Genomic DNA, 144,179 nt, shown 5'->3' on the forward strand with positions numbered 1-144,179 from the left:
GAAAGGTAAAGAAACAGAATTTTTGCATGCAAGAATGCCATCATCAACAATAAAATTCAAGAAAGATAAGTGAAAAACACACCTTGGTTGGAGTCATAGAGGGGGAAAACAGAAACACAATGATGGAGGTCGCGAAGGGCGCACCAGACAAGGGTTACTAAGAGATTAATGTAAATGAACAAAGAAAGAAGGTGAGGGATGTTTTAGAAAACGAAACGGTTACCCTTATTTAAATTATAACCGTTAGATTCAAAAACCACCATCGGTTCGATAAGCTGACACGTGTAAAAGTTAGGTGAGCGTAATAAATAAAGACAGAAATATCATGTCATTGATGGGTCATTTGCTGAAAGGAGAGAAAAGACAACTTCTCATAGTGCAAGCACATTGAAAAGTTGGAGGGTTGTGTACTCTCCTGGATTTGAACTCGTCAAGCTCGGAAGCATCGGACACCTCGCCAAGCTCGGTAAACCTTATAGGTAAAAAATATTGTTCACCACGATCTTTTATGCAACTGACAAGTGAGTATGCCCTTTTTCTAGGAACATCATACTGCGAGATTATCAGAGAAGTTACGGAAAGATATGTGGAGAAATGGTTAGTAGTTAGCTGGAACCCAGGAAAGGAGGTAACTGAAGAGAGAAGGAACCTGATAAAACGAAAAAGGAGAAGCTACACAGGATAGAAAAAAGAGAGCAAAAGAGAGAGAGAGAGAGAGACTGATTGTTCTGGTTTTGGCTATAATTTCCAGACCGGAACAATATATAATATTTAAAAGTTAAAGTTATAAAAAAATGTAAAGGCGTCTCATATTGAATTCAATAATATTCAAGCACTACAAAATAAAATCCTTAAATAATGATAAATTGTAGTGACAAAAAATAATTAGTTACTATAATGGCCAATTTACATATTAATTTTCTAAAAAATTTTGGTAACTAAAAATAGTTTTTAAATTGATCATTGTAGTGAATTGGTCACTAATATTAACTATCAAGGTTTTGGCTACTAAAGAAATTGTCTCTAGTTTATAAATTGGTATCTAAATTGGTCACTATAGTGACTAATTGATTTTTGTCACTAAAATTAGTCATTATTTAAGGATTTTCTTGTAGTGAATGATTGTTCAAAAATAAAATCACATCTCTTCTAAATTTAAACATTTTAATTTCTTATCTAGATAGATTGAGAGAGTCAAATATATTTTATTGATGTTACTATTTTATATGTTATAATCTTTTATTCTCTAAGAAGACGATAATTATTCTTCTCTGATAACATAAAAGGAACCAAGAAAGTGCACTTAAGTCATTCAAATGCATTGAGATAACATAAGTTATACTTTTTATCTTTATGCTAGTGGTGGTACACAATGATAATACAAACCATGATGATTTTGTCCTAGTGAGTTTTGGAAGAAATTCACAACAAATCTCTTGACTAGCACAACACTACTTGACAAACCATCACAATATTATATCCAGCCTAAACCTAGATAGATTAAGATGGTTAAACATATTTACACTAATGTCACTATTTGTATATGTTATTATCCTCTCATCATTTAAGAAGACAAGAAATTCCTTCTCCAAGGACATAAATGAAGCAAGAAAGCACATCCAAGAAGTGCAACAATATTGCATAAGTTATATTGTTTGTCTTCACACTAGTGGTAACACTTGATGATAATACAAACTATGATGATTTTGTTCTAATGAGTTTTAGAAGCCATTCATAACAAATCTCTCAAGTAGTGCAACTCCCATCTCACAAGCCTATATCTTCTATCCAACCTAAGCCTTCTACTTCCCAACCAACACTTATCTTTATAAGTATCACTCCCTTTGAAGTTGTCATATCTGAACAACTTCAACCCCTAAATGAACCTAATCCTCCAACCATAAATTATAAAGCCTTCACCACCAACTATAACAATAAACCTTCTCAACATGACCCTAAACATACCATAATTGTGACCATTCACTACAAAAAATATATATATTGTAAGCAGATTTTTCTTTCAATTTGGGGGGCTTTTTACCCTCTACAAATTAATATGCGGAGATTTTAAAATCTTCGCAATTAGAGTCGCCATAACCTATTTGCAGATGTCTATGGCGACCTCTCATATCTAATTTATATTGCAGAAGTTTTTTTATGGAGGGTTTTAACCTCTCCTATTAGTGACTATTATTTTGTGAAAGTTTCAAACCTTCATTTATTTGCAACTATTTTATTATAGAAATTTAAATCCTTCATTTTTTTTTAGTTTTTTTTAGGGTTAATAGCTTCTTCAATATTTTTTTTGAAATATTAATTAAAATAAATGTATTCTTCAATAGAAATAAAATAAAATTTAAACTATGTTAATTATAACACTTCTAATATATAATGGAATTTAAAATTTGTTCATATATTACAAAATAGTATTGTAATACTGTCTACACTTTCATAAGTAAAAATAATTACAACTATTTAAAAAGTACTATGTTCACCAGAATAAAAAATAAGTACAAGTTATAAACCATTCGTTTACACTTTCATTCCTTTTCATCTTGATCTTCCTAAGGTAAGAGGCTTCATCCATGATTACTTTCACATAAATCCCAACACCCTCATTCTCCTTAAGGTTATTTTTCCTATAGAATCTAATTGGTGGTAACCCTATTATCTTTGCTATGTCATACATGTCAACACATTCAATAAACCACTCAACTCAAAATCATCACACTCACAAAGAACTTCAACGCATCTTCATTCATCAACCCAACATGAGAAAAAGGCCTTTGAGTTTTATTAATAATAATATGTTAATGGAACTTACTAGTTGAAGGTGTTCTCTCAGTTTTCACAATAATATATACACTACAAGAAATCTGTTAATTACTGACGGACAAATACCGACGGATATTTATCCGTCTGTAAAATTAATTTTTCGACAAATTTAGCGATGGATCTTAAGCGGGAAAAATATCAACGGATTTTTCCGTCGGTAATAACACAAGAGACAGCTGGCGACGAATTTATCCGTCGGTAAAGTTTTCATGCAATTACTGATGAATTACCGACGAATTAGTCCGTCGGTAAGTTCGCGGATTAAACTTAAAAAAATCAGAAATCCTTTCCCCCCATTTCGTAAAACTCGTCTCCTCCAAAACGCATCACTGAGAACGCACCGCTCGTGTTGCCGCCGTTACTGCCACTCTGAACCGTCGTCGTGCCACTTCCAATCTTTGCCGTAACGGCCTTCTTCCAGTGTCGCTGCCCTCGCCCCACTACAAAACTCGGTTCTTCTTCTCCAAACGCATCATTGAAGTCGCCGCTAGTGTTGCCGCCCATTGCTGCTGCCACTGCCGCTGCCATGCCACTCCCAATCGCCGCCGTGACGGCCTCCTTCCAGTAACGCTTTCGGTGGCTTGAGTTTGACTTTGGGGATTCGCTCTAACGTCGATATAGAAGCAGGGTAAGGGTTTTGTTGCTCGAGCAATAATCCAAGCTTTTAATTCATCCTTACCAATTATTTTTTTTCTGATAGTTGCTTCCATTTTTGTGGCGAGAGGAATTCGAATTGGGCTTCCGCGTAAGTGAGGGTGCTCTGTTTGGTGTTGCTCCGGCCGTGGAGGCATTCCGGCCGTCGAGGTGCTCAGACCGTGGGGGAACCATTGGCTTTGGTGCTGTTGGGCTGTCGTGGAGGTAACACCCATTTTCCTTTCATTTTTCTTCCTACTGCAGTGCATCCGAATTGAATGACAGAGCATGTGCTGCTGATTTGAAGCTTAATTTTATGATAATTATCATCACCAATCTTTAATAATTATTTAGAAGACTTCATTTTAACTAACCAATTTATATAGATGCATGTATTTTGGACTACATTGTTTTGGTGAATGGAAAACTTGAACGTGAAAAGTAGTGAATTTTGATATGTTTATGATTGGAATTAATGATCTGATTTAGCTAGCTAGCATCTTCATTCGTTATTTATCATATTTTTTTGGTTTTGTTTTTGGTCCTTTCCATTGGCCATTAGGGTTTTGACTAGGCAAACTCGAATTACCTTGTTAATTCTGAGTTGTGATCTTTTCTCCACCTTTCTTCTATTAATTAGAACTTGTCCAATTAGTTTTATAATAGTTATATGCACTAGTGTACTTAATTTCTAAATATTTGCAGTTTTAGGTGTTAAGGACCTAGATTTCGAGTTGTTGTTGATTTTAGTCGTGGGAGTTCTTTTGTAGTCATATTTTGGCATTAGAAACTTGTGTGGATAGTTAGATTAAAGTTGCATAGGTTAGGGTAGTACATGCACATAGAAAATACTTAATTTAGTAGACTAGTCTTAGTTTTAGGTAGTGATTTTGTGTAAATCTCTTCGGAGGCAGTTTGTGTGTTAGGATTAAGTTTTTTCAAGTCATTATAAACTTGTCTAGGTAGTTTCTATCCACTTCTACCCATGATTTAGCATAACCATAGTTTTTAACCTATTTTTAGTGTCTTTTTAGAGGTTTTAGGTAGTGAAAGTTTGAGTTTTAGGTAAGATTTCAGTTTTGAGTTATTTCTTAGGTTCATTTTGTCATTTTAAGTTTGTTGAGTAGGTTCTAAGTGTTGTTTTTACCAGTTTTCATAGTTATCATATTAGAGCAAAAATGCAAAAAGTCAACTCTTGGTCAACTTAGCAACTTTTCATCCAATTTAGTGCTTATTTAGGCCACTGTTTCAGCTGCATTTTCTGCCATGGGATCACTTTTTCTGCATCAAACTAAGCCACAAAGTTAGTCACTCTAATTCAATGAGAAAAACATTAACTAAGTTGTGAGTGGTAGACTACTTATGCATAAAGTTAGCCTCCACATATGAATTTTCGTGTTCCATGTTATTCCTCACATTGGCCTAAGTTTTCATCATTCTTATACAAATTAGATTGTGTTTGCATCATTGCTTAAGAATTCCCTTACTAATTTGGTAGCCTTAGCTCATTTTGGCCAATTTCTAGTTCATTTTTTGAGTTTTGACTAGCTAAACTCGAATTACGTTGTTAATTCTAAGTTGTGATCTTTTCTCCACCTTTCTTCTGTTAATTAGAACTTGTGTATTGAAGCCTCCTAAACATTCTCCATCAGTTTACACTTGGATTTAAGGTTCAAATAAAAAAGTCAAAGTTTAGTCAACTTTCTAAATGGCTTCTTCTTTTGTAGGTACATTGACTATCTTCTTTTGTAGTTCCTTCTAAATGGTTTGATCCTTCTAGAGATGGTACAAGGGTGAATCCTAAGTATAATATTGTTGAACTTGAAATGAGTAAAAGATACCGACTTTTTGATCCATTCATTCTAGCTAATAATGTTAGACAAGTTTACTATGTCCCATATCCAGCATTTCGGAGCATCGACAAAAGTGGTTGGTGTGTTGTGATACAAACTAAGCCTAGGGGTCGCATTGAGTCAAATGAGGTGGAAGAGGATATTCCATATCAAGTTGATGAAATGTCACATGCCCATGAAATAATCGAAGTTGAAAGTGTATCTACATTGCATGACTTTGATGGTGCTCCTGAAGAATTGGAAGGAGAAATACAAGAAGAAGATGGAGAAGAAGAAGAAGAAGACGAAGAAGATGAAGACGACCAAGATGAAGAAGAAGAAGAAGAAGAAGAAGAAGAAGATTATGATGATGATGATGATGATGACGACGACGAGTATAACGATCATGACAAAAATGATGAGGAGAAGGATGACGATGATGATTGAATTATTTAGTTGTTGTGAGCTATTGTTGTGGTTGTTGTAATTGTTAAATTTATGTAAAAGATTCATTAACTATGTTTTTGCAAACTTTAAGTATTTCACTTATAAAAGTATTATTTTGTGGTTGGTAATGTGAACAACACTTGTCATTTTAAACTGTAAAATAACTATCTTGTTGATATTTGATGTTCAATTTTGTTGTTTTATATAGTTTGATTGTTGCAACGTCACCTAGACGTCGATCTAGTTCTGATAAAGGGAAGAAGACAAAGCCAAGAAGACAGCCACCACAGTATATCATAAGGGTTCCTAGCCAAATACTACAGAGTGCGCCCGTTCAGGCACCATCACTTGCTGGGGTACCCACACCACACCTTGTCGGGGTTACCACACCATCTACATCCACTCCGTCACCACACCCTATTGTGGTACCCACACTAGATCCTACCATGGTACTCACACCACCTACCTCCACACCACACCCTACTGTGGTTCCCGCACCACCTACCTTCACACCACACCCTACTATGGTTCCCGCACCACCTACCTTCACACCAAACCCTACTGTGGTTCCTGCACCACCTACCTCTACACCACAACCTTCCCATCAAGGACCCTCCCCTGTTGTGGTTCACACTTCTTGTAGACCTTCCTCATCCTTTAATCCCTCTCCTGATGTTTCTCCTGCAGTAGATGCTCCTGATTCAGCTGCTGATGATGTTCACCCTCCTCTCCATGAGCGACCGATGATTGAGCCTTTTAATCGGGTGTAATATCTATTTAGATCTTAAATACTAATTTGTATGCCATGACTTGTTATTTGCCTTGCCTTCTTTTTTATGACTTTTATGCATTTATATTTAGGTTTGTTCCTTCTAGAGTTGCTTCTCAGACAATCACAAGATCTATTAAGCAACAGTTCCTTTCGCCTTGGCCATCATGGGGTGCCATACCTCCAGAAGAGAAAGAACATTTTTGGCAACGATTTAAGGTAAAACGTCATGAAACTTATTTTCATTCTGTATTTATGTATGTATGTCAAATGAAAAGTAGATGGTCACTGCTATTAGACTTTAAATACCATGCATATTTTGTTGTCAAGATCATATGTACTTGATTTATTGTTACAGAGGTCGATTCAGTGAAGACCTGAGCACGAAGGTCAAATTAAAAAAAAATTCCACTCCAAAGCATCTCATAGGCTATCTGAGATGTTTAGAGATGCTCGGATTGTAGGAGAGCGCCCTTATTGGATTGGGGACCATATCTGGAATCGATTGCTAGAACATTGGAATTCTCCTTCTTATGGCAACAAGCAAATTACATCCCAGAGGAATAGAGCTTCAGAAAAGGGTGGGACCCTACACACAGGTGGTTCCATTACCACTCATGAGCATGCCCTTCGTATGGTATAAACCTTAATTTTTTTTTATTTTCATATTATGATATAATTTACTTCTTTTAAAATAGATGTATACATATAACCATTTATTTTGTTAAAAGGAAAAAGAGTTGGGGCGAGAGGCATATATTGATGAGGTATTTTACCAAACTCATCTTCGCAAGGGATCTGGCCAGTTTGCTAATGAAAGGTCTCGAAGAACACATGTAAGGAAATCCTTTTACTAATTATTATTTCCTTTAAACTTAAATGTTGTACCTTATTTAAATAATTTGTCATTGTTTTCTTTAACAGGAAGAATTTTCAACTAGACTCTCACAAGTCAGATCTGAGCAAGGGTCCTGTGCTGAGGCGTCAGAGCATAATGATGAGGAAGATGTCATTAGGACACAGTGTTGGGTTGACGTTGTCAGCGGAAAAAATAAAGGAAGACTTTATGGCACTAGAGAACTTGGCAAAGGTTACACTACTGGAAGAGGTATCCACAAACAACAAGCATCTTCTTCCAACAATGTTGAGGAGGCCGTGAACCGACTCACGCAACGACTAGAAGAATGTGATCAAGCTTATGAAAATTTGAGAAGTCAGTTTCAAAACTTCAAAAATCTAGTCATGGCCTTTCTGCCTGTTGATGCCCAGACCCGTCTTCAACAATAGCAGTCCAACCCAACACTGCCCCAGCAACAACCCACTCCAGTCCAACCCACACCAGTCCAACCCACACCAGTCCAGCCATAGATTGAGCAACAAGAAGAGCCTACAGAAGAAAATCATTCAGATGATTATGTAGATTATTAGGACTTTTTTCTATACTGAGTTTGTTACTTATGTATGCTTTTACATTAGTTAAACATAACCTATGACATTGTGATTGAAAGATGTTTATCTTTATTTCACTTTTATATACAGACTCTTAAAATATTTATGCGTATGCGTGTGATGTATGTATAAGATATCTGTCTGGATTGGCTACAGATAATTATAAGATGGGCAAGTCTGATTGTATTTGTGAGATTGCAGGTTTGATAAATTTTGTGGACTGTGCGAATACAAATTGCACTGGAAAACTGTTTTGAAATTACCGACGGATTATTCCGTCGACAATCCGTCGGAAATGCTGCGTCAAACTCATGTATATACCGACGGATCCCGCCGTCAATAATTACCGATGGATCTTGCGATCGGTAATTACCGACGGATCCTGCGGTCGGTAATTACCGACGGACAATATCCGTTCGTAAGTGTTAGCTATGACCCTTTTACCGACGGATTTTGGCCCGTCAGAAATCCGTCGAAAAAAGTAGTTTACCGACGGATATATGTTGTTATCGACGGATCTCGACCGTCGATAATATCTATTTTTTTGTAATGATAAAGGAAAATATGCTAGTGTTCCATACATGAAGTATGAGATAACATATCAAAAATTACAAATTATACTAAGTTCTTTATTTGAGTATGATGTTTTTTTCTTTGTGGAAAACATTAAATCTTAATACTCTTTAATTTGTGAAGTTACTCACATGTGAGGAATTGTTATTGTATTTTCTCTTTTAGAGTAATAGTATTCACATTTTATCATAATTGTTTGTAGTCAATAGTGACAATAAATATCATTCGATCCAATCTATATCTAATTACCAAATCAACATTCAATTGGTACCTAATTTGATTTCTGAAATCAAGTTCAATTTAATAACATAAAATACAAATCTAGACCTAGAAAGAAGAAGAACAAATTGAAAACAATAAATAATTTATGCAAAAGTCAACTTGGATTGTATGATCACTATTTCATGAAATGAACTTTTGGAATTAATTTAACAGAGATGAAGAATGAAGAAAACAAAGTAGAGAAGGAAATGAAAAGATAATTATTAAAGTTGAGAGAAAATGAAAAGAAGAGACAATTTCTAAAATTGGAAACTAAATTGGTGAATTTCGTCTCTTTGATTAGATCTCTCTAGTTTGTATAGAAGCTTTGATCATTTAAAACAAGGAAAATAAAATCCACACATGTTTGTATACAAGAATGTAACAAATTTACCCCAACTTCCAAAAATCATAGAAAATATTAAAAAATATAGTAAACCATATGTTTATTTTGAAGTCTAAAAAATATAGAGTTCAATGCAACTAAAATAAACAAAAAATAATATAGGTACATAAATATATGACAAAAAGAGCAAGCAAATGTCATATTTGCTACAAAATAAAACAAAACAATTATGTACATCGAGTCCAATTTGTTACTACTAAAATGAAATGATTTAAATATGGAAATAAAGTGCATGAAAAGAGTTTCAACTTATAACAAAGTTAAAAATGTATAAACAAATATGTGATAGTCCTCGATTATTTCGCATTCCATACAATTGCACATACAACGTGCTAAAAGAAAAAGTTCGCACAACCATTCCCTACCCCTCAAAGATATCCATAAACAACCTCTACTTCAGACGACCCATCATGACTTCTGAAGGACATACTATGTATGAGGCAGTTGAATTGACGACCGATGAAGATGCATTTCATATGTTACAATCATTGAGTTGTATGTAACATTTACAAGATCTGCTAAAGAAATCCTTTCTCTTTTAACTCCAAACACCACACCGTCATCCTCAAACTCCCTCCCAACTTCACCAACAATTATTTATTATGGTGGACCTCTGAGAGGCGTTGGGATCACAGAGAATAGTTATGGTTTAGGTTTGGAATTCAATTCGGGTGCCCAGAAAACCTTTCCAATGAGACACGATTGCACATTCAACCAGTTATTAGAAACCATAACATAATTAGTGGAGTGTGGTGATCGCATAATAGTCAAACAAATTGATTATCGTTGACTCACGACAATACACAATAGACGCAGAGTGCACGATACCGCGGAAATCAAATGTGACTATGACGTATCACAAATGATCAATCACTAGAATCATGTTAAAAGTCTAGATCGATCTGTTAAATGTCCACGCATTTCTTCCTATATTGACTTTTTCATCCAAACCAGAGATATTCGACCACCAACACTTGCGGAAGAATATGAGGACATCAATTCTGGATGGTATGTTGATGAGCGCAAGAATACAAAATATAGATTTTGGTCATAATTTATTTCATTTATTTTCTTTGCTTGTGATGTCAACAAATGTCGATGTACTTCATTTTTTTTTTTTGAAAATTTAATGTATGCAATGTCTTCAAATCTTTTAGTGCTTCAACACTTGCCACGTTGTATTATAAATTCAAGCTCACCCTCATTAATCGATTACGAGACCCTTGTAATGGATTAAAAGTGATTTGTAAAGAAAAAAATTATACTGTAATTGATTACAAGGTATTGGTAATCGATTAAGAGTAGGTTTATACCAAAATCATCTTTCTGTAATCGATTACAACCACCTAGTAATCGATTACCAATGACTCTTTTAAAAAAAACACCTCATTGTAATCGATTACATCAAGCATGCAATCGATTAATAAGAGGTTTTCCTAAAAAAAATATGCCTGTAATCAATTAAGCAAGCCCTGTAATCGATTACAGGTCGTCTTCCACTATTAAAGTAACATTTTCTCTCTCCGCCGCTGCCAGCCACTCCAAAAACCCTCACACACTACCCCTCCTGCACCCTAATTTGACCATTGTTGTTTCAAATCTTCACCAAATCACCTCTCGTTGCTTGCAATCTTTCTTATTTTCAATTCTCCACAAAACCCACCGATTAAATTGTAAAAAATCCATCTAAAATGGCATAATCATCGAGAACCAAGCTAATGAAATTATCCCCCCGTCGCAGCCCCAAAGACTTTTCTCCTTCGTTGCTCAATATGAAAGGTATTCTTCCAAATTTTCCAACAGAGATATTATTGAACCAAGATTTCCAGATGATTTTATTGAGAAGCAAAACTTTGAGTTTTATGATATACTGCATAATTTGGGATTATTACCTTTCTTGTGTCATCGTCAATCTTATTATCCGGAATTAGTCAGAATTTTTTATTCCAACTTGCAAGTTACTGATGAAGGGGTTATTGTTAGTGAAGTTAAGAAGATACCGATTAGAATGGATATAAATATGTTTTATCATTTTACTAAGTTGGGGACTCACGGTGTGTGTTTTGAGAGAAACATGAGTCACAATGGCAAATCAATGATTTGTCGTGACAATGTCAACATTGGAGGAAGAATACTTGCAAGACACATGAAAATAGAAAATGTATATTGCACTACATCATATATCGTTGCCTGCTATCCCGAACAAGTAACATTGCCCAAACTTCAGAAAAAAATATTATATTAATATGGACAATGCTCCTTTACCATATGACCACATTTTAATTCAATTTCATGTTCCTTTTAAAGATAAACCCTTTAAAAACATTAATTACAGGACATCGAAGTATTTCATTCCTTTTATTTTGTCAAAAATATTTAATCATTCATAAATGTGAAATTGAGAGTCAACCTATCCATAAAAACCCTTATGTAATGAATAGTGTTAAGTAAAATAATATATTCTGTAATTTGATATAACTGCCATTCGGCATATTGGAACAACTTTTAAAAAAGTTGTTGATTTTTTATCTTAAAACATAGGGTGTAAGAGATTATCATACATAAATTATTGACTCTACGAAACATGCTGTCTACCACGTTAACGGCATTTAAGGATGTGGTGTCACTCATTGATTACTTTTTGAACTTCTTCCAGATAGTGAATTTTATTTACAAAAGAAAGTTACATATATACCTTGAATAATTCCAAATTTTCTACAACTATTTTAAGAAATTAAATAAATATATATCCATTTTGTTTTTTATTTATTGAATGTGGTTTGTTTAATTTAGTTCAATGTTGAAAACGTTGTTTTAAAAAGTGAAGTAAAGGAGTTCATGATTGTAACTTCTGACATATTGATTACTAAAAGGAGTTGTTGAACTCTTGCTTTTGTCAAACATTATCCAGTTTGCTTTCTTTTTATCTTCTCTTTTATCAAAAAGCTCTTAAGTCATTCTAGAAATTATTGAAATTATATGATATGACTCATGAAATTTGATGATTTAAATCTGGAATTGAGTATTGATTACTTTTACGTTTGAAAAAAAAAATTGAAGAAATTTACATGAAAATGAGTCAGAATTAGAAATATATAAAAGGTATTTTTCTCTCAAAATAAAACTATTTCATAAAGAGACCAAAAAGCACACTTATATTCCCCGCAGCTTCGTTTATCGCATGCTTGAACTCTTTGCTTGTTAAAAGGCATTTTTTTTTTGCTTTCCGCCTTTATAATTTCTTTTTTAGAATTGTGAATTCAAAATAATGCTTGAAAGATTCCTTGGTAGGTTAGATGTCCTTTGTTTCGCCTTTATTTTGTTGTTTTAGAATTCTGAATTTAAATAAACCCGTTGCAATTTGTATATGCTACACGATTACAAAGGTAGTATAAAGTTAAAATAAAAAATTTAAAACACACACACACACATAACTCAAATTTATCCTGAAAGTATATAATATTTCTATCAAAAAGTTATTGAATATAAAAATGTTATTAAATTTAGAATATATATTCTTTATGTCCTTGTGTACTTATGTTATTTATCTATGTAGAAATTGAAGTCGTACATGTAATCACATGTTGCAATTGAAAGTGAAAGTTGTTTTTTCTTTTAAGAATAATTTCATGTTTGAATTTCAATACTTATTATCGTTACAAGTATTTTCAAAATTTTAATTAAGTTATACATTGTACATAAATTAAAGTTGTATGTTGCTTACGTAATTCCAAATTTTGCATTATATGTATTTAATCATATAGTCATTTACCTTAGTAATTATAACGTGTGGTAGTAGTTATTAAGTAAATTCAAAACACCAATATTATACAAGATTTCAGACCAAATAGTCTATATAAATCAAGTTATTAACTAATTATATTATTAATATGTGTAATGACTAATGTTGTAAGGTTATAATTCTTGAAGAAAATGAAAAAAAAAATTATTAGTCATCCACATATATAACTTCAACTATTACGTAATAGAATGTGTCAAATTAAGAGATGTTGTCTCATATATTCATAAGCATTGACTTTAGCAAATTTCTTTTAATAACAAGATTAAATTGAGCATATTCTTTTTTCTTTAGACTTCAAGGACCTTTTTATAATTATACTTTTTCTTCAGGAAGAAAAGTAACATTGTAGCATACCTTTAGAATAGAATAATTTAATTAATTATCTTATGGATGATGATTAAAAAATATATTTCTTTTCTTTCCTTTCAAGTGTTAGATGATGCTCTTTGAAGGGTTATCTTTAATATATGAGAAGTTACGATTAGAAAAAGAAAAACATTTATTGTATATTATTTAAAGAATATGCGTAGGTAATGAAAAATAATTGCATATATATATATATATATATATATATATATATATATATATATATATATATATATATATAATATATATATATATATATATATATATATTGAATGGCATGTAAATTTCATCTTATAATTTAATTTTTAGATATTGAGCAAGATATAAACCTAATAGTTAACAATATGGTTCTATTATGTTGTATGAGTTTGTGTTGTGATGAAATATAATATATGATATTATGTGATGAAATTATAATGCAAAATAACTTTACACTACTAACGTAAAACCTTTTTTGCTGTTATTTAAAACTTGTTTAGTAGAGATAAAATGTAATAAAATTAGTGAAACATATTTTCTATATATTTTCTGATTTATCTTCACTTTTATTTCTTCTATGAGAATGAAGCTTTTGCTTTACTCCATTATAACATGGTGAAATATGAAAATGAATATTTTATTTCATTTTGCTTTAACTGGTTCTGTATCATTTCATTTTCTTTATTCAATCCAATCGCTTAAAAAAAGTCAATCCAATCATACCCCAAGGGCATTGTGTCATATATACAATTGTGTACACATGGTAGTGGGAAGAAGCAAAAATTGAATAGAGGAAAAATAACGATATCACACAGTAATCTTGGGTGTGAAATGTATCGGATTCCAAACTCAATGTTGAAAACTAATTCCACATCGTGCTTCTATTATTTTCCACCAAACCTAAAATGAAATACCAATTCACATGACGTTTGACTTAGCTCAAGTACACGTATATTGCCTCTATAAACTACCATTACCAAGAAGCAATCAGTGTATTATTTAGCTTCCTCAAACTCACAGAAGAAAGCTAAAACCAAAGAAAAGAACCATGCAGTTTCTCTGGTTCACCTTACCAAGTTTTGTAGTTCTACTATCACTTTCACTCACCACTTCACTCCCAATTCAAGAACCTTTCAACCATTGCCTAACACTCCATTCTCAAACTCCTAACCAGTTTTCCTCTTCAATCTACACTTCTACCAATGCTTCCTTCACTTCCATCCTTGAATCCACTGCCCAAAATCTAAGGTACTTGTTGCCATCAGTGCCAAAACCAGATTTCATATTCACCCCACTTGATGACTCTCAAGTCCAAGCAGCAGTGATTTGTGCAAAACAGCTTGGTATTCACATGAGAGTGAGAAGTGGGGGACATGACTATGAAGGGCTCTCTTATGTTTCACTTATTGAGAAACCATTCATGATCCTGGACTTGGTCAAACTTCGTGCAGTGAATGTTGATATTGCACACAACACGGCTTGGATCCAAGCTGGGGCCACTGTTGGAGAAGTGTATTACAGAATTTCAGAGAAAAGTTCAGTCCATGGCTTCCCTGCAGGGCTTTGCACATCCTTGGGAATTGGAGGGCACATCACAGGAGGTGCATACGGTTCCATGATGAGAAAGTATGGTCTTGGCGTTGACAATGTTCTAGATGCTAAAATTGTTGATGCTAATGGGAGGGTTCTTGATAGAGCAGCCATGGGGGAGGACCTATTTTGGGCAATAAGAGGAGGTGGTGGAGGAAGCTTTGGAGTTATTCTGTGGTGGAAGATCAAGCTGGTTCCTGTGCCACAAACTGTGACTGTTTTCACGGTGACCAAGACCCTTGAACAAGGAGGGAACAAGATTCTTCACAGATGGCAGAAAGTGGCTCCAAAGATTGATGAAGATCTTTTCATCAGAGTGCTGATTCAGACAGGGAATGGGAGTGTTCCAGGGAAAAGAACAGTAACAACCTCGTACAATGCTCTTTTTCTTGGTGGTGCTGATAGGCTTCTGCAAGTGATGAAACATGGTTTTCCTGAGTTGGGTTTGAGAAGAAAAGATTGTGTGGAGACTAGTTGGATCAAATCTGTTCTCTACATTGCTGGGTACCCAGATGGAACAGCCCCAGAAGTTTTGCTGCAAGGGAAATCCACATCAAAGGCTTACTTCAAAGCAAAATCAGATTTTGTAAGGGAAGTGATCCCAGAGAAGTCCCTGAATCCCCTATGGAAAGTTTTTCTGCAGGAAGATGGACCCCTAATGATTTGGAACCCCTATGGAGGCATGATGAGCAAGATTGCAGAATCTGCCACCCCTTTCCCTCACAGAAAGGGAGTTCTCTACAAAGTTCAGTATGTAACAGGTTGGCTTGATGGAGAAAAGAGTATGGCAAAGCACATGAACTGGATCAGGAAATTTTATTCCCGCACAGCTCCCTATGTTTCCAAGTATCCAAGAGAAACATATGTGAATTACAGAGACTTGGATATAGGGATGAACAAGAAGAACAACACAAGCTTTGTTGAGGCTCGGTCGTGGGGTTATAGGTATTTCAAGGGTAACTTCAACAGGTTAGTGAAGGTCAAAACTAAAGTTGATCCCTCTAATTTCTTTAGGCACGAACAGAGTATCCCTCTTTTGAAGCCATTAGCATAATAAGCCACTGTAGATCAATATGAAAATTATGGTTAAATCTGCTTTTGTTCTTCATTTGAATCTGTGGTCAAATAATATGAGCATTCACAATTAAGTTGGTTTGCCATTAGTTTATTTTCTTGTATGTTGGGAATAACTTGGGTGATTCTTGACAGTGACTTCTCTGTATGTTACTTGTGGAAATCTGTTGTGTGCATTTGAGCATTTAAGATTTTCTGTTTTCTGTTCCAAATGTCTACTTAGTGAGACTTGAACTAATACTTGTTTGACTTAATCATAAGAGAAAAAAAGTACTTGTTTGACTTAAATTCAGGAAGTATTCGACAACTTTTCATACACTTGGTTTTTTTTATAACATTTTATATGTTAGTTTGACTCAGAATAAGAGTAACTTTTAGTTATTGCTAGCTGTCTTTGCTTCTTTCAGTGAACATTTATCAATCGCTTGTATATAAAATATTTGAAACAATTCTATACATTCATTAATCGATGTATAGCTATGTTATTTAGCATTGTGTTAATATATACATTTAAAATCTTAAAAAAATAAAAATTATATATATTTAATTGTAATTTGACTAAACTAAAGTGTGAGAATATGCAGCCTCAAATAATTTTGGGTTCTTCACTTGTGGAGTGGTTGGTCTGATTTTAGAAAGAGGAGTGGGATGGTTTAAGGAGTGGTTAAATAATAAAATTGTTTAATAAAATAATCATAACAACTGTGGATGTAGATAAAATACTTTTTATTATAAAATTACTCTTTATGGAAAAATTGGGAACGTGATTCTTTTTTATTGGAAAGGTGAAAGGTGGTTACAAAGTTGTGGTATTGAATCAAAATTTGTAAACATCAAAAAAATGGTAAATGGTATGATATTCTACTAAGACCAGGAAAAAGATTTTGAGTAACAAAATATGATATATTTAATTGAGATTATTTTTTAAAAAATATATATATTTAATAGTTAAAATTATACAAACTTCAATCGATCGTTTGGTTTAGTAGATTTTTACATATTTTTTTATAACCTTTTACATTCAGGTAATTATTTCAGATTATTATTTTCTATAATCAATTGTTTTATTAATTCTCTTATTTATATAAATATATATATATATATATATATATATATGGGTTTAATCAATGAAAATAAATCTTTCTATTTAATTATATGTGTTTTACTCTTTGTTTTATTAAGTTTTTAAATATTTTCGTTTAATCATATTATGATCATGGTATAGACTCATTTATGATCAGCATTTTAAAAATACAACTATCAGATAAAAATAGAATAAATACAAATGCGATGAAGTACTATAATTAATTTTTCATATATTAGTTTTTCATAGTTTCCACTTATTTTAATAATAATTTATAACTAAATAATAGTATAAAATTTATATTCCTTTACTTATACTTTATATTTTAATATTTAATTAATACATCCAACGTTTTTAAAAATTAAGGATTATATTATTTGATAGCATAAAACTTATCACTAAAATTAATTGTACAGGGGTCGAGAAGGTGTCAGTTATGAGAATTAGGAGTGTCTCCACTCATGAGTGTATAGTGGGAGTGTTGTGGAGGTCGGGTGTATCCCGTACAGGTTGTCCATTATATTTATTGGATCTTAGAATAAAACTAACAAAACTAAGATTATATGCAACTCCTCGAACTCACCTAATTAAATCTTCATGTGTAGGAAAAATTGTAAAGTTAGGTGTATAATCCTCTTTCGCACATATCAATAATAAAAGAAGAAAAATCTGACACGAAAGTCGAATTTACTTGTGAATTCAAAAAACTCAAATGAAAATATTTCATAATTACAATCACCTACAAATACAATAATATGACACAACATAATCATATAAAACTTAAAACAATTAATTAACAAAAATCACAAAAAAATATAAAAGCTAAATTCAAAAATTTTAAATTTAATAATATGTTTAAAAATATTAAAAACATAATTAATAAAACAATAATTTTAATACCAAGAAAAACATATTTGAAATGTAAAAAAAAATGTTAAATAAATAGGTACATTAATTACCAGAACCAACGATAAATTTAAAAAAATATATTAATTAAATACCTGATGTTCGCGATCAATACACATATTGACCGGAGCTCGATCCACAATTCAAACAACATATATTTTTGTAGTATAGTGGAGGTCAACATCCGAAAAAGCTACATACCAGGTGTCGACATCTGGTATTTACTTATTTATTTTTCAAAAAAACAAAAAAGTTATTAATTATTTAAAATACCTTAATTAATTTTTTTTAAATAAATTTAAATAATCATAATAAAATTATTAAATAAATAAAGGTATAATTATGAAAAAAGTTAATTGTAATAAATTAAATAAAAAATATAAAAAAAATTACATATTTGACGTGGACATCCATTTAATTAATTATTTTTTAAAACAGTGATTAAATATTTAAAATACCCTAAACCCTGATTAGCTATTTACTAACAAATTTAAATAATCATAATAAATTATAAAAGTATTAAATAAATATAATGAAACAGTTTGAAAAAAATAAGTTAGATACATGATGTTGGACATTTGGTATGTGATTAATTTTTTTTTTTTTTAAATTAAAATAGTGATTAATTCTTTAAAATACCATAAACCCTAATTAATTATTTACTAATAGATTTAAATAATCATAACAAAATTATATAAGTATTAAATAAATATAAAAATAATTAAAAAATGAATTACAATAAATTACATAAACAATTAAAAAAAGTTACATATTGATGTAAACAGTCGGTATTTAATTTATTATTTTTTAAAAAAATTAAAAAAGTGATTAATTATTTCAAATACCCTGAAACCTTATTAACTGTTTAGGAACAAATTTAAATAATCACAATACAATTATAAAAATATTAAATAAAAAAAGGCATAATTAGGAAAAAAAATGATTATAATAAATTAAAGAAATGGTTAAGAAAAAAAAGTTAGATACCGAAAGGATACATAAGCTTTGTGATTAAATTTTTTTTTAAGTTATAAATCGGATATCTACGTCCGGTACTAGAGATGACAAATAAACTTGTTCTTGTAGGTATTGCTCGAACTCGTTCCCATTTCAACGGGAAATCTCCACATTGACTGAGTATGGAGAATCCTCGACTTTTTCAATTGGGTATGGAGATAGGTATGGGGATGTACATAATACTCGTCCTCATTTAAATTATTAAAATATTCATAATTAATCATGTAACCATATATATATATATATATATATATATATATATATATATATATATATATATATTATTTTTTATTTCTTCTAATTATTTGGTTTATCTTGAAACTCATTCGCATCTCAATTATATTTTTCATCTTATCATAACCTTTATGTAATTATGTTAAAAAGATGTATGTCAATTAAAATAAATTTATGTCTCACATTTAAATATTTCTACTACTTTTATTATTTTTATTTATTGTAAATTTTCCTTTCACGTGAGAATGTTTAAAACTTTCAATTTAAGTATTTAATAGCGCAAATCTTTCGTTTACTAGGTAATATAAAACAAAATCTTTTACTTATTATTATTAGTTTTTGTGTCATTTGAAGAACTCTTTTGTTTCACCAAAACAATTTATATTATTTCTCAACCATTGAGTATACACACTGGCGGAACTAGGATGTGACAAGGGGGAGCCACGGCTTCCCCATTTTTTTCTTTTTTGAATTTTTTTTATATATATTTATATATTTTTTGAAATTATATTATATATTATTTATATTAAAATTATATTATGGAAAATTATAATAAAAGATAAAATAAAAATTTTTAATAGAGACATTAATTTATAAAAGAGATTAGGGTTTTTTTCTGACTATAAGATCTTTCCATCATGTAAATTATCATGAAAGTCTGTGAAGAGAGATAAATACAAAGGTTGGGAAATAGAGGTTGGAAACACATAGATTGAGATTCATGTATACATTCTTGCATGATCTATTACAAATCAAGGTTAGTATCTTATTATGATTTATGTATGTTAGTTTATGATTCTTTTTAGGATATTTCTTCCAAATTAAGTTTATCCCAAATTAATATAACCCCTAATTATGATTTTAGGGATTCTTTTATGAAATTGGTATGAACCCTAATTATAATTTTTCCTAAATTATTATAATCCTTAATTATGAAATTTAGGGATTTTGTGTTTTTCGCTACCTATGGTATTTTTTTTTTAAGTTTTGAATTTATACAGTATTGCTTATTTAATTAAAGTAGTATGAGTTTTGTTATGTTTTGCATTGTGATAATTGTGATTTGTGAATATAAATTTTATTTTTTCTAAATAGGTAAGAGGTCATAAATTTATATTAGAAAGATTATGATAAAAAGTAAAAAAATTGATTCATTTTTTTCAAAGAGAAAGGTTTGTGATGAAGATGAAAAAGAAATGCATTTACGTTAACTAAGCTTGAGAAATTTAATAAGAACCAAGAATTTAAGACAATATAAAACAAATATCTAAAGTTATCAGAGTTACATATAATGAATTTAACAATTCAATAGAATGTGATCTGGAAAAAACGACATCAAATTTGACAATACCACCAAATCAAATTGATGAGATACGAATGTCTTATCTAAAATGGTATTCATGAATTCGTATCATGATATAATAGCGAATGATAGTAATATTTTTTTGAATTCTACTATTATATGTGTTTGTTATAAGAAGAGGAAATGAAGAGAAAAAAAATGAATAGTTTTTCTTCTAAAAAAATTATATATAACAAATCTAATTTGACCCCCCTACAATTTTAGTCCAAGTTCCGCCACTGAGTATACATATGTTGATATTTGAAAAGTTTTCTTAAATCTCTAAGATATTTTTTAACTTATCATACCCTTAATTATACATTTGTTTTTCTTTGTACGATTTCTTTCAATAGTCTCTCAAATTATTTGTAAACATTTGTTAATTTGTTAATATTTTTATTTTTTGTTTATTTTCATTATGTAGAATACTATTTCGATATATTTTATCTAATTATTTTTTATTTTCTAACTCATTATCAATCATACTGTAATTTTTTCACTATAATTGTATAAATAACTTTTATTTACTACAATATAAAAATTTAATGTAATTGTCATAAATATTTTTTTATCATCATCCAACATAATTGAAATTCAAAAGATATAAGATCTATGTTAAAATTTTATTATTATGATTATTATTTGTTCTTTGTATCATTTTGATCAAGTAATGAATTATAACTTTTATTAGTGTATAAAAAAGAAATTCATTAGAATTTAAAAGATTGAAGTAAACAAACATTTAAAATATATTTTAATTTGAATATTTGTTTTCCTTTTATAATTTTAAAAAAATATTTTTAAATTTTATCATATAGGTTTCATTAATGTTTGCAAATTTAATAAATGTGTTGGTTCTTATGAAATTTTATTTGGTATTATAATCTAAAATGTAAACAATTATAATTTATTTTAAACTTTTATTATGATTATTATTTGTTCTTTGTATCATTTTGATCAAATGATGTATTATAACTTTTATTAGTGTAAAATAAAAGATTCATTAGAGTTTAAAAGATTGAAGTAAACAAACATTTAAAATATATTTTAATTTGAATATTTGTTTTCATTTTATATTTTTAGAAAAATATTTTTAAATTTTATCAACTAGGTTTCATTAATGTTTGTAAATTTAATAAGTGAGTTGATTCGCATGAAATTTTATTTGGTATTATAATCTAAAATGTAAAGAATTATAATTTATTTTAAACTTTTATTATGATTATTGTAACATCCCATTTTAAAAAGATAATTCCAATTTAATAAAATGCCACATATATAAATATCCAAAGAGTACGGAAATTGGTATATGAAGGTACACAGTACCCCAAACATATTCATAACAAAAAAAATGAGGCACCACACTGTTTATCATCAATACAATAGTTCAAAAATAGCACAAGTTTTTGTCCATAACAAGAGAAATTCTAACTAAATAAACTCCTTCAGCCACGGGCCCCATAGTGAGCTCAATACCCATCCATAACCATCAAGCTGCAGCATCTCTACTATCATTACCACTGCCAGGGGTTCTCACATCTGCTCACATCAATAAAATTAATGATCATCGCAATGGAGAAAGCCACACACAACATACAAACAAGCGAAAGGGTAAGCTAGTGTAACAAATCCTTATATTATAACACTCAGTAGGTAAGTTCAAAACCAAACATAATTAACAGATATCCACACATGATATACCCAAACCACTTAAGGCATTTAGACTTGACTATCCGGATACATACGATGAGGCACAACCATCAAACTGTGAAATTACGTCCTAGCAGTGAGGCATCACCATGAGGCCTTCGTGGAATTACATCCTTACATGAGGCACCACCACGAGACCTCCGTGAAATTACGTCTTGGCCTTGAGGCACCACCACGATACCCCCGTGGAATTACGTCCTTATGTTGAGGCACCACCATGAACCCTCACCCCGAGGTTCATGGAATTAAGTCCATTAGATGAGGCACCACTAGGGACTCCCAATAGGAAGGTCCATGGGATTACGTCCATTAGGTGAGGCACCACCATGAACCCTCACCTCGAGGTTCGTGGGATTAAGTACAATGAATGAGGCACCACCAGGGACTCCCAATAGGAAGGCCCATGGGATTCCGTCCATTAGGTGAGGCACTACCATGAACTCTCACTACAAGAGTCATGGAATTACGTCCTTCTCAGACTTTGTATATGTGTCACCAACCAATCAGAGAGTTCCCATAAATACTAATATCATGTTGACATGCATATGTATATAAACAGCCAATCATACAACTCACAGTTCCCAATTCATACACAATAAAGCAACATCTTATTTCCATCTCAACCTCATACCGTAACCATGGCATCATCCCTCAACCCTTGTAGTAAAGCATTTAGATAAGACAAGCAAGCAACACATCAGTGAATCACTCAACAATAGTACCAAAACCTGTCTCCAGTCTCGCTCAAGCTAAAAGGTCTCGCTCAAGCGAGCCCCTTCTCGCCTAGGCGAGGGCTCGAGGAATGGGACAACAGCTTCTGCGATCTCTCGCTCAGGCGAGTCCCTTTTCGCCTAAGCGAGATCACCCTCGCTCAAAAATGCAAACTCGTCGCCTGAGCGACAGTTCAAGCAGAAGATCCTAGGCGAGCCTCTGTTAATCTTGCCTAGGCGAGACACGCTTGCTTGGGCGAGAAAGACAGTACTCACCACTGTTCTCGTGCGCAACAGATAAGCATTCAGGCCAAAATGACATTCAAACGATTTCCAATCAATTAAATCATCAATCAAGTTAGGCCATCATGAAATGAAAACAAAACAAGCAACAAATCAAACAATACAAGCGAATCATAGCTTCCCTTACCTGAAAAGGGGTTATACGAGACTTCGACACTGAACCACGGAGCACAGCAGCTCTAGAACTAAACATGCAAAAGTGAGCCGAACCAAGGTCAAGCTGAACGCGAATATGAGCATACTTTGAAACCCTAGCAGAGGTTTTGTGGAGAGAAAATGGGTGAGTTAGGGCACTGATTTTTCAGAATGACCTGCAATTGAGGAACCTTAGCTGCTTTAGGGGCCTTGGCACCCTATGGGCCAACCCTTTAGGTCCAACAATGAGGCAGCCCTTAACATTAGGTCACTCAATAAAAGTGGGTCTTACAATTATTATTTGTTCTTTGTATCATTTTGATCAAATGATGTATTATAACTTTTATTGGTGTATAAAAAAGAGATTCATTAGAATTTAAAAGATTGAGGTAAACAAACATTTAAAATATATTTTAATTTGAATTTTTGTTTTTCTTTTATATTTTAAAAAAAATATTTTTAAATGTTTTATTAATATTTGCAAATTTAATAATTGTTTTGGTTCTCATGAAATTTTAGTTGGTATTATAATCTAAAATGTAAACAATTATAATTTACTTTAAAGTATTTGATATCGAAGAAATAAACATCCTTCCAATATTGAATATTTGATAATATTATGTTTCCTTCACCGTAATTTTTTATTATTTTATAAAAATTAATTAAAATTAATATTGAAGTAGTAAGAAAATGGGTATGGATACGAGATTATATCCGTTACCCGGTGGGGATGGGGATGAAACAAAAGTTTGATACCCGTTGAGTTTGGATATAGGGATGAGGATGAATTTCTTTTACGGAGATGTGTATGAGATAATGAAACCCGTGTCCGCCCCGTCCCGTTCCCATCCCTATCTGGTACATGTCGTAACCAAATGTCGACTTTTGGTGTTTAACTAATTTTTTGTATATCGAAAGTTTACTGTCAATATTTTCTTAAGATTATCAAATGGATGTCGAAATTTGTTTCAGAAGAATACCATATGTACATATCTGTGTTTGAGCATAATTGGATATCAAAATTTGTTTATCATATAAATCGAATGTTGACATCTGATATTTAGTAACATATTTTATCGAAGTGTATATGAATAATTGAATCAACATGTATCAAGAATGCAACTAAGAAGATTTTGAACAACTCAGCACAACAAGACATGAACATACAATCAAAAATAAAATTTTCAATGAAAATAACAAGATACATATAAATATGTGAATGATACAAATGAACAATGAGAAAGAGAAAGATAGGAGTGGGGATTACTGAATAATGGAGTACAACTTCGAACAGAGAGGGACCACAATGTTGATGTTGAACAAAGAGCAACACAACAAAACATTAGGGCAAAATGTCGTTGGAGGAGGTTAGAAAGGAAATTTGGATTCTTTGTTCATTTTTTTTTACTGTTCTTCTAGTGTGTTGTTTTTTTATTGTACTTTCATAATACACTGATTATCACTAATTTTGATATTTTAAAATATATTAAAAAAATATTTAAAATATCAATATAATATATTTTTAATATTCAGTAGAGAATAATATTAAAAAAAATTAATAAAAAATCTAGACTCTTAGAGAAGAGAACTTGAAGAGATTTTCAAAACATAAATTTGGAGGTGCAGGGTTTGAGTTAAAAAACATGAGAAGGTCAATAGCTTTTTCTAATTATCGTCACCTACTTTGGTTGATCTGAAGGAGAAATGATTGGAGATGCACTCAGAAGCCCCTCCCTATATCTATTCCCCAATCCAAAAATTAAATTATGACAGGACATTAGTTTTGGGCTGAACTAGATATTTTCGAGCCGATTTGGTATTTAAGAAATAAAATATAAAAAAACAAATTAAAAATAATAATTATTATTATTATTTGATAAAATGGAAATTTATAAAAGCTAAAAAAAATCAATAAACGTCACAAGAAAAACTGTTAGTTCAAGAAAAAAAGAAAATACATAAAAACAACCCTAAAGCCTAATACAATCAATAATATAATTATCCATAACAAAAGCTGTCCCATGTATGAATGAATTGAGATTTCTCGTAATTTTTCACGGCAAACTATCTCATAATAATAGTAATAATAATAATAATATATTAACATTAATTTTTATTTTAAAAATACTAACTTTTACTTTTTTATTCATCTTTAACCAAACACTTTTGATATTAATTATTGACTTATGTTTTAAGTCCATCTTTCAATTGAATTTACACATACTTTATGAAGAGACTTTAATAACGAGAATTTCTTTTAGGATTTCCTGTATTTAATGAAAATTATTTTTAAAACAAATTAAAATTATAAAATATAAAATTAGATAAATAAATAATAATAAAATTACTAAATTATTGAATGTAAAACAAAAAATATAATTTTATAATTTAATTTCATAATTTTTAATTATGTAATATTACCGTTAATATTTTACATTCTATAATTCAGCCATTATAAATTTAAAAAAATATAAAATTATATAATTATATAATTATGAAATTGTAAAATTACAAAAATAATAAAATCAAAGTTTAGAAATTTTGAAATTATGATACTATAATATTATAAACTTATAAAATATAAAATTATTAGAGACTCAAGTTTCGAAATTTATCGAAAACTTAAAACATAATTAAGTTTTATTTATTTTATAAAAAAGACAAGAAAAAAAATACTAAGTAAACAGTGAACCTGAACCTTAAACCCTATATCCTAGTAAAATTTAAAAGTAACTATTTAGAGACAAAAACATAATAAAATGAATTTGAAGTTATTTTGTAAAAAGAAAAAACATGCTAAGTAAATAGTGAACCCACCTTTATTTAATATAAAACGAGTCAAACCATAAGGTACTGTGGTGATACTTGCTTGTCTACGTTGATTTCTTTGATATTAGAAGTTAAGGTACAGAACTAGGTATCCCAAGTAAAAGGATTCACACAGAAACAGAAAGCAGAGTTGCAACATAAAGAACTATGCAAACGGAGGCGAGTTTTATGCAAAAAATTAGATACCCTTTTAAGATTTTACAGGATGTTTGACACAAGATGGTAGCACACGTTAGCCCTCAGAAACATCAATCGAGGAGCAAAATAATTAAACAACCAAGACATGAATAATGAATTATCGACATATCTCGTTTGAAGCTCCTGATTATACTATGCTTAACCAATGAACAAATGTGACGATGGCAGTAAATTATCTACGTTTCACATCACTCTTTGATGGAGGAGGAGGAACCGTTCCAAAAACTTTATCCCACAGGGGTGAAGTGATCCCAAAGCCATAGTTCTGGAGACGATAATGATGATTTAAGTGATATTTCTGCAAAATAATGAAGGAATTACCATATGCCTTTTTCCTGGCTTATAATTTTAGATAGCTGCCAATACATTATAAGCAACAGAAAATCTATATCATGACCAAAAAGAAAGAGGCAATCATCATCATGCTTATCATGCTCTGAGAAACAATCTTGCTCCAGAAGAAATGAGACAATACAAATCTCTAGAAGATTGGAGAGAGGAGAATGCTATCATATTTTATGGTCAGTTTAAGAGGCTAACTAAAAATGAAAATGAATGCCTCAATTTCAAGGCATATGAATTCAGTGCCCTTCAATTTGTAATCGAATTATATACAAAGACCAATTTTTTGATGAAATGCATCTGATAAACAGCCCAAGTTTTATTCATTGACAAGATGATTCTTCCAGTAGCACATTGGACCCTGCAATTTAACAGCTAAAGGAGGGGAAGAGCTTTACCTTTAGACTTTTGGGAACTTCAGATTTTGGCTGACCATGGTGCAAGTAGTAATGAGTGCAATCATACATCACATAGCCCAACAAAATACCTCCAAACACGGCAGGAGCAATTGAAGGGGTGCACATAAGCTTCACTAAGTTCCAGATCTGAACACGGAAGACAAAAGCAACAAAATCAACTCATGAAACCGCTTATCAAGTTAAGCTAGAAAAGAACGGGCACAGAATAGAGGTATCTCTAAATATCACCAACATCTTTATAGTAATCAATCATTGTCACAAAATGCTAAAAAAAAAAGGTTTTCTGGCCGTTTTCAGAGGAAATCTGCAAACTCTATTACAGACGGTGTGGTGCTTAGGTTCCCCTGTGACATCAACAAAGCCATTCCAGAAGCAGTCACTTTCGGAAGCTCCAACCAGAATATGATCACGGGTATAAAGATGTTCTTTCAGAAGCTACAAAACTATTTGCTTGATAAGGCTACTTTTGTGTTTTGATTCATGAGGGGAACAATTCATTAGACTAATTCTACTGTTTTCTCAGTGACAAAAGTATTGAAAGCATTTTAAATTCTCAAGATATCAAATTTGATCCTCACATTCATTTACCTCCTCTAATAGCATTTCCTTTCACGAACAAAAACTGATATTAACAGACTTCAACATCGTAAAAGCAAGTAAAAGAAAAAAATTCTTAGTACGTGAACAAATACAATATTTCACAGCATTAATGAATTTTATTGCATTGCATCTACAACAAGGTTTTTGAAGCCATAATAATAACACTGGATCTTGATGAACTAATTGGCAACTTTTTTGTATGCAGCAAAACAAGTGAAACTTTTTATGTATGTTAAAACAGAGTTTCTCATAACAAAAAATTTATCTAGATTATGGAATCTTACTCCAGTAAATTGAGAAAATCTAATCTAAGTGGTTGGGAAAATCAACAGATGGTATTCTAATGCAGTCATGTCATGATTATATAAACCGTTGATCTTGTTATAAGCATCTGAAATGATATACTTTGAATTTTTACTTTAGAGAAGCCGGATCCTACATGACCGGGTGAGGGGCAATCATTGGATTCCCGTATGAGGTAAGCTATAAAGGTTTTTAAAGTCACCAATTGCACAATTAAGTCGCATTTGAACCACATAACCCGCAAGTTCAAACCATGGTAACAACTCTGAATGCATGGAAAAGCATGATTTTTTCTCTATGAGGTAAGAAATGAAATTACCGGGAGAGCTAACAAAGCCGCTGCAACAGGGGGGAAAACAAGTCTGTAGCTATCCATGGGGTGCTTGTGGTGGCAGCCATGGAGAAGATAATGAAAGGTGTTTCCCCTGATGCAATATTATGAAACAAGTAATCAATCTCATGCATATAGATTGTATCGATCACATGAATACAGAGATAGATTAACTAGACTAGCTAAGAAGTTGTGAAGAGAAAGAGAGAAATCACACCAATAGCTCTTGGTTTTAACATGAAAGAGAAATCGGTGCAAGGTGTATTCCGCCAAAGTCCACACAAAGATTCCCAGAAGGACGAAAGGAGCCACTTGTTCAGAAGGGAGGTCTGACTTTACAGAATTAGAAATGAACCAACTCGCAACAGGCAACCAAACGGTCGGAATCACCCACCACGCAGTGCGCGTGAACAACTGTCCCAATGAAGAACCACGACAACGTTAGCTAACCTAACATTCGATCCAACGTGACAATCTGATAAAAAAAAAAACGAAAATGGATAACGGATAGGAATGTGCGTACCTCCAGAAAATCGCTCCCGAAAAAGCGAGGGCCTTCCTTGCTTACGATAGGCTCGTGAACCCACTCATCGTAGTCTTCGCCAAGATGCCCAACCTGTGAGCGAGAGAAAACGTAAAGACACGTGACGATTCCTGAAAATGCAGATTGAAAAGCACGTTACTGGGTTTACCTGGAACACAAGAGGCTTGTTCAAATCCACGAGGAATTTCTGGGCAACCATCTTGGTGCTGAAAGAAGGAAAGAAATGAAAATTAAACGGAATAACGAATAAGAAATGCAGATCTGGAAGATGAAAGTGGGGCAGGGAAACGAACAGTGCAGAGAGAGAGAAAGGTCCGATCCGAAGCAGAAGCGGAGCTCCCTCTTCACGAAGGAGAGGGAGTTGGAATACTCTGTGATGGATAATTCAGCTGAATGAGAATGGAATTTGAACCTCCATTTTATGTTTCCTCTTCCTTCTCTTCTAGCCGTTAACGCTTTCTCTATCGGAATAGAAAACTATGCCGATTTTCACTCTCTGGTTTCCGTCACTGCCAGCGCATCATCCTCCTTAAGCACCCTCTTTCTTCTAATTTCTCACCTTTAATATGTAAGATGTAAGTAATTCTTTTTAATATTTTTTAATCGAGTAATTATAAAAAACATTTAATATTTTTATTTTATCTAACTACTCTGAAGTTTCGTTTATAATCAAACAAGACTATAATTATTACTTTTATCTTTTTGCAGATCTCGGATTAACTTAAATTTTTCGTATCTATTTTTGTTTTTTAATTTATTGACCAGCTCCCTTTTAAAAAGCAATACACAAATTAACTAATACATTGGAAGAAATTAATGACGAGAAAAGAACTAACTGAGAACAAATTTCAAATAATAAATGAAAAATGAAAAAAATATTTTGAGCATTAAATTTCTTTTATAATAACTCAATTAAAAGCATTTGAATTTTTATATAAATTTGATATATTTTAAATTTAATTAAGTAAAAAATAAATAATCCATCCACTACATTATTTATTATTATTCAATGCTGAACCGTAATAATATAAGCTACATATATTAAAGTGTTAATGGTTACTGTGAATGTGTGATGGTCGTAATAAAATTAAATAATTGATTTTGTAAACGAAATAAATTTAAATATTGGCCTTTTAAAATATCCAAAAAGTGACCATAAATCGAAGCTACTTTTTTACTGGCTAAAGTTTCTGTTGTTGGTTTATGAATATATAAAAGGTCCCTGTTGCTTCGCTTCAGCTTGACATTGACAGCAGCATTACAGCATTATATTTGCTTTCCAGCAATTACATCAGAAATTGGTTTTATGGTATGAGCAAATGGTTTATGAACCGTAAACAACTTTCTACTATTATTTAATTATAATTTGCTTTTTTATACCCATGTATGTGTCCACTTTATTTTAGGATTAAATATGTTTTTGGTCTCTCAAGTTTCAATGAAAATTGGAATTAGTTCTTCATCAAAATTTTTGATCAATTTAGTCCTTCATCTTTCAAAATGCGTGAATTTAGTCCTTTTAACCAAATTTTGTTAAGTTTTTTTTGACGTTTCAAGCGCATTTCATGATAGTATTTAAATTATTTACATTGTTCGACACATTTTTGTTTCAATGTTAACTTAAATACTATCATGAAATGCACTTGAAACGTCAAATAAACTTAACAAAATTTGGTTAAAAGAACTAAATTCACGCATTTTAAAAGATGAAGGACTAAATTGGTATAAAGTTTTGATGAGGGACTAATTCCAAAATTTACTAAAACTTGAGGGACCAAAACATATTTAACCCCTTTATTTTATCTTAATATTATGAGATCCAAGATGCTCTTCGATAAGTTTTGTTTATTGTATTTAATCATCAAAATTAATTATTAATGATTACGTTTTCTCCTATTTAATCTTATGATGACTTATTAATTTAGTTTTAGGACATATATGCTTCTCTAATATTAGTTATTTATGTTGGTTTAGTCAATGAATTTTTTTTTTTAATATTAAGGTTAGGATAGAAACTACTTTCTTTTCAGAAATTACAGTATTAGTACTTCTATTAGATAAATACTGATTATTATGTTGTAATGTAATTTGCTTCTTATTCACACTTATCCATTTTATAAATTTTGTGAAAAAAATATTGGTATGCATTGGTGTGTACTAAAATATAAGGATCAACAACAACAATATCAATAATTATTTTTTAAATCTCCTTTATATGTGTGATTTTTTGTTAATAATTTGGTATGAAAGTAAGGTGAATTTATTCACCTGTTAAGTTGTGAGATGTGTTTTAGAACTGAATAATCTTAATCTTGAAATAAGAAGGAATATTGAGGTAAGTCTTAAATATTTCAGTGTTGTTTCATTGTCCAAGTTTTGGTAATGATAAACAAGGCAATTAATTAGTGTAAAAACAAGGCAAATAATATAATTAGTTTTCATCGGATTTTATTTTTTTTACTGTTCTTTTATTCTCTTCTTCGCTAATCTTTTTGTTTTCTCTTGTTAATATTAGATAACCTTCTTTTTTAATTCTTCTCTCCATGTTCTTCAATATACAACTCTTTACTTTCCCTTTGAAACCTTCTATAAATGGCCAATAAATCAACATTTCTTGATCAAACTCTTACTAATGTTGGGCTTATTACCACACAATCCCCCAATCTGAGCATTTATATGCATAGGACAAGAAGAAGCCGTCAAGAGTTTACCAATTTAGGCCCTTAAGATTTTTATTTTTAATTATTGACTCAAATAATATATCTTCTATTATAAGCCCAAACAATCTTGGATCTCCAAAAAGGAACTACTAAGGTGCATGACGATCTTAATATCACATTTTGTAGTTTGTACTGTTTGAGAATATGAACCGTTAAAAAGTTCTTGTCCATGGCTTAATGTTGTTTCAAGGATGATTTAATGTTGTTGACCAAGTAAAAATCATGTTTCTTGATATATATATATATATATATATATATATATATATATATATATATATATATATATATATATATACCTCTGATCCCCTGAAAAACTGTAAAGCACTTCTTAGGAGTTTATTTGCTCCATTGATTTTAGGTTGCCTTTTTTTTTCCCTCAAGAGATTGATTGCTTCTAGGAGGCTTGTTGCTCCTTTAGAAGATAATTTCATAGGAGACTTCTTGATCCTTTAGAAGGTGATTTCATAGGAGACTTGTTTATTCGACCAACTAACACCAGAATTTGGGAGACTTATTTGCTCAACCCAATGGTTTGGCAGACTTGTTTGCTCAACCCAATGGTTTGGGAGACTTGTTTTCTCAACCAACTACCATTTAAATTTGGGAGACTTGTTTGCTCAACCAAATGGGTTGGGAGACTTGTTTGTCGAACCAACTACCATCAAAATTTGGGAGACTTATTTGCTCAATCAAATGGGTTGGGAGACTTGTTTGTTTAACCAACTATTATTGAAATTTGGGAGACTATCAATTTTCTTAAAAATCTTTCAAGATGTTCTTTGTTCTTCTAGGAGTTTTTCTTTATTCCTTAAGAGACTAATTGCTCTCATCGAATTTTAAGAGACATTTTATTCCTTAAGAGTTTGGTTGTTATCAATGGATTTTTGCTCCTTTTTATTCCTTAAGAGACTAATTGCTCTCATTTGATTTTAAGAGACTTTTTATTTCTTAAGAGTCTGATTTCTCTCATTAGATTTTTGCTTCTTTTTATTCCTTAAGAGATTAATTGATCTCATTGGATTTTAGGAGATCTTTTACTCCTTAAAAGTCTGATTCCTCTCATCGAATTTTTGCTCCTTTTTATTCCTTAACAAACTAATTGCTCTCATAAGATTTTATGAGATTTTCTATTCCTTAAGAGTTTGATTGCTCTCACCAGATTTTTGCTCCTTTTTATTCCTTGAGAGACTAATTGCTCTCATCAAATTTTGAGAACTTTTTATTCCTTAAGAGTATGATTGCTCTCATTGGATTTTTTTCTCCTTTTTATTCCTTAAGAATCTAATTGTCATCATCTAATTTTAGGAGACTTTCTTTATCATACCAAATCCTTGTGGATACGACCTTGTTGTACTATAATTGACCCAATACACTTGCTGGACAAATTCACACACCCTTCACCGAGAGTCAACGTAACCTAATTTGTCCAAAAAGGAAACTAAAACCAAATTCCATTTAAATGATGACACAAAAAAAGTGTCCTTCAAATCCAAATAAAAAATAATGCACAATAATAATAATCTAAAATACCATATAACTTCCACCTCCATCGATTTGCCATCTCCAACATAGATCCATCTTTCAAAATCAATTAATTTTTTGTAGCTTATGCAACCCTTCATTGAAACATTGATGTTAGTAGTTGCATCAAATCTAACCACCAAAGGTTTTTAGGCACTAAAGCTAAATTGACCCTAGAATAGAGCAAAGAATGACCCATGCGATTTAAGCATCTCTCATAGTCTTTCCTCTCTTCAGAGGTATTAGAGTCTGTAGGAGAATCTCAATCTTTAATGCAAGGTCAAAATCCATGCAGCCAAGAACAATTTTCATGTTCTCTTTCCAATTCTTAAAATTTGTTCCACTAAGGACCGAAACTTGCGTAGAGACCTATCATCACACAAAGACTCTCCGCTAGTCCCTACCGCAACAAAGATGGAGGCTAATGTGTGAGAACTAGAACAGAGTCACCATTATGATTGAGATGGAGGCCACCGCGTGAGAACAAGAACATAGTCACAACCGCGACGTGTCTCCTACAACTCGCCATTAGCAATGAACATCTCCATCTTCGCCATGAACAACTTATGATTGTGTCACAACAACCATTTTCCAACAAGTGTATTGGTATGTAATAGTATCAATAAGTATCATATCCACAGGAATATAGCAAGTATATTAATAGTTTGATTTTTGGATTTTTGGTTTGTGATAAAGAGTATGTGTAAAAATAGATAATAATAATAATTAGATAGATTGAGTGGAGTAGGGGCTATGAATTGATTTAATCTTATCTTCTTCTATGCACCACTATCATCTTGTTTACTTACTATGCAAATCATTCAATGTCCTGGGAGTACTTTTTCTATGTAGATCTAGGTTCATTCTTGATACACTAGAACCTAAGAACTTCAAACCTAGTGTGATTCCTCAACTCCTAGTAGAATGAATCTTTGCTTTAATGTGCAATACTCGTTGAATGAATATGTGACATGTGTAGGACCCTTTCATCCAGCATCCCCTTTGGCTACTTAAATAAGCACCAATACATGTATGATGATTTGATTGGACTATAGTTTAAGACCGGTTTCCCAACTCAATCCAAATGAGTTAAATAGATGAGTGATCAAGTCATCATTAAGCATAAATCAAATCATAAAAATTGAATGAAAGCAAAGATAAATACCTAAGTAGAAGTGAATAGAATCATAATTGATTATATCAAACTTGAACATAAGGGAGTTCAACTACTCATAGAACATTGCAATACAATTCCCACAACATCTACACATAAAATCTACATTAAGAGCATCTCCCTCGTAACTCACAAATCCTACTCTATCCCACTACTACATTTTTTAGCCTCCCCTCAATGTTTCAAATGAGGACCTAAGGTATTTATTTATAGAACTTTTTAGGCGATGCTCAGCCCAACTTTTGGCGTTCAGTCATGTACCGCCTTAAGTGCTAAGCACATTCTCTTATGACTCAGCCATGCACTGCCTTAAGTGTTAAGCACCATTTTGGTTTGGCTCAGCTCCAAAAGTCATATTTTGGATCCTTCCTTGACCGCCTTACTAGAGCTCAGCTGAATCATTTTTAATTCTTCAAGAAATTGTTATAAAATCATCTAAAATTCATTAATTTCTTATTTTTCTTATTTTTAGTACCTCATTCTGTAATTATAAGATAAAATAGGTTGTTTACTTACAAAATATGATCAATTAAAGCATGATAAATGTCAAGTTTGTATGGAAATTTTACGTATTCTAGACACTTATCAACGACTTATCTCTTCCACCTTTGTTCGAAGCAAGCTGTTGTAAGACAAAACCACCACGTCTTCCTCACGACTCCACCATGGCACTAGAGCATGAACCAAATTTTTCGTGGCTCCCAAAGAGGCAACCCACCACGACGAAGAACTGATACGCCTCCACCACATGAGAAAGAAACAAGTTTGAAACCCAAAAGTGCCATTGTGAATTACTGAGCAACAAACTCACCTTAGACTACGGTGCCACCATCGCAGGGAAGAGGACAAATAAATTGGGGCTTTCAGATGTAAGGATTTTGTAGGTTTCAAAATTGGGGATTTATGTTTCGAAAACCCACCAGAGAGATGAACATCAAGACGAGGATTTTCCAAAATTAGGGTTTAATTTGTCATAATTAGGGTTCATGCAATTAGGTGCCGAAAACTTTATCAAAAACTAACATGATCTAATACCAATTGTTAGATTATGCACTCAAACAGACCAATCATAAATAAGCAATTAAACCCCTTAATTAATAGAATAATCTACAAAACCCTATAGAGCAAAATGTGGAAGCGTATCTGAATTGGCCATTGAAAATAGTAGATGAAATTTGGTATTTGGTCTTCTAACTGTAGAGCACCTGGATGTTCCCTCTTGATTTTTTTCTTATGATGGGGACCATAACCCTTTATGTAACTTCTCTCATTTACTTCCTTAATTTCAATATTTTTAATTAGCCCCTTAATCAAATTAGAATATTGCTTATGGTGTCTACACTTTAAATATTTCATGACATATATGCTCTTAACCATATAATGACCTAACATATTTAATTATTATTATTATTATTATTATTGTGTGTGTGTGTGCGCGCGCATGTGCGTGTGTGTGTGACCCAAAATGGTTATAATGGAGACAAACAAAAGATAATGTTTTATGACAAATAAAGCATGAAAAGATGAAAAACCAAGGTTCGAACATAAATTATAAGATCAAACAAGCTTAAAATAGACACATGCTTAATGCATGACCAAGTGAAAGAATAAAGAACTCAACAACATATGCATTATGTGTTAGTTGACTATGTCAAGAACAAAGTAATTATCTTCGATGAAAACAACAATAGAATGAATGCACAAGACACAAGTAAAAAAATAAAATGCAAAAAAATAACAAATGTATGTAACACTTGACGTTAGACCAAAGAACACACAAGTCTACAAAATCACAAACAACAAATGACATATCCCTAGTGGAATAAATGCATTTCACATGTAACATAAGACACATCATTGCCATGCTACATAGTATGAAGTCTAAGAGTTGACCAATAACATCTTTCAAGGAAGATTTTAACACATAGTACCACTCATCAATATATGATATTATTCTTCAATGTATGGATGTTCAATTTGATATTATTAGTGATATAAAGAAATGTTTGAGATATAAAGTGTGATTTCACCAACTCCTTATACTACAAGTCGAGGTTGTCAGTAAAAATTATTGAACCTCTAAAAAAACTTTCAGTCAAGATGCTTTGAAGCACACAATCTAATATAGTTCATTTTAGACATCTATGTAAGGAAGCTATTCCTTGCAAAAAAAAAAAATACAAGAGAGTCTCGCATGCATTAGATCATGAAAAAGCCTTCTAGGTTTTGAAATTATCGTTCATCTTATAAATGTCTTAGATAAAGAACTGTTGTCATTGTAAACTTTTTACTATCATCAAATAGCACCTCTAAAAGCAAGGAGAATGAATTATTTAATATTCACTCTAAGTTAAGTGTGAACCTTGTATTCAAACAACACTCTTTTGTTATATAACTTAGAGAGACTTTATGCATTTTTTCTAGGGAAACTTTATGTATATGTGCTTAAACATAAGGTGAGTTTAAATGGACAGTTTGGAGAGTCTCTTCATAGATAGCTTGGAGAGGCATTGTATAATGGGATAATCACGAATGGCTTTACATTCTCCTTTTTAGCCAGAAGCAACAATAATAATGCTTATAGTATAATTTGTTTAGTGGAACGTTTTGTCATTTTCATTGGATAACTTGATGTAGCTTATATTGAGGTGAACTGATATATAAATTATGTTATTACTTAACCTTAAATTACATATACATTTTTTATTGATTACCCTTTAAAAGAAGGCTTGTGAACATTTTTAAAAAGCCATCAAGCAACCTTTATTAGCATTTGATAGGCCACTTGCTCCTAATGACACTAATGGTCTCATGAAAAAAAGAGAAAAAACATAGATACTTGTAAAACTTGAGAGCACACAATGCTCTAATATGCTCATTGTTTAAAGAGGAATACTCGAAGGTTCATGTCTTCAAAAGTGTCAAGGAAATGTGGAACACTATTTTGACCATACTGAACAAGTTTGGAATTCTCAACAAATATTATGATATTTCTAATCATATTGATAAAGTGTTGAGAAATTTTCCTATATTTGAAGACCACATGTGATGAGTTCATGAATAGACAAGAAGAAAATGAGCAAGAACATACCATTTCTAGAAAAATCACAAGAAGCATGACAAGACACAACTTTGATCAACAAAACATTTCTCTTTCTTCTATATTTTGTGTTCCTTAGACTTATCATTTGTATTTGAGGAGGTGCAAATAATAAAATCAGAATAAGGTAATACAACTTTCTCAAAGCCATGAAAATATTAGAAGCGAATCCAAGATTAATAACAAGAGATGCAAACACAAGACATCAAGTCAAATTTGAAATTGGAGTCTATGTGTAAAAAAATCTCGACCAATGAAAGAAACAAGGGTGAGAAAGACATATCCGAGGAAGCATGAAGGCATATATTCAAGCATGATAGAGCTTCCTTCTTTTTATATTTTTTAATTTTAAATTTCAAGTTTCCTCTACTTTTTGTTTAATAATTTTTGGCCACATACGAATGGATTCTAGATCATTTATTTGCATTTGATTAGAGGCACATTTGAGTGTCATTTGGCTTGTAATGTTCCAACCTGGCTATAAATAGGCATTTCTTATATAATGTTACTTTAAATTTTATGAGAATTTGAGCTTGTTTGAGAATATTTTGTAAATGATAATTTTCTTTGAATCTTATTTCGAACTCTTAAAAGACAAGTGACGCTTTTTTTTTGTTGAACTTATCATAAAAATGACTCTTCTACCACTTTTACAAGTCTCTTCTAACTTTGCATCTTTTCTTTTATTCTTAATTGACTTTTTTATGTGTTCTTGTTCTTATCTTCTCATTTCTACCTTTAATTACTATTCATCATGTATTTTGTATCTTGTTTTATGTGATTAATTTTTACCTTTATCTTGAAAGCAAATTTTCACATTTATATAATTTTATTGGATTAAATTTTTATTCAGTGGTAATCTTTCTATAATTATTGTTCGTTGTAACACCTAAAATTCAAACAGAAAGTCTTCTCTCTTTTTTTAATTAAAACAAATTGTTGGTGTATGGCCGAGTACATCCCGGCCCAATAAGACAAAAATGGCCGGGATCACCCCGGCCCAAGTATGAGGCACATTCGTTGTGGCCCAATCACTGGGGTACCTGCTTTTCACCTTTTCTCTAACACAACACAGAGGGCCCAATAAGTGTGATGGCTAGATATATCCCGACCCCTTTTGGCTAGAGTACATCCCGGCCCAAGGGAGTGGCAGATGGAACATGTGATTATGGCGTAGAGGTACAAAGGAGCAGCGCGCAATCTCAGCCAAAAAGGAAGAAGTTGATATTTGGCGAAGTACAGATGGGAAAACCCCAAAAAAGAAAGGAATTGATATTTGAGAAGTACAGACGACAAAACCCAAAAAAAGGAAGGAGTTGATATTTGAGAAGTACAGACGACTAAACTCCAAAACGGAAGGAGTTGATCTTTGAGAAGTACAGACGGCCAAACCCCAAAAAGGAAGGAGTTGATCTTTGACAAAAGTACAGACGGACAAAACTCAGAATGGAAAGAGCTGATCTTTAACAAAGATACAAAAGAACAATCTCAGCCAATAAGGAAAGAACCGATGCGTGCAACCTCAGTTGGAAAGTGAAAGAATCGATCCTCGAATACGAACGGCCCACAACTAATAATAATAGGTCCATTAAGAAATTAGTATAAATTAAGGCCTAGTGAACAGGTAAAGGTACGTTTTTCTTACTAACCAACTACACCCCATATCAATCACTCTCTGACTTGAGCGTCGGAGTGCCTGCAGGTACCCCCACCCCCGGAGTGCAGACGATAGGAAGATCCAAGAAGAGTCCAGGGAGGAACAGAAGGAGGTTCGACACAAAGGGTTCTTGAGATCGTCTGGTTCCGCACCGAAATAGTACCGATCAGGTACAATTGGCGCCCACCGTGGGGCCAGACAATTCTCAAGAAGGATGGTGTCGACAAGAGCAACAGTCGATCAAAATACAGTAGCAGCAGAGATGCAACGAGAGATGAACCGCCAGTTGGAAGAATTGAGACGCAAGAACGAAGAAGAGATAAATGCCCTGAGAGAGGAGAACCAGCGGTTGCGAAGGCAACTTGAGCAAAATTCCCAACAAAGGGAAGAATCTCACAGTAATGGAGAAGGAGAAGGCGGCACAAGACGAGATGAATTCAGGGTACATACCACCACCCACCAAACAGGCGCAAGACCCAGAACAACTAGACGCCACCCCTTCGTGGACGGGATCATGGAGGTAGAACTTCCTGTACGCTAGAAGGGATTGACTATGAGCCGGTACGATGGCACTACTGATCTAGAGGAGCACGTGGACGTATTCACCACCCAAGCAGGGTTGTACACTTCAGATGACGCAATTCTTTATCGTGTGTTTCCAACGTCCCTGAAGGGTTCTGCACTCAACTGGTTCACACGATTACCACCTAACTCTATTGATTGTTTTGATACGTTGGTCACCCGTTTCGGCATTCAGTTCGTCACCAGTAAGCCACACCATCTCACTTCTCTAGCGCTAATAAATATACGACAGGAGAAGGGAGAATCTCTGCGAGAGTTTATGAAGCGCTTCGGGATGATATCGTTGAATATCTCTAATCTAAATCCTGAGGTCGCCATGCACCACCTTGTAACAGCGTTAAAGCCTGGCTCGTTCGTTGACAGTCTATGTAAGAAGCCCGTGAGCAATCTGGACGAGCTTCGAACCAAGGCAACCAAATTTATGCAGATGGAAGAATTAAAGGAGTTTCGCAGTACGACCCAATCAGACACTCGGGAAAAGAAATACATTGACAGAGAAAGGGTGTTAACGCAGCGACCTGACAGTAGGTTCAAGGACTCTAGACAACCAAAGTACAACAGGTATACACCCCTCGTGTCTAACAAAGCGAGAATTTTGGAGGAGGCCTTGAATGCCGACCTAATAGCAACCCCTCAAAGGGTCCCGACTCCCCCAAACGCGGATACCACTAAGCATTATCGGTATCATCGAAATTATGGGCACACGACGGAGGATTGTTTTACCCTGAAAGATAAAATCGAAGAGCCTATACAAGTAGGATACCTGAGAAGATTTGTCAAACGGGAGGAAAGGGGATTCTCTTCCACAGAAGAGCGAGAAGGTAGATATGAGAAGCGACCACGAAGAACGTTAGGGTACCAGGAGAGGCAAGAAGAAGGCACCAGAAGGAGGGTTGAGCCCGAGAAAGATGATGAACAGGATGTGAGGGAGAAGCCATTGAGAGGGGTGATCAACTATATATCAGGAGGCTTTGCAGGAGGCAGAGCCACTATGTCCGCGAGAAAAAAGTACATCCGAGCAATCCAAAATGTCAATGTCGTATCTACATGTCCTTGGCGGCACATGCCACCCATCACATTCTGTGATGATGATTTTCAAGCCATTGACCCCCAACACAATGACCCAATGGTGATCTCAGTGGAGATTGATGACTTTGCAATAAGTAAAACCTTGGTAGACCAGGGTAGTTCAGTGGATATCCTGTATTGGGTCACTTTCAAAAAGTTAAGAATTTCGGAAGTAGAAATCCAACAATACTCGGAGTCGATCATGGGCTTCTCAGGGGAGCGAGTGAATACAAAGGGCTACATTGATTTGTTCACCAAATTCGGAGCAGGGAGAACGACGCGAACGGTAAAAATTCGATACCTTATTGTTGACGCTCACACCTCTTATAATATTTTGCTAGGGAGACTTTCGTTGAACATGCTTGGTGCGGTGATATCCACATATCACTTAGCTATAAAATTTTCGTCAACTTCGGGGGACATAGTCACTGTACATGTAGACCAGCCAACTGCACGCAGATGCTACACAGACAGCTTAAGAGAAAGACCCATACACCAAGTTGAGAGCCCAACATCGCTACAATACCAAAATCAAACCCAAGTCTTTTCACCAGGAAATCTAGTGTGGCGAATGGCAAGTGCTGCCCGAAAACACGAGGGGAAGTTCTTGCCCAACTGGGAATAGGGCCACTCTGTGTCAAGGAAGTTGTGGGTAAATGCGCATACAGATGGGAACACCTATCAGGTGTCTCTATTCCAACAACCCGGAACGCCTCACATCTGAAGTATTACAGTTAGTTTGTTAAATGCTTATTTTTTATTTTCAGACTTCTTACGAACGATTTGTGGATTGATTGCATAATAAATGGTGTACTCTTTCCTACCTTGATCTTTTTTTTAACCTAAGGAGGGTTTTGGTCAAGAAGGTTTTAATGAGGCATCGTAGCAATGAATAAACCATAATTTTTCATTATTATTACTCTACGCTTACATTTTCCATCGCTGAAGCACGCACACATTTAAATCAAGTGCATCAAACAAATACTTTCTTAGCATTCTCTCTATAGGAAAGGAAGCTTCATCAAACTAGATGATTCCCCCATATCTATATCAATGGGAAAGAAAGCTTCATCAAACCAGATGATCCCCTCATATCTGTATCAATGAGAAAGGAAGCTTCATCGCCCTAGATGATCCCCTCATATCTATATCAATGGGAAAGGAAGTTTCATCGTCCTAGATGATCCCCCCATATTGATAAAATAAATACGACAAAGATGACACATAACAACTCACAAAAGCAGACTTACTAACCTAGTAGGGCAAGAGGCCAGCCACATCTCGGCCAGGAATGGCCGAGTACATCTCGGCCAAGACACATGTTGGCAGCATCACAACCACATCCCAACCAGGAATGGTCGGGTACATCTCGGCCAGGAATGGTCAGGTACATCTCGACCAAGACACATGTTGGCAGCATCACAACCACATCCCAGCCAGGAATGACCGGGTACATCTCGGCCAAGAATGGCCAGGTACATCTCGGCCAAGACACATGTTGGTAGTGTCACAACCACATCCTAGCCAGGAATGGCCAGGTATATCCCGTCCAGGAATGGTCAGGTACATCTCGGCCAACCACACTCTTTCTTTCCTTCATACTCGATTTTACACATTTCAACCTCTTGTTTCACTTCGTTCACTACGAGATTGGGGGGCTGGTGTTGGTGTATGGCCAAGTACATCCCGACCCAATAAGACAGAAATGGCCAGGATCACCCCGGCCCAAGTATGAGGCACATTCGTTGTAGCCCAGTCACTAGGGTACCTGCTTTTCACCTTTTCTCCAACACAACACAAAGGGCCAAATAAGTGTGATGGCCGGATATATCCTGGCCCCTTTTGGCCGAGTACATCCCGGCCCAAGGGAATGGCAGATGGAACATGTGATTATGGCGTAGAGGTACAGAGGAGCAGCGCGCAATCTCAGCCAAAAAGGAAGGAGTTGATATTTGGCGAAGTACAGACGGGCAAACCCAAAAAAGAAAGGAGTTGATATTTGAGAAGTACATACGGCAAAACCCCAAAAAAGGAAGGAGTTGATATTTGAGAAGTACAGACGACCAAACCCCAAAACGGAAGGAGTTGATCTTTGAGAAGTACAAACGGCCAAACCCCAAAAAGGAAGGAGATGATCTTTGACAAAAGTACATACGGACAAAACTCAGAATGGAAAGAGCTGATCTTTAACAAAGACACAGAAGAACAATCTCAGCCAATAAGGAAAGAACCGATGCGTGCAACCTCAGTCGGAAAGTGAAAGAATTGATCCTCGAATACGAACGGCCCGCAAATAATAATAAAAGGTCCATTAAGAAATTAGTATAAATTAAGGCCTAGTGAATAGGTAAAGGTACGCTTTTCTCACTAACCAATTACACCCCATATCAATCACTCTCTGGCTTGAGCGTCGGAGTGCCTGCAGGTACCCCCACCCCCGGAGTGCAGACGGCAGGGAGATCCAAGAGGAGTCCAGGGAGGAACAGGAGGAGGTTCGACACAGAGAGTTCTTGAGATCGTTTGGTTCCGCACCGAAATAGTACCGATCAAGTACATAAATAATAGTCATCCATTCATTGAAAAGATTTAAAATGTATTAAAATATGCTTTTTTGTATTTATGGGTTCTTTTAAATTCAAATTTGTAAAAATGGGTGCGTTGAATTTTTTTTGCAAAATAGGGTCGTCATGCAGGAGGACATTATAAGTGAAGTCGTCCTTCACCGTGTCGGTTTCCTTTTTTTTTTTCAAAAAGTGAAACCGTGCTCTAGAAAGCCGGTTTCCATTCACTTTAAAAGTGAAGTCGTCCTTGGGTATGACGACTTCACTTTTTGTTTTTTTTTTTGTTTTTTTTTTTACGTTTAGCTTTATATATATTTTTTTAAATTTTTATTATTTAGTTTTTTTAAAATATTTGTTTATAGTAGAGAAACAAAGTGACATCCTCCTTTCATCCATTGACGATTTTTCCATCAGTTTCTTCCGATTTGGTCAAAACGTCCTCTGCTTCTCCGTTTGATTTTACAAATTTAGTATTTTATTAAATGATACTTTTTATTTGATAGTTAGTAGACTAACTAAAACACAAATAAAATAAACCTAAACAAATTAAATATTCAAATATAATTATCGAAAGATTTTTTAATATTTTTTAATTTGTATCATTTTATTTTTTTAATTTTGTATTATGATTTAAAGATTAAGTATTTTAGAATTTTTTAAAACTATTTTTTTATATTTTTACTATAGACAAATATTTAAAAAAACTAAATAATATATATTTAAAAAAAATATACATAAAGCTGAACGTAAAAAAAAATAAAATAAAAACCAAAAAGTGAAGTCGTGAAGTCCAAAGACAACTTCACTTTTGAAGTGAATGGAAACCGACTTCCAAGAGCACAGTGGAGGACGATTTAATCTGTAATGTCGTCCTCCACCATGACGACTGGACCCTATTTTGCAAAAAAAAAAAATTCAACAAACCCATTTTTACAAATTTAAATTTAAAAGAACCCCTAAATACAAAAAAATACCATTAAAATACAAAGAAATTTAATTAATTTGGAACACATGTGACCCAAGATCTTCAAGATCAAATATAAAAATTTTAAGATTTTATTTGACGTAAAGTTTTCATTTTACAATTACTTCTCAAAACTTTAATAATAAACCTGCATGAAGAATATGGTTGGAAACACTTTCCATAACTTATAATTCTCCACAAAATGAAGATTGTGACAGGTTATATTTACATGAATACAAAAGCTACGTATACAGAATCAATTTTCAAATTCAGAATATGGAATAAGCTTGTATGCATATTAAATATTAAAAGAAGATATTACTTAATTAACCATTTACTTCAAGATAAATTAAATCGTACTAGAATAATTTCTCCTAACTAACAAAATGATAAGGTCACGTCAAAATTGTAAAGATTTGTGCATCATGGACATTCTTTGAAAAAAATCAAACTTTAGAATGTAAGTATTTTTCCAGAAAAAAATCAATGTAAGGATGAATCTAATTCATCACTAAAATATAAATAATTAAATAAACAAAACAAATTGAATAATTAAAACGAAAATTAAAAACAAAATCTAAAAGAAGTAACGTGAAAACTAAAGAATGAATTATAAAGCGAAGCAGTTATAATGATGATGGCGATAGAAAAAGATGTTAAAGGGAACAGAAATACGAGAACTGCATACGTTAATGTATATGAACTTTAACCCAGAAAAACATCCGATGGCTGAATAACAGAGGCCTTATGAACAAAAACCCAGGTTAAACAATGACCCTCGATTTATACAAAAACAACAAACAAATGAATAAGTCAATGTTTTTTCACTGCTTCACAAGTGAAAGACGACGCCTCCTCAAGCAACATCCTCTTCCTCATCCTCGTACTCTTCCTCGTCAGCAGTAGCATCCTGGTATTGCTGGTACTCTGCTACCAGATCATTCATGTTGCTCTCAGCTTCAGTGAACTCCATCTCATCCATTCCCTCACCAGTGTACCAATGCAAGAAAGCCTTGCGCCTGAACATCGCTGTGAACTGCTCGCTCACTCTCCTGAACATCTCCTGAATCGATGTTGAGTTTCCGACGAAAGTAGAAGACATCTTAAGACCCGTTGGAGGGATGTCACAAACGCTGGATTTCACATTGTTGGGTATCCACTCAACAAAGTAAGAAGAGTTCTTGTTCTGCACGTTTATCATCTGCTCGTCCACCTCCTTCGTGCTCATCTTTCCACGGAACATTGCGGATGCGGTCAGATAACGACCGTGGCGTGGATCCGCAGCACACATCATGTTCTTAGCATCCCACATCTGCTGAGTGAGTTCCGGCACCGTCAGGTTCCGGTACTGCTGGGATCCTCTTGATGTCAAGGGTGCAAATCCAACCATGAAGAAATGGAGACGAGGGAATGGAATCAGATTCACCGCAAGCTTCCTAAGATCAGAGTTAAGCTGTCCAGGGAAACGTAGACAACAAGTAACTCCACTCATCGTTGCAGAGATGAGATGGTTAAGGTCCCCAACTGCAACAAGCAAGAAAAACAAACGAAGCATTATGAGCATACCATGTTGAAAAGGGCACCAAAAACAAAATTCAGAAAAATAAATCTGAAACTCACAAGTTGGATTAGCAAGCTTCAAGGTACGGAAAGAGATATCGTAGAGAGCCTCGTTGTCCAAAACCATGCATTCATCGGCATTTTCAACGAGCTGGTGAACAGAAAGCGTGGCGTTGTACGGCTCCACAACTGTGTCAGATACCTTGGGGGAAGGAAAAACGGAGAACGTCATCATCATACGATCAGGATACTCTTCTCTGATCTTCGATATCAGAAGGGTTCCCATGCCGGAGCCGGTTCCACCCCCCAAAGAGTGGCACACTTGAAACCCTGTAATTGGAAACAAAAAACTTGAATTCCCAAAACACAAACGAAGAATTGTGCATTCCATATGGATAATTAATATGGTAAAAAATAAAATTTTGTGGATACCTTGCATGCAATCGCAGTTCTCGGCCTCCTTCCTCACAACATCCAAGACGGAATCGATAAGTTCGGCACCCTCGGTGTAGTGACCCTTGGCCCAGTTGTTACCGGCGCCGGACTGCCCGAAGACGAAGTTATCGGGCCGGAATATCTGACCGAAGGGGCCGGACCTGACCGAATCCATTGTGCCGGGTTCCAGATCCATGAGGACGGCACGTGGAACGTACCTTCCGCCACTGGCCTCATTGTAGTAGACATTGATGCGCTCGAGTTGGAGTTCGGAGTCACCGCTGTAGTTGCCGGTGTGGTCGATGCCGTGCTCGCCGCAGATGACTTCCCAGAACTTGGCTCCGATCTGGTTGCCGCACTGGCCGCCTTGGATGTGGAGGATTTCTCTCATTTTGTGGTGAAAGTGGGAGAAGTGAGGGGGAGATTGAACAACGTTCTTTTGCCTTTTATCTTTTCTTTTCTTCTTCCCTTTTCTTGTTGGTGATTGGTGGAGAGAATTTCATGCCGTGGAAGTTGGGTGTGCGTTCCTTCCTGCCAGTTACTTTTCTTCTTTCTATCTTCTATTTTTCCACCAATACCCACTTCTTCCTCTCTTGGCTCATTCAATTTTACCATTTTTTTCTCTCTCTCCCTCTTTCTTCCTCTTCTTCCCAAAACTACTTTCTAATCACGGCATTTTAATAATAGAAAAATGCTTTTGCTAAATATATTACCAAGATATATTATATTTATCAATCAAAAATAGAGTGAAATTTATAAAGAAAATTATCTCATTTTCTATACATTCTTTGATCTCACCATATAGCTAAAATTGTAAATACACATCCCTTACAAGCTAATATCGTTACATATACGTATGTACATTGTTATATTATACGAGGAATGTAACACAAACAATAGAGAGAAATTTTATTTATACTAACTAAGCAAACATGAGACTTGCTTAAATATATCCAAGATGTAATTACAGTCATTTTTGTAAAGTTTATCAAAAAGAAGTTACTTTCTACATAATTCAAATTCAAAAGAACTATGATTACACGAGTATATTCATACATGCACAAAAATACTCTTCAAGACTCCCACTAGTAATTCACATCTTTACTCACCTACAATCTCGTTTGCTCAAGCCATAATAATGATCATCAAACATAGCAATCAACACAAACACTACTAAAAAAATTTATATTTCCTGCCAATTTTGTTTTGATTTTTTTTTTTTAGAAAATACTTATAAATTTTCTTATGAACAAAATTTGCAGGAAATTGCTGCCAATTTTTTTGAAAAATGTTTTGTATAAAACACTTTTTGCAACAAATTTTGTAGGAAATATTTGCAAATTTTATAATTTTGTAGGAAATAATTACACACGAAGGAATTACCTATCAATTAAAATTCTTAGAAAAATAGCAAAAAAAGTCTTTTCTTGCAAATTTTTTTAACAAATTTGCAAGAAAATTTCCATGTAATATGAGAATTTTTAGGAGTGAAAAAAGAAAGAAAGAGTAAGCTAGTTATAATTTCCAACATACATATATTCTAAATTTTTCAACTAAAACATACCACATTACTGACTGCACCAAAATCATCCATTATATTCTAGAACAAACAAACTTCATATACGATATATTGATTCTACACTTAATGTACAAATTTATGCATTAACTTAGACACAAGAAACCTTACACTAGTCATAAAACCTCTTAGTGGATTGCAGCAAAAGCTCTAGCTCCACTTGGCCTAACAAATCGATTCAAATTCTTGCCATAAGAACCTCCTTCAACTCTCACCACCTAGACATGACACTCTATGTGAGTTTGTAAGTCTAGTAGAGTGATGACTTATGTCCAACATATATCATGCATAACTATAAACTAACAAGGATTTATATTTCTTCCACAGAAGCCAAAACTCCAAACAATCATACAATTCAACTCTTTTCTCATTCCATTCCATTTATCCACTTTCATTCCCTTAAAACCATTACATTTTCATAAAATAATACTTCAACATAGGGTGGAGTGTAGTGGAAGCCATGCTTGATATTATAAAAGAATTAGGTCACTAAAAGAAAGAAAAAAAAATGTTCTTAGAAGCATTCAAAAAAGTCTAACTTTTTTTCTATCAATTTAATTTTTGTTAATCATAGTTTTGGTTAAATTAGATGTTTTCATCTTGATTAGAAATTAGTAAGCTTAGAACATTTAAATGTAAAATCTTCCAATATATTTCAAATGTTTTGTCTCATCTTGAACTTTCTATATTGTATAGGGAATAACCTTTACTATAAAGTTTGAATTGATATGATCTTAGTATTGATACAAATCTAGGAAAAAGATCTACAATATTCTCCTTCTTGTTCTTTTTCACAAATCAAAATTATTAAATACCACAAACTCACAAAAAAATCAACCCATATATACATGTTTCATCGTCACGCACAGACCAAAGGTTCCTTTTCACGCACAGACCAAAATCCAAAGGGAACAAAGCTTAAAGTATATCAGGTTCATACATCATCACATGAATGCCAAGTTCAAGAGAGAAGTCGAAGAATATCAACCTCAATGTCGAAAATAGTCAGTAGAAATGATGTTTTTCAATGCGACGAACACCACAGAGAAAGAAAACAGAAGCTTTAAGCAACAACGGAGGCCTTACAGAGGTTGCAACTCTCGTTGTCGTCGTTCGCAAGGGGTTTTGTGCACTTTCTGTGAAGGAGAAAGTGGGAAAGAAACTGCTTCTAGGATTATTTTAATGATATTTTTTTTCTGTCCCCTTCCCATTAAATTTAAATTTTGATTTTTATGTCTAACTCATTGAGAAACATACGTAAATTTACGTTTGACCTCAAAGGATCAGACGTAAAAATCAAAATTTTACGTAAGACATAAAAAATGACAAATTATTTATAAAAATGCACCGCAAATTTCTTACGTCTGATATTTGTTGGTCAGACATAAATGGACAGACATAATAAGCTATTTTTGTGTCAGTGAGACTATAATAAGGTCAACCATCATGTAAAAAACTATGCTTCTAAATTTTAAATTCTTGACTTTGTGATTTTTGTATTTTTGGATTTTTTTTATTCAATTGTATTATGATTAATAAAGGCATAATGAATTGTAGTCAGTTACGTTACAAATTAGTACAAAAGAATTTATGTATAGTTGAATGAAATATCCAAATTCATTTTTAGGCTTTTCACATTGTAAATAAAAAATATTGTTTTCTCTATATGACTTTTTTTCCTTGAATTGTTATCTTCCATTCATGGATACCAATGGAAAGTTAAACTCTTCATTTGATTCATAGTTCCAACGATCATGCATATTATGATTTGAGATTTTGTTTTACCATTATCGAATTTAGCGTTGTTCTTCTCTCATTAGCTTCAAATTTGTTAAATCTTAATTATGTAATTTTAACAATTAAAAATTAAATTAGGTAATCAATTAATAAACTAATTTGATGAATATTGTTAACATAATTTATGTATTGTATATGACTAAGCTACCCTCGGACTCGACAAGAACTATTCCTGACCAGGTACTTGTCGGCCTACTAAGCCAACATGTATCTGGTCCCTATCTATTTGGCTAGGATAACACTACGCTAACTATAGTGGCCACAATCAGCCATAAGTAATTGGGCCTTGTGGCCCAAGCCCACCCAGGTAAGGGCCTATAAACATCAATATAAATAAAACATTTTACGAGGTATGTTAATTATGTTTTCATTAATTACTACATTGCTAATATATTTATCTAACTTGAGCGTTAGAGTGTCTTTTGCAAGTACAACCCCTACCCAGCTTAAGGATGACGAGTACTTAGAAAGAGGACGAGTACCCTTGGAGTTGAAGGTTTGAAGTGTTTTGGAGTCTCCGTAGGATATATTTAGCTCTATAATAACAATTGGCGCCTACCATGGGACCGACTAATATTTTATGAAGAAAGAAGTTTATGGTGTCTACGCGAAGCAGGATGGCTAGAGCAAAAGAATCAGGACCCTCCACGATCAATATAACGACGATCCTGAAAGCGCAGGCAAAAATGCAACAAGAGTTTGTTGAGTTCAGGAAAATGAGTGTGGAGGAGATGGATGCTCTGGAGGACAAGAATGCCAAACTAAGGAGGAGGGTGGAAGCTGATGATAATGGAAAGGAAAAGGAGACTACTGAGAACATTTTCTTAGTACATAGGATCTCGTCGCACATGAGGATTATTCATGAGAACAAAGGGGAGAGTGGTTGAAACACCAACCCCCAAGACTAGAGGAGCGACCAACGTCTCCTTGGTTGCAAAAAGGCTCATCGACAGTTGTATAAGGGTATCGATGTAATATCCCCTTTATTTTTTAGACTCACGTGTTTTATCGTCCTCTTTTGCACATTTTTCTCATGGCACAAGTTATGCATTTCACCTTCTCCTCCATTTTTATTTTTTGCATTTCACCTTGTCCACCATTTGCTTTTTCTACATTTCATTATTAAAGGGTCTCGTTGTCGTCGATTTCTCCCATTATAATCTCTTCATTGTTGATCACCCACATAGGTGGTCTCGATCGACGCCATTATTGCTCACCCACGGAAATGGTTTGGTTGATGTGGTTGTTGTTTGCCCATGCAGATGGTCTGGTTGACGTCACTCTCTAACACAATTGCATCGCGCTACTTCACCCTTGAACTGCGAGGCTGCACCACTAGTGTCTTGCTGCTTCAACCTAGTGTTGTGCCTTTGCGCCACCAGTGTCGACCACTCCAGTGATGCATCGCTTCAATGTCGCCTCACTCTAATTATTGCCCCTATTCATCCCCTACTAGTGTCGTGCTGCAATGATTGGTGCTCCTCCAAGCTTAGTATTTTTTTATTCGAAAATATTGTAAATAAATTAGATTACTTTTTAAATTGTGTCTGACTGATTGCATGTTTAGTTTGTGTATAAACAAAAGTTACTGTGTATAACTGATGTAGTATCCCTCGTCAAGAAAACATATTACACTTGTTATGACTAAAACATGTGATTCTAATGAGACATATAATATTGGTTCTTGCAATAACCAATGAAATATGTCTTGCTAGTGAGATATTACATTTGTTATGGTGGTGTAATATCTCTTATTTCAAGATGACATATTATATTGATTATAATAATCTGATGTTATATGTGACTATTTCTTTTTACAAGTTGTTGCACTTTTATATTAATTTATTATATTAATCGATGTATTTTACATCGGTTGAATGACTAATATAATTTATTGTACACTTTCTACATTATTGATATCTACGTCGTAAATTTGATTGATACAATAAATAATAAATATGATCGATGTGAAATATACTTTCTAAATAGTGAACACAACTTATCCATAAACGGTAGAAAATTTTAAATGTGTTCATTCTCTTAATTTAGGTGTAAAATTACACTTTGAAAAAAAAAAACAAATTGATACGGAAACAGTGTCATGAAAAATAAAGGTCTTTTCTCCTCCCCAAACTAACAAATACATATGCAACATAAGTTTATTCTGACATCAAATCATTTATAATTTTCAACCTTTTATTTCATTCTCTATATAAATTTTTATTTTATGAATTGTCAAGAAAATTTTTATTTTTTGACTGCTAAGAAAATCTTGGCCTTATGAATGCAGGCTCCTTCCTCCATCACCTCCATGTATTCTCTGGAGTGTACAGAAAGATGAAAAGGCCCTTATGAAGAAACAATAAAACTAACATACTTTTTCTCTCCTCCACCCTACGCAGAGCCTTTACACAACCAAATAAGTCTTTGTCGAGCTCCTTTCATGGCAGCCATTGTCAATTCGCTTCATTCCGACAATGCCAATGAATCCGACAGACGGTGTTGTTGTCAAACCATACAAACTATAATCCTATGAAGAGAACCCCTCCAGTTTGCTATTGTGGTGAATTTTGATGGCATCTCAGACGCAAGCATTGCCACTTTGGATAATCCTAGTGTCTCATTAAATGATGCAAACTAACATAAGTTTGCAGACGTAGATGTTGAAAATTATCAAGGCCTCACTGCCTAAAAAATGCAAAGTTACAAATGTTAAATACTTGGCAAAAGATATCAAGGGAAAAAAAAATTTAGTCAGGCTCAAAAAGGGCAACACATGAGTAACCAAAGTCTGAAGATGTTGGGTATCCGTAGACCATTACTTAGTTATGCAGTTAGGTTATTTTAGTGCGGGGATAATTTAAAAAAGGAATGTTGCTTATAAATAAGAGGACCTCGAGAGAAATATCTACCTATCTGAGAAAAGAGTAGGGGCGAAAACAGGGTCTATGCAATAAAATTCACGTAATTTCCTGTGAGAAACAAATATCCTGAAAATTCAACAAAGTTCTATTCCAGTTCCTGGTTCAGTTTCTATCAGAAGAGCTGGTAAACTTCTGAGTTTAAGAATACCAGACTCTTTCCTATAATCCCATCCTAAACATTCAATTCGCAGAAATATATGGAACACAACCCTACCAAGAAATAGACATCTTTACATATACACAGACACTGATATCACTGGAATCAGTTCAGGATAAATTTTTTTATAACCATGGAAGAACAAAATATCATAAGAAAAAATAGATATGACGACTTTGAGGGAATGATTTCTTCCAACCGAAAGACCATAATTTCCTGCCCAATGACTGGATAACTCTCCTTTATCCAAGCTACCATGTTTCTCTGTTCCCACACTTCTTGCCATGTAAGCAAGGTTGTTACAGCCTATTCTTCCTGTGCTCCTTGTTTATCTTCCCCCACTACCCCTTTCTATCTCTCTAAACTTCACGGTGATTACCAAACATTTAGAGAAATTATTGTTTAGATAGATTAATGTAAGTTTGTCAAAATAGAAAGCAGATTAAGCCAGACAGAATAACCAGCATGTTTAGTATTATTAGAGTTTAGATAACGAGCCTGGTAACGTCCATTTCTAAGTTCAAACATATGACAAAGAAGGTCAGAGGAAATTGTTTACAATCAAAACACCAACAAAAAATTTAGAAGTGGTTCTGCAGGAGCAAAAGAATACTTTGGTTGGCCTCTATGATATAGCAAAGTGCATGACATAATAACATCTTTCTTTCAATCAAGTATTACTTGTAACTTACTATTAAAGGCAATATAAGTTTGACAGTTATACAATAAACAAGTCAATGAATCATTTGAATTTAAAGAGACCTGTAATATAGCCAAAATGTTACATCCTCATAGAAAATGTCTCCATATTTCCGTGTATATCCAATCAATGCTAAATATTTTGCACCACCACTTATATCTTGCTCAGATATCCCATTAAATAAAGGTTTTCTTTCACCATTTGCAAACTTAGAAGATAGATCTAGTACATATGGTTTAGAAACAGTAAGAACAGTCAAAATAAGCTTTACCTAAATTCCTGTAGAGAACCAGAAGTCAAGAACTAGTTAGTAAGTAATCAATGAAAGTCAAAATCTTCTCTGTGATGTCATCAATCATCATACCTTGAAATCATAACATTGGTGCCATCATCAAAACCAAGTTCATTTGCAATGATATCAAGGTGGTATTCTCTTATTGAAATATGAAGAGTCACTAGTAAAATAGATTGTTCCATTGAACTAGGAATGCGTATGGCAGCAACCGGAATGCATTCTTGTAAATCATGTTTTTCATCGGTGACTCTGCAATATCTTGTGGATATGGACTCAGCCTTCTAATACAGAGATCCCGTTCAGAAGAAGCAAGATACTGGTATAAGATTGCAGTGACCCTCATTATGTAAATGAAATAACCAAAAATGGTTTTGACTTCATATGGAAGATGTCTAAGACATGTCATCTTAAATCTCCAAACTAACAAAAACAACATATTTTAATTGAAACCATCTAGAAGTGTAAGACGTCTCCAAACAGGTGTTAGAGATGTGTCCAAATCAGAAAATCTATGATACAGTGATAAGAAAGGAAAGAGTGAATGAGAATTAACCCTAGATTCAGATAGATACTACCCAAAACAGCTTTTTGAATAAAGCGAAGAATCTATTCTAAACTATTCTAACTCTTCTCCTCCAGTTGGGATATACAAATTATATTTACTAAACTTGAAACGAATAAATTCAATCTTAGGCCCTCATCAATTTTGTGAAAATATCTGATCACTAGAACTGACAAACACCAATTTTCTTAAATAACAACTTTTCACAAATGAAATAACAACCAATCTTTGATTCGTCCTCTCGTGGATCACAAGATATCATATACAATGCAAAAAGAGCTGTTTGATTATCACAATACATCTTCATTTTCTAAATCTCATAAGTTTAATTCTTAAGAGGAAATATTTTACCCACACAAGTTCCCAATACATCTTCAGTTTAAAACCATGCATGTGCAATTGCTCAGAGATTATACCAGACAAGATTAGAAGAAGGATGGCCAAATATAAGTACAGGACAATTACAAGTTGTAGCTTGTGGTTAATTCAAGATTAAAAGACAGAAAGAATAAAAGTCACAAAACGAAGGATTCAAGGATATATTGCTAATACATCGGCAGTAAAGAATGTTCTGCTACTTCATGAAACAAAAAATTGAAAACGTAGTAAACAAAATCTGACAAACTTATACCAGACCATTGTTAATGAACATATGTACTATGCGAAATTCTAAATGTCATGAGATATTGTGAAGAAAATTAGCATTGATTTCTTTCAATCATGTCACTGGAAAGTGAACGGCTGCTTGAGCCGCAGGGTATACAGTCTGCACAATGTACTAAGCTTTGAACCCAGGTGAAGGATGGAAGTTGATAGATACAGAGCAGGGCCAGGATTTCAATAAATGAAAGCTGATATCACAAGCAACACCACAACTCCTTCAGCATTCCAACTTTATCTTACCTTTCTAAGAGTGTTCATATAAGTATAACTGGACAAGGTCACGAAAAGCTTGCGGAACCTGCAAAAATGAATTTAGATGTGCTATTGTGCAATGCCTCTGAGATAATTCAGATGAAGTTTCTAAATATCTATCACTGCAATATTGACCCGATGGAAAAGATTGAAGACAAAAATCCAAACTAAACAATATTTGCAAATTTCTAGCAAAGGTATTTAGTACATGTAGTTTTATAATAAAAGTATAGTAAAGCATGCATACCACACCCATTGGCTTGAGTGTTGGGCCATTGCTTTAAAGCTCCTACGAGAATTCTCATTGACTAAGCAATGCATTGTTCCATTTGAGTGCAGCATGGCCAAAAAGATGGACAACCAAATATCAACAGGACCACTATATTTGCGCAAAATATTGGTGCTAACCTATAAGCAATGAAGACATCCGAGGAAAATAAGGCAATTTGGGAGAGTTATAAAAGAAATAACTGGTCAAATAAAATGAGAAATAAAACCAAGAAAACAAACACATACAAGCTCCCAAACTTCGATATCCCTTTGTAAAGTATCATGCAGTAGCTTGCTGTCACAAAAATGGAAAAAATTTCAGTGTCAAAGACAGCAGCACAAGAGGAAGAGAAAACAATGCAATTAGTTTACTAAGATAACTCATGGAAGATGTCAATGCGCTTAACTCCCAGAACCTTTTGTTTTCTTGGATGCTGTACAAAATATCACATTCACGAGGATAACTTATGGACAAATTCTAACAACCAGCAAAGCCAAAATAGCAAAAGCGTTCACCCACGTGAATAGGTTGACTATAGGATCAAGGCACCATTGGGCTCAATTAAAAACCAAATTCTCATGTACATAGTCTGTTGTAGGTGCCCATGTTTGAAATATCGACAAATTTGCATGGATTGTCGGAGCCAAATTCAATCCTCCAACTTTTACCCGGACTTGAGACCATAGACACAATAAACATAAAAATTACTCGCACAATTTAAAATAATCTCTATAAGAAGTATGCATGTACAAATACCAACATATATTAATAAGTTTGAAAATCTAAAAGCCACTGCATACATAGCAGCTTGCAAGAACTTTTAAAACAATTTCAGCATTTGAAATAGATATTGACAAGTATTAGAGAAGTTGTTCAAGTTTATAGAGTATGGAGTTTTTTATGGAAACAAACTAATCTGCTCCTAACAGTATCAAGCACAAAATAACACCTGAACTGAAAATGGGCATTTTTAACTTGGTAAAAGATGGGGGACAATGAACTTAGAGTACACAGTGTGTGCCGTTATGACCCATTTATTGTTATTTCAATTTTAAAATTATATTGTTTCAAATAATCTCAAAATGTATAAATGTTAGTGCAATTTGGTTCAACTTATTTTGAATAAATAATTGCTTTCTGTCAGGTTTTTGAGAGAGCATTTAAAAAAAGAAACCATTATTTCCCTTGAAATAAAAGGCCATCCAATCATGCTACTAATATCACCATATTTTTCCATTTATAGTTATTCGATATTGATCAATACAATGCTCTACTTACCACACTCCATAATGCACATCACGATGATTACAATGGCCGGAGACACCATAGCAGTCAAAGGTAATAATCTGGGGAAAAGGGATAAGTAGAAAGAGAGATAATTTGCACTGGAAGTACTAGTCTGTCAAAAGATGCTTAAGGCAGGCAGAAGAACAGTCTTACCATATCAATTGAACAACTGGTTATTTCTTCCTCGATAATCTTTGCCAGTAAGCTATGGTTCCAAACTTTATCAAAACCGTCCTAAGTATAACAAGTTAAACAACAACAACATAAGGAACAGACAATAAGCTTCAGAAGTAATAGTAAATATTATATCCAAAAACCTATTGGATCAAAACCTGCAGATCATGATGGTCAACAATCTTTACTTGCTGCATCGGAACCTGGGTACAATTTCCAATGTAATACAAAATTTAATTTGTAAGTTTAGAAAAGTTATGATTTTAAATTTGAAACCACAGCTATTTTATATCATTATGTAAATCACCTTGAGGGCTACACAAGCCTGAAAAAGCTCTCGTTTTCTGATATTGCCTTTGCCTTCTGCACCACCTACAGAAAAATAATAAAAATGTCAAACTATCCAATGGAATGAAACATAAACTTCAAAGCTTTCAAAGAGGCTAGACTTGAAGCTTTAATTTTTTGATGTTGAAATTCTCATATCTAACCATCTAAGATAGAAAGATTTCTTATCCTACATCTTTGAAATGCAAAAGTAAATCATCAATTAATTAAATACCTGTTAAGGACAGAGATACATATATAGTAACAATGGAAAATGGACAATTGCTTGTAAGGAATTAAATGTGATTCTCAAGTTTACAAGAAAAAAGAAATACAGGGATGGACAGGAAAATAGAAACGGAATAATGATTGGGTTGGATCACATAAACCAGGGAACTCCCCGCAGTCAACCTTCATAATTTCATTCAAATATAAAAACCAGCCTCCTCATAAAGAACTGCCAGCAAACTTTCAGATCCCCCTCCTTCCTAGCTTCGCAATCATTCCCTCTTATTCTCCCATTCAGAGAATCTTCCTTCATCTCCTATGTAAGATTGAGTGTTTTTCACTAAGCAAAAAACTATAACTAATAGTAGTCATGGTGCAATTCATATTACCTAAGAGTGTAGCAACCCGAGTCACAATTCAATTTTAACTTGACTTACTTGACCTCTATCACAAGACAATCAATACAATTCTCAACATCCTTCTCACCCATCCCAAGCATCCCTCTACTCTGTTAGGTCCATTCTTTCCCTGCCCATACTTCTTTCTTACTTTTATATATATAGGCCAAGAGTGTGTTGAAGCCCTTTGAATATAATTATAAAAAAAGAAAACGAAAATTTGTATCAATTATAAACCGTGATAACTGATACAAGAAATAACCTGACTTGTGCAGCTTAAGCTAAAGCAAGATTGATAATGGTACAAGAATTCATTAGTTTGATTACAACATTGAAGTCTATTATCATAAGGTATGAGAAATAATATTAAACTTCTTTTACATATGATCTCAGAAATAATGTTGAAGGGGCAATATGATTCATTAAAAAGTCATACTCTATACTGAAAATAGCTAAAAAAACATTCTTTATCAATACAACAAGTAACTTTCTCAATTTATAAGATGTCGCCTTCAGAAAGTTCAAGTACAGAATGGGGAGAAAGAAAAGCTATAATTGGAATTAATAGAAATGAGTGTAAAATAAACAAACATATATATATATATATATATATACCAAAAATGCAATAAGAAAAAAACATATTGGCAAAGCTATTCACCAGTGGATAAGCATAGTATTTGAATGTTATGTCCCTTTGAAGTCAGAAAATTTATAGTTGGAGTAAAGAACCTGCAGAAATGAAACAAAAATTCAAGATAGTGCTAAAGCGTAATACAGGAAATATATGCTTCAAACTTCTAAAGCCTTAGAAATATATGTTTCAAGAATCAAAGGTAGTAGCATTAGAGGTATGAAAAACGTGGGTTTGGAACTTAAATGGATTCGTCGTCCGGATGAGCAGTAACCAACAAGACGTTTCTCTTCCGAAATGATCTGCCTGAAAGAAAGCATCAGAGATTTTGAGGAAGAAGAAGAAGAAGAAAATGGAGGCGAAATGGAAAAATAGAGGCATTACCGTTGTGAGTGAAATGTTTGGCGAAAGGGATGCGAGGGAGAATGAGAACTTTGCAAAGAGAAATGATCCATAGAAATAGAAAGAAGAGAGGTGCAGTGATGAGAATGAAGGCCATCTTCAAATCAATAATATGATCCACTTTTATGGTTGGATCAACTTAGTAGAGTATTTCATTAAAGATCCTAGTAATCAACCATGTTATACCTGTACGACAACTTCACAAAAAAATACTATGAAAAGTTGTTTCAATTATTTTTCGTATATTTATAAAAGGTATATTCTTATTCTTATTTTTACATCCAAAAAACATAAACCATAATATGACATCTTCTTTCTTTCTCTTTCCAAACGAAAAAAATATATGTGAAAAACTATTCTATTTCAGGCAAAAAAAAATTATAAATTACTATTCAAATGGCACAGGCCTATCAAAGACAAAGAACGAAACAATTACACAACTAAAAAATACTTCATTGAAATTTAAGATTATTTCAAAGGAAAACAAATACAGAAACAAAAACTTTAATTGGTGCCAATGATAATTAAGAAAGGCACGCGCATTGGTGGAATAAGGAAAGAAAAATTGGGAAAGGGGAAAAAGATGGGAGAGAGTACCAATTGGTCGGAAACCTAAAGTGATACAGAGCTCGTTTTCTTCGGCGCGAAGAGGAAGAGAAGAGAAGACCTTTCTATGTTTCTTCAACGCATTAATCTTCACTTTTTCTATTATTCATTCTACACAGATCGGAAACCTTTTCATTACACGTTGGGATTTGTCTCAGAAACATGTTAACCTTTCGTTTTATCCTAATAACAAACAATAATATATTATAAATAAATTGCCAACTATATACTCTTTATAATTCTTTTTATTCTTTTAATGAATAATAATTTTATATAAACTTAATAAACTTGTATGTTTTTATTGGATTTTTATTAAATTTATGTATTTTTTAATTAAGTTTTTATTATTCAATTTGTGTTTGTTTTTGTGTCGTCTTGCTTGTCTCTAGTATTTTATTAACAACAAAAACTTCATATTGATTAACATTTTAAAACAGTAAACCAAACCGAACAAGATAACATATCATTGTATAAATAATAAAGTTAAACTATAAAACTCAACTAAAAATTATAAAAATTTTGAATACAAACACTAATTAAAAATATCTAAATTTAAATTTATGGTGAACATAAAAGAAACATTTTTTATGATATATAGTCTACCATAAACGATGACTAATAATAATTTTAATAAACAATAAAAAAGTAGAAGTAGAAACTGTAAGGCCTTTTTTTTTTCTTTTCAGTGTCTTAAAGTGTTGGGTCTGGCCTTTTCGGAGGCCCAAGGCCAGCACTTCATTAGGACACCCTACCTTACCAGCCACCCTCACTTTGCAACTTACCTCTGTTTTAGAAAAACAGATTTCTTTGGTCTCTCTTACAGAAGCAGTTCCTCTCTTCCTCTCAAATCTCCAGCTAGAGCTCCGCTAGGGCATACGACCTCCTCCTACCTCCAAGCTAACAAAAGCAGCTCGTAACTCTCTGGTAAGTCGAACTCTAGAGCCTTTGGTCTACTTTCTTCCCCTCCTTCCACTGTTTAAGCACGTTGGTTAAGTTAGGGCTAAGTCTCTTAACTTCGTTTTGTACGAACCTTTCTGTTTCAGCTCTCTAATATAGTTCCGGAGCTGCTATTTTCGTAGATTGCGGGTCTGTTGCCTTTTGGTGCTCAAACAAAGGTAAGGGAAGCTAGATTCGCCAGTCCGAGTCATTGTGTGTTTCTTTTTGGGTTGATTTGTGTTTATAAGCTTGAGTAGTGTGTTTTATCAAATGAAACTGAGTTGCATGTGCTCTTGGATGTTGGTAGTGTTGTTTTTCTGCCTTGCATGCGTAAAACAGTGGTGAGATCTGTTATTCTCGCCCAAGCGAGCTCGTCTCGCCTAGGCGAGAGTAGCAGAGTGCTCACTGCCACGAGAACTCGCCTAGGCGACCAGCCCACGTTCTGAGCGACGCCTTGTCTCGCTCAGGCGAGGAGGTCTCGCCTGAGCGAGAATTCGTGAAAAAAAAACCTGTTGCTTATCTCGCCTGGGCGAGAGTCCGCTGCGTCAGGAAGGCCAACGTCTCGCCTGAGCGAGTTTGCGAATGGGTGGCATGTTTTCCTGACTGTTTGGGTGCTTCATTGTATTTATTGGTCAGACTTTTTCCTCCTAAAAATGATGTACGTGTTTATACTTGGGTGAGTGGATTTTTATGAACGAAATTGGCATGCTTGGTATGAGATTGATCATGAGTTTGTGGCTTCGTGATGTTTTAACATGAAAATTGGATGAATGACCAAAAAGAGGTGGGAATTGTATGAGAAACATGATTATGATGGTGAGATAGGCGTAATTCCATGAGTCCCATGGGGAGACTTCATGGTGGCGTGTAGTGTATATATTAAGATAAGGATTCAAGTAAGGATCGCATCCCGAAACTCTAAAGGGTCAGTGAGTCTCAGGTAGAGAAATCTGACTCAAGTAGTGAGAGTAGCGGGAGGCCCTAGTCTTTGGCAGGATAATGGCCTTAGACGCTTAAAGGCTAACCTTGTGAGTGGTAGGGTGAAACCCATTGGCAATGGCTTTGCAGAGCAGTAGAGGCCACCACAAGTGCAAGCGTCCAGTGAATCCGATCTTAATATATGTATCCGGATAATTGAGTCATAGTGTCTTGCTTGTTTGTCATACCATGAATTATGTGCCTCTGTGTTGTATGTCTGGGAATGTTTATGCATTTATTCCTTTATACCATGATAAGTATCGTATTGCACTAGCTTACCCTTGCATGTTGTGTTTGTTTCTGTTATGTTTTCTCTCTTGCGATGATCACCTTCTGGTGGGAGCAGAAGAGAGGGAGGTTCGAGATGGACCAGGGAGACGCAGCAGTGCAGCTTAGATCTTCTTGTCTGGATGTCTTAGGAGTAGTTTCATGGCCATGAGGCCTTTTGTATTAGTTGCCTTGAGGGCAACCCTTTTGCAAGACTGTTAAACTTTTAGACTTGTGTTTTCTTATGGCACGGTTGTATGTCCAGGTTTTCCTCTAAGTACTCCTATGGATGACTGTACTAGTTACTTTTCGTACGTTTCATGTTGATCTGGTTGGTTCTCGTTATCAAGGTTGTGATGATGCTTTATTTGGTAGAGTAATCTATTAAAATGGGACGTCACAGAAACTTTATGGAAAATTAAAATGAGAAAAACTTAATTATGACTATATATAAATTTCGTAAATTTATGAAATATTAAAATTATTTATTTCAAATATATAAATATGGAAATGTTACATTCTCGTGTTATTACAAGTTACAAAACAAAAACAACTCTTGAATGTATTTATTTTACAGATTTACAGATTAAAAGTATTTTGTTTTGGGAAGTGAACGTGAAACTGTTACATTCTTGTGTTTTTAAAATACTTACAAAAATTATCTTGGGCTACCTTATCATGTTTTCTAATGATAACTTTACAAGTTTTGAGAAATTCTCTGTTATAGGGCCTTTTGGCTTGCGTGGATTCGTTATATTGATGGATGTAGTTGTGCGGATTTGCAGGATCTGACTGTGTTCGTTTAGAAGAATTTGCTAGAAACTGGAGATGCAAATTTGAGAGATGGTTATCTCACCAAAAGAGACATTTGCATGGATAAGTCGGTGGTTTACCATAATGTTTGTGTGTAATGTGGCGATGCATAAGTAATGAAATCGGTTATGGAATCGATTTCAGTGTGAGCGAATGTGTGCGTGTTACAGAATCAATTATAGAACTTGTCTCATGGTATGCTGTGTGTTTGTTTATATATGTGTTAGTTTATGTAAGAGGGATGGAATTTCATAACTGATTCCATGTGTGTATATTTGATTTATATATGTGTTAATTTATTTACGAGTGATGGAATCGTTTTCATACTGATTTTATGTGTATATGTTTGGTTTATATGTGTTAGTTTATATACGAATAATAGAATCGGTTCCACACTGATTCCATGTGTGTGTGTGTTTAGTTTATTGTATGTGTTAGTTTATAAATGAGCGTTGAAATCAATTCCATTATCAATTAAATGTGTGCGTTTGATTTTCATATATATAAAACAATAAATAATGAAAGTAATAAATAGTATTCATAATATTAAATAACAACATATTAGTTTTAATTATAAAAATAAAATAATAATTTAATATTTTTAATTTATTAAAAACAATTTATCTATGATCAATCAAATTATTTTACAAATTTTCACCAATTTCACTCATAAATCCTAGGGGTGGCAATGCGGGCCGGCCCGCCCCGTTTAGGCCCGCCCCGCATAAGGCCCGCACATCGCGGGCCGGCCCGCCCCGCCCCGCACATTTTATGCGGGCCGCATACTCTGGCCCGCCCCGCATATACATTGGCCCGCGGGCCTGCGGGCCGGCCCGCTTTTTTTTTTTTTTAATTTTTTAATTTTTTAATTTTTTAATTTTTTTTATAATAAAACTTTCAATGTTTAAAAATTGGGAAACTTTAAGAAGTTCACAAAATTAAGTAAAGACTTTGGGGAATTAGATGATAAATTGATAATTCAACATTTTCATCATATTCATACTATGACATACACAATGTATTCTTTAAATTTTAGCACATTAAAAATTACACAATACTTGTCTTTTCCAATTATACAAGAATTTGAAATGTTAATGCAAGAGTCCATAAAAGAAGTAATTAATATATACAAGTACAAGTTTTTTTTTTTTTTTTAAATTTTATGCGGGCTTGCGGGCCGGCCCGCGCGGGCCGCGGGCTAGCCCGTGCGGGCCGAGCCCGCGCGGGCTTGCGGGCTCAATATCCTGGCCCGCCCCACATTTTTTCTGCGGGCCGGGCCCGCGGGCCGGGCCCTAATTGCCACCCCTAATAAATCCTATTAATATATTTTTAAATCTCTTAAAAGAAAATAGGTAAAATTTATTTACTCAAATCCACCAAAATTTACTTAAATTCATCCAGCAGTGTTGTTACTCATTCATTGTCTAAAAATCACCTTAATGTTGGGTTTTCATGTTTATTATAAATATATAAAATAAAATTATTAGAATAAAAACAAAAATAAAACTAGACCTAATAAAATGATAATCTAATAAATTTGAATATTTTTAATTATATTTTTATTAACAAATTTTGTTTTATTAACTATCAAAGTTTTTTATATTTTTCAATTAAAGCTTTATATTTTAATTTGTTTTCAATTAAGATTTTTTATCATTATTATTCCTTTGTTTTTGTACATGGAGAGCCTCTACCAGCCTTTAAATGTCAAATCGAATTTGTAGACAACTATATAACACTAAATAATAAGAAAATATGTTAAGAAACCTTAATTATCTTTTCATGTTTATGTTCTTATGGGACCAAGTTGTACTCCACAAGTCTGCTGGGTTGCTCTTACACTTGATTGTTGGTTAGATGTCTTCCTACTCCGATGACGGTGCAAGGGTGCCTGCAAAAGATACTCTGATGCTTAAGTTAACACTGGTGATGTCAGAGATTCATAAAATATTTTAATGCGTAATCAATGCATAGAACATTGTATTATTTATACTTTTTTTACCTGTGGATACCACCTGGAGTGGGCTTTTGGGTCCAAAATACCTCTTTTAACTATTTCTAGATCCAGTGACAATGAGTGAAATTACCAGAAGAGCCTTCGATAGTTGTTGGTAAGCGGTTTGTCAGTCAATATGGACGGATGCCACATACTTTATGGGGGATCCTATGTATGCATTATCAGGTAGGCGGGCATGTGGATTTGAAGGGCCAAACACTTCTTGGGTCGCCTAATTATTTGAGTAGTCAGGGTTAGATGTTTGAGGCTGCTTAATGTGTACTAAGAGATTTCCTGGTACAGAGTAAGCGGCCTTGAAGGTTGTTGATGGCCGCTTACTGTGTACTAAGAGATTCCTTAGTATAGAGTAAGCGGCCTTGGAGGTTGCTGATGGCCACTTATTATATACTAAGGGATTCCTTAGTACAGAGTAAGCAGCCTTGGAACTTGTTGATGACCGCTTATTGTGTACTAAGGGATTCTTTAGTACAGAGTAAGCAGCCTTGGAAGTTACTGATTGTCGCTTACTATGTACTAAAGAATTCCTTAGTATAGAGTAAGTGGCCTTGGAAGTTACTAATGGTCAGTTATTGTGTACTAATGGATTCCTTAGTACGAAGTAAGCGGCCTTGGAAGCTACTAGAGGTCGCTTACTGTGTACTTAGGGATTCCTCAGTATAGAGTAAGCGACCTTGGAAGTTACTAGAGGTCGCTTACTGTGTTCTGATGGATTCCTCAGTACAAAATAAGCGTCCTTTCATAATAGAGTAAGCGACCTTGGAAGCTACTGGAGGTCGCTTACTATGTACTTAGGGATTCCTCAATGCAGAATAAGTGATCTTGGAAGTTACTGGAGGCCGCTTACTGTGTTCTGAGGGATTCTTCAATACAGAGTAAACGGCCTTCCTTGGAAGTTACTGGTGACTGCTTACTTTGTATTGTGTATTTGCACTTAGTTCATGGTATGGTTGGGACATTCTCCACATATTTTTTTTGTCTCCACATATTTTTGTTTATTATAATATTTAGATAGTTATTAAACTTGAGAGTTAACTCGATACATTTCTACACATAGCTTTTGAATGAATTTGGAAGCAAACTCAATTTTGATGTAAACTCGGTAGAATCTCCTAAAAAAATAATTCTTTTATTAACTTTTACAATCAGGATTTAGGAATTATTTTTAATTATTTGGTAATTGTATAATATGTTTTCTAATTTTCAGTTATTTAATAATTATATAATATATTTTTTAATTTTGTAATTTAAAACTCAAAATTAGGAATAAAGTATGTCTGAAATGATTAAATTCAATTGAGAACATTCATGTATTAAAAGCAAAATATTAAGGATTCAAACCAGGGATGGCGATGCGGACGGGCAGGCTGGCTGTCCGTTTAGCCCGGCCCACACATCCACATTTTATGTGGGCTTACATCGCTTGGCCTGCGGCTGTGCACCAGCCCGCATAGTTGGGACATTTTTTTATTTTTTAACTTAAAAGCACTTCCTGAGCATTTTAAAACAGTCCTACAGCATAAAAACATTGCAATGAAAAGAAATCCTGGAGCATTATCACAGTGCAATAAACCAAAACCTGGACAAGTACAATAAACAACACAAAAAACACTCCATAAAATGAAGTCTTGGAGCATCAAAACGAATGTAATAAACAAGTACCGGACATCATATCAAGTGCAATAAACAATGTAAAAGAATCCATAGTCTTAAAACATGAAAATAATCCAATAAACAAAGTTCAAATAAAAACAGTCCAAGAAACATCTTCATGGTGGTAGTCTATTGTTTCAGACTTTTTTTAGTATCATCTTCCTCAATTTAATTTTCACAAAGAGGTATATTAACATCATCCTTATCGGCCATTCTTTTTTCTAAATTAATCCCAAATCAATTTCTCGATACAATACACACGTTACCAAATCAAATCAGCAGCAACCAGCAATAAACATGATTGTTGTAACAACAGCCACCAATTGAGCAGCAACAACACACAGCAACAACAAAATAAATTTCAAACAATAAACCAATTCAGCAGAGCAACAACAATACACAATTAGCGACAACACACAATTCAACAGGAACACACATTTCAAACGAACCCAATTTCAATAGCAAATCAATTCAGCAACAATACAAGCTATTGCAGATTCATACAAAGCAATGAAAATGAAATTGAAGAAAAGACTCAAAACCTGTGTGAATAATCGTGAAGAAACTGGTCGACGAGAGGACAGATGCAGACGTGGTTCGTGTTCGTCAATGGTTGGCCAAAATCAAGATGGGTGGTTGCTCCTCTGGCTTGCGGTGCGGTTGCGTCAATGGCTGGGAGGAAACGTTCAACGGCAGCGACGCAACGTCAAATGGCTGGGGGAAAGGAAACAATCGCAGCGTTGCATGAGCTCGTGAGTGGTGGCGCTCCTCTGGCTTGCGATGCAATGATCGTCAATGGTTGGGAGGAAAACAATGACAGTCGTGAGTGGTTGTGTTGTGAGACTGCGACTCTATGGCAACGGCACTGGTCGTGAGTGGCTGCGAGCCTGCGGCAGCAGACCGTGAATGGTGGGAGAGACCGTCAATCGACAGTAATGCGGTCTGTGACAGCGGCGCTGACAGTCAATGGCTTGGTCAGCAGCATCAATTGGTTGGTTGGTCAATGGTGTGCTCAGTTCACTATTTAGTGATGAAAGTGAGGAAAGGAGGAGGAGCGGATTTGGTCTCTCTCTCTCACTCTCTGCAGCAGTACACTAACTTATTAACTTTAACTTAAGTTTATGGCCGCAGACCACGGACCAGCCCGTGTAGACCACGGGCCATTACATGTCAGATTGTGACGAACTTGCAATTCAACTTCTAAATCGGTCCCACGTATTTTAAGCGAGTTTGAGAGACGACTCGCCAGATCAGGTCCTAAGACCCCTACTCTAAACGAATAAGTCAGATATCGGATGAAAAGACAAAATATTTAAATTGTATGAACTTTAATTATTTTACTTAATTATTCTATTGAAATATAATTGTTTTAATTATTTTACTTAATTTTTTTTAAATATAATTGTTATTTGCTTTGTTTTAAATTAAAAATCAACTTAAGTTTAACCAAACAAGTTTTTCAGATATGTTCAGGAAAAACATTCCTCGTTATAAGGTTGTAAAAAGCATTTTTAGTTAATAGTATTCATTTTGAGGAAAGTTATGATACTCTGAAGCTATAATGTCTGGAAAAGTAAAATGAAGCTATGAATTTTTTTTTATTTTTTTTAAATCTGTTGGCAATAGAGTAACGAATGTGGTTCCTTCTGGAGAAGTAAAAGCTAGAATGAAATGAAATAGATTATTGTGAAGTATGCCAAAACAAACAGAACTAGCGGTGAATGACACTACCCCATGCATTCTTAAGCCACGTGTCCTTCCATTCCCAGCAAGGACACTTGCACATGGTGTTTCAGAAATATATACATATACCAGTATCACCTATTGCTTACCATGCTTCTGTTTCTTTCTCGGTCTCAACAACAGCCATTGTTATTCCTCAACTTCTGAAATCTGAACTCAGCAAAAGACAAAGTCATGCCTCAAACAAATATGATGAAGGTACGTACGTAAGCTGATTTCATGCAAGAGGTGACTTAGTATGTAAGTAAACACCCCCTCTATATTTTCGTAATTCTACTGGTAAAGGATGAAGCATGTATCTGTATATTCATCATGGGTTAAGTCAACAGCAGATTATATGCAGTTAAAAAGTCCAAGATTATGTGAAAGTGAATATGGAGATTCAAAACATGAGACTTTAATAGGAGACTTAACTTGGAGCTTGTCTTCTGTGAAAGACATCCACATCATTTAAGATGTGAAAGAGAGAGGAAGGAGACTTATATTTGAAACAGAAGAAAGAATGTAATTATTTGTTGGAGAATGGAAGCAACGGACAGGGTTTTAGTTTTATCCATTCAAAATATTTGAAAGTTATTTCTAAAAGAAACTATTTCCTCCCTTCCATTTATTTCCAACCAAAACTTTATCTAAAGAAAATCTAGATATTTTTATGGGATGGCTGTAAAAGAATTAAGTAAATACAGTAAAAAAAAACAAATTACAAAAGTAATATTGCATTTATGTGACGGGGAAAATTATGTCTCTTTATCCATCTAAAGTTGGAGACATAACGCATATCCATGTGATGTTGGATGAACTCAAACCTCTTCCGTCACACACATACAAAACTTCATGTGTTCTAAATCGTTATTTTATGCAATACTTATGTAACTTTTTCTTAAACAAAAGCTCAAATTTTATTTAGTACAATCCAAATAAATATTTATGAAGCATCATAACATGTTCTGGCTTGACATTTTTTTTTTGTTTTGTCTTGAGCAGGCCAAATCTAACTTGCATAAAAGAAAGTCATCCTTGATTAGTGATGGACATCCTTCTGCATTCAAGGTATATCAAGCAACTTTTATTTATCGTATAGCATTGTTTGGATGTGTTTGAAGAAAAAAAGGTATTTAAATTTTAAATACTTAGTCCTTTTAGTTATAATTATTCATTATTTTTAATCATTTTTATTGTCTACATATATCATTTGAAACGTATAGTTCTTTGGTGCAAGGACACTCAGGATTTTAAACCTCCCCTGAATTTAGGACACAGTTAGTACCAATGTTCTGATATAATTCCTTTTCAATTAGAAGAGAATATCAAGAAGAGGAAGCTATGTAGACTCTTTTGAAAGAAAGGTTATCCTCTTTCATTCTCGTTCTGTGCATTCTCATCTATAATATAATATAATATTATATTATATATACACGCACACGTGCAACCAATATACCAAATCCTTCAATAACTATTAATACTATAAATATTAACTATGAAAATTATAAATATAATACTTTTTTATTTATCTTCAGCTATGGATTTTCTTCAAACTTAATACATCATGTCAACAAACATTCAAAACACTTCATACATCAAATCAAGTATAACTCAATCGATTTAATGTGACTTAAATGCATGTTATAGAATACTAGCGCCCTCTTAATAAGTATTAAATTTCAATTTAGAACTTCAATCATAACTCATTTAGATTAGTTGTAACATAAAGAAAGCATGATGTTGGAGTATGTCCCAACCATATATTATTTCAAAAGCTTATACTGCATTTTCAGATCATCATCCTATATTTTGTCACCTGTATTTATCCCCTAGCTGTCCATTACTTATTTTGTTGGTCTGAACAAAGTTTCTCTTTAAGATAAATTATTAGGAGTATCCTAAAAACCCTAGTATTGTGATTGATTGATTTCGTTTGTGGTGCACCTTCATTATCTTTGCCAGCAAATTTTTACTTTGCATTTAACAGCAGCCAGAGGGTAACACTATTAGAGAAGAAAACTATAATGAAGATGAAGATAAAAATGTTATTGGTAAGTACATGATCAAAGAAAAAGCAGGAGGAGAATATGATGCAGTGGATGACTATCAAGATAATGCAGACTACTTACCAGAAGATAAAGGTCCAAATACTACAGAGGTATCCTATCTTTATCCGATGATATCCTGTCATGATATTTATTCATACAACTTTTTTCTGGAAATGTCTCTAAAGAACATCAATGTAAGCAGCAGGTTATCCATCGTATCACGCCAGATTTCTACCATGATTCTTGGACTATGGTGATTTATTCCAGCTTCTTGTTACATAAGCAAGCTGTTTAAGTTTTGTGCTTACATAATCGTTTCAAGCTATTTATATTTTCTGCATAATTGTTTCAAGCTCTTGTGGGAATTTTACAATTGCTTTCAAGTACAATCATTAAAATAGGTTAGGTATCTACTTGATTTTTATCAGTCAACAGATTATGAGAAATAGCTTTTGCATCTTGAGCCTATGGTTAACCATTTTAGCTTCTCGTTCTCTACAAAACTTCATTCCCATGCATGCTCTCACCAAAATCAAATGATCATGGGTAAAAGACAGGGATTTTATCATCACAATCTAACATAGGAAAGCTTGAAATTTGTTAAACACAGGAGCAACCTCACAAGGGTATGGTCACAAGATACTCGGATGAAAAAAATAACCCTTCAACTCGACATTTCATCCATGGATATCACTTAATACAAGGACAGATGAACCATGGTATGGAAGACTATATTTTCGCTCAACATAGGAATCTCGATGGTTATGACTTAGGATTGTATGCAATATTTGATGGTCACTCCGGTCATGAAGTTGCAAAATACTTGCGAAACCATCTATTCGAAAATATACTGAGTGAGGTATATCCTTTAGTAACTGTTATATTTCAGTCCACACCATTATTATTCTCACTAATATTTGTTTTCTTAATCATGCATCAATAGCCTGGTTTCTGGGAAAATCCAGTGCAAGCTATTAAGAAAGCATGCAAAGCAACGGATGATGAGGTTTTAGAAAACGTAGCTGATTCACGTGGAGGATCAACAGCAGTTGCAGCAATATTAGTCAATGGAGTAAAGCTACTGGTAGCCAATGTTGGTGATTCTAGAGCAATATCATGCAAAAATGGTCGAGCAAACCCACTTACTGTGGACCATGATCCAGAGAAGGAAAAAGCTCTTGTTGAGAGCAGAGGAGGTTTTGTGTCCAAGAGACCTGGTAATGATGAAATAAATTCATCAATATCTATAGACTTAAAACTTCAACTTTTTTGCTCATCCAAGAAAATAAGTTAGTTTTTGAATAGCCAAAAACTACTTCAGGGCAAAAATTAAAATATTAGAAATTTAATTCTGGAACTTGATAACTGATATTTAAATTTTAAAATTTAATCGTTAACATATACATCTTCTTTATAGTGCCAATATAGAACATTTTTTCTATCTTGTACATGAGAACAATATTACTAGTATGAGAACAGTATCACTAGTATAATGATGATACATGCTTTTAAAGGATAAAATCTATCTCTACACGTATCCTTTAGTATTAATGCTTGATAACCCGCAATTGTCTGCCTGATATGCTTGCCCTATTTCTAGTCATAGGCTGCATCTATTTGTCAAATATTGCTAATATGAATTTTCAATATACCATGCCTCCGTATGCACAGCAGTGCCTACTACCAAACTACAGCTTATTAATTATCGTACAAGATTACTCTACTGCACTATTTTGCAACATCCAATCACGTAATGTAATTCCTATAACTTGTAGGATCATGTAGACTAAACATGCATGCGTGAGGCTCAACATGTTATGTCAACTGCACAATTTGATCTAATTTAGGAATCCAACATTTGATTTGTTCCATGTCATGTTAATGTAATCTCACTGAAAATATCTGTTAACGTTAGTAGCTTACCCTGTCCTCCAAATGGACAAGCCTTCCCTCGCCCTAAACTTTTCTTGCTCAAAATTGTCACTGTGAGACCCCCTTTTTCCTACTTTTGGTGCATTCACCAGTGACTTTATGTTTCTAGGGTTATAATATAGACATCCTATAATTTTTTTCACCTACCTTTTGGCCTTTCTTCTCATTTGATTTTATTTATATTTCCCTTCGTGAACATTATCTGAATTGCCAGTACTGAACATTATCTAAATTGCCAAAATGACTTAATCAGGGAATGTATCTAAATTGCCAAAAATGACTTAATCAGGGAATGTTCCAAGAGTGGATGGACAATTAGCAATGACAAGGGCATTTGGAGATGGAAAACTAAAGAAGCACATTACGGCAGAACCGGATGTGACCATTGAGAAGATTGATGAAGACACTGAATTCATTATTTTGGCAAGTGATGGTGTGTGGAAGGTACGAGAATATTGCATGCATCTTATAATTACAGATGAACACACTTTGGCTGAAGTAGAGCAAGCATAAACCTAAACTCTACAATTTTAAACCTTTAAAGAAATATAAAGTTAGATGCAAAGCCAAAAATATAAAGGATAAGAAATATTGAAAAGAGGAATAATTTCATATTTCTAATCAATTGCTAATTCATTGTAGAATAACTGAGTGAGATTACTAAGCAAATGGTCAAAAAATTAGTTTAGGGACAAGAAGAAACATGGAAGTATGGTGAAATGAAATACATAGCATGTCATGCCAAGTTCATTTGCATATTTTTATGGTCAAAAATTAACCTATATCATACCGAAACATACAATTCTGTATGTGCTCATTGGTGCCAAACCAAATTCTAGAATTTTCATATTTACCGACTTTACACTTAGCTCCAGCAACATGGTCTGAACAGTAGGAAACAACCCTAGGTTTCTTCGGTCCTTATAGTTCATTTTTCTTCCCTTAATCACACACGAGAACCATGTCATCTGTATTTTTAAATTTCTTATATGTGGAGAAATTTATTTTCTGTATTTATACATGAATTTTATTTTCGTTCAATCCAGATCAAGTAAAAATACAAATATATTAAATCATGCAATTACATGCAATAACGAAATGACATGTAAGAACCTTGATCATGAGAAACAGAACTGGCCCCTGTATCGCAGGTGATGACAAATCAAGAGGCTTGTGACTGTATCAAGAATGTGGACGGTGCGGAAAAAGCATCTAAGAAGTTAATTAAAGAAGCTAAATCTCTAGGAAGCTATGATGATATTTCATGCATAGTTATAATGTTCTAGCTTGCTATGATGATATTTCATGCATAGTTATAATGTTCTAGCTTACGTGCTCAATAATGCCCCTGCTTTCATGAATTTTTGCCTTTGTCTCCTGTATATTATTTTAAATTTCTATAACTCAAGGAAATGTCTTTAAAATATGTGAGTTACCATGAACGGCTGTTTAACTCGCTACTACATATTGGATGTTTCTTTATTTGGTCATCATTCCCTTCACATTAGGACTTGCCAAAACTTTTACCCATCATCCTTAACAGAAAACCATGGTCCAACGTTTTTTCACTTCAGTTTCTCTGAATTCTAGCTTTCAAATATGGTATCAAAGCTCTTGAGCACAGTTCACTTTCTCCCATACGATCCCTCCAGAAACTCAACGACGACTCTATAAAAAAAATCAATTTTCACCAAAATTTAAAATTTCAATACCCATTATGGTTACATGACTTAAAATGGCAATTGCTTCTGTACTAATTTTATGTAAGACAAATAATAAAGAAACTGATAGTAGGCTTACCGTAAATTATCATGTCATGATGAAACCTGCCTGCCTTCTATGTCCTTAAGTCTTAGGGTAACTGCCAGCTTGTGGGCATCGAGACCTTCAACTTCTGCCATGGTTGCTACATATGGCCCAAGTTTTCTGAGGCCTTCTTCTGTGAGAGATTGCACTGTTATGTATTTCAAGAAAGAATCCAATGAAACACCACCATACATCCTTGCATAACCATAAGTGGGAAGGACATGATTTGTCCCACTTGCATAATCACCAACGCTCTCAGGTGTCCACGGCCCTAAAAATACAGACCCTGCAGAGGCAACAAACAGGCACTTAAAGCTAGATCTTGAATCTAAAGGTCAAGGAAAAAACATCAAAGCGCCTAATACATGTTCAAAATTACATCTACGTTGGCTAGACAGTTCTTTTAAGAAAAAGGAAGATGTTTGCAATTGGCACCAAGTTCAATTCTGAGCAATATATGAGAGTGCAGATATAATACGTACGACTAGCAACAAAGTCATCTCCGAAACCCCCATCATAAGAGCAACTAACGATATGACAAAGCCATACCTGCATTCTGAATAAAACCCTCCCACTTCTCTGCATCCTTCACATTGACAATTAGATGCTCAGGTGCATATAAGTTTGAGAAATTGATTGACTGCAACATGAAAAAGAAACAACAGGTTCTGAAAAACCAGCAAAGACGTAATAAAGATGTTGATTGAAACCAAACTAACAAGAGGAATTAGCATTTAAGTAAACATTGTAAATTCAAGGATAACGAAGTTATGAATTATGGCATATGAAGAGATAATGCTACAGCATTTTATGAAAACAGGATTAAGCATACAAAGTTGTGTCAACTACCGAAGCACATATATAAAAACATAGGCATAGATAAGCCTAACATCTGTGTTAATTTCTACGGACAACTTGTTTTCTCTCTTGCTCTTCACTTTGTTTTTAGTGGAACTGAGAATACATGGATGAACTTGGGCAACACTACTGACCTCAAGCATATCATGTGCATGAACAATAAAACTGTGGGTCAGGGCTTTAGCAGCGAACTCTCCTCTTGGTAGACTCTGGCACTGCTTGCTGAGTTCCTCCTCTATAGCATTCAAATCCACGCCTTCACCAGCAATCACAAGCACAACCTGACTATCAGGGCCATGCTCAGCCTGAAAATCGTACAGTAGTTACAGACACATCAGCATTATATAGAAGGGACAAAAAGTTCTTAGGCCGGTGAATAAATACAAAATATATCTTGTTTAAGTGTAAATGCTTGCTAGTATTGATAAGCATATAATGTGCTTGTCTCTGTACCTAACCAAAAGACATGTTTGTCTTTCCATATTTTTCAAATTGTAAACCATACGGCAATTAAGGAAGAAGACATGTAAATAAACAAAATTTCAGATCATTTCAATTAAATAACCCATGTTCATTGGAGTAATTATCAATGGATGTAACAAAATATATAAACCCAAAAGATGTAATGCGATTTGGACCCTAAATGTCTAAATGATGGTGGAAAAGGCTAAATTACACTAGCGGTATGTATTTTTAACTAAATGCCTATTTTTTCTTTAGGCGATATCCTAGTAGTCTATTTTTTCTTTTGGCGATATCACCTTGTAATCTATTTTTTCTTTTGGGGAGACACTTGGGGACAAATAGATTGATACAAAACACTATGAGATTGATACAAAACACCATATGTGCTTAAAAGCGAAGAGCATAACGAAAATATTCTTTGGCAGTGTCACTTTCTAAGAATTCTGATCGTTTTGTCAAATTCAGATTTAATTTCATGACGAAAAGACATGAAAAAAAAAATGTTCATATCGACCGTTGATTAAATAAACCCAAGTTTATATGGAATATTTATCAATGAATGTAACAAAATATATAAACCCAAAAGATGCAATGTAATGTGATTGGAAGTCAATGGAGGAAAAAGCTAAACTACATCTTGTTTCATATTTCTTATGAAAAGAAGATCTAACTTATACTACAAGACTTGAGGTGTGTTAAATTCAAGATCGATTTTCTCCGATTTTGATAAGTGTAGATGACCCAATTTATCATGCGAGTTTGGATAAAGAAGACACGGCGGAAGAGCTGTTTTCAAGAAAATATAGTCCTCTGGATTCATGATATATGTCAATCAGCCGACCTGTAGCATGCTTGTACTACAGAAGAATTGCATCAAATTTTAAAGAGTAATTTAATGACTTAGTTAATCAACTAAAAGAGATTAGTCTAAGGACGGTTTAAACAAGTAGAGATTCTAAGTTCAATGAGGAAGAAAGAGAGATTTGTCATACTCCATGAGAACCATCATTACGTACATGAGAAGCAACTTTGCTTACGATACAGTGAGGAATCAGAAGAGAACAAGGACTTATTTCCATAGATATGGTTAATGATTAGAAATACCTAAATTGACTTTCACAGATTAAAAAATGCAAGTTGTTGAAATGATAGGGTTGAAAATTGAGCTAGGCTGTTTTTAATCTAAAATATTTATGATATTCTTCACAAAAACGATTAATTTAAACTCTCCATCCGGGAGGACATTTGCTACTTTGTTAGGAAAAACAATACAAAGAGTAACCAAAGATATGGTTAATGGTTAAAAATAACTGTATCAATTGTCCATAGATTCTGACTTTCACAGATTAAGAAATGCTACTTTTTTAAATGATAGAGTTGCGGGAAATTGTGCTAGGCTGTTTTTAATCTCAGATATTTATGACATTCTTCATAAAAAACTTTGGTTCAACTCTGTCAATCCGGGAGACAGTTGCTACTTTGTTAGGAAAACCATACAAAGAATAGCATTACTCTTGAATATGTCCCAAAGTCTTACCGTTTGATCATTAAGGACATTCACTTCGACCACAACGTTCTCTCTTACTGCAACCCTCTCTTCCCTGTGTGAATAACATTACAAAAGATTCAACAGGAACAAGAAGACTTCCACTTTTAGGGGTTGGAACAGGAGAAAGTCTTGCTATCAAGCTCTCCATTGAAGGAACTTCCTGACTAATAAGAACTTGATATATTCATGATCAAATTCTGGATTCAAAGCATGAAGAACCATCATTACGTACATCTTGTCTAACTTCTTAATTTCTTCAAGTAAATCAGTTTCAAGGAACATTTTCAGTTCCTCAACCCCCTAAGCTTCCGCTGTAAAAGAGATCTGTTTAAGAGATGCTAATTTATTGGAAAACTAAGAGCTGTTGAATATCATTAGCATAGATACTATTAGTCTTCTTCCAAAAGGAGCTACATGTTTTAAAGGTTCAAAGGGTCCCCAATAGTGGAAGACTGTACGGCCGGAAGAAGGCAACAAGGCAGCTGGAGGGATGCGGTTCTGTTGTGGTCACCCGCGGGCAGTGTGTGAACTATACGCCGGTGACTAGACCGTGTAAGGAAGCTGTGCATGAACGCGGGTGTAGTGGATGCAGTGTGTGAACTATACGCCGGTGACTAGACCGTGTAAAGAAGCTGTGCATGAACACGGGTGTAGTGGATTTTGCCTTCACGACGACCACAATTGTGTCTCACTTGAGGTGATCCAGATCTGGTAGTCACTGGAGAAATTGACACTGGCCTCCAGCTGCTGGAGACAAACTTTGATACCAACTTGGGCGGAAGTGTCTCAGAAAAATGCTTCAGGGTGAGCTTTCAGCAAATCTATTTTATATATGTTAAAGTCTGAAGACAAATACCATATGGCTGAGTGAAAACACCTAGGTCCCTATATGATTGACAACCACATCCTAAACATCTTTTACAGAATAATCTAGAAGACAACAGCAAGTCTCTTTTCTACCAGACATCATTATTCATACTGAATTGTGTTTTGGAATAATTAACATCATAATGCAGAAAAAAAAAAGCTTCAAGAAATTAGAATTAGTTATAACTAAATAAATTACAAGAGCATGAGATACCTTGCTAAGAGAGTAAAAAAAAACAGATAATCAATTCTCACTATGAGTGTAGATAGCCTCTCATTTACCATATTTACTATATAGAAACATTTAGAGCTAACTAAACCTGGGAAAGCAAATCGGCAGCTACATGACGAGGTATCGCATGCTTGTCAGCAATAACTAAAACTTCGGATGGACCGGCTGGCAAGTCTATTGAAACCATGGCTTCACTGTTCTGCAGAAGATTTTGAGCAGTAATGCAAAGCAGGAAGAACTATAAGATCTGAAGAGTAAAGCACTATATATAATAGAAAAAAACAGCGCTTCACAGCTCACTTGCAGAATCATTTTTGCAGCTGTGACATATTGGTTTCCCGGGCCAAAAATCTTCTCAACCTACAAAAGCATTATCACAAAACTCAAAATCAGAAATCATGAAAAAGATTAAAACTATGACGTATTTAAATTTTTGGGTTACAAAATAAATGGAGAAATTTCATATAATGTTCTGGACTCTTTACAAATTACACATTACATTTAGTAGATCCTATAAATCTGGAATATGAGCAAATTATAACATAATACCCAAGTTGGTTTTAAAACAAACCAACTTTTTTTCTGTCTGAAACTACTTTAAAATACTACTTTAGAACTATGATGTATTTAAATTTTTCGGTTACAAAATAAACGGAGAAATTTCAAATAATGTTCTGGACTCTTTACAAATTAGACAGTACATTTAAAAGATCCTATAAATCTTGAATATGAGCAAATTCTAACATAATACCACAGTTGGTTATAGCGTTTTTAAACAAACCAACTTTTTTTCTCTTTGTGAAACTACTTTAAAATACTACTATGGTTCCGTTGTTTTTCTTATATCATTTTTTTATTCAACAATCCAAAAGTTTTTTGTTTTCATGTTATGTTTTCTTGTGTTTAAAATAGATTTGTAAAAAGCTTTCTGGTATGCAAAAAAGAAAAAAGGTTTGCGAGAGTAAGATTAAACTAGGTTCTTTATAGGTCTGATTAAATTGTAAATACCCTCTTTTTCATAGTACCCATTCTATATATAATTCAATAATTAAAGAATACATTAAGACGGTCAGCCTATCAGAGGTAGTGGGGGGAATTCAAGAATATAAGGGCTTTACCTCGCTAAAACAGAATAAAATATACGAACTGGATCAGAAAATGAAGAGAGATTCTTTATTACTTGCTCGGAAACTGAATTACAGGTTTTCAAGACATCTGTACTCTCCCCAACAATGACCAATTACGATACCCCTCCCTAACTCTGTCCCCCTTTTTATAATATTTACCTGATCAACAACCAACTTACTGTAGTTAGCTATTAGTTATTTCTGTTACAATTATAAACGGCATCATCCCTTGTGTCCCTCCTATTTTGCTTAGTGTAGACATACCTAACAGGAGGTCTCAGCTCCTTATCAGATATAAAAAAATTAAGTAAATCAAATCCAAATACGATAACATGCAATAGTAAGAAAAGAAATGAGCTCAATCTAATAGCTATAAACAATAAATGAACGGAAATTTCAACAAAAAAACAAATGAGATTAATGAGAAACGCGGATCTACCTTGGGACAAGTTTCAGTTCCCCAAGCCATGGCAGATATGGCCTACAGTGTCAAACAATGTCATATTAATGATTATTTAATCATTAGTACAAGTACACAAACATAAAATTAAATTAAACATAAGGACATTAATTTCAAACTATTGAAACAGATAAGACAAGGGTGAAATTTTATCATGCTTTAAACCTGAGCTCCTCCAGCTTTGAGGATGTGAGTAACCCCTGCCTTCTTTGCACAATACACTACCTCCTGCAGAGAACAACATTGGTCAGAAAAGATACTAACCTTAAATATGTTTTCATACAATACAGATGAGTACCTTGCATATAGTGCCATCCTGAGCTGGAGGAGTAGCAAGAACGACAGTTTTACATCCAGCAATCTGTGCAGGCTGGCATATAAATAAAACAATCAAAGATTAATAAAATCTGATAAGAAGATGATGATGATTATTATCAACAATCCCGATGCCAATATAGGATGGAGAACAATACATAAACTAATTATAAATAAATTTAACTTACAACTGAAAGCATCAGGGCTGTTGAAGGTAGTACAGCAGTTCCCCCTGGAACATAAAGGCCCACAGTATTAATACTTCTTGAAACTCGCTTGCATTGGACTCCCTGACATTTTCAGAAAACTCAAAATACTAACATAAGACAGACAGACAGACGGACATGAAGTTTATTTCAGAAGGTATTTTATTTTGTTAGAGCTCGAATTATCTCCTGGCAAGATAATCCTACCAGAACCTACTCAAAAAGAAGTTTCAGAAAAGAAGAAACACCAATGTCCACTAATGAAAAGTGAATACGTTAGGAATAAGATATTATCATACTTTGATGTTCTCAACATTTGTTTCTGGAGTCCTCTGAGCAGCATGAAAGGCATATATATTGCTGTAGGCGATATCGAAAGCTTCCTTAACATGCGCATCAAGCTGCAATGAAATGCAATGCACAAAGTCAAAATTTAATAACTTGGATACTTCAAACAAATAACGGAACGGTGATAGGAACAAACAACAAAAATACCAGTGGATCTGGAAGGTCGGCGACAAGTTGAACAATGTCATCCAATTGAACTTTGTCGAATCTCAAAGTATATCTACAGAAATACGGAAAGAATTGTAAGAAGTTGAAAATGATGGTAACGAGAGTGACAAAGAGGAATGAAAAGAGCAAAGAGCAAAGAACAAAGAAGCAGGAACTCACTCTTTGACAGCAGCATCGCCTCTTTGTCGAACATGGTCAAGAATGGGGTTGACCTGCAAAGATAAGTACGAGAGATTGAAAACGACGGTGAGAAAGAGGGAAAGTGTGAAGGGACGGAGAGGGGCAGACCAGAGAGAAAACAGAAGTGAAATCGATACGAGGACGAGCAATTAGGCTACGAAGCTCAGTGTCGTCCAGTTCTGACAATCTATACGACTTCATAATAACCCACTCAAGCAAGATCAGTGACCACCAACCACAACGCAAACCAAACCCTTCTTTTCTTCTCTTTACTTAATTTTGCCTAGTTTAATTTCAAACTTCACTCTTCCCTTCTCGTGCGCGTGCATTCCACGCGTGATAAACATACATCTTCGAACATAATCCAACACCAACGCGCTACTTTTTGTAGTTATTGTCTCCCATTAAATTGTATAAGTAATTGTATGGCCCTAAACTAGACGAAAATATATTCAGACATACTTTTTTGTACTCAGATTTTACATTAATGACGTGGCATGATAGTTTTAATTTTTAAATAAATTTTTATTTAATGAAAGTAAGTGGTGCACGTGTGGGAGTTGGAAAAGTTTTTAAGCAAAGACAAACGACACAAAAGCAAATAATAGAGGGAAAGAATTGTTGGACAGAGAGAAGCAAAGAAACACTTTGTTTGGATTAGAGGAGATAATGGTGACGAGAAGTCCTCAACGGCAACCACCGGAAGCCACTTCCATTGTTCCTTACGAACATTTGTCCACACCGTTTTATTGTAAGTTTGTTGTGATTCTGTTACACCTTTTTTTCCCACCGTCTTCATTCATCATTAATTTTTTTTTGGTAAAGTTTTGAGCTTTGGGGGAAAAAACTTGTTTTTTTTTTCGTTTTTGATGGAAGTTTGTTTAAGTGATTTGGTTGTGTTCTCCCCAGTTTTATGTGCATTTGTAGTGGCCATATGTGTAGTTTCCTATTGTGGTGTTCTAGATTGTGGGGCTTTAGGCGAAAGAAAATTTTTGAACAAAGCACATTTGGGGATTTTCGAATTTTGATGCTTGTGTGTTGTTGTTTTGATTCAAATTTTGTGGTCATTTAGTTGATGGTTGTGAAATTTATGGGGATTCAGGAGAAGGGCCTGTGCAATTTGTGGTGTTTCACCGGAAGGGCATTGGTTTTCATTGGTTCTAATTTAGTGGTGTTATTGTGTGTTGTGTAAAAAATGTGTTTTGCTTTGTGTTACTATTTTGTACAATCACATTGAAGGCTATTTTTTTGCAGTACTAGCATATGAAAACGTTATGACTGGTAAATTACGATGTAATGAGAAGGTATTGGCATGATGTTATTTGTATATTTTGTTGGGATTATTTGTGTTAAAAGTAAAATGAAATATTAATTTTTGGCATTTCATTGATTATTAGGCTCGGTTGCGTACATTTTGTTACACAAAGTGCATTGTCGAAATAAATGGATTAATCTTGGATAGCCATCGTGTAAGGATTGAGAATACACCATTCAAATGGTGTTTGCACATAGGAAAACCATTACAGATATGTAACCCTCTTTTGTTGGAGATGTTGAAGCGTTGGTTACCTGCTCACGAATCGTTTCATGTGATGAAACGATCTATTCCATTCAGTTGTGCTGACATTTGCATGTCTTTAGGATTGGGCATTTTTAGGTTAGATGTTGAATTTGTTAAAAATGTTTGTGAGGTGGTGGGTTCACTTATGAAAGACAAATTATTAACAATTGAAAATGTTATTGAAATGATTAAGAGTGTGGTACAAAGTGACTTTGATGACGTTGATAATGCATTTCGTTTGTATATTTTTGTTTGTTTTGTGATCCTTTACTTTTCTAGGAATTCAAAAACTGTTAGTAATACTCCTTGTAGTGTTTTAGACCATATAGACAGATTGTTAAGTTATAATTGGGGTAAAGCAGTTCATAGTTATTTGGTTAAGAGTTTAAGTCGTGCATTTCTGGCACTTAGGCAGACGGAGATTTGCCTAAGCGGGTCAGTAACAGTTTTGCACGTACATAGTACTTTATGTAATGATTATTTGTTATTTGTAGAATATTTAAAATGATGTAATATACAATGTTGTTTGGTGTAGATATGGGGTGTAGAAAGACTTTGTTTGTGTGGATCAGATATATAGTTAATGTTTCTAAGAATATTGGCCTGACCGGATGTTCACTTAAAGTCAAAACATATTGAGAAGTTGTTCCAAAAGAGCCAAGTAAAAGTTCCTACAATTTTTGCTTTATAAAAATGTACTATTTTTTAATAGTAAGTTGTTATATGTTGTGTCCATTTAGATATTTTGGGAATGAAGGTTGAGAGAAGAAGATCATGAAAATGAAATGATTCGTATAGCGTTGCAACTTGGTGAAGAACCACAGTCCAAAAAATCGCATGTCAATGTAAACTTGGCATCGACGAAAGATTTGTTAAAAAAGTTGAGAAATTATAGAAGAGGCCTACAGAAGATAAAGAAGCACATGATGGTATTGCGTGAGGAAATATTGTCTCGATGTCATGTTGGGGATGAAGAAGGTAGGCAAGACGTAGAGGGAGAATGAGGTGATGAGGTTGTGGTTGAAGTTGGTGACCATGAGGATGAAGTTCGTCACAAGGCTCCAATTGTTGTTGAAAGAATGAATCAAGACGATGTTGGGAAAGCTTTTGATTTCAACTCTGAATTTGATGTTTCAGCGCTTTAACTCCTAGTTCCAAAACAACCATCAATTCATGCATTTGAAGTTGACTTCATGAAGTTGTATAAGATTGTTACTTATTTCGGTGTACCTTACAGGTATTACTAATGTTTTGTTTATTAATGTTATGAAATGATTAAATAAACAAATATATCTGTAGCTAACATACTTAAAATTGTAGGGTAGTGGCCAATATAAATGAGCAGATTTTAGGTATCTCTGAGTGTTGAGGTTTTAGTTCAGGAAAAAAAGGTTGACAATATGATAAGAAATCTTTTAAGATGTATTTAATGTTTAAAGTTTTTGTTAGCATGATTTGTAAATAATTTTTTGTAGGATGTTTTGTTTGGTGGAAGCACAATGATGTACTTTGAACGACGAAAATATGATCATATGAAGAGAATAGCTTTCAATCTGTTATATACGGTATAAAGAATGTTTAGTTATAAATGAATTAGCTTTAGCTTACTTACAAATAACTAATGTTCGTTATGAATGTAGACTTATATCTTGCACGACTCACGCAAGATGAAGGTTAAGAGACGACAATGGACATTGAAAGAATATGAGCCTTAATTTTGTTCAACACTGATTTCGTTAGAAGATATTTTGGTTGCAGATGTTGTGAGATTCCTATGTTATTTATTTATTTTTTGTATTGATTAGTCACAAAGTTTATGATAATATTAATTATGTTATGCAGTTGTCTGCCCCAATGGTGCATGAGGATCATTAGTAGTGCTACGTTGTTAACTATCAACAGAAGAAGTTGTTTGTGTTGGATTCAATTGGGAATTCAAACAAAAATCGTAAAAGAATAGACAATGCTATTGTAAGCATTACAATTTTGCAATATACGTTCTTTATAGGTATTCATAATTCTTTACTTGATTGGTTTCATTATTGCTGTGTTGACATGGTAGGTTCATAATTTGGAATTGCTTTTTAAGATGTTGTTGAAATGTAAAGATGACGAGGGATCAAAATTTGAAGTCCAATGCGACATAACTTCGATTCAACCTAACTTGTTAGTGTTTACATTTATATTATTCAACTTATTTTAGTGTCATTGTTGTTCAAAATTTTTGGATTTTAAATGATTTGATTTTGGGTGGTTGTAGATATGATTGTGGTATTTTTGTTCTTCAAATGATGGAGCTGTGGGATGGTGAAAAGAAATTTTATGGCAATAGCATGCCTAATTACACAAATGTAAGTTATAGTAAGTTAAAGAAGTAAGGTTTTACATATTCTATTTGAATGTCATCTATTGAGTAAGAATTTGCATATTTGTTTAGCAGGAACAACTATAACAGATAAGGCAACAATACATTTGGGATTGGGTACTAGATGTTGAAAACATTCACAAGCAAGAAGTGCTTGAATACTACGATTTATTTGTTAGAAGTTAGGTGGTGGTGAAATTTGTTGACATTGGCAACCATTTACCAAGCTCATTATGAACATCCTGAGTGGACGGATGAGGCTGAATGACAGGCTTCAGTGTGGCTTGGACCAATTCATTTGTCGGTTCACATATGTTCGATTTGAAGATCTATTTTTCAATTAAATGTATTTCCATATGAATGAACAACGTACTGAAGAATCGTTATGATTTAGGTAAAATGATATAAAAATTTAGTCAATACCTTGACAATGTTTCGGACAATTATGTTGAGGTAGCAAAGTTTATCTCTGTGATTGAAAGTTGTAACCTGTTATAAAGAAGGAACATTATGTTCAAAAGGAAATGTTGTATATTGTTATAATGTTAATTTTGTTATTGAAATATCTGACTAGGGAAATTATATTTATGGTGTTTAAAAGAAAAATTGCTCCCACTTTCAGATTTGTTCAATATTCTAGATGAAGTGTGACTTTTCGGTGCACACTAGCCCATTCGGTGGCACTTGGATCCTGTTGTTAGTAATGCAGAAATTAATTCAACGATGTGCTTTAAATACATAAGATGTTTTTTCTAGAGTGACACCTTTACAGATATTGGCATATCGTCTAGGCCATTTGGGTTCCATTGTTTCACAATACATGCCACAAAAGGAAAGATAGTTGTGTTGTTACAACTTCCTAACTGGGTAGCATTATTAATGTTTTCGTCCTTAACAAGACCTGTCAATAATAGTTTCAATGACTATTTCATGCCTTATTCAAAATAACAACAAATTAATTATTTGTTAACAAAATCAACCATGAAATTTAATGAACTTCTCCGCCATAACCAATGATTTGATTTAAAATCTCGCTCATAAGTGGCAACAACAATATCTCGTGCAAATTCTTGAGTACTTTGTGTGTCTTCTCTATCACGGTTAATTATGGCAGCTTGGACATTCCTTACAGGTCCTGGAATAAGTTTTGTTGAAGAATTGTATTTTTTAAGGAAGGAGTCCAAATCCTGTTATTCTACATCAAGTCCCTCCTACGGTTCCATGGCCACAAAATCTACATAAATATTGGGGTCATTGTGTTAGAATCTTTAAATATTGGGATCTGATTTATTGTGTCTGTTATTTAGGGTTTGAATAATGGTTAATGAACTTTTTTCACCACAAAAATTATAAATTATCCAACAAGTTTGTTCTTTTAATCAAATAATAAATTGTTTAATAAATTATATTTTCAAACACCTTGGTCACGATATAAACATTGTCATGGAACCCTTTGTTGCACTTAATAATATTTTGTTGGCTAAATAATTTGTTAGTGAAGCAGCACATGACGTGAATGAAGAAATCAATAGTGATATTGCACAAAATGACAACGAATATGACATTGTTCCAAAAGTGCATATGTGTTTTGATACGTTCGATGCAGTCAAATATTTTTACAGAAATTATGCTATAAAAAGTGGCTTTGGTATTAGGATAAAAAGTTTGATACGGGGAGCAAATAATGAAATAAACTACATAAAGCTAGTTTGTTCTCGTGAAGGAAATTATGTATCCTCCATTCCTCTAGAATTGAAGATCGTACCAAGCCAAAAAAAATAATGCCAAACCGGTATTATTGTTGGAAAAAAGGAAGGAAAATGGTACAAAAAGAGCATTGTTATTGAACATAGTCACGACATTAGTCCAAAAAAGTCAAGGCTAATACTAGGGGTGGCAAATCGGGTTGGACTCAACGTGCCAGCCCGTCAACCCATGTTAAAAGGGACAGGTTGGGTTGAAGATTTTAACCCGTCAGCTCGTTTTTGCCCGTCCTGTCTAGCTCGTCCTAGCTTGTTGGCCCATTTTAAAAAAAATATAATAAAATCAATTAAAAGATTAATTTTTCATATTATATTTTTAAATGTGTAAATATATAATAGTAATGTAATTTAAATCATTAACACCTACAAATTAAGTTTCAATTATTAGTTATAATGGAATAATTTAATATGTAAATTTAATAATTATTTTAATTTATCTAATTAAAACATGGCTTAAATACCTTTTCGTCCTCCTTTTCGTACTGTTTGTTGCAGATGGTCCTCATTTTTGTCAAATGTTTAAAATGGTCCTCATTTCGTAGTTCTTGTTTAATTTAGTTCTTTTGTGTGACGCCGTTTAAATTAGTAACGAAGCATTGTACAGATGACATGTTTGTATTACGTTGAATTGTGGTATATTACGTGTACAGTACAACTATAGTAATTAGATAGTTGGGGATAAATAGGTGAGCTAAGGTTTTGAAAATGAATTGTTGGGCAGAAGAAATTTTGACAATATTCCCTCCTCCATTCCCAATTCGTGTTGGTGCCTTCCTGTAATCTTCTTCCTGCAATCCTATTGTCTAGGTATGTCACGGTCCCAATCTTCTTCCTTTACCTCTGGTTCTAATCCTTGGAGGCAACCGTGTTGTAGCACTTCCTGCAATGTTGGTGGTTCAACGAGAAATTGATTAATCCCAAGTTATAACTATGGAGAGATGACAACTTTGAAGATGACAAGAACACCAAAGAATATTGGTATAAAATTTTGGGGTTGTCCCAATTACAAGGTGGGATTAATTGTACAGTCAATTTTTTTTTGTTAATAAAAAGTTAGTTGCAATTTTTGGTTTATTGATTGATAGAGTGGTGGTTCCAATAATGTGTGTTGTAACTTCTTCAAATGATGGTGTGAAGAAGATGTTGATGAAAGGGATGTCATCATCATCACACAAAGGAGGCAGATTAATGATTTAGAGAATTGATTGAAGGTTGCTGAGAAGAGGTTGCAATTAGTAATAAGGTTCACTTGTATTCTTATTGTATATTTTGTAGTGTTGTTTTGTGTAATATTTTAAAGTCCAATCTGTTTTGTACTATTGTGAAATGAAGAAATGAATTAATGTGGTTATGTTGATATTAGTCCCAACCCTTTGAAAATAAAATATGTATTTGAGCATTGAACTAAGTGATATTGATGTAAGCCTAGAAAAAGTTAAATTGAACTATGTTTGGCAAAATTGAAATTGAACAAAGTTTGGTAAAAGTGAAATTCAGCGAAGTTTGGCAAAAGTTAAAATACATATAATTTCCTCCTAAGGTTATCCAATTCTACATTAGAAATGCAAAAAATAAATAGGACGTAGACAATCATGGGCATGACCTCCTAATCTGCAATTTCATCCTAAACTGCTGACATGGTTCGTCTGGTGCTGCTAGTGGTGTTGCTTGACTTTCATTCACTGATTGTGGTGCCTGAGTTGCTTGACTTTCAACATGTGGTGCAGTTTCAGCAGGGTCAACATCCTCAGCATGTGGTGCAGTTTGCGCATGTGGTGCAGTTTCCTCAACAAGTGGTGTAGTTTGCTCATCCACAGATTTTTCTGTTCAATTGTTCTGGTTATGGCCAATCAGACAACATATGCTACATTTCTTTCTATGACCACCTTTGCTTATTTGTGTGTTATCCTTCCTTAACTCCCCACTCTTCCAACCTTCTTTTTTTCTTGGGTCTTCCTAGTAAAATCCTCTTATGTGGTGGGTGGACGTCAGAGTAGGGAGTTCTTTCCCATAGGACGTAACCATTTACGTGACAGATGATGAATTGATATGTTTCTTCGTAGGTGGACCTCCTGAACTAGATTGGTATGAAGTCCTCAGTATTGACATTGATGAAATTTATTGTTGCAATAGCATGACAGCAAGGGATAGCAGTCAGAAGCCATTTTCTCCAGCTGCAATGTTGAGCATCCACATTGACTGTGTACTTATCTTCAACCATGGATATGTGCCTCACTTCAAATAGTTTGTCTCTTGACCAGCTGGAAAAATGTGTTAATTAGTATACATATCAATACAAGAATAAGTGGAATGTGTTAGAAAGAAAAAAACATAACCTTGGGATCCAATATTTGGTTAACTCTTTTTCCTTATCAAGTTTATTAAGGACCTTAAGGCAGATGTTTCCTTCAAAAGTTGTAAACTTTTTTCTCTTGGTGGCCCACATTCATTAAATAAACTTTGATTTCCTCGAGCATTATGATTATGGGTTTGTCTCTAGCATCCAAAATGACACTATTAAATGCTTCACTCATATTGTTGACAATTGTGTCACATATGACTCGACCACTAAATCTAGATTTAGAACAGAACCTGCATCAATAATAGTGTTAGTATTAAGATGTATATGAATCAGGTATTTGTACAAAAGTATTATAAGAAGAGATAACTTGGAGGTACATCAATTAGGTATCTGTAAGCATCAATATTAAGCTCTTTAATTGTTAACATCACTCTTTCCTAAGCTGCGTGTGTGCCCCTAGCAGCCTTCCACATAAGTATCTTTAATTTCTGGCTAGAGAATCTTTTTCTGAAATTTGCATACAGATATCTCATGCAAAACCTATGCTCAGTAGTAGGTAATAGGTCGTGGATGACATGCACTAATCCCTGTGCAATGATGAGATTATTAATATTTGCAAAATTAAAGATAAATTAAGTACTTCAAGATAAATTAAACATACCTTTTGTTGGTCAGACATAAATGTCATTGTCCCACACATGTCAACACCTCCAAGATCACCAATAAGCAATCTAAAAACCATGTCCAAGTTTCTTTGTTTTCAACTTCGACAACAACATACGCTAAGGGTAGTAACTGATCATTAACATCCCTACCCACAACACTCAACAACCCCCCTACCCCCCCCCCCCCCCCCCGTATTTTTCTTTTAAAAAATAATTGTCCAAACCTATGATGGATCTACAAGACACAAAGGAATCTATGCATGCTTTTAAGCAGGAGTAAAACCTCTGAAAAATTGCTTCATCATTATCATTTTCCACTTTGATTTTTATAGTAGATCTAGAATTACATCTTAGTAATTCATGTGCGTAGTCGTAGATTCTCTTATATTGCTCTTTAAATGACCCATTTACTATATCTGCAGCCATTGCCCTTGCTTTACAAGCTGTTGATATTGACACATGTGTATTCCATTTTCTTAAAGCCATTTGTCATACGCCATTTATCTTTAACTTTGGATTCTCTATTAGAGTCTGATCCAATGTTTCACTAAGCCACTTTGCTTTAAGGATATTAATCTTGAACTCCATGCTACAAGAATGAACATCAAGTAGTTTCCTCAATTGCCAAATCTTACGGCTAGGAACATATGAACAATACGCAAACCATTGACATTAATTGCTTCCTTTGAAAATCGGGGATGCAAAAATCGCCTCCCACCCACCAGAATCCCTAATTTCAGCGTCAACCCTAATTGCACAGTTTGCCCCAAATTTGAATTTTAACGTTATTAATGCAGTTGTACTGTACACCTAAATGAACCACAATTCAACGTAATACAAACAATGTCACATGTACAATGTTCTATTATTGATTTAAACAACGTCACACAAAAGAACTAAATTCAACAAGAATTATGAAAATGAGGACCATTTTAAAATTTGGTAAACATGAGGATCATTCGCAACAAACACTACGAAAATGAGGACGAAAAAAGTATTTAAGCCTAAAAACATTAACTAATCAATTAAAAATTTGAAAAATATTTTATTTGATTAAATATGCCTTTAATAATAATTTATATGTAAATATAAACAAATTTTAAAAATTAAAAAATTAAAAACAAATTAAAAAAATTTAAAAAAATTAAAGAAAAGGAAAAAAAGTGGACGAGCCACCTCGGTCCACCTCGTTAGTTTGTCCTATACACGACAGGTTATGATTGTTGGCATATTTCTGTTTGATGGACCAGTTCAGCTCGGCCCGTTTTTGACGGGCCACAAACGAACCAGGCCATAACGGGCTGGGCTGGCAACCGTAAAGTTAATATGCATGTGAGACAAACAATTGACATTACCAACGAAGTCGGTGTTTGGATCAACAAAAGTTTTCGGTCACTTGTTTGTGAATCTGGTGGATATGAAAACGTTAACTTTATTAAGCGGGATGTTCGCAACTACATTGGTTAACAAAGAAGGTCATTGTGCAACGATAGGGATGGCCAAGCATTTCTACGACACTTTTCACAAATGCGGGAATTGAACAACGAATTCTTTTTCGATATAGACATGGACGAAAAGTAACCAAATATGCAATGTTTTTTGGGCCGATGCAAGGAGTCGAGCGACATGTCAAGATTTTGGTGATGTTGTGTCATTTGACACCACTTACTTAACCAACAAATACGACATGTCATTTGCTCCTTTTGTGGGTGTCAATCACCATGGGTAGTCCATTTTGTTAGGTTACAATCTTGCATCTGCTGAAGACACAACTACGTTTGTCTAACATTTTCAGTGTTGGTGTCGATGCATGTTTAACAAGGCACCTAAAGGTATCGTCACTGACTAGTGTAAGGCAATGTTGAACGCCATTCAAGTAGTTTTTCCTAACACAAAACTTAAGTGATGTTTGTGGCACATCATGAAAAAAAGGCCTTAGAAATTGCAAGGATACACACATTACAAACCTATAAAGAGTGAATTAAAGACACTAGTGTACGACTCACTCTTTTAATGAGTTTGAGTTAGGGTGGAAGGACTTTATTAAAAAGTATGATTTGAATGCAAACAAATGGTTGCCTACATTGTATGATGAGAGACATCATTAGGTACCCTGTTATTTGAAACGTCATTTCTAGGTTGGAATGTCAGCCATACAAAGAAGCGAAGGCATGAATGTTTTTTTTGTTGGATTCATTAATTCTAGCACTACCTTACAACAATTTGTGATACAATATGACAACGCATTAAGGCAGAAGATAGAAAAGGAGTTTGAAGTTGACTTTGCATCTGTTAATACTATGGTTACATGTGGATCCCAATCACTCATTGAAAGACAATTTCAATTGGAATACATACATGCCAAATTTGTGGAGGTCCAAAACGAATTTAAGGTAAGATGAATTGTTTCATTAAGAGTGTGTCCAAAGATGACTTTGTTTGATAAGATGAATTTGTTTCATTAATAATGTTGATTTTTGAAATGAGAGATCAATTTTCTATTGTGGTGATGGAGGAAGAATGGTGTTTTCTATTGTGGTGTGAGGGGGGTGGTGATGATGGAAGATGAATTTAGTTGATGTGTACATTAGGAGGAGAAAGATATGAGCTTGTTGTTAAGGAAGACGATAAGTATGTTTGTTTTGTAATGGATATTTTTTATTAAAAAAAACAAAATTGTGGATGAGAAATGGAAAGGAGGAGATGAAGGTCGGGTCATAAAGGATGGTGGATGGTGGTGCTGGAAATGGAGAATGTGAAAAGTTGAGATGGGTGTTGTAACATGAAAAAGAAGGAAATGCTTGAGAAATAAGAAGATGAGGTGGAAATTTAATCTAAATTTTTAAATTAATTAATTTGTCACGTGTTACAAATGAAATGATGACAGAGATCACCGTTTGCCATGTCAAAGAACACACTAACACTGTAAGATATTGAGGACTGATTTCATGAATTTTGAAAGGATAAAGACTTAATTAGACCAAACGTTAGAAGAGGGACTAAAACCAAAATCGCCTAATAGTTTAGGGACCAAAAAAATAGTTAACCCTATTTTTAATTGTGCCATAAATTATAAATTCATTAATCAATGTTGAAAGTTACATTTGTTGCATTTTTGTTAGAACACGTGCTTTTTTTATGCACCATCACACTATCAAGATGTCCACTTCGAAGGTCAACCCTTAGTTCAACAAAACATACCTAATAACAGGTTTATTATTGACATGAGTGGAGTCAGAAGTTGGAAACACTCAACTGTCTACAACAACACACAATTGACAACCAACGGAGGTATGAAAAAAAGTGAAGTAGTAATAGGATGTGCTTGTAGTTTTTTAGTGGTGTCAAAGTTAAATCTCTTTTGTTAAACCTTTAGAGGTCATTTTCCTTCTGTACTGGAAAATAGTTTGACGTCATTATAATATACCTTTTGATGCACATGCAATAGACAAACATAATGTTTTTGACGTCGTCTTATTTGTCAATTACATGTGTGTAAATGCCTGGTGGTTACGTTTTGTAATGATTATTCCATATAAAGAAATATTCTTTCCTAATAACATTTTGCGTATTAATTGTTGAAATTTCATGATTAATTACATTTCTTAATTACATTTAATTATTCGTTACATCAATTAATCATAATGATTATAACCTTAATAAATATGGTACCCACTCATTTATCCATGATAATCTCCGTGTCACTCACTTAAAATTAATGTTTCATAAATTTGGATGGGTACCCAATGTTTAACTTGCACCTTTGAAAGTAAATGACCTTTTGACCGTTCAAACCTAAAGTTCTGACAGTTAGCAACACACAACATCTTTCCACTGAAGAGTCTCCATTTTTGAGCGTACTTCAACCACATATATTTATTCCCATTAATGTGACGTAATTTCAAATCCACTTTCGTCTCACCAAAGGCCAAGGAAATTAGGCAAACATCGCCATCAACCCGATATCATGGCAGCGAGTGGTAGCAGAAGTGTAAGGCAAATTAATTTAGGTGATGCACCTCCTACTGGGACCACGGTGCTGTGGACATTCACCACCATTAACATACATGAGCAGGTTTTTCATTCACTTTAAATTCTCATTGTCACTAAATTCATTTACATTATTTTTCACTTATTCAATTTTCAACTTTCTATGTAGTCATTTGCTTATGTTGATCGACATTTTGTTGCTGCCTTTGAAAAGGAACTCACACATCAATGGAATTTGGTTGATAGCTTTGGAAATGGATTTGTAGTATCCTACAACATGGATACACTAAATCCAAAATTAACCGATGGGTGGAAAGATCTGGAAAAAACATACACAGAAGATATATGGGACTCAAAAGTCCAATTTCGTTATGTGGGAAACTGTCATTTCCAAATAACAATTTTTCTTGGCAAATGCACACCGAAAAATATGGAGGCATTCTTAGAACGTGCTACCACACACCCTAGGACAACCCCATTTGTAGTGAAGTTGACTAAATCTCAGGCACAAGGCAGTCATCTGGTATTTACTCATTTCTGAATTCAGTTGTGTTGATAAGAATTAATATGTATGGTTTCTACATATTGTTTTTTACTTTATTGTTGGTTATGTTCACAGGACTTGAATGTTGCTTTTGTTGATGTCATCAAAAGCCTTGAAATGAATGTCATATACCTGCTTGCACAAAGAAGTGGAGTGGAATGCAAACCTCATCCTTTCGTCGTTCACCCTTCCATTTTGCAATCAATTCTTCCAATTCAGAGATAGAATGTTCCAGATCAACTATCTCGCCTTCATGATTGTGTAGCAAACACTCAACCTCTTCCTTCTCCTTGACATCTTGTTTTTTGTAGGCAATGCCAAATTCTTCAAATGCTTCTTTTACAACAACATGATCAAGTTCTTCCTTTGACACCGCCACATCAACAATAGCCTGTACAAAAAAACACATAATTACAAAGGCAAACCAATAACAAACTTCAAACATAACTAATATTATTAAGCATGTCTGCACCATGTCCTTATCAAATGCACTCTTTATGATAGTGTCATCCACGGTCACATTCATCCAATGCAACAATCGCAGGAAGTTCTTCATCCGACATTTGAACTTTGAGTTGCAAACAAGCAAATGATCAAATGATCATAACTAAAAAAATAAATAAATTTTAAAATCAATTTATGCAAAATGACAACCATCACTTAAGAACAATAACAAACATTAATCAATTTACTAGAAGCAAATACGCACATCCTACCACATGGAAATCAATTCGACTTGGTTCATTCTTCAATGCCAACAAAGCACTACACAAGCTACACACCAAATACTCGTACACTAATGTACCCTAATTATATTTTCCAATACTTTCCATATCATCTACTATCTTGAAAATTGTGGGAAAAACACTACCCTTTTTATTTGTTCCTAAAAAATATATAGTTTGCAAAATAATTCTACATCACCAACATCATCATCAAATTTCATCAAAAAATTATATTTCAACTTAACATTAACTCTTTCACACCCAAAAATAGTCCAAGTGTCACTCTTCACGACTTTGTCATTTAAAGCAATTTTTTCTCTCACCACCCTCAACCCTAACCCTAAACAAACGTCTAATAAATTAAATTCCACCATTTGACCACTAACATCAAAATCACCCATTCTTTCAACTCATTTATAGCATAAATGAGATAGAACATTCCTACTTATCTTCATTGATTCCTTTAACATGGGAAACCACCAAAACGAGATGCCTGCAATATACTCCTTTTGTTGCACACTTAATCTATCATTCAAAGCACCACTGTACTTCACTTTGCAGGAGTGACGAAAATACATTTGTGTAACAAATCATACTTTTAGGACTTTCAGAAAAATAAAAAATAAAAAATGAAGACAACGGTGGAAAATAACACACCTCTTCTCCTCACTACAATCAACAAATTGAACACCAAAATTGCCCTATTTGTACTCCTTAACGAAAAAACATATCCTAAAACCACCCGCATCATCCATATCGAAATGGAAAAATTACAATTGATTAAGCCTACAACAATAAACTTTGCACACACAACCAACAACGAAAATAATGTCGACGAATGAAGCAACCGTTTAAAAAAAATTACATGATTCTGCAACCCTCGCAATCACTCCAACGCCCAAAAATTTGACATTTTCTGCTCAATCTAACCAAAATCAAAGCTATCTATGTTTGGGTTGCGGGTTATCTCTTCGAAAAAATAAAAAGATCAACAATGGGTTATCAAAACCATGAATGATGAACAAACAAAATCTGTGTAATAAAATAAGAGGATACTTACAACATAACAGTTTGTTCCCACCATTGTCGTTCTTGTGTGGAGGAGGTGCTCCCATTAAGGATTTCTCCAAGCTCTTGTCTCCAAAACCCATGTCTCAATGCTTCTTTGCTTCTATCTGCAAACACTTGCAAACACTCCGCTCCCTTGCAACCCAAAACTTGTGGAATGGTGGTCGTCGATGACTTCTCCTCGTCGCTGTCTCCTCTAATCCACCGTCAAATGCTTCTTTGATTCTCTCTGTCAAACACTACTTCTTTCTCTATCTTTGCGTCGTTTGCCTTTACCAAAAAACTCCTCCAACTCCCGCACAAGCACCAGTTACTTTCATTAAATGAAAATTCATTTAAAAATTAAAACTTATGTGCCACATCATCAATGTCAAATTTGAGTAAAAAAATATATCTAAATATCATTTTCGTAAGCTAAAAGGATAAGTTATCTTTGTTTCAATTCTATTCTTACAATTTTATTAATTAAAATATTTGTTTCTATTGCACTTTTTAAATAATTTACGAATATTTACAAATTTCTCTTTCATTTTTCTCCTTTCATTATTCTTCTTTAATTCAAATAATGACATTTCACTCTTTTTCTTCGTTTTCCTTCTTTTTGACTCTCAAATTCATATTTTTTTATTTGAAATTATATTTTCACATTTTTGTTTTAATATATTCTCATTGTCATATTACATTCTCAAAAATTAAAGAGTTAAAATATAGATGAAAATATGGACAAGTTAAAAAAATTGAATGATTAAAGCATGAAAAGTAAAATATTAAAATCTTTCACAACTACAGCCATTTAAAACGCTGAACATTTGCTCCACATGGTATTCTAATTCGAAGTTCTTTATTCTTCATGGGACGTATAGGTAGTAGATGCAATATACACTAAAAGGAAATGCAATGGATGAAAATAAATCAACTATTTCCCTTTTTTCTCTAATCAGTACCCTACTACATAAACCATTCAATTCACCTAGTCTTCTCCTACCATACATTCTACCTTGCTTCTCTGCTTTCAAAAACACCAGCAATCTGATTACCTAAATAAAATAACTGTACTTATCTCACTATAGTTTTCAAACTTCAAATAGTTTATTCCTTTCTACTATTCCATTCCCATATAATATTATAATGGTGTTCTTCAGCATGCTTTACTACATCTTTAACTTCCCAATCCCTTTTAAACACGGCAATCTGCGAAGCATAGCCGGGCTCAACCTCAGCAGAACCACCAACACCACTAAACTCCACCTTGTAATTGTGCCGAGCAGCTAAGTCAGATGCCCATTGTCTGAACTGTGCTCTGGTCCACTCAAATTTGTGGTCGTGATTACGAAACTTGCATGATTGTAACAGGGTTTTATCGTCTAATTCCTCCTGTTCTTGGGCTGGAGGATTCGACTTCTGGAGTACTACATTGTATTCAAAATTTGGAGTGGAAACAATGAGAATCCTTGGCCGGAAAAAACTTAATGCCACATCCCCAAATAGACAAGCTTGATCTTCTTCCATATGTTCGATTACCTGCATTGTATCATCGATTCATATAAGTTGATTCATAGGTCATAGTAGTGCTGCATAAAAGAAAACTATGTAACCACAGGACATAAGAACATGAAAGTGATAGCATAATACAAGACAATTCAACTAATGAATACAAACTACGAAGTATATTTGCCGTGAATTGGTGCAGGAAGTAACACATAGGTATACAAGTACAACTATTACTAGTTATGACAATGCAGAAGTGGTTTAAGAATGAACTTGAGAAAAATATAAAGAGATTATAATGAAATTGAGAGAAAGTATATTTTCCTCTTTTAGGTTTTCATATTTATAGTAGTTTGAGATACATTAGACTAAAGGATGAGAAGAGAACTCTAGAAGATGTTCCTAGGGGTCTAGCACAAAGCATGCTCCTAGAAATTAGGTTCAGCACAAAGTACAATAAATCCAATTTAAGACTATTTATTCCAACAAATGATAAAGATCACTAGCAGCATTACGCAAGGCTAAGGTGCTTGAGACAGAATGTGAACATGAACTAATGCTTGCAAGCATGTGCATACCGCATACAAACATGGAACTGGAGACTGCGGTCTCTGCAGAGAAATAAGAAAACAAGAAATCTTCATAATGTCAACCTTCCTGACCTGCTCCACCAAGTAATTCCATCCCTTGTGCAATTCCCACCACGGTAAACTTCCATTATTCAGTCAAAGTCCTTTTTTTATTACTTTCCATGTCATTCAGACAATTTAATTTCAGTTATATTCGATTAATAGATTATTCTAGAAACAATGAGTCCTAAAAAAGAAAGCATACGGCACAATGCAACTTGACAAATTAAACCAAGTTATTGATGGCAAACTTATTTATCAGAGAGTGAACATATTCTAAACTCAAGAATAATCAAATCATATATGATTTACTTGCAGAAAGAATAGACATGATGTCTAACATGACGACAGCCATGTCAAAACGAAGTTAACAATGGCTGAACAAAATAAACAACGGATAATGAAATTTACCTCTAAACAAGTGCCAATATCAAATCCTTGCAACTGAGAGCCAAAATTCGTAATTGAACCTTCATAAAGAATTACTGATTGTACGCCTGTCCATTGCCTACCAGCATCTGAATTTGTACATAATTTTGAATTAAGTACCTGCAAAATTTGTGCACACAACAAACAGCTTTATACAACAAAGTATTTATACAACAAAGTATTTTTCCACTAAGCAGGCTGGTTAGAATGGACCAAACAATTTCATGATGAAAATTTCCGTAACTAGTCAGCTGTCAATTTAATCAAAGATATCATCCTCCAATATTAAAAAATTCCCTCAACTAAAAAGAGCACATCCTTGTTAATCAACAAAAGAAATAATAAAATAGTGTTACCTATTACTTTGATATTTTCTATGATAACGGACTCTATTATGTACATAGCAAGAGTTTCCTAACTTCAGGTGATGAACAAAGAAAAGACTGGCACACATAATGTACAAAATAAAAGCCTCTATCATATTATGCAAAAAGGTCGGGACACATAACTCAGTCTGTAAACATTCACATCCCTTCGGCATACTTCTAAGATCCATCTTCTTCTGATAAGACTCCCCCAACATTATATGTTTTGAAAAACCAAACCTAGCTCTTTATAGTACATCTGAACCATAAACCCTAACAAACAAAAACTTTGTCAAATGAAAGTGAATGTGATGTGACCTTTGCAGCACGGCTAAGACCCTTCTGTGAAATATCCACACCCGCCATTTTCTCCAAAGATGTTGGATAATTTAACAAAGCTTCCAACAAGCTTCCAGATCCACATCCAAAATCAATCTGTGATGAAGGAAAGTGTCAAATTAACAATTTAGGTTAACCAAAGAAGACCAAAGATGAAAGCATTTTGTATACCAACGTAGAAGCATGAGATTCTAGAATTTGTTGAACTCCAAATTCGACCCGTTGCTTTGAAAGAGGAGGGCTGAAAAGAGCCTGCTCCATTCTTTCTTCTGGAGGTTCAGTAACCTTGATCAAACTTATGTCGTATTCTATACAACAGTCTTCTGAAAAATAAAATATAAAGCCATGACAGTCAGTAATTTAACCCCACACTGAACCAGGGAAGGGGTGAGAATTGATAGAAAATAACTCACTAGAAGATAACAAGGACAACATTTTGACTGATTCACCAGAAGAAGCAAAAACCAAATCAGAAGAGAGGAAGTTTGTAGAGAAGTAAGCGTACTGGCCAACAGACATCTGCATCACAACCTCTTCAATGTATGAAACTGTAGCACCGACTCCCACTTCAAATTCAAACTCATCACATACTTCAATAACTTCTTTGACATTCTGACTCTGCACAGCCAAAGACACTGAATACCTTATACAAGGTAAAGATCCATTGCATGGACAGACACCAGAAAATGGACCTTCGATCTTTAAAGACTGCACCAAATCCCCCAGCATGTCATATGATGAATCCATATAGGTTGGTTCAACTAATTTATTGCATTGAATTGCATTAAGCTGACCATTGTGTGTTGATTGACCTGCTAAAATTTCACTGATAATGTTGCTGGAATAAATCTGGATATTAAAGTCGTCGGCAGTCTCACAAAGCCGCTCAAAAGAAAGAATCATACTCTTAAACCACATATTCAGCCATGATAGAACTTTCAATGAAGTGTTCTGAATAGCATCATTCTGTTTTTTATAACCATCCTTTGGAGAACACAAAAGTATTAAATCTCCACACCTAGAAAGCAATTTTATTTCACATTTAAACAACTCTGAATCTGAATGCGTTGAACTTGTTACACAGACCCCATTGATATGCTCAATCACATTGTCACCACATTCTGCAACCTTCAAACATGATCCTGATAATAATGAAGATGTTTTGAAAGGATGAAATGAGAAGAGAGGTTCGGACAGACGGTGCTGGCGGCAAAACATACAAAGTATATCCCTGGGAAGAGAACCCCTCCAGTTTGCTCTTGTGGTGAATCTTGATGGCAACTCAGATGCAAGTATTGCCTCCCTGGATAATTTATAAATGCCACCTGGTGTCTTCCCTAGAAGCATCCTGTAATGGAAATCTAACCATCCGTAAATGATGCAAACTAACACAATTTTGCAGATATAGATGTTGACAAATTTCATTGGCTATTGCCTAAAATAGACAAAATTACAAATGTCTGATGTTCATCAAAAATAAATATTTGACAAATGAATCCACGGGACAAATGACTCAGACTCAAAAAGGGTAACACATGAGATACCAAAGTCTGAAGATGTTAGGCATCCATACAGCATTACTTAGTTACATAGTTAGTTTAGTGAGCTGGAGTAATCTAAATATGGCATGTTGCTTATAAATAAGATGCACTAGAGAGAAATATCGGCCATCTGAGAAAAGAGGAGAGAAAACAGGGTCTATCCAATATCCTGAATATTCAATAAAATTCTTTTACAATTCCTGCTTCAGTTCTATCAGAAGAGCAGGTAAACTTTTGAGTTTAAGAATACTAGACTCTTTCCTATAGTCCAATTGCAAACATTCAATTTGCAGAGACATAGATTCATGAGCAAAAGAATGCTTTGGTTGGCCACTATGAAACACCAAAAGTGCATGACATAATAACATCGTTCTTTTAATCAATCATTACTTGTAATTTACTCCTAAAGGAAATTTAAGTTTGACAGCTATGCAATAAACAATTCAATGAATTACTTGAATTTAAAGAGACCTGTAATATAACCGAACCGATACATCCTCATAGAAAATGTCTCTAGATTTTCGTGTATATCCAATTGATGCTAATATTGCATCACCAGCTATATCTTGCCCAGCAAAGTAACTTGCCCTTACATTCAGAGATCCCATTAAATAAAGGGTTTCTTTTCCGTTTGCAAATTTAGAAGATAGATCTAGTAGATATGGTTTTGGAGCAGTAAAGAACAGTCTTGTCTCAGAAGAAGCTTTACCTAAATTCCTGTAGAGAACAAGAAGTCAAGAATAAGTTATCAATGAAACTCAGACACTTTTTTGTAATGTCATCAATCTCCATACCTTGAAATCATAACATTGGCAGCATCTTCTAAACCAAGTTCATTTGCAATGACATCAAGGTAGTATTCTCTTAAAGAAATACGAAGCGTAACTTGTTCAATAGATTGTTCCACTGAACTAGGAATGCGTATGGCAGCAACCTGAATGCATTCTAGCGAACTATGCTCTTTCATCAATGACTCTACTATATCTTGTGGATACGGAGTCAGCCTTCTAATACAGAGATGTCGTTCAGAAGTAGCAAGATACTGGTACAAGTTTGCCGTGGCGCTCTTTATGTGTGAAATAACCAAAAATGGGTTGGACTCCACATCAGGATTAATACATTTACACAAGCTGAGAAGCTTTGGATCATACATAGCAAGGACAGAAATAGGAATTGAACGACAAAGGTCACCTTTCCTCCACAAAGTTGCTCGAATGTGACCACCAAGAGGATGATCACATAAAAGAAACTGCAGATGTACCAAATGGCAAAGAAAACTGGATATCAGACTGATTTAAAATTCACTAATGGATAATGTCCGAGCAGCATGGCATAAAAAAAAATAAATTTCCTTGAGTAATTTGTAACCATGATATAGCTGCCAAAGATAATTGTAAATTCTTTACTAAAATTAAATTATAGAAGAACAAGACAAAAAAATGAGACATCATTTTTTCATACAATATATTATACTTTAAGCTGGCTTTTCTAAATTATAAAATAAGTTCTTTGAAATGTTCTGTGAGGCCATCCATATGGAACTGTCAACTCAAGTGTCTAACATATACAAACATGTCATCTTAGATCTCTGAACTAACAAAATACATTTTTTAATAGTAAACCTAATTAGGAGTGTAAGACATGTGTCTAATGGGTGTTAGGGATGTGTCCATATCAGAAATGTGTTTAACACTACAACACTTCAAAGAGGAGTGTCCCTGCTTCATGACCTAATATACAAGGTTAAAATGGATTACCTACCTTTTCGGAAAATATGAAGGCAATTCGAGCTACTAAACTTTCTTGTGCTTCTTGAGGAGTGGGATCAATGGTCTCTGAACAAATGCCAAGCTGCGTAGTATTATCAAAGTTAAAATGGCATAATCCTTATGACAATAAACACTTGAATAAAACATATAGTAACAGTATAAATCCGGGTCCAATGAGCAGAAATAAATACAAGAAAATATCACAATACTACCATACCACAATGTACACATACAAAACATACTGTAGTAATCGATTCAATGTTGGGCAAAAAGACATATGCCTATCCATAACATTTTTTAAGAAATTATATATAGTTTGAAACTTTTAGTGTATACTTACTCAGATGTATTAGCACCTCACATACTTGTGTCTCTACAGTAAATTTTTCTTTCTGTTTGTGTAAGTATAAGTAATCAGTAGACAGCTGGATCTTAATCAGTCTTTATGAAGCTTAGTTAGCCAGTCTTTACCATAGCCTGATTTTATATATACATGAGTCTGCACGTTGTACCATTCACTTTTCAGAATCAAACAAATTCCATAGTTTTTCTCTAAAGCATCAAATCTATTGGAAACAATGAGACAATGAATCAGGAAAATGAAATCAAGTCCACATTTAAAGTGCTCTCCATTTTCCAAAACAGGGCATCCATCAAAAAACAAGAAACACCAATGGAAAATTCCAGTGAATTGAATGATACATTACACGAACATGATTATATTACTCAAAAGACTCGCTCAATTACACTGGAAGAGACAAAATACTAAGATTCACATAATGGTAATCTCATTGACTTTCTCAATTTCAAGAAAACAAAACCATCCTACAAACTTGACCACAATCATCTTCAAAGCATGAATAAAACAAAAAACAATCAGTTATAGCCAAACGTAACAGCATGAGCAAATTATTCATTTACTGATTGTACCTCTTCGTGTTGACTTACAGAATGCTTGTTTGAATAAATAAATAAATAAATTCAAAGGCATGTGAGATAAGGCAGTAGCTCAATTCAAAATAACTGCAACTGAAGAAAAGTAAATGCTGTTTATACCATTTTTCACAACAGTCATACATAGTTGAAAGGAGATTCAAGAAGAATGATAGCATAATAAAAATCAATTATTTACATACTGATCAGAATGAGTGATACCTTCTCAATAGCAATCTCTGCTGCAGATTGCTCTGCATCCTTCTTCTTTTTAAAGGTCCCTGAAATGACAGAAAGTTCTGGAAGCTGTAATGTGCAACGATAAAGGCAGGGACCCATTTGTGGAATACTCAATCCAGGACATTCGATTTGATGAACCTCCTTCACTTCCTCTACCACATAGGAAGCCTTATTGCCAAAATTTTGGTGTATTATGGCCTTAGGTGTAAGGGTTGGTTTTTTGTGTGAAACAACAAGATGTTCCCTAGTTTCCATGACAAAAAGCTCAGACCATCCACTAACCTAGAAAATCCAAAAAAATAAATAAATCAACAAGAACTTTTTTTATTGCAACGCACTTCAAACTCGTCACCATATTAACAATAGATTACTTTTTAAGTGGTTATTAGCATATACAGAATAAATACAAACCACATACATTACCCTCCGCATTTTCTTTAAGGGATAGTAAAATATTTCACGGAAGGATGTTTGAAATGCACTAAACTAAAACCTAGCTTCTTCTGTAATCGGTATTTGGAAGGCCAATGGGAATCTAACCCCTAATCAGCAATACTTGTTATACCAATTTAACATTGGCAGTAAACTCCCAAAAATCTATTCACCAACAAACACACATAAGAATTCGTAGTTTTACACACTTCCCAATATTAACTATAAAAGGAAAATAAGAATCGATGATTACGTACTCGATTACCAGCATAAAGAAGCCCAAGCAAAGAAGCATACATTTATGATGATAGTAATAAAAGTAAAAAAGAAAGCACAAAAGTAAATAACACGAAGGAAAGTAAACGCGGAATACCTAAGCGAATGCGAGGGAAATAAGAACTGAGGAGCAAGTTGAGGACGTAAGAGTGCTTGAAAGCATATACATTTCAACATTCAGAAAGAGAAAGAGAACGAAAGAAAGAAAGAAAGAAAAAGAAAGAAATGAGAACCTTGGTTGAGTCAGCAATGGGGTTTGTTCGTAATGAGAAGGAAAATGAAGGATTGTTGTAAAGTATGAGTGAAGTTGTAAAGTATGAGTGAAGTGATGGAGAAGAAAAGAGAAGAGAAGAGGGAAAGATTTTGTTTTCCTTTCAAGTGTTTTTGGGTTCGTTCACGCCGAGTCAGTGGCAAATGCGAACCGAATCATGCCTCTACGCGTGGTCGCGTGCTAACTACTTGCTTGATAAGTTTTTTATTCACTGTTTTTTATTCACTGAATATATCGACAGGTGAAAACACCTACTCCCATGTTGCTGTCTGCAAACTTTTTCTAAAATAAAATTAATTAAAAAGTATTATTAAAATAGTGAAAGCATATTGATATTATTTTTTTTATGATAACAAAATTTATAAAATTATTATTGTTATAATTATAAAAATAAATGTAAATCATTTTTGTAATTTTATTATAGGTAATTTTTATTAGATGATTATTTTATTATAAATGATTATTTTAGTTTAAAAAATAGTGAAATTTTAGAAACAAAAAACGGTAAAATAAGAAAACAGTTAAATTTTAAAAAATAACGGTTACTTAAAAAAATAAAATTTTGATAAAATAATTATTTTTAATTAAAAATATACTAAAAGGATAAAATAATAAAATAAATATATACATCAACTAAAAGATAAAAATAAAATAATAATTATTTTATTTAAAAAGTTACTAAAAGAATAAAATAAGAAACTATTAAGAGCGAATTTTTAATATAATAGTATAAATATAAAGATTTGAATAATATTAAAAAATTTATTTTTTTAAATATTATAGTTGTATGAAGGAATATCTATAAGTTTACATTAAAATAAAAAATTAAATATGTATAAAAAACAATTAATTATAAAATGTTCTAATTTAAATTTAAAAGATTTTTATTACTATAATTATATAAAAATACCATAATTTTTATTAGTAGTTTTTTTGGATAATCAAAATTAAAAAAAAAACTATAGAATATAAATATATAAATACAAATACATAAGAAGGATTAAACCGGTGCAAATGTTGTGATTTTGGACGAAGAAGAGAGTAAAAGAAAATGAAAGAAAACAATAAAAGAGAGTAAAAAGTGAAATTATTTAATGTAAGAAAGAAGAAGTTTAAAGTTTATAATAAATATGATTGATGCAATTGTAAATATTGAAATGGATAATTTGTTAAGGAGGGGTTAAATTGGTTTAATAAAACTTTTGTTATTTTTGAAAATTTAAGAGACCTTTAAATCGAATTAGATCAACAACGAGACGTGAATGCAATTGCTACTAGACTCCACACTTTCAATCGATTAAAAATAGGGACAACTGATTTTTTAAACAGTTAACAGTGTAGTGTAAATCAACATATGAAAATATCATAATTGAAATATTGAGAATTATGCAAAATTTCAAATTTACAGTTTAACTCAAAAACACAATGAAAGACTTATCAAGATTGATTCAAATAAGCAATACAAATATGAACCAAGCCTTATGTTATGGCAAAACGCACAATAATTGATAAAAGATTATACAATTTAAAATTCTTGAAACTTTAAAACACAAATCAAGAGAGAAGGGATATAGTCAAGTAGAAGGACACAAAGTTTTTACACTGGTTCACTCAAATATGAGATACATCCAGTTTGTTAATGAAACTTTTGAACCTGACCTGCACTATATCAAAAGATTTACACAATCTACAAGATTACACTTTCAAAATAAGCAAACCTGAATAAAAGCTCTCCATAGCCAACCAAACTTCTTTCTCCAAGTTCCTAAACAAAATTGCTCCAAGAAAGATCAAAGATCAATCACCCAAGGTTGCACTTCTGTATGATCTAGAGAGAGTTTTTCCCATAATTCATAATGATTTCCTGCTCAAAATGGCAAGTCTTAAGTTTCTCTCTGAAAAATCAAAACTTATAGTTAATTTGTTAGCATATCCAACAGGTTGATTTTTCCATTCAATATGTTGATTTCACAGTTAAATCAGTTGATTAAAAAATAATTCAACTGATTGAATATGTAACAAATAAAACTATTGTAGCAAACCATTTAACCTACTAAAAACAAATTCAACATGTTAAAAGACACCAACCAGACCCTAGACATTTATACAATGCGAAATGGTCTACACTATAAGCACCAATCTTCAAGTTTTGTGTTCTTCATGTGAAACTCAGATTCAACACACACTCCAAGCTTAATCAACACGAGGATCTTAAAGTCTTCACATCTTCATCAATTCATCATAGTTTCATCATGTCCCAATGCAATTCAGGTATCTTCATCAAATCTTTAGGAAACAAATCATCAAATCTTTAGGCAACAAATCATCAAATCTTCTCATCCCAATACAAGGGTACATTTACCAACTTCATTCCATAATCCAAGAGTTGATGCTTAAGCCAAATCCAAATGATTTCAGCACAATTATGACCAACTACTATATACTCTGCCTCAACTAGAGATAGCAAATAAACACGCTCTTGTGAGTATTGTCTGAACTCATCCCCGTTTCTAGAGGAATCCCCAAATTGACTAAGTATGGGTATGAGTATGGGGAATCCCCAACTTTTTCAATTGGGTATGGGGATGGGTATGTGGATGTACATATCCTCGCCATAATACTCGTCCCCGTTTAAATTATTAAAATATTCACAATTAATTAAGTAACCATATATATATATATACAATTTATTTTTTATTTCTTCTAATTATTTGGTTTTTAATGAAACTCATTCACATCTCTACTATATTTTTCATCTTATCATAACTTTTATGTAATTATGTTAAACTGATATAATTCAATTAAAAAAAATTATGTCTCACATTTGAATATTTCTATTATTTTTTAATATTTGTATTTATTGTATATTTTCCTTTCGCATGAAAATGTTTAATACTCTCAATTTAAGTGTTTAATAGCATAAACCTTTCATTTACTAAGTAATATAAAAAAAAAAATTTACTGATTATTATTAATTTTTGTTTCATTTGAAGAACTATTTTGTTTCGCTAAAATATTTTTTGTTATTTCTCAACATTTGAGTATATATATTGATATTTGAAAAGTTTTCTTATATCTCTAAGACATTTTTCATCTTATCATACCCTTAATTATACATTTGTTCTTCTTTGTGCGATTTCTTTCAATAGTCTCTCAAATTGTGTCTAAACATTTATTAACTTTTTAATATTTTTATTTGTTGTTTATTTTCATCGTGTAGAATACTATTTCGATATATTTTATCTAATCATTTTTTATTTTCTAACTCATTATCAATCATACTATAACTTTTTCACTATAATTTATAAATAATTTTTATTTACTACAATATAAAAATTTAATGTAATTGCCATGAATATTTTTTTATCACCATCCAACATATATTGGAGTTCAAAAGATACAATATCTATGTTAAAATTGTATTGTTATGCTTATTATTTGTTCTTTACATCATTTTGACCAAGTGATGTAGTATAAATTTTATTAATGTATAAAAAAGAGATTCATTAGAATTTTAAAAATTGAAGTAAACAAATATTTAAAATATATTTTAATTTGAATATTTGTTTTCCTTTTATATTTTTTTAAAAATATTTTTAAATTTTATCAACTAGGTTCCATTAATGTTTGCACATTTAATAAATGTTTTGGTTCTCATGAAATTTTATTTGGTATTCTAATTTAAAATGTAAACAATTATAATTTATTTCAAAGTATTTGATATTGAAGAAATAACTATTCTCCTCTACACCATTTTTCTCTTTAGACAACATCTAAAAAGTGTGGTCTGAAGTTAAAAAAGTGTGGCCTAAACTTTAGGCAACACTTTGGCAACAATTTTCTAGGTGTGGAGGATACGCATGTGGACTTAGGTTATAGGCAACAGTTTTTGTACTAAAGGCCACACAATTTATAAAAATGTTGCCTTATAGGGTTAAAATAAGCCACATATTTTGAATGTTGCTTATTGTATATAGACAACACTATTTAAATGTTACTTATTATTTATAGACAACACATTTCAAAATGTTGCTCATTATTTATAAACAACACATCTTAAATGTTGCTTATTATATAAACAACAATTTTTTAAATGTTACCTAACTTTCATATAACACTTTTCTAATATGACCAAAAATTAAATATTAGATATTATAACATTTTTAGTGAAATTTTTAAATTGGTTTAGAATATAAATATTCATTTAGATCAATACTTTTAAAATTACAATTATGCATTTAGAAATTTCTTATATTATTTTATCTCTTATTGATTTACGTCACATTAATTATACACTAATGCAACCAACACTTTTTTTTTTACTTTCATAATTAAATGTTTCCCTATTCACATAACAAAACATGCTTAATAATCACAATTTTCAAACATAGATTTTCAAATACAATTTTAATAATGTAATACAACATATGATTATTTATACTACATATAAAGTTATTAAAATTAAAATATTGATGATCCTAACATGATCTTTTACAATAAATAATTAAAAGAAATGATGTTGAGTCCTTGTATATGAATAACTTTCTCCACTTGTAACCAAAGCTGCTAAAGTTGCTCCTCGATGATCAACATAACCTGCTCCCACACAGTCGATACATGGTGTAAGCAAACTACAATAATTTAATAATAATAATAGTAATTCAATTTTATAAATCAAATTAAACTCATTATTTATTCATCATTCATCTGGTTTATTTATAATTAAACCCATTATATTTATCTATTATAAAAATATAAAAAAATTATAGATAAAAAATTGAATTTTAATTGTAAGCATCACATTTCAAGATACTAATTTATAACCTATTCATTTATATCCCTTTGAAGACATGAAACTATCTAAAAAAAGATATATCAATAACAATAACACAATGAAGTTGTTTGCTTAATCATTGAGAAGAAAAATATTCTACTAAAATTACAAGTCATTAATACAGCCCTGCATATTAAATGATTAGACAGGACCAATTAAATATGATTTAATATTTTTCCATGCTTCCTTATAAACTTTTCAGGTTGTCTTATCTCTGGGCAACCTTTTTAACAAAATTGTTACAATCTCAAATTAGATATTAATCATTGAAGAGAATAGGCATACTTTAAATTACTACCTTTAAGTTACTAAATGGTAGGAAACCTTGTTCCAATGTCTTAATGGTCCAACCCTGAATTAAATCCATGTTCTTTTGAAAAATGTCTTGATCACATCTTAACTATAATAAATAAAAATAAAGAAACTTTACGGTCTCAACAATCAAACATATATCAAAAACTATCAATGGTTGAAAGAATTATTTGTTAAAAAAAATCTATTGTTTCATTTATATTGAAAAGGTAATAGGAACTAAATGGCTTCCTTTAATTTTGTTGATTAGTGGCAATTTATTAAACCTTAAATCACTTCTATTATTAGTGTCAAACAACTAAACCGTTAAAGCACTAGAAAGTGTAAAATTCATGCATCAACCCTATCCGTAAGAGACCAAGTATAATTTACCGTAGTTTCCCTCTGTCTCTTTTTCACCTTCAAGTGAAATCCATTCCTTGAAAGGGCATGCACATGTAAAACAAATTTTTCTCAATTTTCCAACCTAAATTGATAACTTATATATTAAACCTATGTTTGACATTAGAAAAATATCAAGATCCACTGGCTCTTCCAAGTAGTAAAAAAGTTGAAAAAGAAACTCACGTAGTTTGTCTCACATGTCAAGTAATTAAGGTATTTTCTTCTAGAAGACTAACCTTCATCATCTACAGGCAAATTGTAGAGCTTTACCATCCTTCACACTTATTACTTTGGCTTTATACCATGTTGCCTTAAATCCTTCTCCATCTTGAAAATGGTGCAGTGAAAAACAGAACCAATACAAAAAGCAAGCCAAAGTTCCCTCCAACTGAAGGATAAGAAACTAGATATTTGAGTTTAAATTGAATATGAGCATAGGTTGGCACATTTTTCACTAAAAAGAAGAGCATAATCAACTTCCAAAGAATAATTGCACCTTACCTGCTGCCCAGCTCGCCGAAGCTCTTGATCCAGTTCGGTCAGCTTTAAATGACTACTTTCCAACTTTTGAACATAAGCCTGAAGAGTAGCAATATTTCTTTATCAAGTCATCTTAGTACCAATGCAAAATTTACCAGTACGCCCTTCAAATTAAACTACTCATCCCAACAAAAAATTTCATCCATTTAAACCAGAATTGTTGTTACATCGAGAAAGAAAAAGGAATTGCAGGTAATTAATAATTTACTACATCAATGTTACTTCAAAGGTGAAACATTAAAATTTTGGTTTGTTATAATTAACTCTTTTCATATATATATATGACTAGATAGTAGCAACCTTAACTAGTAGTTTCTAACATCAAATAACCGTATACTACAAGAAGACCAGAGGAGGCATGGCCAATATTTGTGCCAAAAACCAAGTTTTCCATGTAATGTGAACATAATCACTTCATTCTCAAACTAGTCGACTACATGAAAGATTTTCAGAACATTCAAGATTAGTGCACCTAACATCATTGTTCGATACGTCAAGAAAAATAGTTCATTTCAAAACATATATGGTGAAAATGTATTTAAGTATGGATAATTTATGCCTTCGAGATCTATATGCTTACCAATTTCAGAGAGCTGAAGCTTCATCTTGGCTTTGACTCTTTCAGCAAATGACTGTAGACAATAGCAACAAAGATGTCCATGAATCATGACAAACAAAATCTAGCCAATAATAGAGAGAATTTATAAAATGTGTCTAGACATGAAAGCAACATATTCAATTAGGTAGATTGGAACGTACCATACTATCATAACCTTCAATTAGGTTGGAAGAATTCGTCCCAACATTGTTTCCCTTTCTTGCTTCACTAACTTTCCCTATATCATTTACCGCCTTCTCTTACCTACACTATTTGTGAAGAGAAGTGCTTCCCTATCCATGTCCTTTATCCCTCTCTCCTTAGTCCTATCCCTATCCCTATCCCTATCCCTCTCCCTCTCCCTCTCCCTCTCCCTCTCGGAAACCCTAGGCTCATAAGATGGCTTCTTATTGAGTTTGTCGTTAATGGATTGCAGTTGCGCTTAATCACTTAATTGAGTAAATACTTACAATCACTTAATCTACTAAACACGAACCACAACAACAATGCACCAGCTCAAATACAAAACGTATCAAAAATTTGATAATTCAATCAATCTCACATAGCAATTAATCAAACAGAACCAGCAAAGTACCCCGAGTTCAAGCAACTTGGAGTTTGCCACAAAACCAGGCATCTCACCGAAAATGGCAACAAGCTGGAGTGGTTGAGTAGAGCAACTATTGATGCGAGCTCTAACGTGCAAGGATGGTTCCTAAGGTTTACACGATTACAACGACGAGGGTCCAGTCTGGTGGCAGTGGTGACAATTGCGATCAACGCCGGTGGCGGGATTAACAGTAAAGGCTGGAGCCAATGTTTTCGGGGAAGAAGAAGAAGAAGACGCTGATGTTGTGTTGATGTCAATCAGACGAAGAAAGAAAAAATTTCAAGATCCAAGGGAGTTCTAAAATCTCCACTGATTCGTGCGAAGTTCTAAAATTTTAATTGCAATTTTTTGAAGTTACTAAAAGTGAAAAGGAGGGAAGATTTTTTAAGAAAACATGTATAGTATGTATAAAAGAACTTATAATTTTGTTTTATTTAATTAAGTTAATTAAGTGTTATGTGTAAATATGATATCTCATTTTTAATCTTAGGCAACATTTAGAAAAGTGTGATATAAATAATCAACACTTTATAAAATGTGTTCTTTAATAATTTTAAAATCACATATACAGAAAAATGTGATATTTAGTAATTTTTAAACCACACTTGCGAAAAATGTGGTCTTTAATAGTTTTTAAGCTATACTTATAAAATTGTTGTCTTTTACGTGTTTAGGCAACACTTTTATATGTGTTGACAAGTTGAATGTTGTCTAAAGTGAAAAATGGTGTAGTATAATATTGAATATTTGATAATATTATGTTTTCTTTACCGTAATTTTTTATTTATAAAAATTAATTAAAATTAATATTAAAGTAGTAAGAAAACGGGTACGGGTATGGCTACGAGATTATACTCGTTACCCGGTGGGAATGGGGATGAGATAAAAGTTTGAAACCCGTTGAGTTTGAGTATGGGTATGGGGATAAAGATGAATTTTTTCTACGGGAATGGGTATGGGATAGCGAAACTCGTCTCCATCTCATCTCGTTGCCATCCCTAGCCTTAACTGTGGAGAATGCCATATAGGCTTGCTTTTTACTATTCCATGATATCAAGCTTGAGCCAAGTAGGTGACATGTTCACTTGTGGGTTTTCTATCCAATTTGCATCCTACATAGAAAGAATATGAAAAACCAATAAAGTTATCCTAGAATCACTTGGATACCATAATCCAACATTGATTATCCCTTTCACATACTTGATAATCCTCTTTACAACTTTATAATGAGACTTCTATGGATTGGATTGAAATCTTGCACACAAGCATACACTAAATTGAATATTTGGCCTACTTGTTATTAGATAGAGCAAAGAACTAATCAGCTCTCTATATTTGGTTGAGTCAACTTGCTACCTAGCCTCATCTGAATCCATGATACAATTTGTAGCAATTAGAATGGCTACTTCTTTCAATTCTCCATTTCAAACTTTTTCAGCAAATCAAAATAGTATTTTGATTGGCTCAAAAATGTTCCTTACTTTAGTTGCTTGACTTGAAGCCCTAAAAAGTGGGTTATCTCACCCATCATAGACATTTCAAATTCACCTTGCATAGTTACAACAAAATCTTCACACATAGAGTTATTAGTTGAACCAAAGATTATATCATCAACATATAATTGAACTAGTATAACATCACTTTCACGTTTTCTAATGAAGAGTGTTTTATCAACAACACCTCTAGCATATCCTTTTGATAAAAGAAAATTGCTTAGCCTCTCATATCATTGTCGTGGTGCTTGTTTCAAACCACACAAGGCCTTTTGATAAATACACTTCTTCATTTAAGAAACCATTCAAGAATTCACTTTTCACATCCATTTGAGACAATTTAAAGTTACACATGCAAGCATAGGCCAATATTAATCTCATAGCTTCTAGCCTAGCTACAGGTGCATATGTTTCATCAAAATCAATGCCTTCCTCTTTATTATACCCTTTAGCAACTAGCCTAGCTTTGTTTCTAAAAATGTTACCATCTTCATCCATTTTATTTCTAAACACTCATTTAGTACCAATTATATCCATGTTATCACTTCTAGCAACTAAATACCACACATCATTTTTTGTGAATTGATTTAGTTCATCTTGCATTGTAATAACCCAATTATTATCACTTAAAGCATCATTTACATTCTTAGGTTCAATTTGAGACACAAATGCAACATGTTCATATTAATTAAGTCTTCATCTAGTGGATACTCTCTAATTAATATCACCAATGACGTTGTCATTTGATAGCCCTTTAGGTTCAATGCATTCCTTAGTTAGGTTGTTGTTTCTTGATGTTTCAGTCGACTATTTTTCCTTTTCAGCTGATTGATTTACTATTCCAAATTGCTTCTCCAAGAGCATATCTTCATCATCTGCATTCTTATATACTTGATCTTGCAGTTTTCGGTTAGTTTCGTCAAATATTACATGCATGGACTCTTGAACAATCATTAACCTTTTGTTATATACTCTATATGCATGATTATGTGTGTCATAACAAGGAAATATACCTTTATTCGCTTTGGCATCAAACTTGCCAAGTTGTTCTTTGCCATTATTTAAAATGAAGCATTTACAACCAAACATTTTTAGGTGAGTTAAAATAGACCTTATACCTTTAAAAAGCTTATAAGATATTTTCTTTAAAATAGGCCTAATCAACACATGATTCAACATATAGCAACCTGTGTTGACTACATCAGCCCAAAAGTACTTTGGTAAACCTTAACCAACTGTTTTCTATTTAATCAATTTAAATGTTGCATGTTTATGTGACAAAGCCTTTTATGCCAAAACCAAGTATCATCCTCTTTTGTAAGGAAGCAATTTAGGCTATATGATGCATGATACAGATCAAACAAGTATATATTGTTGACTCTTTTTCCTATTAACACAATTCTACCAAATGTATCAAAGATAAGACAATGACTAGGTTCAAAAACACTTTAAATCCCTTATCACAATGTTGACTTATACTTATCAAGTTATGCTTCAACCCTTCAATTAGAAGCACACTTTTTATGTTGAATGAGGATCCATTGCTTATAATTCCATTTCCAAGTATTCTCCCTTTGTTGTTATCTCCATAAGTCACGAAACTTTCATCCTTCAACTCCAACTTTTCAAATTTGGTTTTGTCACCTGTCATGTGCGTTGAACATCCACTATCTAGGTACCACAAGTCTTTCTTGTCACTCTTTATGACCTGCACAACAAATTTATATTACATGGTACCCTTTAATAGGTTGGGTCCAACATGGTTAAGCCTTTCTTGGTCCTTTTAAGATCCATTTCATAAACCCTTTATGTACATCATATTCTCTATCTTTGTAACCTTTAAAAACATGCTCTTTTCTCATACAGTAATTGCAAATTGTCAAAGATATATCACTTGATGCATTTTTGGAAAAGAAATTAGCAAACTTTTTAACCTTCTTTTCTTTAAAAGAGTTATAACCAATTACAACCCTTCCAAAAACACAATTTTGAGAGCCAATAATAGCCTAAAAAATTTCTTTTCCTCTTGTGAACTTTGCACATGTTTTTATAAGATATTTCACTTTGTTTTCCAAAAGAGTGTAGTTTTCACAAGTTTTGCAATCAATTGTTTTTCATTGCAACATGTTGAATTATTGTAAATCATGTTCAAATTTTCAAAATCAACTTTTAAATCGGCTATTTCAGATTCTAGTTGATTAACCCTGTTTTCTAGCTAGCTATTTATTCAAAGTCATGCAACAATGGATTATAGTCATTCTTGTCAGGGAACTTACTTGGCTTGATGAGGATGACTCATATCCAGCCATAAGACACATGTTTAATTTCTTCACTTTCATCTTGTGATGAGCTACTTGTTGACTCATCATTATCTTCCCAAGCTATGTAAGTACATCTTTTCTTAGGCTTCTCACTACAACAAATTTGCATATTTGCGAGGGAATAATCCCTAGCTAATCCCTCACTGATCCCTCGCAAAACGTTTTAGCGAAGGATTAGCGAGGAAATAGCGTGGACACCAAACCTTAGCTAAATTATAGGTAGCTAAATAGCGAGGGAACTAGTTCGTAGCTAATCCCTAGCTAATTCCTAGCTAATCCCTAGCAAACTGGTTGTAGCAAATCCCTAGCTAATCCCTAGCAAAATGTTTGTAGCAAATCCCTAACTAATCCCTAGCAGGTGATTCAAGAAAAAGAATATTTGCTTCTGAAAACCAATTTGAAAAAAAGAAAGCAAAGTTGTGTTTTCATCATATATTGTCATTCTGAAAGGTTGAGAAATCTTAATAAAAACATGTGGTATATTGTAATCGATGTGAATTACAAATCCTATGTAGTAAAGTGACCGAGTGTAATAATGATAAGAGTTGATTCAATGGACATTACCTCTGTTCCATGCATCTAGGTTGAGATACAGAGAAGATCCAGTTTTGTTTACACGGAATGGCCCAATTTCCTCTGATGCATCGTATGCTACAGATGAGCATCCAGGCCCTCAACCAGAAATGAAAAATTTATCAGTTCACTGTGATTTGGCACATGCAAGTTTTATCTAATGGTCTTAAGAAGCTTGCAGGGTAAGAATTAAGAAGCATGCATGGCTAACAAAAAAGGATAAATAAAAAAGGAAAACAAGAGAACACACTCACGGATATCTGAAAATCATTCCTCTTATAAGTGCTTTCTTCTTTTCCTACACATCCATGGAAACCCTATCTATGAAAACTCCTTCGTACAATTCTATAATTGGGTATCCTGAATTACACGAAAAAATAATCAGAAAAGAACCGAAAACGAAGACTGAAAAGCAGGGAAATAACCACAAATACCAACATAAGGAAATAGAAGGGTCGTTATATCAGAATATATTCAATACCTTCAAGGCTCCACTTTCAGCACGAAATGGGTGATGGTCATCAAGTCTGTGCGTTGAGCATCTACAGTGTGATCCATCTTTCACTCTTCACTCTTAACTAACCCACAAAACATAAACCCTAAATTATAGACACAAGACGAAAAGTAACAAAATCAAATTCAAACAAATTAACCACAAAGCATAAACCCTAAATCGTAGGTGAGAGAATACAAGATCCTAACCTTTGTTCTCCATTCAAGAACTTTTGGTGATAGATGGAAAATGTGTAGCAGAATGAGATAGATGAATGATAGATTTATCAAGTTCATGGACTGAATAGTGAAGCGACGGCAGTGAGATGATGGTGTTGAAACTTAAAAGCACCAGGGAGGCATGAACCGTGAAGAGGATTGAATGACGGTGACAATGGAACTCATGCGAGGATCGAGCAAGGAGAGAAAGTTGAACCCAGGCGATGATGGAAGGTGACGGTGACGTTAAGTGTGAGGGGACGTCACTCTAAGGGTGGGAAGTTTTTTTTTTCTTCCATTCAGTCTCACGAAGAAGTGAACCATAAAAATTTAGGAATTTATTTAATTCTTTTAATTATATGTAATCTACAGCGTAGAAATTTGCAAATTTCTATAATAAAATTTAGGCATTAAATTTTTAAGAAACATATTCTATAATAAAATTTGCAAATAGTACTTATAGACAATTTTTTAAAATGTTATATTTCCTAATAATATATAATAAAAATTAATTAATATTATTAATATTATAAAATTTGTATGTATTAATATTAATTTTCTACTGATATATTTTTGAAAAAGAATTTGTAATTTAAAAAAAAAACAATTTCCGACACTTTATAGATATTTTTTTATGAAAAATAGTTCACAATAAAAAAATAATTCTAAAACAATTTCATGAATATGTTATAATAAAAACTACAAGTATTTTCTGTAGATATTTATTGTAAGAAAATCTGCAACAAAATTGACGTGAAATAACATTAATTATTTACAAATAACATTTTATAAAATTTGTAGAGATTTCTTGTTAAAATTAATTTTAAAAACTTTCATGAATATTTTTTATGAAAAATATTTTATAATAAAATTTACAAATAGTTTTTGTTAATAGAATGATTTACCTCTCTCCAAATATAACTAATCAACTTCAAATTAATTACGGATTCTTTTTTATTGATCTCATGCTAAATAGTGATGAATAATTTTTCACGCTAATTTCTCTCGAAAATTAGTTACAATTTTTTTTTTGTCATTGATCCTTCTCTAAATAGTGAGGAATAAATTTTCTCGCTAATTTCCCTCGCAAATTAGTTACAGATCATTTTTGTCGTCGATCCCTCGCTAAATAGTGAGGAATAAATTTCCTCGCTAATTTCCCTCACAAATTAGATACGAAACTTTTTTGGTCGTTGATCCCTCTCTAAATAGTGAGAAATAAATTTTCTCGCTAATTTCCCTCACAAATTAGCTATAAAACTTTTTTTGTTGCTGATCCCTCGCTAAATAGTGAGAAATTAGTCGAAAATAAATTCTCTCACAAATTAGCTACAGATTATTTTTGTCGCTAATCCCTCGCTAAATAGCGAGAAATTAGTGAGAATCTTTTTTCTCGCTAATTTCCCTCGCAAATTAACTTTTTTATTGTAGTGTTTTTAATGTATGCACGATTGTTAAAGTTTGGTGATTTTCTATATGAAATGGGTGGAATAAGGGTGGAAAGAAGGGGGCGGAAGTTAGTTTGATTACTAAGGATGTTTGAAACTTCAATTCTAATTAGAGAACTTTACCAGAAGCACCAGAGCAATTGTTAAAAAACAAAACATAGTTGTTGAATCTAATGTGCAATAAAGGTGGATGTTAGTTATTAATTAAGGTAAGATTATAATTTTAGTTGGAGGATAAAACCATAAGAACACAATGTACTACGTTTAAGATATGTTTGTGGTTGAAAGAAGTAGGACTGATAGCCTCAATTTTTGAGTTGCATACACTTATAGAGTAACAGTTTAGTGGGGCCTTAGGTTTTGATTTTCAAATGGTGCATGGAGATTGAGAGGGAAGGTGAAGAGGAAGGAGTTTTCCCTTGTAGAAGAGATCATCTGCTGGAGAAGTTGATGACTCTTTCTCACTCATTTGGAATTCAAACTCTCTATTGTATGGTGGAGATCATTTGCTGTCAATGTCAACATTTTCCTTTGAGTTGTAGATTCTCATCTTGTACTTTGACGTATCAAACTCAAATGGAATAGGACAATAGAAGAACAAATGTGTTCATCTAACACATGGCATGAACCAATTACGTTAACCACTAACATGTATTACTACATGTGAGTTATTTTTCCATCCCGACAACCTTATTAATCTTAGTCTTTCTATTAGGACAGTCAGCAATCTGCATCTTCATCCACTAATCATCATTCAATGGTGAGTTTGCATTTGGTATATATAATCTTGATAAATGGAACTCCTAAATCTCTTGTTAAATGCAAAAATTGCTCTGCATGCAGGAAATGGAACTAATATATGATTTGAGAGGGCACATGGAGCAACTCTATCACGAGATGTCTAAGCTGACGAAAAAATAAAGGGTTGCATGAATATGTAGATGGAATTACAACAAACCATGAAAGTAGAGGTTCACTCAGGTTTGTGTTCATTTCTATAAAAGTAGAGATTTGTTTTTGATAGATAGACCTTGGAAAGTGTATATTTGAAGGAATAAGAAGCAAACTAAGATTTCACTAGGTCAGAATTATTAGTGTTTATGTTGTAATTAGTGTTGCAGTCAACTATTTAGGCAATTATTTTCAATGACACATCTCTTTATTATAATTATATTTCTTGAAATCAATGTTATTTTTGGAATAGGAATAAATAAACTATGGAAAACCAATGGAGCAAAGAGTCTCGAAGGAAGTTCGTGAGCGGTGTGTTTCATTTCTTATAAGTGTTTATAGAAGATGATGTTAAGTATTTTATGAGTTTTCATGTGAATCTTAAGTGTATAATCATTCGGAATGAAGTTGCATTACATTTCATACAAACATTACATTGTATTTGATGTAAATATTATATTGAATGAAATTTGTTGCCTTGATGTTTTGGGTAATTTATATAGGTTTTGGATGTAGTATGAAACATAAACAAATTTTTCAAATAAAAAATAAAAAAGCACTTTTTATACCAGTTAAGATTACAATCGATATAAAAGGTGAACTTTTTATATCGGTTGGAATTATAACTGATATAGTAAATAACTTTTTTATTACAAAACTTTCTTTTTTATTACAAAACTTTCCCTCCCCAAGTGGACTTTCTATAGCAGTTTTAGAAATGGTATAAAAAAAAGATTTTTTAATACCTTTCGTGGAAGCAGTATAGATAGTTAAAACTTTCTATACTATTTAGATATATACCGATTTCGGAACCGGTATAAAAAAATTTTTTTTAACCGGTATAAAAAGGCTTTTTTGCACTAGTGTAAAAACACAAATAAACTTTGTTTGTATTTTATAAAACAGTTGATGTGTAAAATAAATTTAACATAAAGTATATACAATTGTCAAAACTAGATTTTTATTCACTTCATTCTCATATATTCAAACACATCTTAATTCCATATTCAAGTTAAAATCAGCTTACTAGTTTACTTAAATCATACTCCTATCTAAAAAGGACTAACCTCATTGTTACGTATTTTCATTCACACAAATAGTATGCTACATGTATAAATTAAAAAAAAAATGCAGAAAACAAAGTCTCACACAAACAACCTAAACAACTAAAACAAAACTACAAAGAGTAAAATGAGGGGTGAAAATATAAACAACTAGCATAAAATAAGTAGGAGGTATGGAAAGATTAAACCCAACCCAACCCACTCTTCCTTTTTCAAAAATTAGAATCCTGGGTTCTCTTCCTCCACAAGCTCGCGAACCCAGAGACTGATACCTCTACAACCACCACGCTTCCGCCTTACAACCCCTTACAATCCTTCAAACACCCGCCAGTGTTTGTTAGAAGACGTTTAAAAATGTGAATACATCTTTTGGAGAAGGTATATATGTGTAGTGCATTAGAAAATCTAAAAATCTACCACACTTGTATCAAAAAGATTTACATTTTTTTTTTAATTTTTGTCGATGAAAAATAAACTATTGGACTTTGATGTCTGTTTGGAGAGATTTGTTCATGAGCATCTCAGTAGGATAAAAATAATAACATTAAGTTATACATAAATTAAATTTAAAATGCCTGAATCTCCGTATGAAAAAATCTGTCTTTTATTGGCTTCTTCAGAATATAGTTGTTTACTCATAAATAAATTAATTTAGCGTATAAGAAAATTAATTTAATAATTTGTTCTTAAATGTTTATGGACAAATTTCTTATGAATAAGTCCTTGATGTTTGAAATATGAATTTAAACTAAAATTAACTGTGTAAAATAGTAGGTCAATTGTTGTCCACTAAATTAAAGTCCATTGGCTTATCAAAAGAGGATGAATGTCCAATGGGAATAATATGGTAATTATTTTCCCTTCTGAATGAATTTATGAGACTATGATATTATATTAATACATGGATTTAAGCCCAATTGAATATTATAATATGAAAATAGTTTCTTATGCATAGGTTGTTTTCAAATTCTGTGTCGGCCATATAAGAGATTTTGTGAATAATGACGAAACTCTTAAAAATTGGTATTGATTGGATCATGCAATGCAAGGAACGACGTGTGAAACTCTACCAGTGGGTTTTCCTGTGAAAGTGCTCCCATTTCCATGGAGGGACTATTTGGTTGGATTTTGTTGTAGCCCGTAATCGTGAATGCACAACACGACAACAAAACCAGAACCTGGATCTTTGTTTGAAAAGAGAAGCTGTTTGAATGCAACCATTTATTCTCCAAAACAATTAATAATAAATCTGCAATTTATAATTAAATAATAACAGATTTAAAGATTTGAATAAATGCACATTGTTTTCTTGATAACGATGGTACTATGATCCAGAAAGTAGAAATAATGTTGGTAAGGTACCTTTCATCATAAATGAACATATTTTTTCACCGACTTTACGTATTCTGCCATAATCTAGCACAATGCTCAAAATAAAATCATTTTTTCTCTATTCCCAAGCCAGTGTGACAGAGATTTTAATCTTAATAGTTATTTTAGAAATCAAGAAACTTCTTTTACGTTGATAATTTTTAATTAGATAATGTTATACATTCTTCATGCATGTTTTTTTTTATGTCACGTATTATTTAATAGATTAATTTTAATAAATAATATATTCAATAATTATAATAAGGAGAGAACAAGATAAAAAGTATAAAAATTAATTATAATATATCTCTATCCTCATGGTGATTATTAGGAATTTTCACTGTCCACACCAATTATTTGGTTATTATTATAAAAAAGGAAATAGAGACTGGGTGAACTAGATAAAACAAATTTTTAACATATAATTGAGCAAGAAATTTATTAAATAGATTTCAAACAAGTAATTCAGTAAGTATCCAAAGCATGTGATAGCAACAAAGAGACCCTATAACTCAATTATCTGGATATGTATAAAGAAATCGGATTCATTGTATGTTTGTCCTTGTGGTGACCTCTACTACTCTGCAAAGTCATTGTCAATATAGTTTCACCCAACCACGTTCAAGGTTAGTCCATGACTATCTAGAATCATTATCCTGCCAAAGACTAGGACCTCATACTACTCTCACCACTTGAATCAGTCTGCTTTATGTGAGACTGACCGATTATTTAGAGTTTCAAGATGCAACCTTGCTTGAATCCTTATCTAATTATATACACCACAACACCTCCATGAAATCTCTCCAAGAGACTCATAGAATTACATCTAGCTCATGTCATATCCATGTTCCTACACCAAAACCTCATGTTATCTCAAAGTATCATAACCTCATACCATTCATATGAAATACAGTTCTAAATATCACACGATACATGCTCAACATCATTTATCATACTTTTAAGGAGTAAAACAACCAATAATAACAGAGAGTAATTAATAAAACACATCTTTGCACCCATCTCACTCAAGCTAGAAGTCTTCGCTCAAGAGACAGAGTGTTTTTGCTTAAGCTAGGCGTTCTTGCCTGAGCGAGAATACCAGATTTCTCCACTGTTCACGCATGCAAGCCATATTCAAACAATACCAAGCAACATCCAATTTATTTCCATACAACACATACATTCATATGCATCTCAATCATGAAACGAAACTGAAACACGAATATACATAAAAATGCAAATAAATCTAGCTCGCCTTACCTCAAAACTGAAAGCTGACTTAAGCTTACCAGGAACAATTTAAAGAGTTGAAAACAAAAACTAGAGACTAAGACCATGAAAAGATTTACGTGGAACAAAAGCTTCCAAACAACAACAAAAAAAGAAAGAGACGTGGATTTAAGTTCTACTTATACAGAGGGAAAACTTTGAATATGCTATGAGAAAGAAGTGGCTTAAGCCCTAGCAAAGCTTCTTGTTCTAGATAAGAAAAAAAGAAGAAAGTAATATGTCGTTAAGTGAAGAAAAAGCATAATTGGATATGAAGCAACTAAAAAAATTTTGAAAATAAGTGCCTTCGAACTGAACTAGGTTCAAAAAGGTTTTAAAATAAAAATAGACCTAAAAGATGAATAATTTGGTAACGAAGTTACAAGATTCTAAATTTATCCACATTTTAGGTTTTCTATCTATGTTTGGTTTCACTCCCCACATTTATATTTTCTTTTCTTTTATAAATAACAGTATGAAAACTGCATGTATTAATATAAGTTGTGGTGCTAACCTAATTAAGATGATAGTTTGTGATGTAATAACATTCTTATCTTTTTTTTTAAATATATAATCATCAAATTATTTAAAGAAATATTTGTGAATATGTGCAAACAACTTGGTTCCATCAGAAAAGTCTACCTATCGTCATGGTGGGACCCTTTGCTTATTCTGATCTGGTGCAGCCCATAATAGTAACATGCGGAACGCGACAACATAAAATCAACGATCACATAAAATATACAACATTTAGCTTCTATCCATTTAAAAAATAAAAATAAAAACTTTTAATATCCTCTCCTTTTAAGTTTATTTAAGTTATATTTTTTTTTATTAATTTAGATATTTTTAATTAATTTTTTATTAAAAATATTTATTTAATTGAGTGAATGACATTTTTATATTTATTACTTGAATTAATGTTAGGTGATATGATTGATATTATTTTATATGTTTTTGTTTAATTTTTTTCAATATTTTTAATTAAGCTTTTATAAAAAAGTTTTATTTTATTAAACATTGAAAAAATTTATGTTTTTTCATTTATATCATGATATCAATTGAGGTCATATGATTATTTGATTTCAATCTCCCGGAAAAAGTAAATATTAAGTTGTAAAACAAAGTTTGTTCTCATTCATATTTTATAAATCAATCTTAATCTTTATCTAAAATGTCAAGTTTAAAGAAACTAAGCTAATCAAATTATACACGCTTCTTTTGGAACAGAAAAAATGAAAGAAAAAAAGAAAACTCTATTACTCATCTTGGTATCTCTTGTGTTACCAAAACATAACTGCTTCCCTAGATGTCTTAACTTATTTCGCACAAATTCGGGTTTACGACAGATATTTATATAAAAGAAAAATATTGGGCATAACATATCTACTATAATAAGATAATACTGATAACAATTTGGATTATATATATATATATATATATATTAATAATATTATATTTTATTAGATATAGTTAAGAATATATATTTGTCATGAAAATATTGATTGTGTAGATATTCACGGTATTCTAATATGATAAAAGAAACAAGGTTAAATTACTCTTTTGATCCCTCCATTTGTCATGAAATTTCAGTTTGGTCCTCAAATTTTTCGTTGTCTCAATTTGATTTTCATTTTCTTAAAAATGACTCAATTTGGTCATCGCGGTTAACTTTGACCAGACGGTTTTAAAGTCAACGCGTGTCAATTTCTGGTTTTTTTGAAATATTTTTAATTGTTTTTGAATTTTTTTTTAAATTTTTTGAATTTTTTATCTTAGTCACTTCATAGTTGTGTTACGTGTCAAAGTGACTCAATTTGGTTCCGATATTTGTTTTTAGTTTCAATTTAATCCCAATTTTTGTAAAAAAATGAAGTAATATTGTCCTTCCTTAAATTGACACTAAATTTACTTTTTTATAAATTTTATGGTGATATTCTTACTAAAATTAACATTTTTATTAAACATTTATATAAATATTTTAAATTAACTTTAAATTCTATACAAAACATTAGACTTTGGTTTTGTTTTGAACTTGAAATTTAGTTCCTAAACTTATGTGTGACAAGTTATTTGATTTTTAATCTTCACTAAGTTTGTATAATATGATACACTTGATGCCTTTATATATGATAACAAAATTGTTAATTTTTGAAATTAAGTTTGATGTTTAACTTTGTTTAATAATAAAACTAAAAAAAGAAACTTATTTAAAAATATTTCTACAAATATTTAATAAAAACGTCAATTTTATTAAAAATATCATCATAAGTTGCATACAAAGATTAAATTGGGTGTGAAGGAGGGGATAATATTGCTTCAATTTTACAAATAATTGGGACTAAATTGAAACTAAAAACAAATATAGAGACCAAATTGAGTCATTTTGACACGTGACACTGTGAAGTGACACGTGTAAAAAATTAAAAAAATTCAAAGAAAATTAAAAAATTCAAAGAACCAGAAAAATTGACACGTGACATTGACTTTAACATCGTCTGATCAAAGTTAGTAGTGAGGACTAAATTGAGTCATTTTCAAAAAAATGAAAACTAAATTGAGACAACGAAAAACTTGAAAACCAAACTAAAATTTCATACCAAATTGAGACAACGAAAAACTTGAAAACCAAACTAAAATTTCATGATAAATAAAAAAATCAAAAGAGTAATTTAACCCAGAAACAAATAAAAAATATTGATTTCTATAAAATAGTAACTGACACATGATACATAAACGTCTACCATCTGAAAGAAAGAACAATATTTCTATTCCTTACTCTTTTTCTGTCGGGAGAGAAAATAATGAGAAAAATTTTAACTGTTCACAATTGGAAGGAAGACCACACATACTATATCATCTATTGGTCCTAGGGATGGCAACAGGGCGGGGCGAGTACGGGTATCATGATCCCATCCTCATCCCCATAATAAAAATTCATCCACATCCCCATCTCCAAACCCAACGGGTATACAACTTTTGACCCATCCTCATCCCCACCGGGTAACGGGTATTTTCTTATACTCATACCCATACCCATTTTTTTATTGTTCCATATATCAATTAAATATTTTTTATAAAAAAAATTTAAAAATCACACCAACGGAATCATGATACTATCAAAATATTCAATATTAAAATAACATACTCTTTTTGATTTTCATGATGTCAAATATTAAGAAAAATATTATAATAGTATATATATATATATGTTATATATATATATATATATATATATATATAAGAATGAGAAATATGTTATATATATATATATTATATTATATTATATTATATTATATATTATATTATTATGTATATATGTATTTTATGTGTGGATATCTTATGTTTATATATATATATATATATATGCTTTTACATTCCGCTTTTAGAAGTATCGAGAACCGTTCAATTTTATTTCAATTTTTTGAGAGATTGGGAACTGTCCAATTCTACTGTAGAGTTCAGTGCCCTTCTATGATTTCATAAATTAAAAACTACATTTATTTTAAAAATAACATAAATAATACTTGTCATGGTTATTTAAAAGTATATTAAAAATGTTAAAACATAAAAATACACAATCGCAATTACACAGATTTAAATTACAACAATATACCTTAAACATTTTCAAAATAAAAAATTATAAAGTATTATTATATATGTCACAAATATAATTTGGATACTTGACAATACATATCACAGAAATATCAAAGAGTATTGATATCGAATACAACTACATAAAATAAATTACAGTATCACTCTATATAACTAACGAATACTGACTTAGTACAAACGACATATAACACAAATTATTGATAATCCCATTTCTACATTCCTTAATCTAAAACTAGCTTATACTATCAAGAAAACAAACTATTGATATTTGTAAAGAATGAAGAACGAGTGGAATGTCTGAAGTCTTGGTGTGGAAGCTGTTCTGCCACCAACAGGTAGAAAAGCCCCATTACTCCAGTGTGACCATCACTGCTGCTATAGTTAGACACTAGAGTCAGAGTTTCACCATTGTTTATCTTTACAGAACCTGCTTTAGGATAACATGTAGACATTCCCACAATGTAGTTTTCCTCATTTCCTGCATTTTTTCCCTTCCCATATGTAGGTATTGAAGAACATATTACCCTTCCATCCTGAAAATCTCATTCAGAAATCAAGCAATCAAAATACAATATATAAACTATGAATAAATGTTTACCATATTCTTGTAATTTAAACTTTTGATCCACATCAATTACTTGGGACTGCAACATTGAATATGTTATTACCTTTCCATATAAAGTTGATCCAGTACCACCTGAATGCTGGTGAGCAACACCATAGATGACATAACCACCCTTTTGCATAGGGAAACTTGTTCTCTTCACATCAAGACACTCCTTTTCACCAGAGCTGCAAGATTCAACATTGTACTCGATCTGTAACAAACAATTTTGCCGGTCAATTATACGGACTAGTTTATGTTTCACGAAATTGAAGTTGATACAATCTACAAATTCACTTACCAAACAATTATGATCAACAATGTCTCCTGAAGAATCATCTGTTATTTTGACAGTATCAGTGACATCAAGTATGTAAATCTTAACAGGCACTATGAACTTGTCCCAATCAACCCACTTCACCGTGTATCTGAGATAGAGACTCCTCTTTGGGCCATGAAAACCTTCCCTCAACTTGCACTGGGTTTCATCGTAGCAACAATGCAAACCTCCCTTATAATCTGACCTGATAGCCTTCCCATTTTCATCCTCTGTAACATTGTAAAGTTCACACCTGCACTCAGTGCACCCCAATTTATCCACCACACCACGTGTATCAATAGCATGGATATTCAGCAACCACTTCTCCTCATACCCCTCTGGAATTTCTGCTGGATCACCCACAACTATCCCAAACGGATCAGGAACATCCGTAGCAGTTCCACGTGTTTCAGATCCAAGACCATAGTATTGTCCCAGCTCATCTCTCTGGCAGGTTCCACTGTTCCTCACCACTATATGGCCAGATGGGCGAAGCAACCTATGGCCATCGTACCTTGTCTGTGTCGTCACATGTTTTGGTTCATAGTATCTTGCAACCACCCAGTGATGCAGATAGGTTTCATGGAGAGGCACTGGGTTCCCTGATTCATCAACTACTTCGGCGTTGAAACTCTTGAGTGCTATGTGACCTTTAGGAAAATCAATACCGTAATCATATTTATTCGCAACAGATCCCGGTCCAAGTTCGAATTTGGGGGACAGAAAAACTGCTGTTTTCACTTTACTTTCCAACTCCGCAAAAGCACCACCACAAGTTGTGCCCAATATGACCACGAGTATCGCCAACGACAAATTCATTTTCACCTGCTAGCAAAATCTTTATATCAGTATCTAACTATCCATCGATTAAAGAAACTGAACAGATGCAGATTGCAAGGAAATGCATTTATAACAAACACACTATAATTATTCAATCAGAAATCAGAGAAACTTAGAAAAAGACAAAAAAGGGATTGTGTTCCTCTATGAATATGAGACGCTAAAATTAAGCCAGAAAGAGTTTGCGCAACAAAATTCAAAAGAAGAAAGCAAAACGCACTTGTTATGAAAAGGTGAACATAATTATGACAAAAAGACTAAAGATAAGTAATTAGGAAAAACATTTGCGTACCCTACGAAAGAGAGAGAGAGAGAGCGTAGAAAGCACCACGATCGAAGGCTTTGTTTAAATAGAGATAGGTAGCAGGATCATAGTGTGGAATCCATTTTTAGAGAACACCTGTACAAATTCTTCACTCAACTTAATTTAAATATATATATATATATATATATATATATATATATATATGAAATTAAATTGAATTGAATTTCTGTAATTTTTTTACAAAATTAATTCAATCCAAATTACTTTTAATCGGACTAATTAGATTGTAATTTTCAAAAATATACCTTTACTAAAACTTTTAATTTTTAATACTTTCTGGAATACATTTTTAAAACTAAACTACATAGTTATTGTAAGTAAAATTATAACTAAAAATTAAGTGTTAAGATTAAAATAAATAATTAAATGTTAATGAATTTGAAGTGAATTAGACTGAATTTTTCACCAAAGTAGATAAATAAACTTCAGGTTGAACGTAATTAATATGTCTAACAAGTTGAGGAGTTGAACTGGATACCTCTATCGTTTATTGATAAAAGCACCTTTGATAGAATATTGGGTGCTTTCACACTTTGGGAAACTGAAAATATGACTTTCTTTACCTATAGAATCATTATTTTTTTACTTCATCCCAGATTTGTAGGTATGGGACCAAGTAATATATTAGGGGACAAAATGTACACACAAACTCCTGATAATTTCTTATTAAATAAACTCTTTAAAAGAAAATAAATTACATAATATGCAATTTTTGTGTTTCATTTTAGATGGCAAAATAACGTGAGTTGTAGTCTCCAACTTGGACACGGACTTGTTAATATGGGACTAATTTGTACGTTCTTTTGAATTAAAAATTAAAAAGTAATTCAAAAAATATTTTTATATTATATTGTTTAAAATATACCGATATATGATTATTTATAAAATAATTTTTAATTAATAATAATAATAATTTTAATTTACTTAACAAAAAAATAATTAACTAAATAAATTTTTTAAAAATATTTACATAATTCATTATAATCTTAATATATATATATATATATATACTGAATACAGTTATACGAAAGAAGCTACTAGACTACCTCTTTTAACTTAACTAAAAGTATCATATGGGTACATATTATACGAATTATTTTTCAAAATATATTTATTTTAAAATTATTTACTCAAATAAATCTATTGTCATTTCATTTTTTAAACTAAATTTATCTACTGTTTATATATTGATAATTCGGTTGTTGAAAAGTCAAATTTTTAAAAATAAAGAATTATTACTAAAATTTTCATATTATATGAAATTTTTTTAAATTTATTAAAAAACTTTACAAGAATTTTTCTTATTATTTTGTCTAAAAATTTTAATTCACAATAATTTTTTTATGAGTAATTATTTTTTACAAAATTATAAAATTTAAAAATATTTTTTCCAAAATTTGTTATAAAAAATGTTTTATACAAAATATTTTACAAAATAATTAATAATAATTTTTTTCATAACAAAATTTATAAATATTTTTTATAAAAAAAATTCAAAACAAAATTGATAAAAAATATGAATTTTTTAATAATGAATATTATTATAATTTTTTGTCTTACCAAGAAAGAAAAGGAGTGAGCAGGTATTTCAATCGATCTTTGAAGAATTGAACTCTCAATATAAATAATATTCAGGGTTCAGTTTAAAGATTAAAGTGGAGATAAATTTATCCAGATAAAAGATTGATAGTCTTACTTTTCTTTTTTAATATTTCTATCTGACATTCCTAAAAAGTATTATTTCCTTAAAAAACTATTTACATTTATTTTATCAATTAAATAGAATATTTTATTGTTAAAGGATTGTAAAGTGAAAAAAAAAAAACGATACTTTCAAAATATAATTTTCATATTTTATATGTAAGGACACATCATGTCAAAAACTCTTGTTTGGCACCCATGCTTTGGAACACCATTTAATTCCAGGATGCGAATGCTTGACTGAAACTGAATCTAAGGTATCGATTTTATCTATGATAATAATGGTTTTATGTTTACTTTTCTGTCACTAACACTGCAGTCATGCATGACGTATTATAGCAATACGTCCAAACATGATTTTATATTGTTATTTACTTTTCACATGTCATTTGATAAGATTTTCAATGGTAAAAGAATATAGATATCTTCCACGGTGTGATAGACATGTTGAAATAAATTAGTACTAGATGAAGATTTTATTTTAAAATATTTTTAATGAAAAGGTTTTGTCCTATTTAATTAATTAATATCTAACATGACCTTTCACGAAACCGTTTTATGTCACTTAATTATGACGTTAAAATAATATAACCAAAGGTTTCTATTGATTTTATCAAGATTTTAAGGAAATAAGTACAACGACATGTGACAGTATTAAATTAAGACTTTTGCACCTTGCAACAATCATAAAAATTCCAACAGCCACGTTCATATTTAGTTCGAGTATCAAACGTTTACTCTCTCTTTTTTCTCTTTCTTCTCCTCATTTTGGTACACATTTTATTTTTTCATTAAATATATTAAATACATTTATGAATCTCCGAATTAATACATTATTATGTAACGAAAACTATAATTTTAATTATTTAAATCGAATCATCTTAAGAACAAAAAATGACAAAGGATTAATATGATGAGGTAAAGTTTGAATGGGTCATCAAAAGTGATATTGATTTTGTTTTCTATTTAAAATTAAATTTCTAGTGATTATTGTGAATTTAAAAACATTTTTAAATGTATACATTTCTTTATGGATCCAATAAATTAACAACGAATCTTTTAAATCTTTTAAATTCTTACTATATAAATATAATAAAATATAAAAATTTAATTATGTATTTGTCCAAAAATTTAAAATAATTTTTTATCTCCCAAATTTAAAAAATAAAAATCTCACAATTGAAAAAACATAGCTTATTTTCTAAGTGTTAAAGTTGACAAAATTGTGGTCAAACTACTAAAATAGAACAAAACGTATGAGCATTAGTTTTGTTTGATAAGGATTGACACCAAATATTATATTGAGAAAGTCAAATAACATTAATTTGAATCTGATAAGTAACTTCCTTTCTGATTGTGGGTGGATTGATACGTAACCTCTTCAATTTCCTCAACTCTATTAAGAACGTGCACCACGTATATGAGTAAAGTAAAGGCTTATATGATTTTGCAGCATAACATATGTAGTAGTCTAAAATTGGAACTCGTAATTGCATCATAATTTAGCATCTATTGATGATAATATATATAAAATAACAAAAATAACATACAATATAATTCAATAATACAAATATGGCAAAACGGGTTATTTGATTTTTTTCTTTTACTTTTATAATGTATAATAATATGTTATATCGGACTCGTTAGCCATAGGATGAATTGAGAATTTAACCTATCATGTTTCAAACACGGGTTAACACACTAATTCTAAACCTAATTTAGTCTAGAAAATAAAGATCGATTTGGGTGAGATATTAGAAAATAACGTTTTGAAAGTGATAATGATTTAAAAATAATAAGACTCGATTAATTTATTATTAAAAGATTTTATTATAAATAAAATTGTTATAAACGAGTTTCATTAATTTAAAACATATTATCTCTTTAGAAATCACTTTTCTAGAGTTCTCTGACTTCTCTCTAAGAGTTATGTCTCTTTGGTTGTCTGATTGAAGAATCGAAACCATAAGATTGATGCTCTTGGCGAGCTCTTCAAGTTGAACCGATCAATTTCTCTATTTGCGTAAGTTGAGTTTCCGTCCTCTTTCTGGTCTAATTCTATTTTCTGTTGCATGTGAGCCCTCTTCCGCTTGCATGCTTCGTTTTAATAATCAATATGAGTCTCTGATGATCAGTGATTATAACGGTATGTTCTAGTCGTTCTTGTGATGTTTATATGTGTAGATAGAGCATCTTGTGGAGTTAGAGGCGTTTGATGCTTATAGAGTTGTTAAGCAGGATAACAAGTAAGATAAACTAATTGCATTATTTAAGTTACCAATCCAGTGTGTTGGAATTGTAATTGTATGTTTGTATTGTGACATGTGATTGTATTTGGATTGTGGAATGATAGGTGATTTGTTGAAGCTACAAAATTGAAGTTTTAGTATGTTTGTTTGAGCATGCTTGATGTTTTGGTACTGTATTTGAGATTAATTCACATTGATAGTTGTGATAAATTCGAGTTTGATATGTGCATAGCATATGTGAAGGTCCTTGGGGGTGTTTAGAAATGATTTGGGGTTGCGAAATTATGCAAAAATCATATTCTGCAAAATTATGCAAGTCCGTTGGGTGAGCATTTACTCGCTGGGCGAGTTTCAAATCAGGGGTTCATTGAGTTTTAACTCATTGGGCGAATTATTTGGAAAAGCCTTCCTTTGGAGCTCCAGTGATAAACTCACTGGACGAACAATTTGTCGATGGACGAGAATGTACTTTTAGCCTAGCGAGATGACATGTTCGTTGAGCGAATGGATTAGTACCTGATTGGATGTTAACTGATTTAATTTGGGTGTTTTGTAGGTTTTCTATGAATTGTTGGTATGTGCAATGGATTGATGTATGAGCACGTGAGGTGGTGATGTTTAAAGAGTTTCAAGGGAAATTATTGATGATGGTGTTGTTAGTGTATGTCTTGATATAGGAGATGTCTAGATAGGAAAGTATCTTAAACTTTGATAATCGTTCACATTCATATAAAGTAGAATGAATTATTTGGTGAGAGTGATAGGAGATCCTAATCTTGGAACGTATTGGGCCTAAGGCATAATGGGTTTAACTTGTAAGTTTTGAAATGGTTGAAATGCCAAGAAGTGGGGGTAGTGGTGGTTGAATTGGCCAGTTAAAAATTAGGATGACTTTTAAAGGCTTAAATTTGTCCTCAATTGAATCAACCCAACCAACAAGTAAGGATGCAAACACTTCTCGACTGTGCACTTTTAACCGATCAAAAATAGAGTTGGTCAATTGATTTTATTAAACTGATGTAGTACTGATATAATCAATCGATTGAATCACAAAAAAAGTTGACTAAAATACTGGGTAAAATACAGAAATGCAAATAATGTAAAAGACCAGTCAAGACAAGTTCCAATGAGTTATACAAACATGATCAAAGCTGCAGATAATGCCAAAACACTCAAGAATGTCAAAAAGATGGTTTAGATCACAATTCTTTAAACTTTAAATGATAATGTAAGAGAGAAGGGTTAGAGAAAAGAGTAATACACAAGATTTTTATATTGGTTCACTCAAACCTGAGCTACATCTAGTTTGTGAAGGCAACCCGAGTCTGACTTTCACTATTTCAAAAGATTTACAAATTTTACACACTTACACTTTTAAAATATGCAAAAACACACACAAAAGATTCTTGAATCACACAATAATCAAACGAGCATAGCAAGAAACCCCTTGCAGACCTAGAAAACCACTAGGCACACACAAAGCTTGAGAAAGATCAAACCTCAATGGTAGTAGCACAACCCCTGCCTACCACAAACACCTTCTCCAAGCTTCAAACACCAAGCAAAATGCTCCAAGATCAATCTTCACCAGCTGCAATCTGTATGATCACGAAAGAGAGAGTTCTCAGGTTTCCAGAATAATTTCGCACTGAAAAATGATCTTACTACCTCTCTTTCGAAAAATACAGCTCTTATAGTCAAACTGTTACGAAATTCAACAGGTTGATTTTCAAATCAATCGATTGATTTCACTTAACTTAAGTGAAATCAGTCGATAAATCAACTGATTGAATAAGTCACAGTTTAAGACTACTACAACTAACCTTTTAATTTGTTAAAAATCCATTCAAAGATTAAAAGACACAATAAAGACCATATACATCTAATAAATGTTAAATGGTCTACAAAGTGAATTATGTAACATCCCTATTTTTAATAAAATATATTATTTATTTTAAATAAAACATTTAGAAAATATTCTATTTTTACTAACGTTTTGTATTTTATTATGATGTAGTTTAAGCATTAAAAATATTATTTTAATAGGTGTGTGTGAAAAAAAATATATGAAGAATTTTCTAAAAGAGATAAAAATAATAATAATAATAATATAGAAAAAAAAAGAAAAGAAAAAAAAAGAAGAAGAAAGGATAAGAAGATAGTAAGAAAGGATAAAAAGAAAGAAAAAAAAAGAAAAAAAAAAGAAGATAAGATGAAGAGATAAAGATTATCTCTTCATTAATGTAGGAAATGATGGTAATGATGATTTGGAAAAGGATAAGCATGTGTGGCTTATATATATATACATATGTATGGAGATGAAATGAAGTGAAGAGAAGAAGTTACGTAAAGGAAAGTGAGAAAGGGAGAAAAAGTGAGAAAGAAAGAAAGGAGAGAGAGAGAAAGAAAGGAGAGAGAGAGAAAGAAAGAAGACAGAGAAAGAGAAAGAGAAAAATAGGGAAAGAAAGTTTAGAGCAAAGATTCAAAGAGATCCTAGTCTTCTACAACTATTATTAGTGTGCTCTTCAATCAATAAGGTAAGGGGGGAGTGAGGTTAAGCTCTTATATATTAATCTTGATAAGCTCATGGGTTTTATATTAATCTTTTATTTATTCTGACTCATATATTATTCTATTTACTTTCATTTAACTTATTTTCATTTATTATCCTCTTATATTTATTTTATTTATCTCCAGTTACGCACTGGTCCTATTTATTTATTTTATTTTATTTACCTCCAGTTACGCACTGGTCCTATTTATTTATTTTATTTTTATCTCCAGTTATGCACTGGTCCTGTTTATTTATTTCAATTAATATATCTCAAGTTATGCACTGGTCCCGTTTAATTTATATTTTTATATTTAATTATAATGTTCTAATCCTTATCTAATTATTTACTTAAAGTTCTTGCTTTGATTCTTATTTTATCATTATTTTATAATTAAAAATAAAAATAAATGTGAAGTGAAAGCAAATATTATTTTATTTAGTGAGCTTGGATAGAAGAAAATTGCATATCCATTTTATCGTTGTTTTATATTCTTTGTATATTGTTTATACAATGACATGAATTGATAGTCATCACATTTAATGACCTTTGAAAATATCCAAGAGTATGTCAGTTAAGTAAGAGTTAAGTCTGGTTTCAATAAGTTGAGATTAAACCAGTGTCAAAGTGTTTGTATTTGGGAAGTCACAGTTTGGTACACTGCGGGATGAAAGGCAGGGACCATGGTGGGGTCTAAGGAAGTTTTACCAAGTATGTGAATATCTGGATAGTTCAGAATAGCGCCCTGGACTAGGATATTCATAGGCCAAACTTGGGACTATCCGATACCTGCTCGGCATCGCCAAGGTTAGGTAGTGAGTATATATCTCTTTTGTGAGCCGATGAATGACTAATATTCTCGAGAAAGAAATAATTATGATTGTACCAATATTTTATGAGAAATACTCAACTACCTAATCACTTCCCAAAGTAACTTTTGATGTTCAGATTGGATCATCAGAAGTGGAATATGGATCCATATGTCTGGTAAAACAAGATCAAGTTTTGTGGTTGTAGGTCCAAATCTAGGCCCCCGGTGTCTGTATTGTTTGTTGAGTTTATTAAGATTGATATTTAAGGCTTATAAAGACCTCACTCCTTTCATATTTTTCTTTCATATGTACCTGTTGCATGAACAGAAGATGAACCTGCTCAGTGAGAGTTATTCGGGATATTGTTGGTGGATCTTCTGAAGATTAACTCATGGATAATTTCTATTAATATCTTTAGGAGATATTAAAAATATAGATAAATCTTCTATTTTGATGTAAGACTCTTAATATTATACAAATATATACTTTTGTAATATTTCATGAACAATTACAGAGATGTAAACCATATATATGAATATGATGTTATGTTATTATTAATGTTCTCTCAAGAATAATCTTAAAAAAAAAATTAATTCCATATCTTTTTATCAGATAATAATTATTTAGTATAGTAGTCGGGGTGTCACATTGAGTGGTATCAGAGCAGTTCCTTCTGTCAAGACCTTGGGTATGGTGTCTTCCATGTTTGTAGTCTCTACTAGTAAGTAGAGGTGCAAGTTGTTTGTTTATACATTTTTCTTGTAAAAGAGAAATGCAAGATAAGTAGACTAATAAAAGTAAGTAATAACAACAATTAATACTTGTAGTAAGGATAAGTTTTAACAATAGTTAAAAAAAAAAATCTAAAGAAAACTAAGGAAATTGTTCATTCTTTTAGGAAAAGATGGATAACGGACCAAACATTACTAATGAGTTGTTGGAAAGAATGACAATTGTCCTGGAAAATATGAGCCAAAAACAAAATGTTGAACCCATGGAAAATCAAGGATTAGAAACCTTTCGCAAGAATAATCCACAAAAATTTAAAGGGGGATTTAATCCTGAAGGTGCTCAGTCATGGATAGCAGAAATTGAGAAAATTTTCATCGCAATGACGTGTGCAGATGCAAATAGAGTCACATTTGCTACATTTATGCTCGTTGAAGAAGCTGAAAACTGGTGGAGATTTACAAAACAACAATTGGAGGATGAAGGGAGACAAATTACTTGGGAAGCCTTCAAACAAAAGTTTCTGGAAAAATATTTTCCAGAGGATCTTCGGAGGAGGAAAGAAGTTGAATTCCTTAATCTTCGTCAAGGAATCATGTCTGTAGGAGAATATGCAGCAAAGTTTGACGAGTTGTCAAAGTTTTGTCCTTACTTTCATGATAGAGTTGATGAACGTTCCCGTTGTTCCAAGTTTGAAAGTGGACTGAGACCTGATATTAAACAAGCAGTTGGTTATTTAGAGATTTCTTCCTTTCCCACTCTTGTAAACCGTTGTAGGATTTATGAGGATGATACTAAGGCAAGACAAACTCAATGGAGGCAAGGAGGGCCTTTGAGGCACAAAAGAAATGATTTTAATAATAAGAAACCCTACCAACGTCCATCTCATACTTCGTGGAATTCTTCAGGACAAAGACATTCCTCTGCTGCCAATAATTCAGGCATAGCCAACCTTATCAAATGTTTCCACTGTGGAGGACCTCATCTGTCAAGAAATTGCACCACAAGGACTATAACTTGCTTCAATTGTGGGAAGTTGGGTCATTATCGTAATGAATGCAAAGAGTTAATTAAGGAGCAAGGAAGTGGGGGAAGCAACAACAAAGGAAATAATCAACTTGGAAGACCAAAGACAACTGGGAGAGTCTTCACGATGAATGGTACTGAAGCTGTTCAATCTGAAGATCTAATCCAAGGTAAATGCATCATAAATGGTCACCTCGTTAATGTACTATATGATTCAGGTGCTACTCATTCTTTCATATCACATGAATGTGTCAAACATTTAAAGTTACCTGTCTCTTTATTACCATATGATTTAATTGTGTCTACTCCTACCAATGTTCCAGTCACGACTTCACTTGCATGTACAAATTGCAATATTTCTATAGGGAATAGAAAATTTTCTGTAAATCTTATATGTCTACCCTTGTCTCATTTGGATATTGTTCTTGAAATGGACTGATTATCTTCCAACCATGTTCTCCTAAACTGTCACGATAAGACTTTAATTTTTGAATCACACATAGGTGAAGTTTTTGACTCAAAAGATTTAAAAGAGAGTACTACCAACCACAATGAAATCCCAAAAGGATCTCAAGTATACATGATCTTAACTTCTTTAAAAGTCAAGGAAATTCCAGACATTAATAAGTTTCCTGTTGTTTGTGAGTATCTTGATGTTTTCCCTGAAGATGTTCCTGGGTTACCTCCACAAAGAGAAATAGAATTCACTATAGACTTGGTACCAGGATCAAGACCTGTGTCTATAGCCCCTTATAGGATGTCACCTCTAGAGTTAGCAGAATTGAAAAAAACAAATAGAAGAATTGTTGGATAAACAATTCATCAGACCTAGTGTTTCTCCCTGGGGTGCGCCAGTATTGTTAGTCAAGAAAAAGGATGGCACTATGAGGTTGTGTGTGGATTATCGTCAGCTTAACAAAATCACCATTAAGAACAAATACCCTCTACCAAGGATTGATGATTTGATGGATCAATTGAGAGGTGCTGTGGTATATTCCAAAATTGACTTAAAATCTGGTTATCATCAGATTCGAGTCAAGGCGGAAGATATTCAAAAGACAGCTTTTAGGACAAGATACGGTCATTATGAGTACTTGGTAATGTCTTTTGGTGTGACCAATGCTCCTGCCATTTTTATGGATTATATGAACCGTATTTTTCATGAATTTTTGGATAAATTTGTGGTTGTTTTCATTGACGACATTTTAATTTATTCCAAAAATCATGAAGAACATGAGAGACATTTGAGGAGTGTGTTACAAATTCTAAGAGAGAGACAATTGTATGGAAAATGGTCAAAGTGTGAATTCTGGTTGAGAGAAGTTCAATTTTTGGGTCATGTGATATCACAAAATGGCATTGCAGTTGACCCCTCAAAGGTTCAAGCGGTATTGCTTTGGGAACAACCAAAGAATATCACAGAAATACGTAGTTTCTTAGGATTAGCAGGCTACTATAGAAAATTCATTGAAGGATTTTCTAAATTAGCATTGCCTTTGACTAAGTTAACACGTAAGGGACAACCTTTCGAATGGAATGAAGCATGTGAGTTTAGTTTTCAAGAGTTGAAGAAAAAATTAACATCTGCACCTGTTTTAATCCTTCCTGACCCTACAAAAAATTTTGAGGTATATTGTGATGCATGCGGACAAGGATTAGGATGTGTGTTGATGCAAGAAAGAAAAGTTGCAGCTTATGCTTCACGACAACTCAAGCAACATGAGCTTAATTATCCTACACATGATTTGGAATTAGCTGCAGTGGTGTTTGCATTGAAAATATGGAGACATTACTTGTATCCGGCAAGGTTTGAAGTTTTTAGTGACCATAAAAGTTTGAAGTACCTTTTTGATCAGAAAGAACTAAATATGAGACAACGTAGATGGATGGAATTTCTTAAGGATTATGACTTTGAGCTGCAATATCACCCTGGGAAAGCAAATGTTGTTGCTGATGCTTTAAGTCGAAAGTCTATACATGCATCCATGATGATGGTGAAAGAATTGGATTTGATAGAATCATTCAGAGACTTAAACTTAGTTGTAAAACTTAGACCCAATAGCATATGCTTAGGAATGTTAAAAATATCAAGTGAATTCTTAGAAGAAATAAAGAGAGCTCAAGAAAGAGATCAATTTTTGCAAGAAAAGTTGATAGCAAAAGTTGAAGGAAAGGAATCTGAATTCCACAAGGATTCAAATGGAATCATCAAGTTTAGAGATAGAATTTGCATACCTGCAAAAGAAGAGTTGAGAAAGTTGATAATGGAGGAAGCTCATAAGAGTAGCTTAAGTATTCATCCGGGTATTACAAAGATGTATCAAGACTTGAAGAAAATGTTTTGGTGGTTTGGGATGAAGAAAGAAGTGGTGGAGTTTGTTGCATGTTGTCTAGTGTGTCAGAAAACAAAAGTTGAACATAGAAAGCCTTATGGGGAACTACAGTCCTTAGATGTCCCAGAATGGAAATGGGAAAGCATATCCATGGATTTTGTGACAGGTTTACCAAAGACTGTGTCAGGTCATGATGCAATTTGGGTCATTGTAGATAGATTAACAAAATCTACTCACTTTCTACCTATTAAAATTAGATTTTCCTTAGAAAAGTTAGCTCATTTGTACATAAAAGAAATTATCAAGCTACATGGAGTACCTTCTAGTATAATTTCTGATAGAGACCCTCGTTTCACATCTAGATTTTGGGATAGCTTACAAAAAGCCTTGGGAACAAAAGTTAGGCTTAGTTCAACTTATCACCCTCAAACTGATGGACAATCAGAAAGGACTATCCAATCTTTAGAAGACTTGTTGAGAGCCTGTGTTTTAGAACAAACTGAAAGTTGGGAGAAATTTCTACCACTTATAGAGTTCACTTATAACAACAGTTTCCACTCAAGCATAGGAATGACTCCATATGAGGCTCTATATGGGAGAAGGTGTAGAACCCCGTTGTGTTGGTATGAGAATGGAAATTCCTTAGTTTTGGGTCCAGAGGTAATTCAACAAGCAACTGAGAAGATTAAAATGATCAGGGAAAAGATGAAAACTTCTCAAGATAGGCAGAAAAGTTACTATGATAAACGAAGGAAACCCCTTGAGTTTGAAGAAGGAGATCATGTTTTCTTGAAAGTTACACCTGTAACTGGGGTTGGTAGAGCTATCAAATCTAGGAAACTTACACCCAAATTCATAGGTCCTTATCAAATCCTTAAAAGAATTGGTTCTGTCGCATACCAAATTGCTTTACCTCCAAACCTTTCAAAACTTCATAATGTTTTTCATGTGTCTCAACTTCGTAAATATATTCATGACCCTTTTCATGTGATAGAACCTGATATAGTACAAATACGAGAAAACCTTACTTATGATGTGCTTCCTGTAAGGATTAGAGATCGAAGGATTAAACAACTTCGAGGAAAGGACATACCTTTGGTAAAGGTATTGTGGAATCAACAAGATGAAGGTGATGCAACTTGGGAATTAGAAAGTAATATGAGAGAGATGTATCCCCATCTTTTTACAACAACGTGAATTGCGGGGACGAAATTCCTAAAAGGAGGGGAGAAATGTAACATCCCTATTTTTAATAAAATATATTATTTATTTTAAATAAAACATTTAGAAAATATTCTATTTTTACTAACGTTTTGTATTTTATTATGATGTAGTTTAAGCATTAAAAATATTATTTTAATAGGTGTGTGTGAAAAAAAAATATATGAAGAATTTTCTAAAAGAGATAAAAATAATAATAATAATAATATAGAAAAAAAAAGAAAAGAAAAGAAAAAGAAGAAGAAAGGATAAGAAGATAGTAAGAAAGGATAAAAAGAAAGAAAAAAAAAAGAAAAAAAAAGAAGATAAGATGAAGAGATAAAGATTATCTCTTCATTAATGTAGGAAATGATGGTAATGATGATTTGGAAAAGGATAAGCATGTGTGGCTTATATATATATACATATGTATGGAGATGAAATGAAGTGAAGAGAAGAAGTTACGTAAAGGAAAGTGAGAAAGGGAGAAAAAGTGAGAAAGAAAGAAAGGAGAGAGAGAGAAAGAAAGAAGAGAGAGAAAGAGAAAGAGAAAAATAGGGAAAGAAAGTTTAGAGCAAAGATTCAAAGAAATCCTAGTCTTCTACAACTATTATTAGTGTGCTCTTCAATCAATAAGGTAAGGGGGGAGTGAGGTTAAGCTCTTATATATTAATCTTGATAAGCTCATGGGTTTTATATTAATCTTTTATTTATTTTGACTCATATATTATTTTATTTACTTTCATTTAACTTATTTTCATTTATTATCCTCTTATATTTATTTTATTTAATCTCCAATTATATACTGATCCTATTTATTTATTTATTTTATTTAATCTCCAAATATGTATTGATCATGTTTATTTATTTTATTTAATCTTTAGTAACGCACTGGTCCTATTTATTTATTTTATTTTATTTACCTCCAGTTACGCACTGGTCCTATTTATTTATTTTATTTTATTTACCTCCAGTTACGCACTGGTCCTATTTATTTATTTTATTTTATTTACCTCCAGTTACGCACTGGTCCTATTTATTTATTTATTTTATTTTATTTATCTCCAGTTACGCACTGGTCCTATTTATTTACTTTATTTTATTTACCTCCAGTTACGAACTGGTCCTATTTATTTATTTTATTTTATTTATCTCCAGTTACGCACTGGTCCTATTTATTTATTTTATTTTATTTACCTCCAGTTACGCACTGGTCCTATTTATTTATTTTATTTTTATCTCCAGTTATGCACTGGTCCTGTTTATTTATTTCAATTAATATATCTCAAGTTATGCACTGGTCCCGTTTAATTTATATTTTTATATTTAATTATAATGTTCTAATCCTTATCTAATTATTTACTTAAAGTTCTTGCTTTGATTCTTATTTTATCATTATTTTATAATTAAAAATAAAAATAAATGTGAAGTGAAAGCAAATATTATTTTATTTAGTGAGCTTGGATAGAAGAAAATTGCATATCCATTTTATCGTTGTTTTATATTCTTTGTATATTGTTTATACAATGACATGAATTGATAGTCATCACATTTAATGACCTTTGAAAATATCCAAGAGTATGTCAGTTAAGTAAGAGTTAAGTCTGGTTTCAATAAGTTGAGATTAAACCAGTGTCAAAGTGTTTGTATTTGGGAAGTCACAGTTTGGTACACTGCGGGATGAAAGGCAGGGACCATGGTGGGGTCTAAGGAAGTTTTACCAAGTAGGTGAATATCTGGATAGTTCAGAATAGCGCCCTGGACTAGGATATTCATAGGCCAAACTTGGGACTATCCGATACCTGCTCGGTATCGCCAAGGTTAGGTAGTGAGTATATATCTCTTTTGTGAGCTGATGAATGGCTAATATTCTCGAGAAAGAAATAATTATGATTGTACCAATATTTTATGAGAAATACTCAACTACCTAATCACTTCCCAAAGTAACTTTTGATGTTCAGATTGGATCATCAGAAGTGGAATATGGATCCATATGTCTGGTAAAACAAGATCAAGTTTTGTGGTTGTAGGTCCAAATCTAGGCCCCCGGTGTCTGTATTGTTTGTTGAGTTTATTAAGATTGATATTTAAGGCTTATAAAGACCTCACTCCTTTCATATTTTTCTTTCATATGTACCTGTTGCATGAACAGAAGATGAACCTGCTCAGTGAGAGTTATTCGGGATATTGTTGGTGGATCTTCTGAAGATTAACTCATGGATAATTTCTATTAATATCTTTAGGAGATATTAAAAATATAGATAAATCTTCTATTTTGATGTAAGACTCTTAATATTATACAAATATATACTTTTGTAATATTTCATGAACAATTACAGAGATGTAAACCATATATATGAATATGATGTTATGTTATTATTAATGTTCTCTCAAGAATAATCTTATAAAAAAAATTAATTCCATATCTTTTTATCAGATAATAATTATTTAGTATAGTAGTCGGGGTGTCACAAATTACAATCTTTAAGCTTGTTTTCCCCGTGATTGATTCATATAAAGGGCATGCATATAAGGTTTGATCAACTCGAGTGACATCAAATCTCCATGTCTTCATCAATGTAGGCATGGTTCCAAGGCAATGGCTTCAAATTCCTTCATCAAAGCTTCATCAAATCTTCAAGTAACACACCATCTAGGCTACGCACATCAACATAACCTTGAGTGGTTGGGTGATAACCCCTTTTGTCTAAAACTCTGCAGAGTTTAGAAACCATCACAGGTGCAAACTTCCTTAGAATTATATATCAAGCGTATGATCTGGATAATTGAGTCTAGTGAAAACTGTTTGTGTGATTATAAATCAGAGATATGTTTTATTACCATGTTGTACGTATTGTGCATGATTTAATATTATATATATATATATATATATATATATATATATGTGTGTGTGTGTATGAATATCTCTTTTGCACGTTAGCTTATTCTTCTTCTATGTTTCTATCTTGTAGTGTTTGTCTTTCTCTTGCGATGATCACCTATTCGGTGGGAGTAAATGGGGTTGCAATTTCTTAGGAGCGATTTCATGGAAAAGTGCGAAGTAGTCTGTCATTGCTGCATCCACCATGGAAGCTGAATTTGTGGCATGCTTTGAGGCCACAGTTAGGCTAATTGGTT

At 32.9% G+C, this 144,179-nt stretch overlaps 11 protein-coding genes and 3 long non-coding RNA genes across 37 annotated transcripts; 7 read left to right on the top strand and 7 right to left on the bottom strand.

Moving 5' to 3' along the window:
• Positions 1 to 6,955: 6,955 nt before the first annotated feature.
• Positions 6,956 to 7,803, top strand: LOC114175069. Its single transcript, XM_028059828.1, has 3 exons — positions 6,956 to 7,153; positions 7,248 to 7,352; positions 7,441 to 7,803. The coding sequence occupies exons 1-3, from the start codon at positions 6,956 to 6,958 to the stop codon at positions 7,801 to 7,803; spliced, it is 666 nt and encodes a 221-aa protein (XP_027915629.1).
• Positions 7,804 to 14,306: 6,503 nt separating this feature from the next.
• LOC114179537 (berberine bridge enzyme-like 13) lies at positions 14,307 to 16,205 on the top strand. The gene has a single exon (XM_028065908.1). The coding sequence runs from the start codon at positions 14,401 to 14,403 to the stop codon at positions 15,994 to 15,996; it is 1,596 nt and encodes a 531-aa protein (XP_027921709.1). The 5' UTR covers positions 14,307 to 14,400; the 3' UTR covers positions 15,997 to 16,205.
• Positions 16,206 to 26,450: 10,245 nt separating this feature from the next.
• LOC114176490 (dihydroceramide fatty acyl 2-hydroxylase FAH1-like) lies at positions 26,451 to 29,571 on the bottom strand. The gene is made up of 7 exons (XM_028061544.1): positions 29,317 to 29,571; positions 29,172 to 29,229; positions 29,003 to 29,095; positions 28,697 to 28,893; positions 28,468 to 28,573; positions 27,225 to 27,371; positions 26,451 to 26,782 (listed from the first exon to the last, which is right to left on the bottom strand). The coding sequence occupies exons 2-7, from the start codon at positions 29,220 to 29,222 to the stop codon at positions 26,657 to 26,659; spliced, it is 720 nt and encodes a 239-aa protein (XP_027917345.1). The 5' UTR covers positions 29,223 to 29,229; positions 29,317 to 29,571; the 3' UTR covers positions 26,451 to 26,656.
• A 10,177-nt stretch (positions 29,572 to 39,748) lies between these two features.
• Positions 39,749 to 41,470, top strand: LOC114175070. Its single transcript, XM_028059829.1, has one exon. The coding sequence runs from the start codon at positions 39,749 to 39,751 to the stop codon at positions 41,468 to 41,470; it is 1,722 nt and encodes a 573-aa protein (XP_027915630.1).
• Positions 41,471 to 45,032: 3,562 nt separating this feature from the next.
• LOC114176077 (tubulin beta chain-like) lies at positions 45,033 to 46,756 on the bottom strand. The gene is made up of 3 exons (XM_028060987.1): positions 46,363 to 46,756; positions 45,991 to 46,260; positions 45,033 to 45,894 (listed from the first exon to the last, which is right to left on the bottom strand). The coding sequence occupies exons 1-3, from the start codon at positions 46,754 to 46,756 to the stop codon at positions 45,227 to 45,229; spliced, it is 1,332 nt and encodes a 443-aa protein (XP_027916788.1). The 3' UTR covers positions 45,033 to 45,226.
• Positions 46,757 to 54,885: 8,129 nt separating this feature from the next.
• Positions 54,886 to 59,793, bottom strand: LOC114178631 (N-acetylglucosaminyl-phosphatidylinositol de-N-acetylase-like). Of its 4 annotated transcripts, XM_028064644.1 has the most exons (12): positions 59,607 to 59,793; positions 59,196 to 59,206; positions 58,992 to 59,039; positions 58,853 to 58,913; positions 58,635 to 58,705; positions 57,331 to 57,395; positions 57,182 to 57,226; positions 57,003 to 57,083; positions 56,841 to 56,908; positions 55,808 to 55,856; positions 55,539 to 55,699; positions 54,886 to 55,337 (listed from the first exon to the last, which is right to left on the bottom strand). In XM_028064644.1, coding segments are annotated over exons 4-12 (609 nt in total). In that variant the 5' UTR covers positions 58,855 to 58,913; positions 58,992 to 59,039; positions 59,196 to 59,206; positions 59,607 to 59,793; the 3' UTR covers positions 54,886 to 55,270. The 4 variants fall into 4 exon arrangements, with proteins under 4 accessions (XP_027920445.1, XP_027920446.1, XP_027920444.1 ...); XM_028064645.1 differs by lacking the exon at positions 59,196 to 59,206; XM_028064643.1 differs by lacking the exon at positions 59,196 to 59,206 and having other exon boundaries at positions 58,992 to 59,195.
• A 587-nt stretch (positions 59,794 to 60,380) lies between these two features.
• Positions 60,381 to 62,136, top strand: LOC114175684. The gene is made up of 3 exons (XR_003602876.1): positions 60,381 to 60,539; positions 60,659 to 60,730; positions 61,876 to 62,136. It is a non-coding gene; the product is annotated as an uncharacterized LOC114175684 (long non-coding RNA).
• A 5,939-nt stretch (positions 62,137 to 68,075) lies between these two features.
• Positions 68,076 to 73,342, top strand: LOC114176630 (probable protein phosphatase 2C 28). 8 transcript variants are annotated; one of them, XM_028061730.1, is made up of 8 exons: positions 68,076 to 68,217; positions 69,004 to 69,069; positions 69,318 to 69,365; positions 69,989 to 70,159; positions 70,660 to 70,908; positions 70,993 to 71,266; positions 72,271 to 72,425; positions 73,133 to 73,342. In XM_028061730.1, the coding sequence occupies exons 1-8, from the start codon at positions 68,194 to 68,196 to the stop codon at positions 73,265 to 73,267; spliced, it is 1,122 nt and encodes a 373-aa protein (XP_027917531.1). In that variant the 5' UTR covers positions 68,076 to 68,193; the 3' UTR covers positions 73,268 to 73,342. The 8 variants fall into 8 exon arrangements, with proteins under 8 accessions (XP_027917531.1, XP_027917533.1, XP_027917532.1 ...); XM_028061732.1 differs by having other exon boundaries at positions 69,992 to 70,159; XM_028061731.1 differs by having other exon boundaries at positions 69,321 to 69,365.
• Positions 71,102 to 80,911, bottom strand: LOC114176629 (histidinol dehydrogenase, chloroplastic-like). 3 transcript variants are annotated; one of them, XR_003603033.1, is made up of 15 exons: positions 80,671 to 80,906; positions 80,542 to 80,594; positions 80,362 to 80,434; positions 80,166 to 80,267; positions 79,849 to 79,950; positions 79,644 to 79,715; positions 79,511 to 79,573; positions 79,325 to 79,366; positions 78,059 to 78,118; positions 77,847 to 77,957; positions 74,780 to 74,950; positions 74,337 to 74,427; positions 73,782 to 74,073; positions 73,418 to 73,649; positions 71,102 to 71,263 (listed from the first exon to the last, which is right to left on the bottom strand). XR_003603033.1 is itself a non-coding variant. In XM_028061729.1 (14 exons), the coding sequence occupies exons 1-13, from the start codon at positions 80,761 to 80,763 to the stop codon at positions 73,796 to 73,798; spliced, it is 1,311 nt and encodes a 436-aa protein (XP_027917530.1). In that variant the 5' UTR covers positions 80,764 to 80,911; the 3' UTR covers positions 71,151 to 71,263; positions 73,782 to 73,795. The 3 variants fall into 3 exon arrangements, 2 of the variants coding, with proteins under 2 accessions (XP_027917530.1, XP_027917529.1); XM_028061729.1 differs by lacking the exon at positions 73,418 to 73,649 and having other exon boundaries at positions 71,151 to 71,263; positions 80,671 to 80,911; XM_028061728.1 differs by lacking the exon at positions 71,102 to 71,263 and having other exon boundaries at positions 73,334 to 73,649.
• Positions 80,912 to 81,190: 279 nt separating this feature from the next.
• Positions 81,191 to 84,989, top strand: LOC114179684. Of its 3 annotated transcripts, XR_003603516.1 has the most exons (6): positions 81,191 to 81,313; positions 82,864 to 83,688; positions 83,764 to 84,094; positions 84,186 to 84,289; positions 84,384 to 84,474; positions 84,561 to 84,989. It is a non-coding gene; the product is annotated as an uncharacterized LOC114179684 (long non-coding RNA). The 3 variants fall into 3 exon arrangements; XR_003603515.1 differs by having other exon boundaries at positions 82,864 to 84,094; XR_003603517.1 differs by having other exon boundaries at positions 82,864 to 84,094; positions 84,564 to 84,989.
• On the top strand, positions 81,310 to 82,853 carry LOC114179683. Its single transcript, XM_028066095.1, has 2 exons — positions 81,310 to 81,866; positions 81,960 to 82,853. Exons 1-2 carry the CDS (start codon positions 81,837 to 81,839, stop codon positions 82,629 to 82,631), a joined length of 702 nt encoding a protein of 233 aa, XP_027921896.1. The 5' UTR covers positions 81,310 to 81,836; the 3' UTR covers positions 82,632 to 82,853.
• An 11,383-nt stretch (positions 84,990 to 96,372) lies between the features above and the next one.
• Positions 96,373 to 104,431, bottom strand: LOC114178875 (small RNA 2'-O-methyltransferase). Of its 7 annotated transcripts, none has more exons than XM_028065007.1 (11): positions 104,220 to 104,431; positions 104,084 to 104,109; positions 103,261 to 103,560; positions 102,098 to 102,187; positions 101,131 to 101,585; positions 100,808 to 101,053; positions 99,209 to 100,143; positions 98,967 to 99,118; positions 98,775 to 98,891; positions 98,074 to 98,211; positions 96,373 to 97,066 (listed from the first exon to the last, which is right to left on the bottom strand). In XM_028065007.1, exons 3-11 carry the CDS (start codon positions 103,531 to 103,533, stop codon positions 96,635 to 96,637), a joined length of 2,838 nt encoding a protein of 945 aa, XP_027920808.1. In that variant the 5' UTR covers positions 103,534 to 103,560; positions 104,084 to 104,109; positions 104,220 to 104,431; the 3' UTR covers positions 96,373 to 96,634. The 7 variants fall into 7 exon arrangements, with proteins under 7 accessions (XP_027920808.1, XP_027920807.1, XP_027920810.1 ...); XM_028065006.1 differs by having other exon boundaries at positions 104,084 to 104,138; XM_028065009.1 differs by having other exon boundaries at positions 103,261 to 103,319; positions 104,220 to 104,430.
• Positions 104,432 to 108,627: 4,196 nt separating this feature from the next.
• On the bottom strand, positions 108,628 to 111,893 carry LOC114179180. 4 transcript variants are annotated; one of them, XR_003603445.1, is made up of 6 exons: positions 111,568 to 111,893; positions 110,908 to 110,959; positions 110,289 to 110,366; positions 110,024 to 110,175; positions 109,776 to 109,821; positions 108,672 to 108,853 (listed from the first exon to the last, which is right to left on the bottom strand). It is a non-coding gene; the product is annotated as an uncharacterized LOC114179180 (long non-coding RNA). The 4 variants fall into 4 exon arrangements; XR_003603444.1 differs by having other exon boundaries at positions 109,776 to 109,869; XR_003603446.1 differs by lacking the exon at positions 109,776 to 109,821 and having other exon boundaries at positions 108,628 to 108,853; positions 111,521 to 111,892.
• A 14,503-nt stretch (positions 111,894 to 126,396) lies between these two features.
• Positions 126,397 to 128,523, bottom strand: LOC114178754. The gene is made up of 4 exons (XM_028064826.1): positions 128,407 to 128,523; positions 127,257 to 128,099; positions 127,020 to 127,169; positions 126,397 to 126,884 (listed from the first exon to the last, which is right to left on the bottom strand). Exons 2-4 carry the CDS (start codon positions 128,091 to 128,093, stop codon positions 126,597 to 126,599), a joined length of 1,275 nt encoding a protein of 424 aa, XP_027920627.1. The 5' UTR covers positions 128,094 to 128,099; positions 128,407 to 128,523; the 3' UTR covers positions 126,397 to 126,596.
• Between the last annotated feature and the right edge of the window lie 15,656 nt (positions 128,524 to 144,179).

Source organism: Vigna unguiculata, chromosome 3 (assembly GCF_004118075.2).
Source record: "Vigna unguiculata cultivar IT97K-499-35 chromosome 3, ASM411807v1, whole genome shotgun sequence".
NCBI classification, from domain to species: domain Eukaryota; kingdom Viridiplantae; phylum Streptophyta; class Magnoliopsida; order Fabales; family Fabaceae; genus Vigna; species Vigna unguiculata.

Excerpts from the sequence above, each read along its gene's own strand:
- LOC114178631 (XM_028064643.1), bottom strand. The coding sequence starts at position 59,106 with ATGGCCTTCATTCTCATCACTGCACCTCTCTTCTTTCTATTTCTATGG. Across the intron at positions 58,706-58,852 it reads CATCCGGACGACGAATCCAT|GTTCTTTACTCCAACTATAA; the intron begins TTAAGTTCCAAA and ends TCATTTCTGCAG. Across the intron at positions 57,227-57,330 it reads AGGCTTGTGTAGCCCTCAAG|GTTCCGATGCAGCAAGTAAA; the intron begins GTGATTTACATA and ends AATTGTACCCAG.
- LOC114175069 (XM_028059828.1), top strand. The coding sequence starts at position 6,956 with ATGTTTAGAGATGCTCGGATTGTAGGAGAGCGCCCTTATTGGATTGGG. Across the intron at positions 7,154-7,247 it reads ATGAGCATGCCCTTCGTATG|GAAAAAGAGTTGGGGCGAGA; the intron begins GTATAAACCTTA and ends TTTTGTTAAAAG. Across the intron at positions 7,353-7,440 it reads AAAGGTCTCGAAGAACACAT|GAAGAATTTTCAACTAGACT; the intron begins GTAAGGAAATCC and ends TTTCTTTAACAG.
- LOC114178875 (XM_028065005.1), bottom strand. The coding sequence starts at position 103,533 with ATGGAAACTAGGGAACATCTTGTTGTTTCACACAAAAAACCAACCCTT. Across the intron at positions 101,586-102,097 it reads CCTTCATATTTTCCGAAAAG|TTTCTTTTATGTGATCATCC; the intron begins GTAGGTAATCCA and ends GTACATCTGCAG. Across the intron at positions 99,119-99,208 it reads GTTGTCCTTGTTATCTTCTA|AAGACTGTTGTATAGAATAC; the intron begins GTGAGTTATTTT and ends TTTATTTTTCAG.
- LOC114178754 (XM_028064826.1), bottom strand. The coding sequence starts at position 128,093 with ATGAATTTGTCGTTGGCGATACTCGTGGTCATATTGGGCACAACTTGT. Across the intron at positions 127,170-127,256 it reads TTGTTGATCATAATTGTTTG|ATCGAGTACAATGTTGAATC; the intron begins GTAAGTGAATTT and ends TGTTTGTTACAG. Across the intron at positions 126,885-127,019 it reads GATCAACTTTATATGGAAAG|GATGGAAGGGTAATATGTTC; the intron begins GTAATAACATAT and ends TGAGATTTTCAG.
- LOC114175070 (XM_028059829.1), top strand. The coding sequence starts at position 39,749 with ATGAGCCGGTACGATGGCACTACTGATCTAGAGGAGCACGTGGACGTA.
- LOC114176490 (XM_028061544.1), bottom strand. The coding sequence starts at position 29,222 with ATGGTTGCCCAGAAATTCCTCGTGGATTTGAACAAGCCTCTTGTGTTC. Across the intron at positions 28,894-29,002 it reads TCGGGAGCGATTTTCTGGAG|TTGTTCACGCGCACTGCGTG; the intron begins GTACGCACATTC and ends TCATTGGGACAG. Across the intron at positions 28,574-28,696 it reads GTTAAAACCAAGAGCTATTG|GGGAAACACCTTTCATTATC; the intron begins GTGTGATTTCTC and ends ATATTGCATCAG.
- LOC114176630 (XM_028061730.1), top strand. The coding sequence starts at position 68,194 with ATGCCTCAAACAAATATGATGAAG. Across the intron at positions 70,160-70,659 it reads AAGGTCCAAATACTACAGAG|GAGCAACCTCACAAGGGTAT; the intron begins GTATCCTATCTT and ends TGTTAAACACAG. Across the intron at positions 70,909-70,992 it reads TCGAAAATATACTGAGTGAG|CCTGGTTTCTGGGAAAATCC; the intron begins GTATATCCTTTA and ends ATGCATCAATAG.
- LOC114176629 (XM_028061729.1), bottom strand. The coding sequence starts at position 80,763 with ATGAAGTCGTATAGATTGTCAGAACTGGACGACACTGAGCTTCGTAGC. Across the intron at positions 78,119-79,324 it reads GAACTGAAACTTGTCCCAAG|GTTGAGAAGATTTTTGGCCC; the intron begins GTAGATCCGCGT and ends ATGCTTTTGTAG. Across the intron at positions 74,951-77,846 it reads CTGCCGATTTGCTTTCCCAG|GCTGAGCATGGCCCTGATAG; the intron begins GTTTAGTTAGCT and ends TACGATTTTCAG.
- LOC114176077 (XM_028060987.1), bottom strand. The coding sequence starts at position 46,756 with ATGAGAGAAATCCTCCACATCCAAGGCGGCCAGTGCGGCAACCAGATC. Across the intron at positions 46,261-46,362 it reads GAACTGCGATTGCATGCAAG|GGTTTCAAGTGTGCCACTCT; the intron begins GTATCCACAAAA and ends TTCCAATTACAG. Across the intron at positions 45,895-45,990 it reads GAAGCTTGCTAATCCAACTT|TTGGGGACCTTAACCATCTC; the intron begins GTGAGTTTCAGA and ends TGCTTGTTGCAG.
- LOC114179537 (XM_028065908.1), top strand. The coding sequence starts at position 14,401 with ATGCAGTTTCTCTGGTTCACCTTACCAAGTTTTGTAGTTCTACTATCA.
- LOC114179683 (XM_028066095.1), top strand. The coding sequence starts at position 81,837 with ATGACTGGTAAATTACGATGTAATGAGAAG. Across the intron at positions 81,867-81,959 it reads AATTACGATGTAATGAGAAG|GCTCGGTTGCGTACATTTTG; the intron begins GTATTGGCATGA and ends ATTGATTATTAG.